Source organism: Ranitomeya variabilis, chromosome 5, assembly GCF_051348905.1.
Source record: "Ranitomeya variabilis isolate aRanVar5 chromosome 5, aRanVar5.hap1, whole genome shotgun sequence".
Classification (NCBI taxonomy): Eukaryota; Metazoa; Chordata; class Amphibia; order Anura; family Dendrobatidae; genus Ranitomeya; species Ranitomeya variabilis.
This window is the reverse complement of record NC_135236.1, coordinates 665,099,381-665,243,559: the sequence shown is the minus strand read 5'-3', so window position 1 is coordinate 665,243,559 and position 144,179 is coordinate 665,099,381. Positions and strand designations below refer to the sequence as shown.

The 144,179-nt window shown below is 43.7% G+C and overlaps 1 protein-coding gene across 3 annotated transcripts; it reads right to left on the bottom strand.

The window, feature by feature from the left end:
- Window positions 1-59,672: 59,672 nt before the first annotated feature.
- Window positions 59,673-134,477, bottom strand: ATXN10 (ataxin 10). Of its 3 annotated transcripts, XR_013215927.1 has the most exons (12): window positions 134,294-134,476; window positions 128,955-129,140; window positions 127,258-127,340; window positions 114,166-114,262; window positions 112,509-112,673; window positions 103,300-103,380; window positions 101,178-101,343; window positions 99,542-99,650; window positions 98,924-99,093; window positions 81,084-81,147; window positions 61,234-62,184; window positions 59,673-61,191 (listed from the first exon to the last, which is right to left on the bottom strand). XR_013215927.1 is itself a non-coding variant. In XM_077266635.1 (11 exons), the coding sequence occupies exons 1-11, from the start codon at window positions 134,431-134,433 to the stop codon at window positions 62,003-62,005; spliced, it is 1,443 nt and encodes a 480-aa protein (XP_077122750.1). In that variant the 5' UTR covers window positions 134,434-134,476; the 3' UTR covers window positions 59,673-62,002. The 3 variants fall into 3 exon arrangements, 2 of the variants coding, with proteins under 2 accessions (XP_077122750.1, XP_077122752.1); XM_077266635.1 differs by having other exon boundaries at window positions 59,673-62,184; XM_077266637.1 differs by lacking the exon at window positions 59,673-61,191 and having other exon boundaries at window positions 61,357-62,184; window positions 99,542-99,647; window positions 134,294-134,477.
- Between the last annotated feature and the right edge of the window lie 9,702 nt (window positions 134,478-144,179).

Genomic DNA, 144,179 nt, shown 5'->3' with positions numbered 1-144,179 from the left:
CACAGGTAGAGGGAAGAATGGATTCAATTAAATTTCAACAAATTCTTGATGTACACATAACACCATCTGTAAAAAAGCTGAAGTTGATAAGAGAATGGCTTCTACAAATGGCTAATGACCCAAACACACGTCAAAATCCACAATAGACAACCTCAAAAGACGCAAACTGAAGGTTTCACTATGGCCCTCACAGTCCCCTGATCTGACCATCATTGAATATCTGTGGTAGACTTCAAATGCAGAGGATGCAAGACGACCCAGGAATCTCACAGAACTGGAGGAATTCTCCAAGGAAGAATGGAGTAAAATCCCTCAAACAAGAATTGACAGACTCTTGTCTGGCTACAAAACGCGTTTACTTTTGAACGGGGGCGCTACTAAATACTAACCATGCAGAGTGCCCATATTTTTGCATCGGCTCATTTTCCTTTTTGTAATTTTTAAAATGTAAAAGATGAACTTCAACTTTCTTAAGTGTTCACAATAACAGTAATTTTGACCAGGGGTGCCCAAACTTTTACATGCCACTCTATAAACAAACAAAACAAATATTAAAATATTTAATACACAGTATATATACTGTACGAATTTTCTATATTTTTGTTATTTTTTTTTTGTTTTGGGATCCATGTTGCTCTGTGAAATTTACAAAAAATTATATATAGTATAAGAAATAAAAACAAACTAAATTATTAAAAAAAAAATATATATATATATTTTATCATATTTTGTTTGCTTTTTTTACGGTTTTCTTTTGCCTTACACGTTCTACTTATAGAAAATATAATAAATAAAATATATATGTTTTTTCACCATTTGTTTTATGTTTTTCTTTGTTCTTACACTTTCTACTTAAACAAAATAAAATAAATATATATTTTTTTCACTATGTTTTGTTTGTTTTTATGGTTTTCTGTGTTCTTACACTCTCCTAATTTTTATAAATTTCGCATCACATCATGGATCCCAAATACAGAAGGAAAAGTTAAATATGGTCTGCCGTTTCCATCATACAAATATTTCTGGCCTTCGAATCTGTCAAAACATTTCTTTGGTCTTCAGGTTGGGACTTGCTTTCTTCCACGAGTGCAGAGCCGACTTCCAGCTAGAATTTCAGCATTTTACAACCACCGGCTCTACTATTTATCTCACTTTAGACCTAGTTGTCAAATAATAATAATAGTAATTTCCAGGGATGCTTAGCTATCTGTAAAGTGTCCTAGAAAATATGCCCCCTATAGGTGAAAAGTGTGTATCACTCATTATATATTTAAAAAAAAAATACTACTAATAAAAATAAATATATTTGAAAACTTCACCTTGTTTAAAAATTCCATAAATAGTTTAAATACATAGGGAAATGGTCGACTGCAGATCACTGTAGATAACAAGGAACTTAAAGGGGTTCTCCATTTTAAATAAATTAGGCCGATATATTGAAAGACATGAACATGGTGCTCCCCTATACCTTAGGTTTTGGCTTTGGTATTACTTAAGCACTAGCAGTAGGGTCTTATTATCCTAACTGGAAAACCCTATAAAGTCTATATAAAATGTTGGGTAACTTTGTAAACTTTTTGTGTGACTTTCTTTTCCATTTTTTGTTGTTGTTATTTTGCTCCATTTTTCATGTTTGCATTGATTTTGACCTTCTGAGGTTCTGTTGGATGCTTTTGGAAACAGTCAGGAATGCGGCTCCACCCCAATATCAGACACGTGACCTAAAAGTTCTATTTTATGTTCCCCCTAGTTCCCACAATGCACTGCTCTCTAGTATTTGGAACCTGCATGGATTCCAAATTCTGCTTTAGATTTGAAAGGAGAAGGAAAAAAATCAGTACAAAAAAAAAAAAAAACTACAGAAAGATTTAACAAACTCTGGAGTTGTGGTACATTGTTCTACTGTTCAGAGACACCTGCACAAATATGATGTTTATGGAAAAGTCATCGGAAGAAAACCTCTCCTGTGACCTCACCATAAAAGTCACACAAAAAGTTTACAAAGTTACCCAACAATTTATACAGACTTTATAGCGTTTTCTCATTAGGATAATAAGACCCTAATGCTAGTGCCTAAGTAATACCAAATCCAAAACCTATATGTGTCGTGAAACGATTACACTCCAATGTTAAAGGGGTTGTCCAAGATTAGAAAAACATGGCTGCCTTCTTCCACAAACATTGCCAAACTTGTCTGTGGGCTGTGTTTCGAATGAACAGTTTACCCTGACCTTCAATACCAGGCACAGCTCATGAATGAATGTGAAGATGTTTCTGCAGAAAAAGAAGACATCTTTCTACCCAAATACCATCGATGGCAGCAAATGATCGAAACAACAAACTCTAAAGATGAAATATGGCTTATCAATTTGTAGCCTTTGCTGCAAAAAAAACCAAAAAACCTAGATCCTTCCAGAATATCTTCTATTTACGGACAAAGAATGGACTTAAAAAGGGGGAGAAGGTAAAACCTCTTTTAGCCTCTCAAACCGTTCCAAATTGCAGGCCATTGTCACTGCGACCACTCGTTCCTATAACCATTGCCCCCAATCCTTGGTCTCGGACTTCTTCCTCTTAGTTTCTTCACATCTCAGTTGCGAAGGGGAATGTCCTCCTCTTTCCAGGGCTATGTTGTCCCGTCCAACACTCAGTTCTTCCACTCCGCTCTCCTCTTACCCCTGAAAGAAGCACCAAAGGGGTGTCAATCAAAAAGAACGTCTGTGCCGACATTCCTTCGGCAAGGTAGTGTTTTGGAGGCAGAGAACTGCGTGATGTCAGCAAAGCAATGGTGGGATTAAATGACCACCAACCTCAACTCCGAATTCTGACAAGTTTGCATATAGAAGCGATTTAGAAAGTTGCTAAGTCTGCCAGTGGGGACCGCTTGAAGGCCAAAAAAAGTAGAAACGGGCTATTGCCTTTAAAGGGGTTGTACAGGATTCCAAAATCATATCACCTTTCTTTCATAAACAGCGCCACAGCTGTCCAAAAGTTGCATGTGGTACTGCAGCTTAGCCTTGTTAAGTGAATGGGATGACATGTTTTTCCAACTCAGCACCACCCTTTTTAAAGATTTTGAAGCATCTCAGATATTAGGACATAACCTTATTGGTTTTACATCCTTCCCTTCACTTTATATCTAAAGGCTTTTTTTAAAAAACTATTCCACTGGGAGATCAAGGTACAACCCAATATTCTAACCTGAGCACCCTCCTTGAGAAATGTTTCTTTAAGACGCACCATAATGGTCATGTTTTGGAATTCTCACAGCCCGCCCCTATGTAATCCGTGCCTTGTGACTGGTGCTCGCACATTTTTCCTGTTTAGAAGGTTTTTTTCTCCTCTTTGATGCCTCTCGGAATGGATTCTTCTATAGAACTGGAACAACTAAAGATCTAATCATGACTTTAATGTGGTGAACATCTCCTACAAAGATCCCAGGGCAGATAACGTGAGACATGAGGGTTCTTTTAAAGGATTTCTTTTAAGTAACCCAGCTGGTAGATATTAGTACAAATGACTCTAGACAAAGCAATTGTTCAAATATTTTTTTTTGTAGATGTTGCAATTCTTGTACCCAAAGTGTAGGTTCATCTTTGATTATTTGCGAATTGAGTTGGGAATTTCTTACTTATTTTCAAATATGGAATGGATTGATAACCATCTTGAAGTGCAAAATAGTCCTAACTCTTCCACAGTAAATCCATAAAAAAAGTCAATGGATGTCATTTACTTGTAGCATCTCCACTCAGACTGAAAATGAAAATTTCAGCTTCTACTGAATCTTGTTCATTTGCTAAAGTCCTCAGTTGAGGTCTGAGTTTTTTTTTGTAAATTTAATGCTTTAACAAGTGATGCTTATGTTGAACCTGTCTTTTCTAGAGAACCATTTTTTGACCTATTCGAAGATGACGTTGGCAGAGGTTCTGAAGCTTGGACGTTCATCGATTTCCAAGAGGGAGACCTTTATGGCTTCAAACCCAGCTTCCATGATTTCTGATCTTATTTTCATTAGGCGTACCTCAACCTATGCACGTGGAGCCACCTGCAGCCCTTGGGAAACTTTCCAAGATGTTGGCAGGAGCAGGTACCAATCAGCAATAGGGTAAACACCAGATCTCTTGGACACACGGAAAGTTGAGAACTTCTGGTTGTTCACTGCTTGGAAAGTACACGTAAAGAGTATGTTTTTCATGGTTCCTCTAATCCTAAAAATCTATCATGTGACGTATTTCTCACAAATGTGCTCATTGATGCCCATGCAACCAGATGATTCCAGCTCCAACATTGCCAGAGAGACTATGCTGACCATCGAAACTAGGAACCATGACCCCATCAGATCTCAATGAACAACTAATTTTTTCACCATTTCTTTGATTATGTAATCAGATTTCTCCTCTTTTATATTCATTGTTTCTGGTGTTTTTAAAAAGTGTGTTTTTGTTTTAAATCAAATTTAGTAGCTTATCATCTGGACGTGTGAAATGGACTATACCGACCGTCCCCGTCTCCAACTAATAAAATCTCTGGGATTCACGCCTCATGTTCGGTGGCCTCTACATATTCCACATATGTGACATTAATCATTATTATTGTTTTTGTGTATAAATATGTTTTTTGTAATTTTTTTTTTTAACTACATGCACCCATCTAATGCGGCGGTTATCCCATACACTTGTGGAGACAGGAGCTATGTGTATATATAATCCAGCTTACACACATACACGATACACAGGCCTCCCGAGGAAGCCTACGCGAAACGCGCGTCGGGGCTTTTTAACGCCCACAGGCACATATGGGTGAGCATTCATTTTTTGGTTTTCATGTTACAACCTGTTCCACATTATTGTTATTTCTTTATGCCATGTGACTCACACGGCGTCCCTGTGATACACGCATAACTTTATTATATGGGACCTTCCATTATCATTAGGGTGTGCTTGAGTACAAGATGCTGGGGCGCCATCTGGCTCACAAATGGCACCATTGCATTACTCTCTACAATTCTTTTTTTCCATCTTCCCTTCTCTGGGTTTGTTCATCATCAATACTAATGCTAAGACTAACAAGTTGTACATGTATGTATATATTGAGCTACCCTCATACTTGTATATATTGAGCTACCCTCATACTAACATCTACTAATTGCTTATTGTGCTGTCATACATTTTGTGTCTTCACCGGTCTGACTGCCTACTAATATTTAAATTTGTGCACAATTTAAACCAAAGTTTTAATGATTGGAATAAAATATAAATATTTCATAAGATTTACGTTTGATAAACATTTTTTCCACTCCATTGGTGTATATATGCTCCATTTTTTCATATTGCACTCATAGAAACATCAAGGTATCACTGCACACTTTCCATTTTCAGGGTTGGTGCAGGACCTCCTAGATATCATTATAGGAGTGGTCCATTTGGATTCTTTTTGCGTTGCCGCTGCAGCTAGTGATTGGCTGCAGCAGTCATATATCTGTTGTACCAGAAGAGGAAACACAGACTGGCAGAAGATGCAGTCAGCACTGTAAGAGCCAGAATCAGCCGAGGTAAGTATACTTTTTTCAGCATTTTGGTCTGGAATCAGGAGTGGACAACCCTTTACTGAGATCGGAACACCTGCTTAAGCCAACCCATGTCTTGGTCTTCGATTGCACAGTCATCACAACTTCTGGGAGAACTTGGCCAGAACTGAACAAGTCAGAAAAAACTACAAAAGTGTCATGTTTTTAACCACGCGTAATCATATAAATGATGACAGAAGTCTATTAATCATTGAACTTCTTGGGTTATGCTTGAAATGCTTTTTCGGAATGTCTTCAATAAACCAAGAAACGGTTGCATTGCTGCCTGCACGTCGAGCAGATATTATGTCTGCACCTACGACGTTATCTCACAGACATATAAAGCGATAAGGGCGGATAAGATGTATTTCAGGAAGTTGCCGGCATGGAATATCCAACCATCTATGTGATCTAACCTGAGACACAACAATCGTATATGTCTGGGGTGAGGTAGGAAATCTTTCAGGTTTTTTCATGTTCATTATGGAATTCATGATGAAACGAGGGGGATATTCCTTTTTAGAATAAAGAGGTCATGTCCTCCTAAAGGGCGACTCCATTCGCACCCAACATTACCGGTCAACCTAACAGTTTGGTGGTGTCTATCCTGCTCCAAATGCCACATGATAACATCAGCAGGCAGCCTGTCCACGGGTGTAACTACAAGGGGGTGTAGGGGTAGCAGTTATACTAGGGTCCTTGGACTTGTGACCGGCTATAAAAGGGCCAATTACAGATTTTGCATATGGATCCAAGAGATTCCGAATCGGTCAACCACTACTCCTAGCTTCTGAGCCATAGTTAGAACCTCTGAACTAGAAAAGGACACTGGCATCATGTCAGAATCTACTTGGCTTAGGGGCAACAGCAAACAGGATAAATATACCAAAGTGAGATTGGTTATGATGCTCACTGGGTCTTTATACCCAAGGGTCTACATGAAGCCTGCCCATATATCACCATTGGTCTACTACTTGACCTGAGGTTGGCATGTTCTTACGTTCTAATTCTAGTCTTACTTATTGTTTTCTGCCTTTGAATGACTGCTCTCAGCTAGTTATGACTACTACTCTCTTGTTTACTGCTAAAGGAGGAAGGCAATGCACCTGCCATGGAGCCCGTGAGCTGAGAAAACCTAGTGCCAAATGCACCAACCTAGTTTCCAACAAAGTTTGGACAATTTGATTGAGCAGGCTTACATGCTGAGCGTACTCCATACCTAGCGGGTGCAAGATATTATAGACACAGCAATGATTGCAGCAGTTTAACTGCTTAGATCATATGTTGAACAGTGACAATGGCATCTAAAGCCAGCCAAACACAGATGGCTGTTGGCTAAACAATGCTTCGACCTATTGTATGGCTGAGATATCTTGTAATTTCTATGAGAAAGCCACCAACAGACATCTCTGACAACCGCTTATCTCAAGAACAAAACAATCTGCAGTCCGAAATTGGACATGCTTAATCAACATCTGACGATACGTTGGCCGGTACCACCATACATACAGTAGAGTGTTGGCCGAAGCCATCGATATCCGTGGGTTCAGCTGATATTAGTCTAATGTGTTTGGGGACCTTACGTGGTTAGATGAGGGAGCACTTTGTGTCCCTCATTGGGCCACTGCCAAATGGATTATCTGACGACAGTGAAAAAGCCCATGGGGGCCCAGTTTGGGTCCAAAGAGTTCTATGTATGGCCCTGACTCTTGTCCAGTTTCTGTTTTATGATTCCTCAATCCCATTTGTGTCCAATTAGGCCCAATTTAGGTCTCTCCCCTAAGTATGATAGTTAGGGATATGCGGATCCGTGAATGTTCAGGTCCGTCGGGTTCGGCCGAACTTTATAAAAATGTTTGGTTCGGGTACCAGAACGGTACCCAAACTTAATCCCCATACGAGTGGGGGGGGGGGGGTGGCGAACATCGGGTGGTTCCCACACTGTCATGTCACGTCACATGACAGCATGGGTAGCACAGGTTCTGACTGACTGTAACCTTGCTGAAGTCAACACTGGTCACAGCCACTGGGTATCGTGGACTGTTGTCGGTTCCCACGATGTTACCCAGAGGACAGCGTATGAGCCAGCATCTGGGATCGGCAGTGAAAAGGTTACCGCCAATCAGGCATCAACTGATGACTACTACTCTCATCATGCTCCTGGTATGGCTGATAGCAGCGAGAGCAGGTGACACTGATAAGTATTCAGCCAGCGCCTGTGCATAGTAAGAAATATGTCAGTTACGTATATACTGTAACTAGTGCAATGCATGTGTAACTTACTGAACATGCATTTAAATAATAAAGAAATAAACGAAAAAAAAATGTTGTGGGGTCCGACTTATTTTTAATACAAAGCTCAGGGAAAGCAGACAGCTGGGGGCTGGTGTTATTATTCTGGGAAGGGGGGCAATAAATATGAAGCTTCCCAGGCTATCAATATCAGCTTACAGCTGTCTGTGTAGCCTTAACTCTTTATTAAAAAGGGGAGACCCCACCAAAAAATTACTTGGGGTCCCCCTTATTTTAACAACCAGCTAAGGATAAACGGACAGCTGGGGGCTGATGTTAATAGGCTGGGAAGGGGATATGGATATTAGCCCCTCTCAGACTAATAACACCAGCCCCCAGCCACATCTGAAATGGTGCATCCATTAGATGCACCAATTCTGGAGCTGAGCCTCAGCTCTTCCGGCTTGCCCTGGTGTGTTGGTAAGCAGGGTAATGGTTTTGGGGTTGATCACAGCTGTGCAATGTCCGCTGACATCAAGCCCATGGGTTAGTAAAGGAAAGTTGTCTATCAGACACAACCAGTACTAACCCCATAGTCAAAAGCAATAAACACACGCATAGAAAAGTCTATTAATTGTAAAAAGCGCTCCCAGACAATTACCCTCTTTTAACCATTTATTACCTTAAAAAAATAAAATAATACAAAGGGGTAAGCCGTAAATCCATCCCACGATGATGCCCAACTCTGCGACATTCAGATACAGTGCTGAGCGGCGACATCAATAATGTGACTGCTCAGCACAGAAGCCAGAACACAATGACAGTAACGTGTGAATCCAGCTGCAGCAAACAGTTCTGGAGTCAGTAAGGTTACCGCAGTTCATAACCAATGAACTGCGGTAACCTTACTGATGTCACCGTTCGCAGCGTGGAGCCGGAAGTGCCCACACCGGAAAATCTCGTTGATTGCCTGCACTGCAGCCTTTCAAAAAGCTTTGTTCGGGCTGTCAAACCCAAACAGTAACTGACTTTACTGTTCGGGTTCACCCATCCCTAATGATAGTCACTGAGATTACTCCAGTTGGCCATAAAAACTTCATTAAGACCTCCATACACTAAGATCAGCCGAACCGGCCACTATTGGCCAACAGTCAAATATGTATGGAGGCTTTCCGACTTTTTCCCAACAGATTATGTTGGAGAATAGAGCGATCTGGCTTGTCCAATTTAGGGCTACCGATCTTTTTCTTTCGAGAATTAAGGCTGAGGAGTCGGGTAGTGGGCTCTTTTCTAGACAACATAAGAGTGTTCAGCTGAAAAGAGTGCTTCTGAGCATGGAGGAGTCGGAGGAGATAACTGTCGGACAATAGTTATCTGTCATGAATGGGGTGCTTTAGATTCTATAACTTAGATTTGGAGTAAGGAACCTCAGGCCCACGGGCTGTTTAGGGTTCTCGATATCCTCTTATCCGGCCCCTGGGCAGATTTCTGGGGACCTCAGCTGTATTTTGACGGCCAACGGCCCCTTCATTTCTTCTTGCACGCAACGTTCACTACTGAATGCTGAGGCGCGTGCTATGAAACAATACATCCTGACATCAGTGCCAGCGTTAGGACGTACTTTGTGGACGGACGGAGTTAGCAGGCAATTTGAATGGCCCCCTGAAGAGTAATATAATATCCAAATGGCCATTGGCAGAAAAAAAAAGATTCCCCACCCCTGCCTTAGAGTTTCCTCAAACATGGCAAAATACACTCTTTTTTAAGCCTTTTTACTTGACTGTGCAGAGCTCTCCGTCACCTCTGTGCAGTAATCCACTTTAAGGGATGCCAAGTTAGGTGGTAGAAAGGAAGTGACTTATTACAGCCCAGGATTGTGGTTGACACTTTTCAAAATCATAAACTATCTTCACTCATACTTCTCTAACTGGTACAATACCACCTCCTATGCTTGAGAAGATGCAATTCTACTTCAGGCACCTGAGAAGAAGCAGCATCTAAAAGGGCATTAAAAAGATGAAATGTCCTATACGTTATCAAAAGATACTCCATAATTTTGCTCAATACATCAAGAACGCCATCAAACGTACTTATATTCCTCCAAGAAGTTCTTAAACCTAAGGTAGTACTAAGTCCTAAGGTAGAACCACAACTGGGCCTTGGTAGCTTGATGGGGCATAGACTTCCAAACTACCGTAACCTGTTTCCATCTATTGTCATTAATTTTCATTTTTCATTTCATATGCAGAGTTAGAAAAACATGGCCGTTTTCTTCTAAAGACAGTGACATATGGGTCCTCAGGTTGGGTGTGGTTTAGCTCAGCCTCATTTAAAAGGGTATTCTCATCTTCAGGAACTCACCGTTCCCTAGCCTCCCGTTGGCTGGGAAGCAGTAGGCTCCTGATGATTTCTAGTTTGGACCAGCAGCATTGCTGAGCCACTGGTCCAAACTGTTCACTTCCCAATGTTACAACAATTAGCGGTAGGTTAGACTCTGAGGTTGATGTAGGTGAAAACTCCGGGACAAGTTTAGCAACATGGGTTGCGGAGATCATCATGTGACATCAAGATTTCCTTCTGTATGGGGGAACCAGTTGAAAACATTTTCCAATTCTTGCACGTAAACTTTCCCTTATAGGTATGAGGACCAAGGACTCAATCACTGTAAAGAATTTACCCTCCTCCCCACTTTATGTCCAGCCGAGAGTCCTGGTAGTGAAGCAGTTAACCACCCACCACCACCTCAACAACGAAATAGCTGACATTTTTATTGGGCGAGCTCTTTAAGTAGCTCTCTTGTCACCGCTTTTGTAGTCATAACAATCGCAGACGAGATTCGTGGAATTTTGTGTCCTTTCAAAATATTGTGGGGAAGAAAATACCTTTAATCAGACAGGGAGATAACAGCGTGACGGACGGGATGTCAGAGGTGCTGGAGAGATGATATTTGCCACAGGCCCAGGGCACGATGAGCTGTGGGCTCGCTGTCATGATTAGATGGATGTGCCCACAGCTAAGGCTGTCATCACTGCCGGTAACGGGATGCTGGGGCTGAATTAGCCAAAACGTATACATACTGAGCAAATGCATTTAAAGGGTTAACCATTTAAGGAAAATCTTTTAATAAAAGATGGAGACTATGCCAACCAGGACCAATTGTGTGTTGGTGGGAGCTGCTTTGTTCCCATTGATTACAATGATGACAGCTTGAATGTGGATGCGATGATAGACCTGCTCCTCGGTGGGAGTCATTGACACTTTCAAATAATACCTGGTACCATCGAATCAAATGTGTCGTCATGGCTATAGAGCAGTGTTTCTCAACTCCAGTCCTCAAGACCCACCAACAGGTCACGTTTTCAGGATTTCCTTAGTATTGCTCAGGTGATGATATCATCACCTGCTCAAGCATTAATTTCATCGCCTATGCAATACTAAGGAAATCCTGAAAACATGACATGCTGTGGGGTCTTCGAGTACTGGAGTTGAGAAACACTGCTATAGAGGGTTCAAAGCATAAGCTCCAACTTTTGAAAAGTATTTTGGTGGTGGATTCATCTGCACTATGATAATTTTTGTTTGATCATAGCATCACCCTTATAAGAAGCCATGCTCATTATGCACACCCTGTTCCCTCTCTGCAGGAAGTAACTTTTTTTTGGGAGGGTTCAGAAAGGTCAAGGAGATTTTCTGACTTTTATGAGAGTCTGGGAAGTCTCGCCTGTTTTTAAAAGCCTCACTCTGTTTCGGGAGAGTTGGCAACTATGGCTCCAAGTCAGAAGTTGCAGATGGACCCTGATGTCCAAGAGCATCTTTGGGAGGGTTTGGCTGGGCCCGCCCAGGAGACTGGAAGGTCTCTACTTAATCTGGGAACTTCCCATTGTTTTCGGAGACTTGATATGTAAGGTTCAAAGGCAGAAGTTGCAGATGAACCCTGGTGTCCAAAAAGGTTTTGGGACAGTTCTGCGGGGCCCAGGAGTTTTGCAGATTTTTTTTCTGAGAGTCCGGAGTTTTCCCATTATGATGGAAGCCTCTATACATTTTGGAAGAGTTGACAAGTATAACTTAAAGGTAGAAGTTAGAGAAGAGCCCTAATGCCAAGGGACTCTTTGGGAGGGTTTGGCTAGACCTTGGAGATTTTCTGACTCTTCTCCTATTCTAGGAGCCTCCTTTGTTCCTGGAGAGTTGGTAAGTATGGGTCAAAGTTGCAAACAGGCCCTGATGCCCAATTGAATCTTTGGGATGATTACCTGGGCCCAGGACTGCTGACTTTTAAGAGAGTTTACCAAGTCTCACTATATTCTGGGAGAGTCTCTCTGTTCTGGGAGAGTTAGCAAGTATGGAGCAAAAGCAGCAAGGGAGTTTTTGAAATGGTTTGGCTGGGCCCAGGATATTTGTTGATTTTATTTCTGGGAGGTTTTCTCTTATTCTGGGAGTCTCTGATACTGGAGAAAAGGTAAGTATGGAGCATAAGCAGAAGTTGCAGATGGGCCCTGGTGTTCAAGAGAGTCTTTGGGAGTGTTCAACTGGGCCCGGGAGACTGGCTGACTTCTCTGAGAGTCTGGGAAACATCAATATATTTTGGCAGCCTCCATATGTTCTGGGAGAGTTCGCAATAGGTTCAAAGGCAGCAACTGTAGATGGACCCTGGTGCCCAAGAGAGTCTATGGGATGGTTCAGGTGGCCCAGTAGATTTAAGGAATTTGTTCAAAAGCCCGAGAGTTCTCCCCTCATTCTGGGAGCCTCACTTTGTTCCAGGAAAGTTGGTAAATCTGGTTTAAAGGCAGAAGTTGCAGAGCGGCCGTGGTATATTTCGCTGAGATGAGGAAATATGCTATTTTTTTTCCAAGCGGCCAGGATGTTTCCCCTTATTCTGGGGATCTCGTTCTGTTCCAGAAGAGTTGGTAAGTACAATTCAAAGGCACCAGTTGTACAAGGGACTTGGTGTCCAAAGGCGTCTTTGGCAGGGTAGGGCTTGGCCTAGATTTTCCAATTTTTCCGACTGTCCTGGAGGTCTAAATAGTGATACTTGACAATTGTCCTGGAACATATGTGAGGCTTACATATGTTCTGAGACAGTTGCCAAGTATGGTTCCAAGGCAGCAGTTACAGATCGGCCCTCATGTCTCACTTGCCCAAGGGAGTCTATAGTCCCTGATCACTTACTGTATAAGACGATACTAGTGTAATAAATGAGCACAGGGTAGATCTTGGGACCTTACTGAACAACTCCCTCCCTGACCATCAATCTCAAATTTTCCTCTGTGATATCAATCTGTAAGTAATGGAAGAACAAGACTTGGTTTGGATTCATCACCCACAAAGAGGAGTTCATAAATTGATGGCCCCAGCTGTCACATTGGGAAAGGAGCCATAGCCTATAAGGAAAAGTAGACTGGCCCAAGGGTCATGCCACTAAACCGGTGAAGTGGGAAGAAGAACAAGTAGGGGCCCCTTCTACCCTGGATGGGGTAAGAAGAGAGACCTGGACCAACCACCAACTGGGAAGAATTAATTTTGAATTTTTTATGAAAATCTTCTAAACTTCTAAAATGTTAGCCTCGGCAAAATCTACTTCCCCTCGAAGCCAAGAATGGTGTCATCAGTTCCCCCAAATAAACATTTTATAGTTTACATCAGTTTGTGTCATTTGCTGAATGCAATTCTTGACTGAAGCTCAAGAATTCTGTGTGTTTGGTACAAATTTCTGTGGTCTCCGCATCGGCCTTCACTTATGCGATTGTTTAGCTTACGGCATATGTTAAGATTCTATTAGTGATATTTTTCGAGTTGGCAACGAGGCGGCGCGGTAACCATAATGTTTTTGGGGACTCTAATGTGAATAACACACAAAGCAGCATTTTGATGTGGTGCGTGTAATAACATAGGAGCTAAACGGCACCATTTGGAGCAGCGTGAGAGGAGCTCGGTGGCATCCGCCATAACTTTTTCCATTTTCTACGATGACTTAATACATTAGATGAAAACAAGCCACATTACAGACATTCTTTGTGAGGACGGAAAATTCTAAATAGCTTCTAAAATAAGACAAAAACGCTGGAGAAAATCCCGTTTAGGGACAAACCCCTATGTTAAAAATGGTCATAAATCACACTTTCATGACTCTTTATTGTACACAGCTCCTAAGCGGGCCTATGTGTCTTTATAGTTACAGACTACGAACCAACCCAAAGTTGAGTCTTCTACAGACCTATTTCTACAGGTTCTACTTTTCAACGTGGGGGTCTAGGAAAAGCACTGTGAAGGTCAAACTGCAACTCTGGCACATGGCCACTAGTACCTTATAACTTGACCAGACCAGAAGCTGGTAGATTCTACTTTCCTGCCAGCAGATTCATGAATGCAGCTCTGGATGTAAATAGGGTTAACTCGAACGTGGAAACTAGGATGAGCAGCTTGGAAAGGTTAAACTGCAACTGGTAACTTACGACTTGCCCAGGACCTGATCTCCACAGACAGGTTCTATTTAACTCCGAGAAGAATCATGAATACGGCTCTGGATGTGATTGAATGAAAATATGGTTAACATAGAACCTGTTGAGACTTGTTCAAACATGTTGTGACTAGGATGAGCAGTTGTGAAGGTTAAGTTAACTCTGGAAAGTTGCAACTGGTACCTTACAACTTGATCAAGATCTGATCTCAATAGACAAATTCTACATTACAGCAAGCAGAATTATGAATGAAGCTCTGGATGTGACTGGCTGTAAATAGAGTTGATTTAAACTCTGTTGATGCCCTTTGGCAAGATTTTGGGACTAGGAGGGGCAGCTCTGAAGGTCAAACTGGCAAGTTTTCACTGGTTCATTATGGCTTGAACAGAAGCTGCTGGATAGACCCTACTTTCCAGTCAGCAGAATTATGAATAAAGCTCTGGAAGTAACCGGATTATAAATAAGGTTGACTTAAAGGATGTTGTGACTTAATGTTAGAAGGGTTAATAAAGAGGCCTTTGAGCATGTGCGGGGGATCAGAAAGAGCAGCTCTGAAAGTCAAACTGCAACTCTGGCAAGTTGCAGCTGGTACCATACAACTTCAACAGAAGCTAGCAGACAGATTCTACTTTACAGCCAGCAGAATCATGAATGCAGCTCTGGAAGTAACTGGATGTAAATAGGCTTGACTTAAAATATATGGAAGCCTTTGGGCAAATATGTGGGGACTAGAAGGGGCAGCTCTGAAGGTCAAACTGTAACATTTTTCAGAAGGTGGGAACATAAGGTCACCGAATAACCAAACCATACGGAATGAAAACATAAAGCGGCCATACAGTACCAACATAAAAGTGCTCAAACTATAGTGCTATATAAATCCTAAAAAAACCAAAACCGATGCAGTGATGTAATAATAATAATAATAATTTTATTTCTATAGTGCCGACATATTCCGCAGCGCTTTACATTTTAGAGGGGACTTGTACAGATCATAAAAGACATTACAGCATAACAATCACATAAACAACAGATACCAAGAGGAATGAGGGCCCTGCTCACAAGCTACAATCTATGAGGAATTGGGGGAGACACAAAAGATGAATGGTAACGATTGCTTTGTATTTTACGGTCCGGCCATCAATGAAATGCTGCGTGAACTGGTAACCAACCAGTATGTGTGAAAGTACAGATACAAAGGGCTATTAAATGCATGAAGGGCGTGAGAACAGATGATACGAGGGTCCTGGTTTTGAAGAACATTTTGAATGGGCAAAACAGGGTTAGACAAATGTGTTGAGGCGGTAGGCCAGCCTGAAGAAATGCTTTTATAGGGCACACTTAACACTGTGGGTACTGGGGAGTAATCGAATTGTCCTGGGTAGTGCATTCCAAAGAATTGGCGCAGCCTGTGAGAAGTCTTGGAGACAGGAGCAGGAAGTTTGGATTATTGAGGATGTTAATTTTAGGTCATTAGCAGAATACAGGGTACAGGAAGGGTGGTAGACCGAGACAAGGGAGGAGATGTGGGATGGTACTGAACCGGGGTGCAGCAACGTGGTTAGTTAGCCCTTAGCATGCTTGCTAGTGTACAGGTCCCCAATACCCATCAGTCTCCCTGTCCTGTACCTGTCTGCCCGTACTCGCGAGTCTCATCTGTATATCAGCCGGTCCAATCTGCACCTGCCAGTGCTCATCTGTATATTAGCCGGTCCAATCTGCACCTGCCAGTGCTCATCTGTATATCAGCCGGTCCAGTCCGCACCTGCCAGTGCTCATCTGTATATTAGCCGGTTTAATCCGCACCTGCCAGTGCTCATCTGTATATCAGCCGGTCCAGTCCGCACCTGCCAGTGCTCATCTGTATATCAGCTGGTCCAGTCCGCACCTGCCAGTGCTCATCTGTATATCAGCCAGTCCAGTCCGCACCCGCCAGTGCTCATCTGTATATCAATCAGTCCAGTATGCACTCGCGAGTCTCATCTGTATATCAGCCGGTCCAATCCGCACCTGCCAGTGCTCATCTGTATATCAGCCGGTCCAATCCGCACCTGCCAGTGCTCATCTGTATATTAGCCGGTCCAATCCGCACCTGCCAGTGCTCATCTGTATATCAGCCGGTCCAGTCCGCACCTGCCAGTGCTCAGCTGTATATCAGCCGGTCCAGTCTGCACCAGCCAGTGCTCATCTGCATATCAGCCAGTCCAGTCCGCACCCGCCAGTGCTCATCTGTATATCAGCCAGTCCAGTCCGCACCCGCCAGTGCTCATCTGTATAGCAACCAGTCCAGAATGCACTCGCGAGTCTCATCTGTATATCAGCCAGTCCAATCCGCACCTGCTAGTGCTCATCTGTATATTAGCCGGTTTAATCCGCACCTGCCAGTGCTCATCTGTATATCAGCCGGTCCAGTCCGCACCTGCCAGTGCTCATCTGTATATCAGCTGGTCCAGTCCGCACCTGCCAGTGCTCATCTGTATATCAGCCAGTCCAGTCCGCACCAGCCAGTGCTCATCTGTATATCAGCCAGTCCAGTCAGCACTCGCCAGTCTCATCTGTATATCAGCCGGTCCAGTCCGCACCCGCCAGTGCTCATCTGTATATCAGCTAGTCCAGTCCGCACCCGCCAGTCTCATCTGTATATCAGCCAGTCCAGTCCGCACTTACCAGTGCTCATCTGTGTATCAGCCGGTCCAGTCAGCACTCGCCAGTCTCATCTGTATATCAGCCGGTCCAGTCCGCACCCGCCAGTGCTCATCTGTATATCAGCTAGTCCAGTCCGCACCCGCCAGTCTCATCTGTATATCAGCCAGTCCAGTCCGCACTTACCAGTGCTCATCTGTATATCAGCCGGTCCAGTCCACACCTGCCAGTGCTTATCTGTATATTAGCCGGTTTAATCCGCACCTGCCAGTGCTCATCTGTACATCATCCGGTCCAGTATGCAACTGTCAGTTCTCAGCTGTCCCAGTGCCTCTGTATAGCAGCCTGCAACTATCTGTACACCAGCCAGTCTCATCTGTATCTGTGGTCCCTGTATTCCTTCAGTGCCTGCCTGCATCTGCGGTCATTTCCTCTGAGCCATTCCCGCTACCAGTCCCTTGAGGGTCAGCTGCCCTTTATCCGTGGTCTATCCTGGAGTAGTACCTGGTGTTCATCAAGAGAAAAAAAGCCTAACCCTACCATCAGGGGCTCTAGTGAAAAGTCAGATGCTCAGCTAGTTACGTCCCTCCAGGTTCTCCTCAGACTACGGCATGGTGGTTCCACCATTTCCATTACAGGATGTAAGTATAGACCCTGAGGAAGCAGTCTGGTGGATGCCCTGGGGGCAAATGCTCTGCATGCCCATCTGAATATCATTGCACATAAAGCTGATGGCACCTATGTGAAACTCGGGATATGAAGCCAGGTTGTTAATCTTCATTTGAAAGGCGGCATTAGGTTGGCAGTCCCGAGTGTAATGCCACTCATTCCGATCATACAAGGCATGCCATGTATTGTACCGTAGGTACATTTCTCTGTGACTCATTATCGTTACCCAAGGGAAATACTCAGATTCTATTATCCGGTGACAATGGGCACGATAGTGTAGTTTTTCTTTCTTTTGCTATGCGGATAGCCACGCGATGATCTGTACTGTTTACCCGCTTAGGAATTTCACTGCATCACAAAAGGTTTCTAATCCCTGGCTCCTTGACCGAGCGTTACAACAGTGCCATATACCATTACAAGTTCATCATCCTTTTTTTTTTTTTCCATGGCTTTGTGTGTGTGTGTTTATGCCGCAGCTCAGTGCGCCAGCTATGTATACCGGGGTTACGTCTCTGCAGGGACATGCCATCTTTGCACCGCACCTTCTTATCTGTTTGGTGTTTATCCCTTCGGTAAAGAAACATTTGTGCCAAGTCAGTAACGCCCATGTTGACAAACTGCTTAGATATGCCTCCGTACAATGTGAGAGGTTCCAGGGCCCGGGCCAGAAAAGGTGTCCACAAAGAGAGGAGGGGGGAAGAGTTGGCACTTTTTGTCATCCGAGGGGGTAAAAATACCTTTAGAATAACATTATGCAAACAGCTGTCATAGATATTTGGCTGCGAGGATGGGCAAATCTGTAGGCTCGGCACATTTTTCAAATACTATAAAAGACAATTGCCTAAATAGCAACTCCTAAAAATGTACAGTATATAACCTCATATATCAGCCTGAGTATTAGCTGAAATAAACCCAGCAATCAACAGAACGTTTCTTCCAGCTATGCATTTCCACTACTGGTGATGTGTGGTACTACATGTCAAGAGGGGGTGCTGTCCTGGCTAAATAAAGAGGGATTCAGTGTAATGGAGGTTCTTACACACAAATATTCCATTATACAATTTTCAATAGCTCTCAAATAATATTTCATTACCAGTGAAGTGGCCAATCCAGACCAAATAGCTAATGACGACTTCCCTGGCAAAAATCAAGAGGACCTTGGATGGTCAAACCCCAGGTGCCTAATTTTATGGAGATCTGTATCAAAAAGTTCTAGAGTTTTGAATGACCATGTTCCGTTGTATTGCGCCTATTAATCAGAAGAGGCGCCCGTAGGAGAAGGTTCGTAGGGTTTAGGTCTGGTGGCCACTGGGTCCTTCAAAGGGATTGTCCACAATGGATTTCTTCCCTGTTGGCAAGTTTTAGGCTGCTGGATACCAAGTAGAATTATTCCATTCATTGACTTCAAGCAGACATCTTGAAAATGGAAACATTAAGTATATGGCGGAATATATTTATTTATTTTTTTAAACATCAGTCACAGCTGTATACCAGTGGGACGGTCACAGCTGTGTGAATGGAGTATGGGAAAAAAAATACCCCCCAACGAAGATAGCTAAATTACCAGGAAGAATAACATTCCTCTCCTCCTTTTTTATTTCTGTAAATCCATGGGACCCCCGGTAACGACATGGCCACCGGTGGACGGACCTCGTTCGTTGAAATATTTCCAGATCTTGACAGCACTTTGGTGGGTTTCACATGATGTCTTCAAGTTATGATCTGTGGATACGTCGGGGTTGGTGGCTTTGTACGGAGATACTTCCACGGTGATTAAACTAATTAGTAGAATGAATGGGGACAATATATCATGGTTAGTGGGGGGAGGAGAGAGAGTCTTTTTGAGCAATGGAAAAAAAAAAGTTGACCCTGGTGGTTAAGCTTTTTAATTCCAGGTTAACTGTTCTGAAAAGAGAGAGAATGTCAGGTGGCTGGGCCACAAAGGATGTCATGAGCCGAGAACGAGTTCCTCTAATAAATATCACTGGGAATACACATCAATGGCTGCTAAAGCTGTCGGCATTGTCTCGGGCTCCCTGCAGAGCTCCTCTGGTCTTCATGCAGGACATGCCTTGGCGAGGTCATTCCTTTGTCTTTTATTACTTATTTACACCCCGGGATTGTTGACTCACAATAGTCTTGACCTTTTGCACTTACAGACCCCTTTTTTTTTTTTTATTAATCTGGGCTGCAGATGTTTAATTACGTTAAATCAGGACTCCTGCATGTGGCCCCTAAATGAGGCTCCGCTAAAAGGAGGATTGTAAATCTGTAGGGACGAGTGTTAAGCAGGTTTCAATGACAATAGAAGTTTATAAAGTCGTGAAATGAGGAATGTTGGGTTCTGCATGTACCTAAAACATGTATCATAAAGCCCCACCATGTAGATGCTATGGGGCCCCTTGGAGCAAGGAGGCCCAAATTAGGTTGAAAACATCCTATATTTTAGATTCCCATATCCAGAGGCCTTACAAAGATCCAGAAAATCAGACGAGGCCAAACACGTATCTGATCCTTACGTCCTAGGCTGCAAGCGGTATATATGCCAACTGGTAAAATAAAGGGGATATATCTCAGGTTTGTGGAAAAAATGGCAATTAAGCTCAGGGCCACAAAAACTTTCCAGAAAGCAGCATTCCCTAAAGTTTTTTTGCATGTAACACCAGGATGCACCATAATGAAAAAGTGCCATAGTGTCCAACTGGAAAGGAGGTTTAAAAAGTAGGCCAAAAGGTGAAAACCCAACGTTGACAGGTACTCCTAGTGGACCCCTTTTTATCCTTGGTTCTTTGTAAGCCAATGCCCTTTGTTAAAATTTAAATATGGCCACCATTTTGGCTCCCAACATGGTTATCATCCATTATTCGCAGAAACTTGAATGGCACAGATGTATTATGGGATAACTAGGATCAGTAATCTGATCAACAAACCAATTTGTAGCGATTTGGTTGGTACTCAACTTTTCCAGGTACAAATAAAGCTAAAAGGATGTTAGCAAAAGGAGGTGTTAATGGACTTCTAGTTTTACTATGTTATTTTCTTTTTATTTCAAGTGCAATTGCTTTAAGAATTTACACCACTATGGTCAGGGCTTGTGACCTTGCTTCCAAGGGCATTGTTAGTAATGTAGTAAGTGGTAAAGTCCTTAGAGATAATCGAGAAAAGGAGAGGGAAACCAGCAGATGGCACGGAAAAAATGATTGACAGAAGAGTTGGGAAGATCGACAGAAGAGATGAAGGGGAGATTGGTAAAAGGGGTGGAAAGATGATCATCAGAAGGAATGGAGAGATGATAGGTAGAAGTGAAGAAAAAAGGATTTGCAGAAGAGACAGAGAGCCAATCGGCAGAAGGGATGGAGCACCAAATCGGCAGAAGGGACGGAGCGTCAAATCGGCAGAAGGGACGGAGCGTCAAATCGGCAGAAGGGACGGAGAGCCAAGTCAGTAGATGGGATGGAGCACCGAATCAGCAGAAGGAATGGAGAGCCATATCGGTAGAAGGGACGGAGCGCCAAATCGGCAGAAGGGACGGAGCGTCAAATCGGCAGAAGGGACGGAGCGTCAAATCGGCAGAAGGGACGGAGCACCAAATCGGCAGAAGGGACGAAGAGCCAAGTCAGTAGATGGGATGAAGCACCGAATCGGCAGAAGGAATGGAGAGCCATATCGGTAGAAGGGACGGAGCGCCAAATCGGCAGAAGAAACGGAGCGCCAAATCGGCAGAAGGGACAGAGAGCCAAATCGGCAGAAGGGACGGAGCGCCAAATCAGCAGAAGGGACGGAGCGTCAAATTGGCAGAGGGAACGGACAGCCAAATCAGTAGATGGGACGGAGCGCCGAATCGGCAGAAGGAATGGAGAGCCAAATCGGTAGAAGGGACAGAGCGCCAAATCGGCAGAAGGGACAGAGAGCCAAATCGTTAGAAGGGACAGAGAGCCAACTCGTCAGAAGGGACAGAGAGCCAATTTGTAGAAGGGACAGAGAGCCAAATCGTTAGAAGGGACAGAGAGCCAATCGGTAGAAGGGACAGAGAGCCAAATCGTCAGAAGGGACAGAGAGCCAATCGGTAGAAGATGTTTGGCAGAAGGGACGGAGAGATGTTTGGCAGAAGGGACGGAGAGACAATTTACAGAAGGGACACAGAAAAAAAATCGACAGAAGGGACGGAGAAAAAAAAATAGGCAAAATGGACAGATGATTGGGGAGAGTATCGACAGAAAATAACAGAACACACCGACAGTCAGTAAAACAAAAGGATAGACAATTGGCAGAACAAATGGAGGTGTGATTATCTCATATCTGTTTGAGTATAAATAAATAAATTATAGATATTTTTATATTTACATTGGAGGTTTCTGCAAATCACATTATATTAAATGAAAAGCTTTCTGTAGAGTACTAGATCGATCTATATGATAGAGATTGGTATAGAGATAATAGATGAACAGATATAGAGATAATACAGTGAAAAAAAGTGTAATCTTTAACTTTAGGCATTTTAGAGATCATTTCATCAACTTGTTTAACGGTTCACAATTACAGTAATTTTGACCAGGGGTGCCCAAACTTTTACATACCACTGTAGATTTAGAGATAGATAGGATCATTTTTTATATATCACTAGACATTTCTTCTTATGATATGTCGTATATAGAGCTTTATCTTACCTGTTAGTCTCTTGCTACTTATGTTCTGCAGGCTTCAGGAGCGCCCGGAGATATGGCGGATATTAATGATTGCACTGGGTTCCATTAATTTAATCTCCGACCTTGCGGTTGACAGAAGTAAGACGAGTAAATCTTTACAAATATTTAAAAGTTTCCCGAGTAATCAATGTCTTAGACACATTGCACACTCTGCCGATGTCTTTCAGGAAAGTTTTTCTTTATGTCTCTTATAATAAAGAAGATGAAATACTTTTAAGTAAACCGATTGAAGTGTTTTCCTTCTAAGATCTGCTCTTAAGAACCCACAAGAAGGAAATCCTTAATACCTGGAGATAAAGAGTGAAAATAAACTCTTAGATGTGATAAGGGCAGATATATTATTGTATAAAGAACAAGTCCAACGCCTCTGTTCTACATTACAGCATCCTGTCCATAGCTGTTATAGAAGTCATGTCATGTGTCATGTGATATTTAGAACCGCCCCTGAGGTACTATCACATAAGAAAAGTTATAGGCCTGAGGCAACTCTTCTCCTGGACCATATGAAAACTCTTCTTGTGGCATTGTTCAGCTTTGTCATAGTGATATTATTAGGATTCATCTTGACAAGTGATGTACAGTCATGGCCAAAAGTACTCAAATACTCAGTTTCTTCCTGAAAATGCTGCAAAATTTGTTGGTAGTCTTCAGGCTTCATTAAGCCATGCACACGGTCAAGCAGTCCAGTGCCAGAGGCAGCAAAGCAACCCCAAAACATCAGGGAACCTCCGCCATGTTTGACTGTAGGGACCGTGTTCTTTTCTTTGAATGCCTCTTTTTTTCTCCTGTAAACTCTATGTTGATGCCTTTGCCCAAAAAGCTCTACTTTTGTCTCATCTGACCAGAGAACATTCCTCCAAAACGTTTTAGGCTTTTTCAGGTAAGTTTTGGCAAACTCCAGCCTGGCTTTTTTATGTCTCAGGGTAAGAAGTGGGGTCTTCCTGGGTCTCCTACCATACAGTCCCTTTTCATTCTGATGCCGACGGATAGTAGGGGTTGACATTGTTGTACCCTCGGACTGCAGGACAGCTTGAACTTGTTTGGATGTTAGTCGAGGTTCTTTATCCAACATCCCCAGAATCTTGCGTTGAAATCTCTTGTCAATTTTTCTTTTCCGTCCACATCTAGGGAGGTTAGTCACAGTGCCATGGGCTTTAAACTTTTTGATGACACTGCGCATGGTAGACACAGGAACATTCAGGTCTTTGGAGGTGGACTTGTAGCCTTGAGATTGCTCATGCTTCCTCACAATTTGGTTTCTCAAGTCCTCAGACAGTTCTTTGGTCTTCTTTCTTTTCTCCATGCTCAGTGTGGTACACACAAGGACACAGGACAGAGATTGAGTCAACTTTAATCCACGTCAACTGGCTGCAAGTGTGATTTAGTTATTGCCAACACCTGTTAGGTGCCACAGGTAAGTTACAGGTGCTGTTAATTACACAAATTAGAGAAGCATCACATGATTTTTCGAACAGTGCCAATACTTTTGTCCACCCCCTTTTTTATGTTTGGTGTGGAATTATATCCAATTTGGCTTTAGGACAATTCTATTGTGTTTTTTCATTTAAGACAAATTAAATGAAGATAATAATACCAAAGAATTTGTGTTTGCAATCATTTTCAGGAAGAAACTGAGTATTATCTGACAGAATTGCAGGGGTGTGAATACTTTTGGCCATGACTGTATATACCGTATAGAAGACAGACAGCGTCCATTGCAAAGCTCAAAATGTAGTTTGTCTTTTGGAGCCAGGTTTAGGCACCCAGTTTGTTTCCTCCTTCATGTCCCTTAAACACACCCCATGAGCTAAATGCATCTTCCCCCTCCTGTTTGCACAAATTACCATTCTCTAAAGTAGAGTACAAGTTTGTGCCACCCAATACCTGATGGGGTGAGACCAACAGGACCGGACCCCTTTTATCCAAAGATCCAATAAACATTTTACATTTGCCCTTAGATCTAAAAAAGAAAAATCTTTAAATTAAGGCTGTACTCCCAGTAATAAGCACCTTTAAAGATAAGACGGTCAAAACTCTGGTGGTTCAGTGATGGCAGCAGGGTTCAGGGTTCATCACTGGTTCAGTGATCCAGGAAAAAAGTCTGAGTTCTACAAGTTTGGCAAACATCTATAATCTGCATAGTTCCAACAGTACATTTTTCATCTTTGCCATAATAATATTGTCTTTCCCTACCTTAATAGTGATGTATATATAGGAGACAACCTCCAATGCCATCACTGAACCACCTTATTCTTAATGGTTCAGTGATCCAGGAGAAAAGTCTACACTTTCGAGAGTTCTAGACGTTTGGAAGACACCTATAATCTACAGAGTTCCGACAGTACTAAATTCGCTTTGACTGTCCTGAATATTTGGAAACCATCTTGACAATTTTAGATCTGGTGTTTTTGTAAACCCAATCGAAAACTGGGCAATAGTGGTCTGGTTTTGGTGGTTTCCTGGGGCAGGACTTCATGGATCTAAAGGTTTGCTCATCTTGATCCTTCAAAGTTCATGGGTGGAGTGGCAGAACTAACCGGTAGAGCAGCAGGTGTGCTTCATCCAAGGTGGACAATTTTGCCCACTACTAAGTCTTTGGTATCCGTATATTTTGCATCTGCTTCCTTCAGTATAACAAAATCTGATCATATCCAGGGAGAGAAGTTAAAACCTGCCATGTGTGTTTGATTTAGGTCAGTCGATCCCATCCTGCAATAGATAGTAGCTTATAAAACACAACAGAGCAGACATGTTATTAGTGAAAGCCACAGCTCCTTCAGAAGATTGTGATCAGAATTCGAGTGGAAGCCAAGACTTGCTTCTGTAATTATCACTAGACACCGGGGAGCACACTCAAACCCCCCCGGAATTGAAGTCCTCAGTGGTCAGAGAGAAATCCAATCCTCAAACCTCTTGCCTGTAATGCAACATTTAATGCGAAAATCCCTGCAATTATAAACTCTTGGGGTATGTGATCCCCGGGGATTCTTAGACCTTTTCTCATAATGAACTTGTACCAAAAGATGGTCTTTATCTCACACCACAGGGGTCAACAGTGTACGGGAGGATATACATAGGCTATGGTCTCGGTAAGAGCACAAGCCTTCTGATATCCACTGAAATGCTGCTATATGATGCACAGTGCCAGTAAGTAACCGCAACAGCCTGGTACAGTACCATAAATCCAGGTAATAATGGGCAACCACTAAAGTTTTGCTCAGGGAACAAGATGGCATTGCACTTCTCGTGTACACTCAAAAATTGGAGTCCAGCTCATGTTATAGAAAAATCGAAGGAAAAAAACAAAAAACGATTTGGACCTGGGTATGTGTACTTTTGCAACCATATTTTTTTTTTTTTAATTTCTCAAAATTACTATTAATATTTGTAGTGGCTCCAAAATAGTTTTTTTTAGCAATATTTGCAAAAGAAGCAACTTTGCAAATAGTCTTCTCTAATAATATCTATTTCTTGTATACAGCTCCTAAGCAGACTGCTGTGTTTCCATGTTTATAAGCAATTACTCAGAAGGGTCTAAGCCTTCTTGCAGTCACAGCTAACTCGGTCCAGATCACTACTTCCTGCTAACATATATGTATGAGGCTAAAGGACTACAAAAAAGGGAGGAGTCACTGCTTTTTCTGTAAAGAATCCACAGTGTCACTGCTTTTACAGTAGAGAATCCACAGTCTCACTGCTCATACAATAAAGAATTCATAATCTCAATACTCTTACAGTAAAGAATACATAGTGTCACTGCTCTTACAGTAAAGAATCCATAGTTTCACTGCTTGTACAGTAAAGAATCCATAGTATCACTGCTCGTACAGTAAATAATCCATAATCTCACTGCTCGCATAGTAAAGAATCCATAGTCTCACTGCTCATACAATAAAGAATCCATAGTCTCACTGCTCTAACAGTAAAGAATCTACAGTCTCTCTGCTCTTACAGTAAAGAATCCATAATCTCACTGCTCTAACAGTAAAGATTCTACAGTCTCACTGCTCTTACAGTAAAGAATCCATACTCTCACTGCTCGCACAGTAAAGAATCTACAGCTTACTGCTCGTACAGTAAAGAATCCATAGTCTCACTGCTCTTACAGTAAAGAATCCAGTCTCACTGCTCGTACAGTAAAGAATCCATAGACTCACTGTTCTTACAGTAAAGAATCCATAGTCTCACTGCTCTAACAGTAAAGAATCTACAGTCTCACTGCTCTTACAGTAAAGAATCCATTGTTTCACTGCTCGTACAGTAAAGAATCCATAGTTTCACTTCTCATACAGTAAAGGCTCCATAATCTCACTGCTCTTACAGAAAATAATCTGTCCATCATGATTATTAAATCTTCTTTCCTCTGGAGGTAGAAGATACCCTCTTGACATGCTCAATCAGCATAGCTTTGACTTGTTGTAATTGGTAATAATGACAATTTCTCAGAATTTGGATGCCATTGTACACATCATATCTTAGTAAGAGTTACTCTACAAAGACAATGAATCAGCAGGCACTTCAAGAAGAGGTGAGCTCAACATTACGACTTTAGAAGAAAAAAAAACAACAAAAAAAATTCAAAAATATATAATTGCATAACAAGGTCCATTTGAGTCTAGAAAACCCGGGGGACAACCCCTAAGGAAGCAAAAAATGTCAGTCACTGAGAAAAACTGGGGAGATAAAAAAAAATCCACAGAAAAATTGTTACAAAAATTGACCAAATGTATTTTTCTTAAAATAAATCAACTTTCTATATTTTTATAGTTTGAGGAGTTTCTTTTACTTTCTGCCCACTGGTTATTAGCCCATAATGGAAAGGTCGCTTCAAGGGATGGAGCTCAGTGTCACTAAAGAGAGCAAATACAGAAGCAGCTACACATTTTTGTTAAGACTAAATTGAGTATCTACCCAGATTAACCAGGAAATAATGCCGGTCACATAGGAGCCCCCTGCAGTATATCTAACTAATAAAATAGCATCTGGATGGCATTCGCTCTGCTGCTAATAGCCAATGCACTGGCAGGTGCAGGGTGGGTTGGTGGATAGGCAGGCACGGCTGGTAGACAGGCTGGTGGGCACGGCTGGTAGACAGGCTGGTGAACACGGCTGGTAAACAGGCTGGCGCGCACGGCTGGTAGACAGGCTGGCGGGCACAGCTGGTAGACAGGCTGGCGGGCACAGCTGGTAGACAGGCTGGTGAACACGGCTGGTAGACAGGCTGGTGAACACGGCTGGTAGACAGGCTGGTGAACACGGCTGGTAGACAGGCTGGCGGGCACGGCTGGTAGACAGGCTGGTGAACACGGCTGGTAGACAGGCTGGCGGGCATGGCTGGTAGACAGGCTGGTGAACATGGCTGGTAAACAGGCTGGCGGGCACGGCTGGTAGACAGGCTGGTGGGCACGGCTGGTAGACAGGCTGGCGGGCACGGCTGGTAGACAGGCTGGCGGGCACAGCTGGTAAACAGGCTGGCAGGCACAGCTGGTAGAAAGGCTGGTGAACACGGGTGGTAGACAGGCTGGCGGGCATGGCTGGTAGACAGGCTGGCGGGCACGGCTGGTAGACAGGCTGGCGGGCACGGCTGGTAGACAGGCTGGTGAACACGGCTGGTAAACAGGCTGGCGGGCATGGCTGGTAGACAGGCTGGCGGGCACAGCTGGTAGACAGGCTGGCGGGCACGGCTGGTAGACAGGCTGGCGGGCACGGCTGGTAGACAGGCTGGCGGGCATGGCTGATTGACAGACTGGTGTTCAGGAATATGAGCGAAGTGCTGGGACCTGAGAACTAATAAGGATGTTAAGAACACACTTACAAAATTGCACAGGCTCCTCCCACCTGATGGAGGCGCCTTAAATGATAAGTGCTCCCCAGCCAATTGATTAGTTTGACACTATGAATGGTGCGCGCTGTCCCTTTAAAAATAAGGAACCGCACGCACACAAAGTACTGTGCCTGGTGATCTGAAAACAGTCCGCATACCCCGGGCAGCAGCAGGAGAATGAGGACGGGGCGCGAGACCACGGTGGTATGTCAGCGCCTCTGCTGGGGGGTGGAAAGCGGAGAGAAGAGGCACCGGAGACAAGGCAGGAGTCGGAGCAGGAGGTGCAGGGCTGCGGCGGTGAGAGCGGCGGTGTCAGCATTGATGTCTCTGCCAAGGAAGAGAATGGAGAGAAACCGGCATTTTACAGGATTTATTAGTAACCTGTGTGTCACTATCCATGTTTGGATCTGTGGCAGAAGTGGCCTCTCAAATTAAAACTTTTTTCCTTTCAGGCTATCAGGGGTTAATGCAGTTTTTCCAGTGTGGCCGCTGGTGTAATTACTTTGCTGCCTTGTTTGCTTATGCAGTTGGTGACCACTCCCACCTTCCTTCAAAGGGGCACCTTTGGTTATACAGCTCCTTTTGGATACCAACCGTGATGAAGACTGGAAGTTGCTGGTTCAGTGGTTCTTCAGCTGAATACAGATATCTGGTGCCTTACTCTGCTGTGCGGTGCATTGTTTGGAGTTTATTGTTGCTTTGTCCCTTTGTTGTCTGTAACTTCCCCTGTGTTGTATTAGTGCAGCGGTGGGACCAGTGCTCTCACATGCCAGCTCCCTACCTAGGGATTAGAGCAGGGCAAGTGAGGGATTAGGTATCCTGCTCGGCGACGGGGTGAAAGAACCCGTATAGGGAAGCTGGTAAAAGCAGGGCACATCCTCAGGTGAGAAATGTAAAACCAATTGGTTGCACAAGTCTACAAACCCATTGAGGACAAACTATATGTAATCCTGGAACTGACAATAGTACATTAAATCATAGTAGAACATAAAACCACTACTGAGGGTCAGGAAAATGATCCAAATTGTCCAAAAACTTTGCTAAATTCCAACAACCACGTGACATGTCAAGAAAAAAAAAATATACTAGCATATGCATACTTGCGGTGGCACCACTGGGCTACGGCTAGTATTTAGCTTGTGACGTTATTCCATTGGTTTGTGACATTATTTAATGCAACATGACTGGCCTCCTTACGACTCGAAAAGTTACGAAAGTTTGCCAAGTGGCACATCTGGAGACCAAAGCTGCCAAATGTGATAACTAATGATGAAGCCAATGGGCAGATTACTATGTGATGAGAACAATCCATTTTACATTCCCGGGTTTTTCGGAGCTTCCAGCACATAGGAAACGTCTTGAACTTATTAGGATCTTGATTTCTTTTTGTGACCATCGCCAAAGCCAAGGAGGAAGGATGCAGAATGTTTTGGCCTAAACCGTCTATGTCTTTTTACTCCTTTTTAAATGAAGTCCAATCATACTGCTATTGTAAAGGGATAATGGGCTACGGTCTGGAATGGATCTGACATACAAAAAAGTACAAAATAAGCATTCAAAAAATAAATACCGTACTCAATTTCCAAAACGTGAAACCCCTTCGGCAGCCCAAAGGAAATGCTAAAATAGTCTATTAGGGAGATTTTTCTAGAGGAGTTGCCCTTCTCCAAAAACTTTAATTTTTATATTTTTCTACCTTTTGACACATGTAACACAAGAGACAGTCACAGATACATAAAAAGGAGAAGAGAGCATAGACTATGCGTTTTTATAAAGTCTGGTCACTATGAGTAAATCATTGTAGATGTGGAAAAGGGTAGGGACTACCTGAAAAGTCTGGGCGACTCTGGCTAAATTAGTAAAATAGTAAAGGGGGAGAGCAGGGGCTATGATTTTCTGTAAAGCCTAGGTGACTGGTTAAATTAGTGTAGAGGGGAGGAGAACAGAGGCTAGGCTTTTCTGTAAAGTCTGGGTTTCTCTGGCTAAGGCTAGGTTCACATTGCGTTAGGGCAATCCGTTAAGCGCATAGCGCTAGCGGATTGCGCTAACGCAATGTTTCTCTAGGGTCCGCGTTCGCCGTCCCCGCTAGTGCAGATCCCCGATCTATGCTAGCGAGGACCGGACCTCGGACACACCTCGGACGCTGCAAGCAGCGTCCGAGGTCCGTCACAAAAGAACGGCACATCGCTAGCGCGTGCCGAAAATGGCATTCGCTAGCGATGCGCTACAGGCACAAATCACATTGCTGTCAATGGGTGCGCTAACGGACCCGTTGCACGGCGTTAATTGTGACATTTTCGCCGTGCAACGCAGTCCGTTAGCGTTAACCCATTAACGCAATGTGAACCTAGCCTAAGTTATTGTAGAGGGGGAAAGCAGGGACTAGGCTTTTTTGTTAAGTCCGGGTTACTCTGGCTAAGTTATTGTAGAGGGGGAAAGAAGGAACTAGGCTTTTCTATAAAGTCTGGGTTACTCTGGCTGTTATTGTAGGGGGGAGAGCAGGGACTAGGCTTTTCTGTAAAGTCCGGGTTACTCTAGATAAGTTATTGTAGAGGGGGAAAGCAGGGACTAGGCTTTTTTGTTAAGTCCGGGTTACTCTGGCTAAGTTATTGTAGAGGGGGAAAGAAGGAACTAGGCTTTTCTATAAAGTCTGGGTTACTCTGGCTGTTATTGTAGGGGGGAGAGCAGGGACTAGGCTTTTCTGTAAAGTCCGGGTTACTCTAGATAAGTTATTGTAGAGGGGGAAAGCAGGAACTAGGCTTTTCTATAAAGTCTCGGTTACTCTGGCTGTTATTGTAGGGGGGAGAGCAGGGACTAGGCTTTTCTGTAAAGTCCGGGTTACTCTAGATAAGTTATTGTAGAGGGGGAAAGCAGGGGCTAGGCTTTTCTATAAAGTCTGGGTTACTCTTTCTGTTATCGTAGAGGGGGAGAGCAGGGACTAGGCTTTTTTATAAAGTCTGGGTTACTCTGGCTGTTATCATAGAGGGGGAGAGCAGGGACTAGACTTTTCTGTAAAGTCTGGGTTACTCTGGCTAAGTTATTGTAGAGGGGGAAAGCAGGGACTAGGCTTTTCTATAAAGTCTGGGTTACTCTGGCTACGTTACTGTAGAGGGGGTAAGCAGGGACTAGGCTTTTTTGTAAAGTCAGGGTTACTCTGGATAAGTTATTGTAGAGGGGGTGTTGTCGCAGGTCTCGACCTACTCTCTGATGAGTCCACTGTAGAGATGACGTCACGGCACCGGAGAGATAAGACACAGTACACCAGGGCTGTATCAAAAGTATCTCTAGTCTTTAATAAGCTTACACACACTTTTTATGCATTGTTGTGTTGGAGGCGGATTCTCCATGTATTGGCTAAGCGTCGGAGTGTATTACTCCCTTGCCTCCCTACGGTTTCGCAAACACATTTTTACACAGTACATTATTCGTTATTTTACCAAGGACATTCCCTGCTACAATTAGTTCTTAGGAATCAGCGATAACAGCACAATGAAGAATAGTGAATTATGTCTTGTTTTTCTGACCTCTAATAACACTTATACAAAATGGAGGCAAGCAAAATAAAATGGATCCTGCTCTAACATTCCCCCATTTTATTCACTATTCTGAATAAGCTGTACTGTTTCCTGGCCGGAAAATTTGTTAATATATATCATCATCAGCTGTGTGAGTGCAGAATTTCCCAGCGCATACTACACCAAGGACAGAAAATACAGAGAAAACTGGAACGCAGTTACATGCCCCCTCCATAGCAGAGATAAGAAAATCACAGCATTCCTCAACACAGAAGAAAACAATAGCGCAGATGTTTGACTCCCCCCTCCCATCAGGTATTTTAGAAATTTCACACAGAAACGGAATACAGCAGTTCTCAGACTTAATTAATTTCTACAAAACCTTCATCAAACAAATTCAAAGTCTTCTTCTTCTTCCATGGAAACATATTATCTAGCAGGGAGACCCTCTGTCCCAAATTTTTAACTGTTTGCTTTCCCGACACATTAATCTCAGTCACTTTCTCAGTTCCTTCTTGCACCACAAAACATCCAGGTTTTTTTTTGTCATAGTAATAGACAACTTTTTTTCTTCAACGTGACAAAAACAATCAGAATTCACTTCCTCTGTTGATCCTCAATTTGCTATATATCAACCACTCAACTTGAAGCAGGTTAATCTTTTACCAATCTTTCAATCACACTGATAACCAAACAATCACTTACAAGTTTCCTTCTAAAACTAGGCACCATATTTCACCTTCAACTTCCAATATTTCTTTCTACTGCAAAACAATATTGTTGCTTTAATCAAAACACAGATCTCCCAGCACATACAGAGATACACCTAAAAACTATTTTGAACACTATATATGCAATAAGGACAATCGCAACTATATGCAATAAGCTTTGTGAAATCCCAGCTACCCAGCCCCCGATCCCCTTAAACCAATTGGCTGGGTTTAGGAAAAAGAAAGTATCTGACCACCAGCTGTCCAACAGTAGTGTTCCACAACTGAACATTGTTCGTGGCATTGTTGGCAAGTGTGTCAGAACAATCAGTCCAGGCAAGCAGTTCCTCAGGTGACACAGGGATAGCTAGGAAGGGGATACTTGTGGCTGACGTCGGTGAATGCGTACAGATCCAACAGTCTGATAAGGGCTGGGAATTTCTCAACAAGTCATCTATCAATTTTCTGTGATGTTGCACAAACTTATTGTTCAAGGATGTTGGAGAATTTAGACTGTCCCATGCGATTACACATAATATCATGGAAATCGAAACCAGCCAAAACATTATGTTTCCTTTATCGGCTGTCGGGTTCTTTAACTCGCTTGCAGTGTGATGCGTGGACCCAACTAGATTTTCCTTCGAGCTTGACAGCTGTGGCTGTGGTCAGGAGCACTTGGTATAGTCCGTCAAATCTTGGTACCAGGCTCTTCCGGACATGCCGCTTTATCACTACCCAGTCTCCTGGCTCCAAGGGATGGTATCCAGGAACCTTGTCTGGGTCTGGAAAAGAACTGACGACAGTTAAATGCACTTTAGCAAGGTGTCCATGTAAGGCCTGCACATAGCTAGTCAAGTCCTGGTACTTGAGCTGCAACTGTTGTGGAAAGAAACATCCAAGATTGGGGCCCCTGCCAAACAGAATCTCATATAGTGACAGTCCTGTCTTCCTGTTTGGGGTATATCTTACTGAAAACAAAGCCAGAGGAAGGCATTCTGGCCATGGTTTACCAGTCTCTGCCATTGCCTTCTGAATTTTAAGCTTAAGAGTTCCATTTAGTCTCTCCACTTTCCCACTGCTCTGTGGATGGAGTATGCAATGCTTGACTTACCCCCAGTGCTGCCATTACCTCTGACATGATCTCTCCAGTAAAATGGGAGCCCCGATCGCTTTCAATGACCTCAGGAACTCCATACCTGCATATGATCTCAGCCATCAGTTTCTTTGCCGTTGTCTTAGCCGTAGCTTTGGCAACTGGGTAGGCTTCTGGCCAACCTGAAAATAAATCAATGCAGACCAACACATACTCATACGTCCCTACCCTAGGCAACTGAATATAATCAATCTGCAGTCTCTGGAATGGGTAAAGGGGCCGGGAAGTGTGTTTGGATGGAGTTTTCACTGTCCTACCCTGATTATGTGTGGCACATATCATGCAGCTCTGTACCTGCCTTTCTGCGCAGGTGGAAAACCCGGGGGCAATCCATTGTTTCTGTAGGGTGTCACACATGGCCGTCTTCGAGTGGTGCACATTCCCGTGCAGAACCTGTGCCATCATTGGGTACAGTACCTGTGGTAGGCAGACCTTTTCACCCCTCCCCCATAGTCCAGTGACGGTATCAGAGCAAGCCCCTATCTCTTGCCACCTATTTTTCTCCTCCTTACTTGCCTGTTCTTGTAACCGGGCTAAGATGTCTTTTGACACAAGTGGAGATGGTGGGGTGTCCAGGTGACGCACTTTAGAGGCTACAGGAGTGCTTACTGCTTTCTTGGCAGCCTGGTCTGCCAGTGCGTTACCCTTTGTCCGTCCATCAGTGCCTTTGGTATGTGCCTTTACCTTTATGATGCCTGCTTGGGTGGGAAGCTGTAGTGCATTCATAAGTTGCTGGACTGCCTCAGCATGTTTAATGGGGTGGCCATTTGCTGTCAGGAAAGCCCTGGCTCTCCAGATAGGCCCATAATCGTGTGCAATGCCAAAAGCATACCTGGAATCAGTGTAGATATTTACAGTCTTACCTTCTGCTAGTTTGCACGCTTCTATGAGCGCCTTGAGCTCTGCTTCTTGTGCAGACATATGAGCTGGCATTGACTCTGCCTTGATTACCTCATGTTCTGAGACCACAGCATATCCGGTACAGAAGCGTCCTTGGTCATCTTGGTGACGGGATCCATCTACAAAAAGCTCAAAATCAGCATTAGGATAGGCACACTAGAGACAGTAGGGAGACTGTTGTGAATTAGACTTCTTGGCTCCCTCTGGTGGTTATTAGTGATATGACTCTGGGATTTTCTTTCCTCAGTTTGCACCCACCTGGGTCGTTAGTCCAGGGGTGTTGCTATATAAACCTCCTGGATCCTTAGTCCAGTGCCTGGCATCGTTGTAATCAGATCCTTTTTGTTTGCTCCTATCTGCTGGTCCTGGTTCGTGCAAAATTAAGCTAAGTCCTGCTTCTTTGTTTTTTTGGGTTATTTGCTTGCTCTCATTTTTGTCCAGCTTGTACTAAATGTGATTCCTGACCTTGCTGGTGTTCTCCCCCCGGGCCGTAAGACGGTTCGGGGGTTCTTGAATATCCAGCGTGGATATTTTTGATAGGGTTTTTGCTGACCATATAAGTTATCTTACTATATTCTGCTATTAGCTAGTGGGCCTCTCTTTGCTAAATACCTAGCTCATCCTTACGTTTGTCTTTTCCTCTTACCTCACTGTTATTATTTGTTGGGGGCTTGTATCCAACTTTTGGGGTCTTTTCTCTGGAGGCAAGAAAGGTCTTTCTTTTCCCTTCTAGGGTCAGTTAGTTCTCCGGCTGGCGCGAGACGTCTAGAATCAACGTAGGAACGTTCCCCGGCTGCTGTTATTTGTGGTGATAGGATTAGATATATGGTCAGCCCAGTTACCACTGCCCTATGAGCTGGTTTTTGTGTTTGCAGACTTAGAAACTATTTCTGAGACCCTCTGCCATTGGGGTCATAACAGGAGACCAGCCGTTTCCTGAGACATTAATTCTAGACAATCATGTGGTTTGGAAACCTGATCTTGTTCCTCTGGATCCATTCTAGAAAGAAAAAGAGTCTCCTTTTCCATGTCACCTACCCCTCCCCCATTTGGATCCATGGGAACTGGAAGAAGAGTAGCAGGGTTTAGGACATTGCACCTTTTCAAAGTCTCATTAGTAGGCATGAGAATAGCACACTGAAGTCACAGCTGTCTGGTCATGGACAGGTGGCCAGGTTGTACTTGGTTAAGGATACTATGTGCATCATGTGGGGTATGGACCATCAGTGGGTGATCCAAAACAATCTCTGAAGACTTGTGTAGCAACAGCTGGACAGACAACACAGCCCGAACACAGGAGGAACTTCCTCTTGCTACTGTATCCAGGCGGCTGCTGTAATAAGCAACAGGTCTCTGTTTATCTCCATGAAGCTGAGTCAGCACACCCGTAGCATGTCCTGCATTTTCATGAACAAAAAAAGGTTAAAAGGAAGGGCATAATTGGGAATGCCCAAAGCTGGAGAAGAAACAATGCATAATTTCAGAGAGTAAAAACAGTCAAGTGCCTCTGGTGTAAGACAGAAGGGGACAGGTTGCATACGGTAATATAGAGGTTGCATTAAGATGGAGGCAGAACGAATCCATGGACGACAGTAGGAAGTTAGTCCTAGAAACACACGGAGGCCCTGCACATTCCGCGGGGGCTGCATGTCCATGATAGCCTATTTTCCCTCAGGGGTGAAGTGCTTTTTCCCTGGAGAGAGACAATGTCCTAGAAACACAACAGTACTTAAAGGGCCACTGTCACCCCCCCCCCCCCAGCCGTTATAAACTAAAAGAGCCACCTTGTGCAGCAGTAATGCTGCAGTCTAACAAGGTGGCTCTTTTAGTTTTTGATTCATTTATTACCTCAAAAAAGCATTTTAAAAATTGGCCACACATACCAGATATTATACCGGGAGGCGGTCCGAAGCGTCCTGTATGAATCCCCCAACTGCCGTCACTCATCTCTTCAGGGCCGATGGTCCCCGCCCCCTGAGCGCTGTTATCGTCTGAAATCCGGCGCCTGCGCTGTGCGTGCCTGCCTGGGGCCTGCGCAGTGTTCATTGTCAGTGCGGCCACCTGAATCCCCCGCCCCGCACTGTTATTCATTATGCACAGTGCGGGGCTGGGGTTCCTGGGCATGCGCACTGCGCTGTTTAGACGCTCCCCAGCTCCGACGCTCCCCAGCTCCGACGCTCCCCAGCTCCCCCGCCTTCCCAGGAACCCCAGCCCCGCACTGTGCATAATGAATAACAGTGCGGGGCGGGGGATTCAGGTGGCCGCACTGACAATGAACACTGCGCAGGCCCCAGGCAGGCACGCACAGCACAGGCGCCGGATTTCAGACGATAACAGCGCTCAGGGGGCGGGGACCATCGGCCCTGAAGAGATGAGTGACGGCAGTTGGGGGATTCATACAGGACGCTTCGGACCGCCTCCCGGTATAATATCTGGTATGTGTGGCCAATTTTTAAAACGCTTTTTTGAGGTAATAAATGAATCAAAAACTAAAAGAGCCACCTTGTTAGACTGCAGCATTACTGCTGCACAAGGTGGCTCTTTTAGTTTATAACGGCTGAGGGGGGGGTGACAGTGGCCCTTTAAGCAAAACTGTAATTTTTGTTTGGATACCTTGCACCCCTGTTCATGGAGAAAAAAGAGTAAAGAGATCGTGGCCATTTTACACAGAGAACGAGAAGGAGCACACAGCAATAGGTCATCAACATACTGAATGAGAACTACTCCTTTAACATGCCAGCCTTGTAGGACTTGTGCCATGCACTGTGAGAAGAGTAGGGGAATTCTGGACCCCTTGTGTTGTGGTAAGACAGTCCAAGTATACTGCTTGTTGCGGAAGGTAAAAGCAAAAAGATACTGACAATCTGGGTGCAATGGAACACTGAAAAAGGCATTTGCTAAGTCAATCACTGAAAAACAAATACTGTTAACAGGTATGTGTGCCAACAAGGTGTGAGGGTTAGGAACCAAGGGAGCAAGCAGTTCTGTTGCGGCATTGACTGCTCTGAGGTCATGGACCATTCTATAATTCACCGGCTCCCCAGGCCTTACCTTCTTCTTTACTGGATACAGGGGAGTGCTGCAAACGGACTGTGTAGGCACAACAACCCGATTCCAGCAATTTTTGTAACTGTGCATCTATTGCAGCCTCCTGAGCAGCACTCAAAGGGTACTGACACAATAGGGGCGGTGCTACCCCTGGTTTCAATTTGACTATTATGGGAGGAACTTTGAGTTTTCCCACATCAGTTTTGCCTTTTGCCCACAGATCAGTGGGAGTTGATCCAGGGCAGGTGCAGTGGGCGGATCACTTTTTGCAGCACTTGCAGCTGCATCCAGGGCCATAATCCTGCAGAGGGTACTGGGTTTAAGTCGAGGGGTCATAGTCACTGTTCCATCATCACGGTAAGTAATAACCGCCTGTAGTTCCGTAAAACGTCAGCACCTAGCAAATTACATTGTCCCCTGGGGGCTACCATTAACTAAGTCAGAATGGTCTTCCCACAAATGGAGAGGGGAATGGTTTCCGTCATTCCCAAGGTCTGGGTCGGCGCATTGAAAGGTGTGTCCATGGCTAAGTCGGTGGTGTCACGGAAGGGTAATGGACAGTCTGAAAGCGTGATAACTGAGTTGTCAGCTCCCGTGTCAACCTGAAAGTCAGCTGTAGTTCCTCCTGGCAGGCTCACCTGTACTGTACAGTCGGGGATGGGGGGTAGAGTGACTAGAGGACACAGTTGCAGCGTGCCAGTTACCTATTCGTCGGTCTGGGGGGTAGCAGGGGTGGGAATCTTATCTGGGTATGGGTTTGTGCGACAATCTTTCCTAAAATGTCCTGGTTTCTTACATCCGTAACAATCTAGGACCCATAGTGGGTCGTCCACGTCCTCCACCTCTCTGTGAGAGTCCACTCCTCTGAAAGTGAACCTTAGTCTTTTGCTTCTGTGAGTCCAAACTGACTCCATGTGCAATCTTAGCAAGATCGCCTGGGGGGCAGGATCTCCAATCTGGTCTACTTGCCATCACCTTCTCTCTCACATACTTATCAATCCCTTGCATATATGCATGACTTAACAAACGTGTTGCAGTTCTATCATCTTCACCATAACCCATATCAGACCACCGTTGTTGCAACCTGTAGAAATAATCAATGGGGAGCTCCTTCGGGTCCTGTATAGAGTTTTCTAAATGCACCGATACTTCCTCCTGTTTAATCTTACAGGCTTTTTCTAGTGCTTCAACAAAGTCAGACCCTGACCTGGCATTGTTAGGTTCTCCGTCTTGGGGACCATTTCCCCCTGGGTACATTTTAAATGTCTCAGCTGTCAGTCGGGTGGAAGGTGCTTCCCCCAGGGCTGAACGCACTAACTGTTACATGTCCTGTCTGGTTGCCTGGTAAGTGTGCTGTATCACCCCACACTGTCTGGCAAAAGTCATAGGTCGTTGGTTAATGTCTGGCAGCTGGCCAGTCAAAGACATCTGTTCTGTGGGAGACCATGGCTGATACCTACTAGCAACATGGTAAGTCGGAGGTCCACTGTCAGCTGCGCCGTGTGGGTTTTCATGAAGTCATGCCATTTACCTGAATCTAATTCCCCCGAGGGGTGGAAGCCTCCTGCCTTCAAGAACATACTAACCTGCTTCTGGGATTCCTTCCCTTCTGGACTATTCTCTGGACTAATTCTCTAGCACTATGGAACCCTGTACTTAGTTCCCAATTCTATTGCTAGTATACGTGCAGGCTGAAAACTTATCAGACGGACCTTTCCTCCTCACCTAGAGTAGGCTATGTCCTCCTACGATACATGCAGGCTGAAAACTTATCAGACAGACCTTTCCTCCTCATCTAGAGTAGGCTATGTCATCCTGCGTTAGTCCTATACATGCAGGCTGAAAACTTATCAGACGGACCTTTCCTCCTCACCTAGAGTAGGCTATGTCCTCCTGCCTTAGTCCTAAACCTAAACTATAGGTTTACTGTACTCACAGGTTACTGTATTAGCTTGCTTCCAAGATTGATAACACAGGTATATGAACAGACAAACAACAAACACTCCACAAGCACAACATACAAAGAGTCAATCATTTTAGTCTAACAGTGGAGTCATCAGTAACCACACAATGAGGGTTAACATCTGGGTTCAAGGGTACCTGAGCCGGGCAAAGCCCGTGATCTTACCTGGTCCCGGTCGACTAGAAGCAGGGGAAAACCCGTCCACAAGTGGAATGACGTAGGCAGAATATAATCAGTATTCTTACCCCAGCGCTGTGTGATACCACTAGTCCCGGGAAGTCCCCTGGTCCATTACTGGAGTCGGCCGGGTCTCAGATGAAGCACTCAGGTCCCTGTTCGGGCAGCCAGAATTGTTGTCGCAGGTCTCGACCTACTCTCTGATGAGTCCACTGTAGAGATGAAATCACGGCACCGGAGAGATAAGACACAGTACACCAGGGCTGTATCAAACGTATCTCTAGTCTTTAATAAGCTTACACACACTTTTTATGCATTGTTGTGTTGGAGGCGGATTCTCCATGTATTGGCTAAGCGTCGGAGTGTATTACTCCCTTGCCTCCCTACGGTTTCGCAAACACATTTTTACACAGTACATTATTCGTTATTTTACCAAGGACATTCCCTGCTACAATTAGTTCTTAGGAATCAGCGATAACAGCACAATGAAGAATAGTGAATTATGTCTTGTTTTTCTGACCTCTAATAACACTTATACAAAATGGAGGCAAGCAAAATAAAATGGATCCTGCTCTAACAGGGGAAAGCAGGGACTAGACTTTTCTGTAAAGTCTGGGTAACTCTGGCTACGTTATTGTAGAGGGGGAAAGCAGGGACTAGGCTTTTCTGTAAAGTCTGGGTTACTCTGGCTATGTTATTGTAGAGGGGGAAAGCAGGGAATGGTCTTTTCTGTAAAGTCTGAGTGACCGACTAGATTAGTGTTTCTCAACTGCAGTCCTCAAGACCCACCAACAGGTCATGTTTTCAGGATTTCCTTAGTATTGCATAGGTGATGGAATTAATGCTTGAGCAGGTGATGAAATTATCTGTGCAATACTAAGGAAATTCTGAAAACTTGACATGTTGGTGGGTCTTGAGGACTGCAGTTGAGAAACACTGGACTAGATCATGGTAGATGGTGGCTAAATCATTAAGGGGGAGTGCAGGGACTGCACTTTTCTGTAAAGTCTGTGTGAATCTGGCTAAAACATTGTAGAGAACAACTGAAATATAGTGAAAGGGTTAATACTTCATCGCCAGTAGATCAAAGGTGGAAGATAAAAGCGGTATCCACAGATCTGGTTTATTAGTCAATGTGTTTCGAAGTTTCAAACTTCTTCATCAGGACAACCCACAGTCCAGCAAGGATAACTCTGATTAGGGATGACTGGCAATACCCCCAAAAATATGCAAATGGGTGGGGTACTGATTTTGGAGGAAAGCAGCTGCGTTTTTTTTTTTCTAATTATGGACAACCCCAACTCCGAACATTGAAGAAAAAAATTACAAAAATTGCACGAGTTGACTGAATGATTGGAGAAGGTAAGAGAGAATAGAGACCATGATTTTTTTTTTATATAAAGCCTGAGCGAATCTGACTAAATAATAGAAGGTGGCAAACAGCAAGGTCTAAGCAGCCCCAGTGACTCTGCGACTAAATGATCCGTAAACTGTCATAATGGTTGCTGGAACCTGGATACAAGAAGAGGTAGATGAAGTAAGGGTGCCAGATCTCTAGAAAGAAGGAACTGAATTGCTCGGATGAGTTCTCTGCCCACCCAAGTCCAACCATCATTTTTGGATCTTCTCTTAGATTACCATATAGGCCTACAAAAAGTACATAAGGGGTTTTCAGCCAACCCTGACTCTCCCGGAATAGATGGATGGGATCGAGCTGCCATCTCACTCACAACCTGTGGACAGAGGCAGCACTCTTTTTGAAAATTCTGGACAACCTCCTTAAAAGTGAAAAATACAGAAAAAAAAAACATTTCAAAGGCTCAAATATTAGAAACAAACAAGTCAAAGCCAGGCATGCAGAACTAAACATTCTTAAAAAGTGGCCGAATTGAAGACTGTACCTCTTCCAAGTATTTGCTTCCCATGGTACAAAAAAAAAAGATTCATTCATAAAAAAATACATAAGGTGAAAATAGTTCAGAGGATGAATGGAGAAAAAAAATGAGACTGTGCATAGTGGCAGCACCTGGCGCTCAATCTCGTCAATAGATCACAAGAGGAAGGTCAACGTGATGGGCGAGGAACAAATTAACGTCTGTTCTAAGACGATTCATTGAAGTTGCCGCTCACTGTGACTGGTTAACACAGAACTATTTAGATAAAACTTTGGAGCCTCTGACTGGACTGAATAGTTTGGAAAAAAGTAAAATGCAAGCCTGAAATTAGCAGATGGTTGGGTAATTTTACCCAATTGCCTCGAGAGGAGTTCCATCTCCATTGGCTTGTAGCCATCGAGAGCAAAAGGCGATCTGCTTGTTCTTCTGTTTTTAACGTTGAGACCAGAGCATACAAAGAGTAGTGGGAGCCGCATAGCAAATGTAAAAAAAGACTAGTTCATGCCATGCCACCACTGCACATTACCACTCCTCTAATTTTTGGAAAGAGAGGTGGACCAACCCTCAGGGTGGTTGACCATCGTTGGAAAGATGCATAGTTTATAGGACTCATGATTAAGAGGGATGGGAAAATAGGAAATGACCACAATAGGTAACCAAAACCATCAGAACTATTGCTTTACGCAATAGTCAGAGACCACCACCATCTCATGAAGAAGGGATCATGGTTTCTCAGAAAGTGAAAAGCTTCCCCTTTAGCCCAGAGAGTCCATCAGCAAGAAAAAGACCAGTTCTGATCCTAGCTTCCCCCCCCCCCCAAAAAAAAAAAAAAAAACACCACAAATACAAACTTATGGAAAATGTAGAAATTTTCAGATCCCGTGGAATGGTCTGACCTGCAATACTTCTATCTTTGGTTGAAGGACCTTCTCTTTTAATGAACAATAAAGATGAAGGAAATCGTGGAACAGACTATATGGAAGAAGGGAGAGGAGGGGGATGTAGCTGCAATGATTCTGTCACTATGTGAGTCTGCAAGCTGGAATAGGCGAGAAAGAGCAACAGAAGGAAACATATGCTTAAGTTATAGCACAGTTTTTACATCAAGCTAGTAAGAGGCTACACTTTAAATCTTGGTTCTTCGCTCAACTGACAATTCTGGGTGAAGGGTTGGTTGTTTTTTTTTTTTAGTTACTAGACCAACTCACAACAGACATCTACTCATACCACTCGTGTTGAATTTTCACAACACATCAAGAGGAAAAATGTAAGAGTGTTAGAGTAGAGATATTTAAAAAGTTTAAAATGGATGCCCAACATGAACATTCATGGCATATCCACAGTATACTTCAAAGACATGAGCGATTGAGGACGATCCCACACTCATGTAAAGAACGGAGGTCCTTGCCTTCTCCAATTCTAGGTGAACAATTAATGGAGATTCGGGGTGATTTGGGTTCTCCACACAGGTGCGAATCCCGTGGTGGGACAGACATCTTAGACATACACCATAAATGTCCTTGTTTAGGAATATTCTTGAAAAAAAATCTAACATCTGAAGCCCATACAGAAATACCATCTGGCCTGCGTTTGACAGATTTATTAAATGAAGCATTGGATTCTTTCCCATCAGAACCTTGGACAGCTCCAAAATCACCCTGAACCCGGCTAACTTAATGGAAATCCAATAAAAACAAAAAGTTCTAAAAATAAAGGAAAAAAATCATAAAATTATAGGGGTTGTCATAAGTGGGTCTTTTCTGCCATCAGCTCGGTAGCTTGTCCAGTTATATGGATATCAAAGATGGATGACAATATTATAACATCAATCTCAACCATACACGAAAATACAAAAAACAGGCAAAAATAAAACAGTCCCAGAGAGTTAAAGATTAGCTCTGCTATATGTTCATATTATGTACATAATACTATATCTTCAGATTATGTATATTATATTAGGAGCTGAACTGTGGCACCTGGGAGCAGTCACTACACAGTGGACTGATTGATGGCCACCCATTCTTGTCCCATCAGTGATTGGAGTGTATCACAATTTTTGGGGTTTTCTTCATTGCTTTTTGAGGATTGAGCATTCTCAGTGGGATGGAGATCTGGGAAGTTTCCTGGCCATGGATCCAAAATTTCAATGTTTTGTTCAACGAGCCACTTAGTTATCATTTTTACCTTGTGACATGGTCTCCATCATGCTGGAAAAAGCATTGTCCATGACCAAATTGCTCTGGAATGTTAGGAGTTGTTGATCTTTCGCAATGTTTAGACACCATTCTTTATTCGTGGTAGTGATCTTGGGAGTGAGCCCTCTACCATGAATGGTCTTAGCATGATTTAAGCCCCCGTCTCACATAGCGAGATCGCTAGCGAGATCGCTGCTGAGTCACAAGTTTTGTGACGCAACAGCGACCTCCATAGCGATCTCGCTATGTGTGACACGTACCAGCGATCAGGCCCCTGCTGCGAGATCGCTGGTCGTGTCGGAATGGCCTGGACCTTTTTTTGGTCGTTGAGGCCCCGCTGACATCGCTGAATCGGTGTGTGTGACACCGATCCAGCGATGTCTTCACTGGTAACCAGGGTAAACATCGGGTTACTAAGCGCAGGGCCGCGCTTAGTAACCCGATGTTTACCCTGGTTACCAACGTAAATGTAAAAAAAAAAAAAACAATACATACTCGCCTTTCGGTGTCCAGGTCCCTTGCCGTCTGCTTCCTGCTCTCACTGACTCCCGGCCGTACAGTGAGAAGTGAGAGCACAGCAGTGACGTCACCGCTGCGCTCTGCTCTCAGTGTACGGCGGCTCAGTCAGAGCAGGAAGCAGACGGCAAGGGACCTGGACACCGAAAGGCGAGTATGTACTGTTTGTTTTTTTTGGTAACCAGGGTAAACATCGGGTTACTAAGCGCGGCCCTGCGCTTAGTAACCCGATGTTTACCCTGGTTACCCGGGTGCTGCAGGGGGACTTCGGCATCGTTGAAGACAGTTTCAACGATGCCGAAGTCGTTCCCCTGATCGTTGGTCGCTGGAGAGAGCGGTCTGTGTGACAGCTCCCCAGCGACCACATAGCGACTTACCAACGATCACGGCCAGGTCATATCGCTGGTCGTGATCGTTGGTAAATCGCTTAGTGAGACGGGGCCTTTACTGTTGGCAGACACAGAATTCAAAGCAGCACCCACCTTTTCTTCTCCGGACAATCATTCTTCTAGATGTTTCACAATCTGAAGGGGTCTTCATCAGAGAACATAACTTCATCGGAGAAAATAACTTTGAAGGAGGTATAGGGATTGGACTACTGAGGACTGGGGGAAAGTTATGCTCTCTGATGAAGGCCCGTTCAGACTGGGACATCTGAAAGAATGATTGTTTGAAGAAAAAAAATGGTGAGCGCTGCCATGAATCCTGTGTCATACCAACAGTAAAGCCTCGTGAGACCATTCATGTGTGGAGGCTTTTCATCCGGCTCCCTCACAGTTTTTCTTAGGCTAGGTTCCCATTGCGTTAGTGCAATTCGTTTAGCGCGAGCGCTAGCGGATTGCGCTAACGCAATGTCTTTTTCGGGGCCGCGTTCAGGGGTCGCGTTAACGTCCCCGCTCTCGCAGATCCCCGATCTGCGAGAGCGGGGAACGGACCTCTGGCGCGCCGCGTACGCTGCAAGCAGCGTCCGAGGCGCGCTACAAAAGACCGGCACATCGCTAGCGCGTGCCGAAAATGACACGCGCTAGCAATGCGCTCTAACATTGCCGGCAATGGGAGCGCTAACGGACGCGGTGCACGGTGTTAATTTCGCCGTGCAACGCTGTCCGTTAGCGCTATCCCATTAACGCAATGGGAACCTAGCCTTAAGGATACAGCCATGAAGAATGGGATGTAAGTGCAACTTCTCCTAATGATACAGGAGAAATGAGGGGATGAACATTTTTCCATCATGGTGAAGACCATGTTATGAGGCAAACGTGATAACTAAGTGGCTCAGTGAAGGAAACACTGACATTTTGTGTCCATGGCCAGGAAACTCCCCAGATCTCAATCACATTGAGAACCTGTGGTCAGTCCTTAAAAAAGCAGGACGACAAACAAAAACACCAAAAAGGTTATAAATTCCAAGCACTGAGAAAGACAAGAAACTTGTCATCAGTCTAGATTTGGACCAGAAGCTGAGAACCCGGTCCCAGGGCGTAGGACAGAAGTATGAAAAAAAAAATGGACACTGCGGTAACTATTGAGTCTGTCAATAAAAGACTTCATCAGTGGTGTAACTAGTTCGAGGGGCCCTGGTGCAAAATTTGGACCCGAGCCTCCATCTGATTATTCATTAGATGTATGGGCCCTTGTAGCATTCCAAAACCTGTGAAGACACAAGTGTTCGCCCTCTCAAGTAGCAAGGTCCCCCATCCCGGCTCCTTGTTGTAATAATGTCCCCCATCCTGGGCCCCTTCCTGGGTATTTCCTGGTATGTCACCCATCCTGGGCCCCTTCCAATAATAATGTCCCCCATTCTGAAATATAGTCTACAGCCTGGGCCCCTTCCTGGTATAATATCCCCCAGCCTGGTACCCTTCTTGGTATAATTGTCCCCCATCCTGGGCTTCTTCCAAATATATAAAATGATTCTACTCACCTTTCCCCACTCCAACGACATGTAGTGTCTTCTTCCATAGCCAACGCACAAGTAGGCAGTTAACTTCACCATGCTGGCAATGGGCAGGGCATGATGTCACGGCCATGTGTTGCCTGTGACTTGCACGCCGGCCTCATCTGTCGGTCTCGGATTGGCCGGCATCATGTATTGCAGTGCAGGGACCAGCTGGTTCTGGTCACCGCAATACATTTTAGCTGAACGTGCGTTCTAGAAGAGTTGCTGGCGTTGGCGGACCGGCCTCCCACATGGCCCCGATCGCAGAGGTCATTAACCATTGAAACATCCGACTAAAACTTCGAAAACCACAGAAGCAGCAAACTTTGTTTGTCGTGAAAACCAATAATTGTGTCAGTCTCAAAACTTTAGAATAGAAGTGAGTTTCCCACTGACGCTGTAGAGACGCCACCACACTGGTCCAATTGTGTTGATGAAGGACTTGGTTCCCCCAACGCTGAAGGACTATTTGGTAGCTATGAGAATGTTGATCGGGCCTCTTTCCTTCTACGAGGCCTCCTTTTTATAGCTGATTGGGGCAAAGTATTAATCCCCTCCCCCCACCCCCCTCTGCATGTAAAACAAGCATTGAAGCCCTGGACCCTATTGCATGGAAGACAGTGGGACTGTTGTGTTCTAGAGGATTAACCCGAGAGAATCTAAAGCTCCTCACAATACAGTAATCAGTGTGTTTTCACTCTGAAAGAGCGGCATTTTTTTTTTTTTTTCGTTTTAGAGAACTTTCTTCCTTTCTCTTCTACAAGGTAATGGTCCCTATTCAACAGCATGGCATCAATATATACCTAGTAGAATACTCTACTGGAGGCGGAAAAAAAAAGGGGGAAAAAAAATCCCTCCGGTCTTTTCACTCTTCGTCAGCTACATTTGGTAACTGCTGTATGTAAAATGCACAATTTTGGAACTTTTTGGATCACCCGAAAAATGAATTATGCTGCCCCCATGCGCAACGGTTGTGACTGGAGTTGCATCTAAGCTCCATAGAAGTGAATGGGGAAGAGCTGCAATACCACATAGAACTGCAGGACGAGTACATAGAAATCACAGGGCATCATAGTTTTAATAGGCCCCCCCCCAAAAAAAAACACCTTTCTATCATGTATTATGACATGTGAACAGTAATTATGTCCCCATTGAAGCCCCTTAGTGTTCTCACCAGTGATACCCCCTTTATGACCATTATAGAGTATGATGCTCCCAAAAATGCCCCCACACAAATTGAATAAGGTATCCCCACAGAAAATCCTTCCACCTAAGATTATTATGGTAGCGCCATTTATTCCATGGCGCTTTACAAGTGAGGAGGGGTATACATAATAAAAACAAGTACAATAATCTTAAACAGTACAAGTCATGACTGGTACAGGAGGAGAGAGGAGCCTGCCCGCGAAGGCTCACAATCTACAAGGGATGGGTGAGGATACAGTAGGTGAGGATAGAGCTGGTCGTGCAGCGGTTTGGTTGATCGGTGGTTACTGCAGGTTGTAGGCTTGTCGGAAGAGGTAGGTCTTCAGGCTCTTTTTGAAGGTTTCCACAGTAGGCGAGAGTCTGATGTGTTGTGGTAGAGGGTTCCAGAGTAGGGGGGATACGCGAGAGAAATCTTGTATGCGATTGTGGGAAGAGGAGATAAGAGGAGAGTAGAGAAGGAGATCTTGTGAGGATCGGAGGTTGCGTGTAGGTAAGTACCGGGAAACAAGGTCACAGATGTATGGAGGAGACAGGTTGTGGATGGCCTTGTATGCCATGGTTAGGGTTTTGTACTGGAGTCTCTGGGTAATGGGGAGCCAGTGAAGGGATTGACAGAGGGGAGAGGCCGGGGAATAGCGGGGGGACAGGTGGATTAGTCGGGCAGCAGAGTTTAGAATAGATTGGAGGGGTGCGAGAGTGTTCGAGGGGAGGCCACAGAGCAGGAGGTTGCAGTAGTCAAGGCGAGAGATGATGAGGGCATGGACTAGGGTTTTTGCAGATTCTTTGTTTAGGAATGTACGGATCCGTGAAATATATTTGATATGTAGTTGGCAGGAAGAGGGAAGGGCTTGGATATGTGGTTTGAAGGAGAGATCAGCGTCAAGGATTACCCCGAGGCAGCGAGCTTGTGGGACTGGGGAGAGTTGGCAGCCATTTACTGTAATGGATAGGTCCGTTGGGGGGTCGCATGAGATGGGGGAAAGATGATGAATTCTGTTTCACCCCACACGTACAGTGTGACTCCACAGTGCCACTAACACAGAATAATACCCCTACAGCATTATGCCCCTAAAGTGTCCCCCATTTAGTATGATGTGCCCAGTCCCTCTGCCCATCCACAAAGTATGATGGCCCCCACAGACCCCTACTCCGTATGAGAGCCCCCACACCCCCCACTCAGGATGAGAGCCCACACAGCCCCCCAGTCAGAATGAGAGCCACACAATCCCCCACTCAGGATGAGAGCACACACAGCCCCCCATCCTGGGGATGCGGATACTGCTGAAATTGTGATGAGGGAACGAAGTCTGGTACAGAGTGAAACCGGGACTCCCCCAACACCAATTATATGTCCACCCCTGCCTTAGGGTCACATTGCGTTAGGGCAGTCCGTTTAGCGCATAGCGCTACGGACTGCGCTAACGCAATGTTCCAAAAGGGATCGCGTTAGCCGATCCCGCTAGCGCAGATCCCCAATCTGCGCTAGCGAGGAACGGACCGCGAACGCTGCAAGCAGCGTTCGCGGGCCGTCACTCAAATGACGGCACATCGCTAGCGCACGCCCAATGTGGGCGGGCGCTAGCGGTGCGTTCGCCATTACAGGCAATGGCGGCGTTAACGGACTACGTTACACCGCGTTATGCCGCGGTGTAACGTAATCCGTTAAACGCGGTCACATAACGCAATGTGACCCTAGCCTAGACTGATTATGCCACCAATGTCCACAATGGGAAAACCCCTTTAAGAGAGCCAGCCTCAAAGTAAAAAACAACGTACTAGTAGAAACTCCGACACCTCATTAAAGGAGGTGTCAAAGATTAGAAAGAGAAAAAAAAACATGACTGCTTTCTTTCACCATTCCGGACCTTGGGTTGTGTGTGTTTCTGAGCTGCAATACTTTGCATGACCAACAGTCAGGAGTGGCGCTGTTTCCTAAAGAAATCAGATTTTTTTTCTCCTTTACAAATATTTCATTTGCGTGCATTTAGTAGCAAACTTTGCAAATATGTTATTGCCGAGGGGTCCGATTACTCAGATGCCTGAGATTATCCCAAAGTTTCTCCTGTGCAATTGGTGAAACTCAACTCCATTCACTACTGTGGGGCTATCTTCAGCAGTCCAATAGAAGTGGATGGAGTGGTGGTCATGTGTCGCTGAGATTAGGGGGGGGATTTTTTATATATATTTTTTTAAATACATTTAGTTGAAACTCCCCTTTAAGAACCAGATTGTACCTCTGAACTTACGTGAACCTATAGATTACATTACTCACTCAAAGAGACGTGACAAAGTTGCAATTGGAAATGCAAACAAGAGCCGGTTCCAGGTAAATGTAATCAGAAGCGCCAAAAATGTCAACAAGACAAGAGCTTTTTTTTTTTTTTTTCTTCTCTCCATCCAAAACTTATGGGATGGAAAACTATAAAGTTTCAAATAAAAAAAAATAATATTTTTTTTCTTAAACATTATTTTATTTAAAAACAAGAAATAAAAAATACCCTAAAATCAGGTTTCGAAAGCAAAAGAAAAAAAAAAAAAATTGGCACACAAACAGAAATTTTTCGAATTTCTCCCTTTGGTCGGTAGAAGGTTTGAAGTTGGAAATATTTCTCCTGTTCAAATCAAGAAAATCCTCGATGACAACTGTGTAAATGTTTCGATTTTCAGAAAAAAAAAGAAAAAAGAAAAATGTACTTGTTACACTTTCAGAAGATTATACAATCTCCTTGGGTAGCGAGATATAATATGAGTGGAGTGTGTATACTTCACGACAACTCTATCCCAAAAGACGTGGAGAATTTGCTGAATGCGACCCCCCCACCCTATTACCCCACCGATCTTTTCATCCAGTGTTACATTCCATACGGCCCGGGGTTCCCAAACAATATCCAAAAAATGAAGAGGGAAGGGGACTCCGAACTCCAGTGTCTCTTGAATTAATGAACTGGAAATGAGTTTTGTCAATGTTTTGGGACGTCCGCGAGAATGAAAAGAGACTTGCAGAATTAATCACAGTGAGAAACTAGCACTTCAGCAACCGGCTGGGGGCCTGAAACTGCTTTTCTAGGGGGAAAAATAAAAAAAAGAGAAAACCAGGCGTCCTTGATGAGTCTCCAAAACCAAAAAAGAAGTCTGAACTCACACAGAGTCGGGGATCCTAATGAATGGTTCCACAATCTAATGTTCACATTCCAATTACTACACCCGAATTAGACAGACTCTACACCCCTTCGCCCCCTCAAGCCCGTTTTCACCTTCATGACCGAAGCAAATTTTACAATTCTGAGTAACTTTATGTGGTTAGAACTCTAAGGCTTCAACGGATTCGGAGATTGTCTTTTCGTAACATATTGTACTTCACAATAGTGATCAGATTTGTTCGATACGACTTGCGTTCATTTGTGGGAAAAAAAAAAAATTTGGAAAAATTTCGCTAATTTTCAAACTTTTGATTTTTATGCCCTTAAATCAGAGTTATGTCACACAAAATAGTTATAATACAAATAACATTTCCCGCATGTCAACTTTACATCAGCACAATTTTGGAAACAATGTTTTTTTGTTAGAAGGTTGGAAGGGTTAAAAATTTCTCATTTTCCAAATTTGTTTTGGGGGGACCACATCATATTTGAAGTTACTTTGAGGGCCTATATGACAGAAAATACCCAAAAGTGGCACCATTCTAAAAACTGCACCCCTTAAGGTGCTCATAACCACATTCAATAAGTTCATTAACCCTTCAGGTGCTTCACTGGAATTAATGGAATGTGGAAAGAAAAAATGAACATTTAACTTTGTCACAATTTTTTTTTTTTTTTTTTTACTTTAGACCCCATTTTTTTTTATTTCTACAAGGGTAACAGGAGAAATTGGACCACACAATTTGTTGTGCAATTTCTCTTGAGCACGTTGATGCCCTATATGTGGGGGAAAACTATTGTTTGAGTGCATGGCAGGGCTTGGAAGGGAAGGAGCGCCATTTGACTTTTTGAATGCAAAATTTGCTGAAATCATTAGCAGATGCCAGGTTGCGTTTGGAGAGCCCATGATGTGCCTAAACAGTGGAAAACCCCACAGTGATCCTATTTTGGAAACTAGACCCCTCAGAGATGTATCTGCATGTGTGTTAAGCACCTTAAACCCCAGGTGCTTCACAAAAGTATATGTTTAAGTTGAACGTAGAGCCGTGAAAAGAGAAAACAAAAATTCCGCACAAAAATTTTTTCGCCCAATTTTTTTTTTACATTTTCACAAGGGTGACAGGAGAAAATGAATCCCAAAATTTGTTGCACGATTTCTGATGAGTACGCAGATACCCCCTATGTGAGGGAAAACTACTGTTTAGACCCACGGCAAGGCTCAGAAAGGAGAGCGACATTTTGGAACACAGACTTTGATGGAATGGTCTAAGGGTGTCATTTGTGTTTGGAGAGCCCCTGATGTGCCTAAACAGTGAAATCCCCACAAGTGACAATTTAGATCAAAACGGATCACAAAATTTGTTGTGCAATTTCTCCTGTACTCAGATTTTCTCTGTGCTTCAAAAGTAGTTTTTGACCACATATGAATAACTCAGAAGGGAAGAAGTGCCATATTGGAATACACATTTTGCTGGACTAGTTTGAGGGTGCAGTGTCACATTGGCAGATCCCCTGAGGTACCAGAACAGCAGTATCCTCAATAAGTGACCCCATTATACAAACTACACTTCTCAATGAAATCATCTAGGGGTGCAGTGATCATATTGACACCACAGTTGGGTCACAGAATCTTATTCCACTAAAAGTTTGTTTTAGCCTAAGATTCACATTTTTCACACTAGGAAATGAGCAAAAATGGCACCAAAATTTGTTCCACAATTTCTGCTGAATGTAGAAATACTCCATATGTAGCTCTACTGTACTGCTTAGCTATAGGCCGGCGTCACACTCGGCGTATGAAAATACGGTCCGTTTTTTATGGCTGAAATACGCAGAAATGTTCCCAAAATAGTGATCCGTATGTCATCCGTAGGCAGGGTGTGTCAGCGTATTTTGCGCATGGCATCCTCCGTATGTAATCCGTATGGCATCCGTACTGCGATATTTTCTCGCAGGCTTGCAAAACCGACATCTAATGGATTTATGTGCTCAAATGTTCGTTAAAACATATATACAGTATCTATCTATATATACATACAGTTAGGTCCGTATATATTTGGACAGAGACAACATTTTTCTAATTTTGGTTATTGAGATTACCACAATGAATTTTAAACAAAACAATTCAGATGCAGTTAAAGTTCAGACTTTCAGCTTTCATTTGAGGGTATCCTTATTAAAATCGGATGAATGGTTTAGGAGTTTCAGCTCCTTAGCATGTGCCACCCTGTTTTTAAAGGGACCAAAAGTAATTGGACAATTAACTCCAAGGCTATTTCATGGACAGGTGTGGGCAATCCCTTCGTTACGTCATTCTCAATTAAGCAGATAAAAGGCCTGGAGTTAATTTTAGGTGTGGTGCTTGCATTTGGAAGGTTTTGCTGTGAAGTAAACATGCGGTCAATGGAGCTCTCCATGCAGGTGAAACAAGCCATCCTTAAGTTGTGAAAACAGAAAAAAACCATCTGAGAAATTGCTACAATATTAGGAGTGGCAGAATCTAGACTTTGGTACAGCCTGAGAAAGGAAGAAAGCACTGGTGAACTCATCCATGCAAAAAGACCTGGGCGCCCAAGGAAGACAACAGTGGTGGATGATCGCAGAATAATCTCCATGGTGAAGAGAAACCCCTTCACAACAGCCAACCAAGTGAACAACACTCTCCAGGAGGTAGGCGTATCAATATCCAAATCTACCATAAAGAGAAGACTGCATGAAAGTAAATACAGAGGGTTCACTGCACGGTGCAAGCCACTCATAAGCATCAAGAATAAAAAGGCTAGACTGGACTTTGCTAAAAAACATCTAAAAAAGCCAGCACAGTTCTGGAAGAACATTCTTTGGACAGATGAAACCAAGATCAACCTCTACCAGAATGATGGAAAGAGAAAAGCATGGCAAAGGCGTGGTACAGCTCATGACCCAAAGCATACCACATCATCTGTAAAAGACGGCGGAGGCAGTGTGATGGCTTGGGCATGCATGGCTGCCAGTGGCACTGGGTCACTAGTGTTTATTGATGATGTGACACAGGACAGAAGCAGCCGAATGAATTCTGAGGTATTCAGAGACATACTGTGTGCTCAGATCCAGCCAAATGCAGCCAAACTGATTGGTCGTCGTTTCATACTACAGATGGACAATGACCCAAAACATAAAGCCAAAGCAACCCAGGAGTTTATTAAAGCAAAGAAGTGGAATATTCTTGAATCGCCAGGTCAGTCACCTGATCTCAACCCAATTGAGCATGTATTTCACTTGTTAAAGACTAAACTTCAGACAGAAAGGCCCACAAACAAACAGCAACTGAAAACCACCGCAGTGAAGGCCTGGCAGAGCATCAAAAAGGAGGAAACACAACGTCTTGTGATGTCCATGAGTTCAAGACTTCAGGCAGTCATTGCCAACAAATGGTTTTCAACCAAGTACTAAAAATGAACATTTTATTTAAAATTATTGAATCTGTCCAATTACTTTTGGTCCCTTTAAAAACAGGGTGGCACATGTTAAGGAGCTGAAACTCCTTAACCCTTCATCCAATTTTAATGTGGATACCCCCAAATGAAAGCTGAAAGTCTGAACTTCAACTGCATATGAATTGTTTTGTTTAAAATTCATTGTGGTAATGTCTATAACCAAAATTAGAAAAATGTTGTCTCTGTCCAAATATATATGGACCTAACTGTATATATGTCAGTGAGACATTATATATATATATATATATATATATATATATATATATATATATAATTCAGATCTAGATATCAGAGAAGCCGGCAATTCAATTACCGGCTTTTTCTTTCTCCTTCCCAAACCCGACAGGATATGAGACATGATTACATACAGTAAACCAACTCATATCCCTTTTTTTTTTTGCATATTCCACACTACTAATGTTAGTAGTGTGTATGTGCAAAATTTGGGTGCTGTAGCTGCTAAAATAAAGGGTTAAATCGCGGAAAAAATTGGCGTGGGCTCCCGTGCAATTTTCTCCGCCAGAGTGGTAAAGCCAGTGACTGAGGGCAGATATTAATAGCCAGGAGAGGGTCCATGGTTATTGGCCCCCCCTGGCTACAAACATCTGCCCCCAGCCACCCCAGAAAAGGCACATCTGTAAGATGCGCCTATTCTGGCACTTGGCCACTCTCTTCTTGTAGCGGTGGGATATGAGGTAATGAAGGGTTAATGTCATCTTGCTATTGTAAGGTGACATTAAGCCAGATTAATAATGGAGAGGCGTCAATTATGACACCTATCCATTATTAATCCAATTGTACGAAATGGTTAATAAAACACACACACATTATTTGAAAGTATTTTAATGAAATAAAGACACAGGGTGTTTTAATATTTTATTATACTCTTAATCCACCTGAAGACCCTTGTCATCTGAAATAAAGTTAAAAAAACAAACGTGACATTAACCCTTCATTACCCCATATCCCACCGCTACACGGGAATGGGAAGAGAGTGGCCAAGTGCCAGAATAGGCGCATCTTCCAGATGTGCCTTTTCTGGGGTGGCTGGGGGCAGATGTTTTTAGCCGGGGGGGGGCCAATAACCATGGACCCTCTCCTGGCTATTAATATCTGCCCTCAGTCACTGGCTTTACCACTCTGGCAGAGACAATTGCGCGGGAGCCCACGCCAATTTTTTCCGCAATTTAACCCTTTATTTTAGCAGCTACAGCGCCCAAATTTTGCACATACACACTACTAACATTAGTAGTGTGGAATATGCAAAAAAAAAAAAGGGGTTTGGGAAGGAGAAAGAAAAAGCCGGCAATTGAATTACCGGCTTTTATGATATCTAGCGCTATATGAAATACTAGACTGTGGCCCGATTCTAACGCATCGGGTATTCTAGAATATGCATGTCCCCGTAGTATATGGACAATGATGATTCCAGAATTCGCGGCAGACTGTGCCCGTTGCTAATTGGTCGAGGCAACCTTTATGACATCGTCGCCATGGCAACCATTATGACATCTACGTCGATACTGTGCCCGTTGCTGATTGGTCGAGGCAAATTCGCGGCAGACTGTGGCCGTCGCTGATTGGTCGAGGCAACCTTTATGACATCATCGTCGCCATGATGGGAGCAGAATTCCCATCAACTGACCCCATTTAGGAAATTATACCCCTGTGGGAATTTATCTACAGGAGTATTGATGATTTTGACTCCATGGGTGTTTTCCAGAAACAAGCAGCAGTGGATGTTGCTGAGTGAAAATTGCAACCTGCCATTGTAGGGCCCAGCTCATGCTTCTAGAGACATGGACCCGTAAATTAGGTGAGCTGTCATCACTACAGAAATGTTAAACATGTGGGAGCTAAATCTGTTGAGCATTTAGATTTGGGAGCGGATAATTTGCTGAATTTCTTTTGGAGAGTGAGGAGCTATTTCACTTTTTATACCAGTAATGTGGAAGCCCCATATATTTCTCTTTTAACAGACCTGAGTGGGGGCTTTTTTTGTGGATTGAGTTGAGCTTTTGTTTTGAAAATTTTACATAATGTTTGGGATCTCATTTATCCTACGCTCTACACTGAGCACTTACGGTACTTTGAGGTTTCCATCTCAATCTCCAAGTGTTGTGATTCAAATGAAGCCCTCGAGGGATCCATTCACTATAATGAAGCAGCAGAGTTACTTTGGACTCTGTCTGGCCTCTGTTCAGCGGTGTCCTTCTTTTCTGAAGTGCACAAAACTGTGGTGGACTTCACTTTTATGCACGCCTAAAAAGATGGACACCGGGGGATCACAGGTTAGATGGCGTCCACAGTGCCTCCATCTGCCTCATTATAGGGAATCTTCCGACGGAGATCCGTCTGAACCCCGTATTTCAGAGATTTACACAGAAACCCTGGTGCAAGGGCTCAGCGCAGAGCTCAGGATAAATGTAAGCACAGCATTACTGCAAACTTTGGGAGGCAGAATGAGCAAATCAACAGCAGGTGAATAATTGGTTGTATTTATTTTTTTACTCCATTCCTCGTGCGGTATAAGTGATTAGTCGACTTTATTCTTCAGGTTGACATTTTAATTGGTACCATTTTTGGGCACATGACATTCTTTGATCGCTTTCTATTCAGATTTTTGGGAGGCAGAACGAACAAACAACAGCAATTCAAGAATTTGGGGGGGGGGAGGGGTTTGTTTATGCCGTTCCACGTGTGGTAAAATTGATGTCATCTTTATTCTACGGTTCAGTATGATTACAGCGATACCACATTTATATATTTTCTTTATGTTTTGGCGCTTTTACACAAACTATTTTACAGAAAAAATATTTTTGCATCACTTTTTTCGGAGAGCTATAAAAAATTTGTTATTTTTCCGCTAATGGACATGTATGAATGCTTGTTTTTTTGTGGGACCAGATGACGTTTTCAGAGATACCATTTTTAGTTACGTTTGTCGTTTTGATCACATTTTATTCTATTTTGTTCGGCAATATGACAATAAAGCATTGTTTTTTGCCTTGGTTTTTTATGGTGTTCACTGAAGGGGTTAACCAGTGGGACAATTCTATAGGTCAAGGCCGTGTCAGATGCAGCGATACCAAATAGGTGTACTTTTTCTGTTTATTTCATTTTACATGAAAATACTTAATGTATGCTTTTTTATTATTTAAACCCCCCACCCCCCAATTTTTTTTTTTACTTAGTCCCTTTATGGGACTTTCTCTGTGATTACTTATAAAGCATAGCAATGCACCAGCTCTGAGTATGGTGTAACAAGCTTGCTAGCTTTAGTGACCCAGATGTGCATGCAGAATCGCCTGGACGTATCCATGTCTATGGTCGGTAAGTAATTGCCAACCTGGATGTATGGCTACGTCCAAGGTTGTGATGGGGTTAACATTTTTTTTCTTTCAAGAATTGTAAAAAAAAACAAAAAAAAAACTATTCACTCTGTTAAAATGATGTTTGTATTTTTCATTTTTGGACTGAACTTCTATTAAATCTAAAATAAACAAACATTTTGGGAAAATGTTTAACCTTTTTCCCCTGGGCGATTTTTCATTTTTTCCCCCTAAGAGCTATAACTTTTTTTTATTTTTCCGTCAATATGGTCATGTGAGGGCTTGTTTTTTGAAGGACGAGTTGTACTTTTGAATTGTAGCATTGATTTTACAATATAGAGTACTAGAAAACGGAAAGTGTGGTAAAATTGCACAAAAAAAAATGCAATTCCACAATAGTTTTTGGGGTTTATTTACCATGTTCACTATATGGTAAAACTGACCTGATAATACGATTCTCCAGGTCAGTACGAGTACTCAGATACCAAAACATGTATAGTCTATTTTTTATTTAAATGGTGAAAAAAAAAAAAATCAGAAATTTGTATGAAAAAAAGATTTTGCGTTTGTTACCGGTGGTTGGCGCTCATAGCAAGTCAGTAATTCTGCTACATACAGGCGATCTGATCATAACCTGTATGTAGCAGAGGCGATCGGGTTATGGCAGCTTCTCTGGTCCACCCACAGCTGTTAGAGGCCCTTGATGGCCGGTTTGTTCAGCCATCAAGAGCATGAAAAGGTGCACTGCAGCCCGCATCAAAAGGCAAAGACGACCGATGACGTAAATATATGTCATCGGTTGTGAGGGGATTGAAAAGATAAACATAAAATAACCTAAAAAAAACCCCAACATTCCTAATCTGATACTTAAAAGGGTAATTTTCACAATGGCAATATTTGTAAGAAAAGCACAGGAAACATACTTATCGTCATTACACTGACAAAGCCCAACATCAAGCTCCGGTCTTGTACCTTAATGTATTTTTTTCATTTCTCTCTGTGCAACCAGCTTCAACTAACTGAATGGGCAGTGGTGATCTTATTTGTTAAAACTTAATTTCTCTCTAGAATTTGCTGCCATTTATGTCAGCAGAGCTGCGTGTATTGTTATACATAATTGTTAGCTGGTTTCTAGCAGAGATCAGCTCTCCTGTACTCCGCCACAACGGAGGTTGTTTGATGTCTGCTGATGACAAATCTGTGATGTGAAACTCCAAATGCTGCTTTGTTGATGCATAAGGCAGAGGATTATCTTCAGCCATATATATCACTTTTCTTTTAACAGGCAACAAACACAGGTCAACTCTTCTATGCCCCATCCAGCAGTATATCACTTTTCTCAGACCCTTATATGCAGCCCCATCCTGCAGTACATCAGTCAACACCCTCCTCTCAGCCCCTCTATATAGCAGCATCCACTTAATGTCCTACCCACAGGCCCATCCTGCAATATATCACTCCTTTTAGGCCTACTAAACATTGCCCCATCTTGCAGTATATCACTCCTCTCAACCCCCTGTATGCAGCTCCATCCAGCAGTAAGCCACTCTTCATCCCCTCTTTACACAGCCCCATCCTGCAGTAGATCACTCCTCTCAGCCCCTGTATACACTTCCCCATTCTGCCATATAGCACTCCATTCAATCTCCCTATACACAGCCCCAACCAGCAGTATATCACTCTTCTCAGTGCCTCTATCCAGTCCCAGCTCATCCAGTTACAGCCAGCCCCATTCTACAGTATAACACTCCTCTCAACTCCATTCTACAGTATATCACTCCTCTCAGCCCCATGTTACAGTATATCACTCCTCTCAGCCCCATTTTACAGTATATCACTCCTCTCAGCCCCATTTTACAGTATATCACGCTTTTTAACCTCACCGTTACTTCTTGGTATGAGCTCTGCACTGTAATAATATAGGTAATTCCATCTATTTTTGTGGCATTATCCCTCTCAGTAACAGCCCAGTTCTAGACATGTCGCAGAGCAGAGGGGCATCCTTCAGGGAGGGATATGTGCAAAACTGGGCAGAAATTAAACAGAGTTATACTGGCATAAATAGATATATGTATACAATATAAGAACATTGTGATTTTGTGACTAACGCTTTAATATTGTTTTAGTTTTATTCTCAAATAATATTTTTTGAGTAGACTTCTTTTAACATAATACTTAGATTAGGCAAATGTACCTCTTGTTTTGTTTTTTTAAAGCAACATTCCCATAAAAATTCACTTGTGTTCAACTCACTTTAGGTTCTGGGGACATCTATGATATCATGGCGTCTTGTAAGCATCAGAGGCGTTCTGGCCAGCCGGCCAAGGTTGACGGGCATAGAAATAATGACTGGGTGCTATGGAGGACCGGACTGGGTACTCAAACGGTGCAGCGAAAATCGAATGCTTGTCTCTAATTGTAAGTACTCTGATGCATTCTTGATCTGTGGGGTCTGGGTCCTGAGGGCTCCATGATCAGAAAGTAGAAGTGCTAAGCTTATGTATGAGCGCGTGCAGATAGGCGTATAGGTTCTACGGGAAGTCTGCCGTAAGTCTTCGCGTCCTACGGGAAGACCGCCGGTAAGTCTGCGCGTCCTACGGGAAGACCACTGGTAAGTCTGCGCGTCCTACAGGAAGTCCGCCGGTAAGTCTGCGTGTCCTACGGGAAGACCGCCGGTAAGTCTGCGCGTCCTATGGAAAGTCTGAAGGTCCTATGGGAAGTCTGTGGGTTCGTACACTTCTGTAAGCACCATTGTTTTGAGCGATTGGTGGGCATTAGTGAGAAGGCGTTTTCCGAGCATGCTCGGATACTAACAGAGTGTCGTGCTCGAAAAATATTTTAGATTCCCTGTGGCTGACCGACCGCTGCAACACATGCAGGGATTGCCTAACAAACAGGTAATGGCTACATGTGTTGGAGCTGTCGAACAAATGCGAGACATTCAGCCGCAGGGACTCGATCACACCGAAGACAGTCCGATAGCACCCGAGCATGCTCGTCTAACACCTTACCCCAGCACATTCGCTCATCACTAGTGGGGATCCCTTCTGATCGATATTGCTTCGGAGAGGGTACAATGCAAAAAATATATATTTATTACGGCTTTAAGTAATTTTCAGAAAACCCCCAAAATTGTGGGATGCGTTCTACCTATAAATAAGGAGCCTAATCTTTTATTTTATGTTACTTTTAAGTCATTGATCCTCGAGTCCCACGGACTAAAGTCGAGTAAGTCATACCTAACAGATTCACGTTAATCTGCCGCTAAAGCGACGGGTTGTATTTTTGATTGTATAATCCTATTTTCATACATCTTTGAAGACGGCATCATTTTTTCACAGTAACCCAATACATAAGGCCTCAAGGAGATGTTTCTCATCATATTACTATAATGAGAAAAATACAAGACCGGGCAGGCCTGGTGAACTAGAAAAAAAAAAAAAAAAAAAATTAGATTTCATTATTGATAGGTTTGCTTGTTTTTTCCTTATTTTCTTACAGTCTTCAGTAATGGTTCATGTAGAACATTATAGGTTTTTATTATGGGTTTGTTACTTTTGTGTGTGATTTTAGATATTTTTGGGTAGTGGGAACCAAATTGCGTTGCAGCTGTCGAATATCCGTTAGACATGTAGCTGCGGGGACTCTAACATATTCGAGTACGCCGAAGACATTCTGTTAGCTGACGAGTATGTTCGGATAACACCTTATCTGAGCACGTACGCTCATCACTACTTGACAACTGTCCGAACTGTCCATAAAAAATGGAATCTTTTTTTTTTTCCTGGCTTCCATGGTTTTCTTGAATCTGTAAGACTTTTGTCATTAACATTTTACATATCACAGTAAAAGCTGGTAACATGGTTATTTGCTTCTTTACCCTCTGAGGAAGCGTTGGCGAAACACCCGTGAGGTTGAGGATACACAGCATCTGCTACTACACGGAGACTCCGGGTCTGTATTGATGTAACACTACTATTATGCATGTGGTTTGTTTCCGGTCTGTTCTCCATCTATCTTGTGTTTTTGTTATGAATTCATATTGTTCACTTCATTTTTTTTTTATAATGAATTCATGCATTTTACTAGGGTCTAACTTTGCTCTTATATTTTTAATTTTGCCATATCATTTACTATACATTTTTATATTAGTTAATTGTCCTGAAAGAAAACAGAATTCATCCTATATAATTCACGTGAGGACCACCCTTCACCTTAATGATCCATCAAACTGGGTCTTGAGTTGTATGAAACTACGAAAACATGGCTGATGTATTCTCGGTACAGCAAAACTCCAGCCATTGTCCATGGGCTATGTTTTCAGCTCCATTTAAATGTATGCAATATTAGTACCAGCCGCAGCTTGTGAAGTGGCGCCGTTTCAGGAAACGACCACCAGAACTTTGGCTAGGTCGTCAACATTGGATTGGCGGGTGTTCAACTCTTGACAGCATTGTACTCACTGTAGAGGACATGGCAGTCATGAAGGCGCCAAGTATCCAGCAAGACAGCTTATAGATGGTGGTCGTAATCAATCCAATTTTGATAGAAAATAAGTCATTGGTCCTTAAGAAGATGATAGCAGCCATTTACAAGGTCAACGTTCTGGTCATAAAATAGCAAAGCAGTAGTCATCGACTTGTTAGATTTTACGTGATCCAGCCCAAAGAGGATTTTTTGCGGAATACAAGTCTTTCCGTAGACGTGTGCCCAATAGATCCGGCCAAATTCACGTGTCTGGCCCTTTATTTCTTCTTGACAGACTTCAGAAGCAGTTTTCCATCTCGTTCCTCCACGTGCAACCCCATACTTTCCAGAAGCGAGGTGTCGGCCAAGCCTTGACGCTCCATACTTGCGATCTGCTCCTGGTTCTTCTCGTTGTGTTCTGTAAGATTTCTGATGGCATAAACGGCCCACTGGTTGAGAACTGAGGTTCAGAGAGTTGAGGAACATACAAATAGTGAAGAGCAAAACAAACCAGCTATGGAAACAGCCACCACCCAGTCAAACATGCAAGCATACATGGGAGAACATACAGGTCACATTGAAATATTTGGACAGAAGTTTGACTTGTGCTTTGCCTTTAGCAAAGACTAACGTATCCACTTTGAATTCTTTGAAAATCTCTGGTTTTCTCTGTTGTAAATCTAGCAGTGCTCAGAATGCTAAAGTCCCTGTATAACCCCACCCACACCACTGATTGGCTGCTTTCTGTTTACAATGTGTATAGGCTAAAAGCAGCCAATCAGTGGGGGGATGGAAGGAGGACTACGCAGCACGAGACACCCAGTCCTGTAGTGATAATCTACTGCTGGTAAAACACTGATTTTATTGAAATGGCAACACACATGCTAATAAGTGACATATCGCTGGAATCAGGCTCTCAGCTCCTACATCATACTGCTCTCAAATTACAAAACCAAAAACTGCCGAATAGTGATTAGTGAACATGCTCAGATAAGCTGTTATCCGAGCATGCTCGGGTGCAAACCTAGTGTTTTCGGGAAACTCGGAAAATATGTTGCGGGTATTGCCTAACAAACAGGCAATCCCTGAATATATGGTATAAATTGGACAGGCAAACGGGATAAAGAAAAAAAAGAATACACCAACATTTTTTTTTTTTGGTCATTGCAACATTTACAATAAAAGACAATAAGAGATCAAAACATCATGTCTGCCCTAAAATGGCATGAATAAAAAATGTCTGTTCAGGGCGCAAAAAGTTAGCCCTCACCCAGCCCCAGATACCAAAAAATGAAAACCTTGCGGGTTTCAGAATATGGTGACGAAAGCAAAATTTAATTTTTTTTCCTACAAAATGTCCTAATTTTTATTCACCACTTAAATAATAATAAAAGAAAAACTATACATGTTTGGTATCTGCATACTCGTACTGACCCGTGGAATCATATTGTCACTTCAGTTTTACCATATAATGAACATCGTAAATAACAACCCCCCAAAATTATTGTGGAATTGCACTCTTATTTGCAACTTCAACGCACTTGGAAGGAAAAAAAAACAAAAACGGAAAAAAAAAACACCCAAAAAACTGAAAATTGGAAGATCGCAATGTCATGGAGTGGTAAAAAAAATAAAAATAAAAATAAAAAAGCATTGTCTACTTACAAAAATTTTTTTAAAAAAATACTTTTTAGATGTGCCCCCCATATTCACCTTTTAGCCTCAGGGTTTGGGAGCTCCACTTCCAGTCCTGTGTTTGACACAAGGAGTTTTCCAAGTTGGCACATCATTAGAACCGTGTGTAAAAAGGGGTCGGCTGATTGCACATTTGGAAAACTAAGCCAGCACCCTTCTCTGTCTATGCTTTGACCATGACAATAAGAGGTCCCTCACACAACACTGAAGATTTACCGACACAGAACGAGTCAATCCCTCAAAAATAGAGCGGCCAAATCTGAGAATGTGGCCAAAAAGCTGAAGATCCCTTAATCTAATTATGAATTAATCTTAAAATGGACCACACCTTTAAGTGTGAAGACCTAACGGTATCATCTGTCCCGCCTGTTTTCGAGATGTTCAATTTTCAAGCCCTTTGGCTCAGCTGGGTCAACTTGTGTTTTCAGGACAAAATTCCACAAAAACTAGATGTTGGACTATTTTAGATGGATATAAGTTGGAACCAAAAGTTGCCGATTTCCATTTCTTAGATTTGTAACGAGCTTCTGTACAGTGGAAAATAATGGTAATTAAAAAGTTTGGAATTTGCCCCTCTTAATGGGAAAAATCCCTCGGAGAAAGTACTAAAATTACTTTCCATCATCATCAAGTTAAAAAAAAAAAACTATAAAAGAATATACATGGCCTAAGGGGTAAAACAAAAAAAAGCAATAATGTATAATTAAAATTTCAACCATTTTTCTCCGAATGCTAACAAACGGCGACGTGTTGAAACAATGCGACCCGGGTTGAGCATGGGCTGTTGCTATCGAGGGGCCGTGTTTTGGTTGCTGTGAGAAGTTTAGAATTGTTAAGGGATTAAATGTTTATAAAAATGAAAGAGTTGTCTGCATTCTCGGCTCATTAAGCTTTCAACGACTTGACAGCTCCCTTGACTCATCCATATCTCCACACGGGGCCGATAAATCCCAGAAGGCTTATAAAACCAAGTAATCCCCAGATTTGTTATCAATAAAACGATTATCTGTGGAGGGAGGTTTACGTAGCTTTGTTAATAAAAAAAAAAAAATCATAGCGAAGGGCAAATCGTTTCGAAGAGGTTGTGGAATTTACACAATATCTAGAAATAATAGATGATGGATTCGGGAAGATATATATTTGCTTTAGCCAAGTTGAGCTGGTTGGGGTAAATGAATCCACCATGTGGCCCATGAAGGTGCCCAATACAGGGCCAGAAGGAGCAACAACATCCCAAATCCTTGGATAGTTCGATAATTCCTAAGAACGCCTGTTCCAGATCATCATACGTTAGTTCATGTAGGCCATCAAACCATCACTGTTGGAAGAACATCGGCCCAAATAAACATGGCATGCTGTACAGAGACGGAAAATAGGGATCCTATTAACGTGTTGACCCTTATGGTTGGTCAGAAACAGTCTAGTACCATCAGGGCTCACAAAGCATTTTGGAGCTGGACAAGATCATTCATCAGGCATTTGTTACACGACACATTATGGCCATGTCTTGTTTCAAAGAAATGGATGCGAGTTTGTACTGGTCAGTGATCTGGTCACCCATACTGGCCCTTTTGGGGATCTCATCTTGAATGCAATTTTGCCTACTTTGATGCCCAAATTCAGAGAAAGTGCCATTGTGTAATAGGACCCAAGAGGTCCTTCCATATTTCGACAACAAGGTCCATCCTAACCTCAAGGTGTTATAGGCGGCATCTTTGGCCATTGTCGCTTAGTGAGTCTAGTAACTGAGTGGAACATACCAGTCAAACCATTAAAGAGATTGTAGAAAACATAGGTGGGCTGAGCCGTTGATGATTGTGCTGAGGACCAAGATTATCTGAAAGGAGACAACCCCTTTAATATAAGATATGAAGAGTGACCATGGCCAAATTACCAGATGGGAAGGGCTGTATATAACCTTTTCATAGATAGAGTAGGCATATGGTATATACAATGTTGGACCTGGATCCTGGCAAATGCCCCATAAAAGGTCAGCCATGTCATAAAGTGGCGATCCAGAGGTATGATGGTGGACCCTACATACATGGCTGTTTGTACATCCATATAGGACTTTCTTGAGCATTCTCTATCTATATTCCAAGAAAAAAAGTGTCAGCACTCACCAATCCTTTAAAACTAGTTGATTCTTTATTCAAACATTGTTAAAAACTTCACGGCTCGGGGGTGTGCGCAAGGAAAGGAGTGTGTAGGTTCCAACGACGGCCGTTTCGCGCCTGGTATGGTGCTTCTACGGGCCGTCATCGGAACCTACACACTCCTTTCCTTGCACACCAAGTCGTGAAGATTTTAACAATGTTTGAATAAAGAATCAACTCGTTTTAAAGGATCGGTGAATGCTGACACTTTTTTTCTTGGAATATGGACTGCATTGTTGTGATGTTCGGATCAAGCACCCGGGATCCGATGGCCTGTATTCGTAAACAGGTGTATTCGAGATGTAACTCAGACTAACTGGAGGTGCTGTCTACTATTTTCTCTGGATTTTCTATCTATTTTCTATCTATATGCTGAAGGGAGACACCAGTGTATCTACACTTGACGGAAGAGACCAAGGAAGAAAAATAGCCCCTGAGGAAGCTGCAATGGCAACCATATCAGTAGTCGCCCAGTATTCCATGAATAGACAGGCTGGAAGGAGCCAAAATAAGAGAACGACCCAACAGTTATTGAGAATTTTCCGATTTTAGGGAACTTCGCTTTATCTGTATCCAATGCCATATACTCTAATAATGGCTTCAGTCAGGCGAGAAAAGGGGTAGGAAAGAGGGGGCGGTGAAGGTATAAGTGAGTCTTTCTCTTTAATTTTTGGTTTGCTTGGAGCGGCTACATAAATTTGATCTACATAGTGGAAGAACAAAGATCTAAAAATACAGAACTACAGCCCGAACATTTTCCTCTCCCTCTAATTATTTTGTCTATTTATTTTGTTATTGTTGGAGAAAAACTTCTTCTTAAAAAATGAATATTTTCCTCGCTCGCGCTCCGCGCCTCCTGTTATTGTGTGGTATACGGACTCCGAAGGTTTCCTATAATATGGTACACTGTGTGATCTGTCCCCCTGCATTGGCTGGATGATGTGGTTAAATTGCCTTGTTTTTACAGCTTCCTGTAACAGACACTTAAGGGCCACGGGTTAAAAACTAAATACTACTATTATATATAGATACTAATAAAAAATATTACATTTTGCATTTACAATGCTGAGATTAATGTGCTGACTACAAAGTCCACCTCCTTTTAGTAAGATTATACTACTGGATAACAGCAAAATACTTCTCCCTCCACATTACAGCTATATCCTTAAAAGAGACAGTTTCAGATTAACTTCTATCCATAAGCCTTATGTTGGCTGGTCCACCGCTGGAATTACGAGCTGAGAAGCAAAATAAGCAACGTCCATCACTCTGGGGGGTCTTGGTCTAATGATGTACTGTATAAACTGCCATTCAAAAATATTGTAATACCATATTTCGCCTGTAGTGGCTACTGTGCAGGAAAGCTCTCGACTGGCTGGAGTTTATCATGCCACTATCACGACGATCAGCAGATCACTATCCAGATTTCAATATAGAAAGGTGATTTTTGGTTCAACAAAAAATATCAATAGTAGGAGGGTTTCCTGTTCAACATCCTTATCTATAAGTCCAAGAGAACATCTATCCCTCTGAAGCCACCAGGATATCCCTGCATTACTAATGTTGGGGTTTCCTTTAGTGCTTCCAGTGTTTTGTAGGTTTTTTTTATAAAGGTAAAACTGTTGGATTAGAAGTCTATAATATAAGTCATATGCTAGTAAAAGCCTCAAAAAGGAACAATACTGTGTTATTCCTAGTAGGGGTGGAGCATGACACCATCAAATGTAGAAGTCATACTCCACCCCCATCTCATGACGCAGTGCAATCAGTTTTTTTCTTGAGTGTTCCTTTAAGAAAACGAAAATACACTGCTCAAAAAATAAAGGGAACACTAAAATCCCACATCCTGGATATCACTGAATGAAATATTCCAGTTGTAAATCTTTATTCATTACATAGTAGAATGTGTTGAGGACAATAAAACCTAAAAATGATCAACGTAAATCACAACTAATATCCCACGGAGGTCTGGAGTTGGAATGATGCTCAAAATCAAAGTGGAAAATTAAAGTTACAGGCTGATCCAACTTCAGTGGAAATGCCTCAAGACAAGGAAATGATGCTCAGTAGGGTGTGTGGCCTCCACGTGCCTGTATGACCTCCCTACAATGCCTGGGCATGCTCCTGATGAGGCGGAGGATGGTCTCCTGAGGGATCTCCTCGCAGACCTGGACTAAAGCATCTGCCAACTCCTGGACAGTCTGTGGTGCAACGTGACGTTGGTGGATGGTGCGAGACATGATGTCCCAGATGTGTTCAATCGGATTCAGGTCTAGGGAACGGGCGGGCCAGTCCATAACTTCAATGCCTTCATCTTGTAGGAACTGCTGACACACTCCAGCCACATGAGGTCTGGCATTGTCCTGCATTAGGAGGAACCCAGGGCCAACCACACCAGCATATGGTCTCACAAGGGGTCTGAGGATCTCATCTCGGTACCTAATGGCAGTCAGGCTACCTTTTGGCGAGCACATGGAGGGCTGTGCGGCCCTCCAAAGAAATGCTACCCCACACCATTACTGACCCACTGCCAAATCGGTCATGCTGAAAGATGTTGCAGGCAGCAGATCGATCTCCACGGCATCTCCAGACTCTGTCACATCTGTCACATGTGCTCAGTGTGAACCTGCTCTCATCTGTGAAGAGCACAGGGCACCAGTGGTGAAGTTGCCAATCCTGGTGTTCTGTGGCAAATGCCAAGCGTCCTGCACGGTGTTGGGCTGTGAGCACAACCCCCATCTGTGGACGTTGGGCACTCAGACCTTCCTCATGGAGTCAGTTTCTGACCATTTGTACAGACACATGCACGTTTGTGGCCTGCTGGAGGTCATTTTGCAGGGCTCTTGGCAGTGCTCCTTCTGTTCCTCCTTGCACAAAGGCTGAGGTAGCGGTCCTGCTGCTGGGTTGTTGCCCTCCATGTCTCCTGGTGTACTGGCCTGTCTCCTGGTAGCGCCTCCAACCTCTGGACACTACGCTGACAGACACAGCAAACCTTCTTGCCACAGCTCGCACTGATGTGCCATCCTGGATGAGCTGCACTACCTGAGCCACTTGTGTGGGTTGTAGAGTCCGTCTCATGCTACCACGAGTGTGAAAGCACAACGAACATTCAAAAGTGACCAAAACATCAGCCAGAAGGCATTGGTACTGAGTAGGGTTGAGCGACTTTTGGTTTTTTAGGATTGAGTTGGGTTTTGTGAAACCCGACCTTCTCGAAAGTCGGATCGCGTGAAATCGGCCGATTCTACTGTAAAGTCGGGTTCCGGATCGGAACACGAAACCCAATGCAAGTCAATGTGGATTATTTTTTACATTTACTTAATCTCAATATCTCTCTCTCTCTCTCTCTGTGCAAAGCATATGTTGTGTTTGACTGCGGAAATCACTGCAGCCCAAACGGTAATATGGCTCTATGACATCGCAGAAACCAGGCTGGAACCTGTGTCATCACGCTGCCCACACTCCTTAATTGGCTGTAAAAATGGCGGGGAAGGCGTCATACAAAACGCGACTTTGGCGCCAAGATCGCCGACCACGTGGCCGATCCCACGCTGGAGTCGGGTCAGGTTTCACGAAACCCGACTTTGCCAAAAGTCGGCGACTTTTGAAAATGAACGATCCGTTTCGCTCAACCCTAGTACTGAGATGTGGACCTGCAGATCCACTCCTTTATTGAGGGTGTCTTGATAATTGCCAATAATTTCCATCTGTTGTCTATTTCATTTGCACAACAGCTTGTGAAATTGATTGTCAATCAGTGTTGCTTCCTAAGTGGACAGTTTGATCTCACAGAAGTTTGATTTACTTGGAGTTAGATTCTGTTGTTAAAGTGTTCCCTTTATTTTTTTGAACAGTGCATTTTTGTATCACCCGTTTTTTGGCCCCCCAGAAAACTCTGCACAAAACAGCACGGTCTGTCCATAATACGACGAGGGGAAGTGTTCAACAGATCAACGGATCCACTTGGTAAGTGATAATGGAGAATGAATGAGTCACAGGCTAGGAGAAAACAGATCATGGAGGATAAATAGCTTTTCTTCTTCGACACCATCCACTCCTTGCATCTGAACACACATTTATAAGTCATTGTTGCCCGTGAGGGGGTTTTCTCGGCCAGTGGCACACTTAGCGCGGCTTTGGTCAATGAATTGTGATTGAGAGGACACAGCCGGCACTCACCCTTTATAACTTGTGACTCTCCATGAGCAAGTTTCCTAGCGAAGAACAAATAGCTTGTACAGAGTTCTCACTGCCAGGAGATTTCGAGTTACTGAAGTCCCATAACAAGTGGATTACAACGAGTTTAGCTTCGATATTATACACTGGGCCTTATTCAAGTACGGCTCTCCACATGACAAAGAAGTGAAAGCTTTTTTTGTGCTGCCTGCCCCGCTCTTATCTGTTTCACATGAAATAAAAGCTCGAAAGGGATGAACTTTTTCCTTTTTTTTTTTACGAATGGCTCCGTAACTAATACCTATCAACAATTCAAGGGGACAATCCCTCATGGACACAAAAGAGACACAGTTAAGACCCCCAGCCGTCTATTCTACAGAGAGGATCTCAGCAATATTAATGACTAGCTCTAAATGAAACACAAAAAAATAAAAAATAAATATTTTCGGAAGCAGAAAAAAAGTTAAAAAAAACAAACAAACAAAAAAAACTTCACTTAACATGAACTAAATAAGAAAAAAAAAAAAAGATTAAAAAAATACTCAAAGTCCAAAAAATTCAACACAAAAATGCATTAAAATATGGACTTTGTAGAGTGGCGTGGTCGAAATGACCAGACTCAAGAAATTCAGTGGTGGGTTCTGTGTTCACGTTCGTGATGAACGAGCACACTAGAAAAATATGTTCGAGTCCCTGCGGCTGCATGTCTGGCGGCTGTTAGGCAATCCCTGAATGTGTTGCGACTGATGAAGAGCCGCAGGGATTGGGACATATTTTTCAAGCATGCCGAAGACACTTGGTTAGCACATGAGCATGGTGAATATTAGAAACTTTGTAATAAACTGAAAAACAGCGCTTTTTTGTCCACTTAAGAGACATTTCTTCTTCTCCTCCCTGCTAAAAACACCATTGACTTTAAAAAAACAGCTAAAATCCTTGTTGGTTAATGACAGACCGCTATTATAGTCTATGGAGAGGAGGAGAGAGGAGCAGAAGGATAAAAAAGAAGCGAAGACAGAAATAGGCAGATTGTATTGTAGTAAGCAATTTAGCTTAACCCAGAGCTCGATTTTACAGACACACCGCAAAGTAGAGCTTTATAATGGCCTCCTTGCTGATAAGCACATGCTCAGAAGCAGTAGTAACAATAAAAGCAAAAAAATCCCTTTGTCTCAGTATGTTTAATAGTAAACATAATAGCCGCATGTCTCCACCCACTAGCTCAGAGACAAGTGAAAATTAGACAAAGCCTGCAGATGAAAAAAACTGTTGAAAAATGCAGGATGCAAATAAAATGTAATGACCAGAAATTGTAATATTTATCATGTTTTTCACACTGGTAGATTGTGGACCCACTGTGCCACAAGCCAGGCTTACCCAGGAGGGGCGTGGAAAAAGCAGCTATATGGTCTTCGCTAGAGCTTCTGATGGTGGAGTTAGGCTTGTGATCCAAGTAGCCATCAGGTACTACTCCTGGGCAGTCCCCGGTACTGCAGCTGCTGACCCCAAGGATCAGGATGACAGAGGTTAAAGTCACTGGCAGGACACAACTTGGCTACTGGAATACCTGCCAGGAAGACTGAACTGGCTTCTGGTTTAGGTTCTGCAGGAGCGGTTTCAGGGACAAACTTCTCGGGTTTCAAGAACAGGATGAGGAATAGAATGAACGGATCCCGGAACAAGTACCAATTCAGGAGACCTGGCAACCAGTTGCACAATACCTTTAAGAATCAGGGAGCACGCACACTAGGCACTCCGCCGGGAGATCTGCTCCACATGTGCAGGCCCAAAGGAACAGGAAGCTACAGGAGGAAACAACAACTCTGCCGCAGAGGCGGGGCAGTATGTCTGTATCCCTGTCAGGAAGAGGGAGACTGACCACGCAGGGACACCAGCATTGGCGTTACAGTACCCCCATTACGGCCACTCTTCTTCAAGCCCGCAAGGAATCTCGGCAGAAGAAGACTATTCTCCCAGGACCTCCTATCATCTTGTGACCACGTTCTCTCCAGTCCACTGGGAAAAAGCTTTCACCTCTCACCTTCTTCCCAGCCAGGAAACTTCTCACCACCAAGACATCCTCAGAACAGACTGAAGTGGGCGTAGAATCAGAGATCCTTGAATGTCTTTCCCTGCCCAGCACCACCAGCCACCATCTTGGAAGAATTGAAGACAAATTGGGTTTTTTTCCTCCTGGTTAATGGATAGGAACGATCTCAAAAGCACATTTGCCTTCACTGCCACTTGAGAATTGAAGGTACCCTCTCAGGGTCCATCTTCAAACCAGTGTCCACAAAAATACGTCCTTGAGGTGATGAGGATCCTGGGAGCAGGTCTATAGATGAATCGCTTGGTCCATATGGAGGCAACATCTCCATGTCCTTCCTATTGCAGACGTCAGAGCACGACCAGTCAGTGAATGGCAGACCTGACGAAGAAGAAGGTGACACCTGGACGTACAGGGACCAATCAGCTCTCGTTAACACAATTGTCCCCAACAAAGCACCTCACCGAATCTCCAGTCTAGAATGGGTTCATGAGTTCGCAGCCATGGAAGACCCAAGAGAAGTGGATATAACAGACCAAGACAGCACATAGAAGGTGATCTTCTCTGTATGCAGAATTCCTATCCAGGGTAACCATCTGCTCGGTAACAACCTAAACAACTTCTGTTAGGGCCTTTCGATCGACTGAGGACACAATCAAAGGGCTCTGGAGATGTCAGACAGAAATCTGATACCAATCCACAATGGCTTGCTGAAAGAAATTTCCTGTTGAACCGGAGTCAAGGTAGGCTGTATCAACAAACCGGGTACCTCCCCATGATAAGGACACATTCAGAGTCAAGAGGTATTGCTTGCACCAAAGGTAGCTTCTCCTACAGGCCTTAGGCTTTGGTGTTATTCAGACCTCTCAGGACAAGAAAGAATAAAATGTTTTGTGCTACTGCAGCAGTAGCACAATCTCTTGATGGCGTTCTGGCTGCAATTCAGATAGCTTAACACGATCGACCTGACTGGGTTCAGAAAAGACAGCTGTCTCAGTAGGCTTGGGAACAAGTGGTCTCTGGAAGGACAGAGTCAGACGTGACGGTCTCAATCGTCACCTCTATGGTGTCCTTCCCTGAAACCGAAGGTCGACCTGGACTGCCAATGAAATCAGGTCATCTAGAGTAGTAGGGATGTCCAGACCAGCCAATTGGTCTTTTATCCTTCAGGATAAACCCTTCCAGAAGGTGGCTACCAATGCTTCATCGGTACAACCTTGTTCTGAAGACAGCGTGCGGAACCGGATGGCATACTGGCTTACAGACAGACCTCTCTGACGCAGTCTGAGACAGGAAGATGCAGCAGAAGACACACGACCCGGGTCATCGAAGACCTTATGAAAGGCCACCATGAAGGCCTACAGATCCAAGATCACAGGGTCCCATCTCTCCCTCAAGAGGTTGAGCCATGCTAGGGTTTTTCCTGCTAGGGACATTAGGAATCCCATTTTACCCCAATTAAAAGGAAACTGATTGGCCAATAGTTCACAGTGCAGCGTGCACTGACTTAGGAGCCAACAGAACTGCTTAGTATCCCCGTCGCAACGTGGCGGGTCACACAGATTAGGAATAGCTCCAGGAGCATAAGTTGCAGGTTGAGTAGTCACGGCTGCAGTTGCTGCAACTTGGGCTGAACTGGATGAAGCTGCCGACGTCAGGGCTTCCAAACAGATATACATGGTCCGCAGAAAGGACAGAATTTTTTCCTGCTGATGCCGCTTGCGGAACATCTCTTGGTACAACTCCAAATATGAGGGGGCATTGGGTTCAGTGGGGTCCACTGCCTGAGCAAACTGTCACATACGTGGATGGTGGACCCACTGTCACAAGCTGGACTTACCCAGGAGGAGCGTGGCTAAGTGGCAACCTGGTGTTTGGTAGAACTCTTGATGGTGGAGTTAGACTTGTGCTGCAGGTAGCCGCAAGGTACCACTCCTGGGCAGTTCCCGGTACTGCAGCTGCTGACCCCAAGGGTCAGGATCTCAGACACGGATGCTGTAATACTAGCCAGGAAGAAAGCTTCAGATACTGCAGGGAAGGCAACTCTGGTTTCAAGACCAGGAATACACAAAATGGATCACACAAACAAGTACCAATTAGGACAACACAGGGGGACCTGGAAGCTGACCAGTTGAACAACACTGAATCAAGGTGGGAAGCGTTGCTCAGGCACCTCCCTATGGGTGCCCTATACACCCGATGCCTCCCAGATATTGGCTGGGGGCATTTCCAAAGTGCAGGCGCTGCTCCTTTATTAATCAGGGGGCTCGCCGCCAGGAGACCTGCATGGAGTGCAAAAGCCTAGAGGAACAGGGAGCTACAGCAGGGAACAGGGAAAATGCCGCGTGGCCGGGATGGCGAGTACATCAGCGTCCCTGCCGGGAGAAAGGGGAGAGACCACGCAGGGATGCCGGTATTGGAGTTACAATGTTCATACACAACTAGTATTGGAAAGTTTCTTCAAATATGCATCTCAAAAAATGGTATTAGTTTCAAAGCCACTCCTGAAACTTACGCAAAGCTGTTAAAGGGTTATGCTCTCTTTTTCCAAGTTTTTTTTTCCCCTCGATCAAACAACTTGACAAGGTACTGCAGCTTGCACCATTCATGAAGTACTGAGCTGCGTATCTGTAAATTCAGCTTTACAAGAAAATTGAATCGGTATCTGTGTATACATGTCTCTTCCTCTCCCAGTCCTATTTCACCCTCCAGAGACTTCAATGGGCGGCTGCAATCTGATCCCTTAGTAAGTAGGCAGTCAACTTCTATTGGACAAAATGGGTTTCACCAGTTTCTCTTAGTGAATGTTGAGTTCAGGTGGAAGTGGCTCATAGGAGGGGAAAAAGGGAAAAAATTCTGCAGCCAACATGATCTTGGCTCCTTCAGGAGCACCAAATCAGCTGTATGTTTTGCCATAGTGCATATGCCCTTGAGGTGAACTGTTCCCCAGAACTCAAAAAATATCTTAGTTGGATCATGATACTGTGGCCAGTTACACTCAATAGTCCTGTATCGCTATAGTGGCCCAGGAAAGCATCATCTTCAGGCAACAACCAAATAATCGGCTTTTCCCAGTAGTAAAATCGGAGCAAGAACAATGAAGAAAACCACAAACTTTTGTTCCTTTGCATTTCAAAAAAGTTCTGCACCGCCAAACAAGTCGATTTGGGTTTGACTCTACATTTATCATGACACAGAATCAGAAGATTTGGTTCATTCAGTCTTATAATAAAGTCAATTTGTGGATGAAAATGATGTTTAATGACTAGCTAACCATTACCGTACGCTGTGGACATCCAGCCCAGTTTGTGGTTCTGTTTTGAAAGTCAATTGGTGGCCTCGTAAAGACTCAAGCGAAGGGTCGCCCACATCATACAGATGCCGTGCATAATTGGCATGGGATACTTTTTTATTTTTGTTTTAGATCTACAATGCCAAAACGGGGACTGCGATTTAACAATGCTTTGTACGGTATTTGGAGAGACTTCGATATGTGTTCCCCACTGAAAAAAAATAAAAACAGGTGCTACGGATCTATTTTTTTTTTTAAACAAAAAACATGAGCTGTTTTAAGAGTGACACTAGAAATGGTGTCAGAATATCAATGAAGACCACTTCTCTGGCATAGATCATGAATGGTCTTCTCAAAGAGGTTTCGATGATGGATTAACCATTTCTTTATATCCGTAAACTGGCAGCTGTTCTCCAGAACAATGGCACCGTGGTGGGGTTGTTGGCAAATCCAGCTTCTTAATAGGACAATGATGCTAAGTTCAGGGAATTTGGTGTTGGAAATAGTACCTTATTAAAAAGAACTCTGCAAGTGGGCAAAAATGTCCAATTCGTACCATTACTGTTACGCAGTGCCTTGGGACTGTGGGCGCTAACCAGATCTCTAGAACTAGGGGCGCCCTAGTATATCCCTGTCACCCGGATTACTCCTAAAGATGGAGACGTCGGGTTTACGTGCCTTGCTATGCTTCAACTGTGATCTGTCCACTCACCCACCCAGGGAGGTGGGAAGCCGAAGAGTATAGGATAATACTTACCAGACAAACAAGGAAAGACGAACAGGGATAAAAGAAAATACCAATCATACAAAATACACTCACCAAACAGAGTGAAACACAGGGAGTTAAAAAAAAGGAGAAACCAAATAGGAGAGGATGAGGATGTGTGCACAAACAAAACTCCAAGCAACAATCTCTTGAACAAATCTCAAAACGCCAACTCCAACCACAGACTACACCTCCAACTGCAAATCAGGCAGTAAGAACTTACAGAACCAAACAAGAAAGGAGTATAAATGTCCACAAAACCATATTTAAAACAATAATAACTTTTATTACACAAACTTAAATAACAAACAAATCCATAGTAATAATGAATATATATGCAGTACGCATTATATATTGGAGGTATCAAAGGAAATAACACGGTAAGCCAGGTTAGGTGAGTCGCTAAAATACATCCTCAAGGGAGACAGAAATGACAATAAATGTGGTGGCACATGGACCTCAGTGCTCAAAATCAGTATCAAATGGTCCCTATAAACCAGAAGGTAATACCACAACGCCGCCAATAACACATCATTAATATGCAGACTTACCCATAACAAGTATAGAGGGAGCGACCCACACTTCACCCAGCGGCCCCGGACGCGCGTTTCGCGGTGTAGCTTTATCAACAGGGTTGATAAAGCTACACTGCGAAACGCGCGTCCGGGGCCGCTGGGTGAAGTGTGGGTCGCTCCCTCTATACTTGTTATGGGTAAGTCTGCATATTAATGATGTGTTATTGGCGGCGTTGTGGTATTACCTTCTGGTTTATAGGGACCATTTGATACTGATTTTGAGCACTGAGGTCCATGTGCCGCCACATTTATTGTCATTGCTGTCTCCCTTGAGGATGTATTTTAGCGACTCACCTAACCTGGCTTACCGTGTTATTTCCTTTGATACCTCCAATATATAATGCGTACTGCATATATATTCATTATTACTATGGATTTGTTTGTTATTTAAGTTTGTGTAATAAAAGTTATTATTGTTTTAAATATGGTTTTGTGGACATTTATACTCCTTTCTTGTTTGGTTCTGCATTGTTGGAGTTGTTCATCTGATTGGACACCCTTGGGGTGTTTAGGGAGGGAATTTTACCCTCAGCTACATGATATTGTGGGGCTTATTGATTACGCTTGTATAAGTAAGAACTTACACTAGCAATTTGTAAAGTGCCAGAGGTGAGCATATATATATATAGCAGTGGGGAGTGACCAACACTGAACAGCTGAGAATCCAGGTAGGAAAGCTCCAGGAGCTTCAATTGAACAGATTAACCTTTGTACTGCCAGCAAAGGAAAAACCTGCACTGTTTAATAAGATAGTGAAGTACTTTTAACCAGTGCAGGAGTTCGTGAAACCATACACCGCAATCTTCTGGTCCCTCTCTGTTGCGGTATCCCCGTGAGAAGTACACCATCATGCTGCATTTTTCCGATTCCTTTGTTATTGACCCAGTTTCTATGCTTGACTAAGTAGCCTGCTCTTCAGCCAGCTCTGACCTCTACCTGAATATACCTGCTGACCAAAATACTGGCAAGACTTTTGTAAATGTACAAGGGGAGCTGCTCGCCACTCCGCAAGCGCGGGGAGCTACTCAACATTGCGCAAGCGCGGAATTTTAGAGAAGATTCCCAAAACATCTACACAACCCCCAAAAATTTAATTAGAGTGAGTTGGTGTTGACAATATGACGAACCTGTGACTGAAAGAAAAATGAAGCCCACACCTATGACTGAAAGAGAAGGTGCTATATAACTATACAAAGTGATTTTTGGGGAGGATTACGGCGCCGTTTTGATTGAAAAATAAAGTGATAGTGATGCACACTGCATCACTGACAACACACTCGGGACAGTTTGAGTTGCTAAAAATGACATGACCGATTCCCTTTAAGGGTAGTTAATAAATCAGAGGTAAGTAACGACCTTTCAAAAATGAAAAAAAAAATAAATCTCAAAGCTGTTCCACGCAATGTACCGAGTGCATAGATTTGTAGGACGAGACCCTCGAATGTTTGCGCCAGGCAGGAGTTAAAGAGCCGTCCTGCAGATGTTATCTTATTCTCGGTTGGACAATGTATCCTACATTTTTTTTTACAGTGCGGTGACCGAAATGATATACATTAAGCCTCCGTAAAGCTCTGATGTGGTGATTCGTATTGCTGTAGTGCATGCATCTGTGGTGACCAGACCACCTACCGGGAACGCCAGAATAACCTCTGTGTGGGCATCGCACATGCTGATATATATGTTGAATCACACGTAATAGCTCATCGGCACCGGACGGTCTTCGTAACCATACAGAGGAATTAAAGACGCATTATCCAAACAGTTAGAAGGTTACGTCATCTTCCAGTTCCCACCACAAAGTCCACAACCACTCACCAGTCCCAACCGATGCTCAAAACACCTGCAGAAGCTCATGGAGGTCTCCTCTAAGGTCTTTACTCATTCCATGAAACGAGGAACTTTCTTGTTCCTTGTTAAGGTGGAATCTAAAGTCTAGCACCATCGGGACTGAGTGGGCAGCCTCAAAGTACTTTTCACACCCGATTGTCAATTTATAGATTTCCAAGAGGAACAACACACAAAAAAAAAGTTCTAAAGTAGGATATTCCAATACTGATTTTTCATGAAAAATACAACTATTTTCTAACAGACATGTAGGAAAGCTTTTAGGTCCACTTTGAAGGGGGACTTGTGAGCTCCTCTATGCGGTTCCGCGTAGGCATCTTTGGTAGAAAAAAAGACTTGCCAGGACTATGACAAACATTTTTATTCCTCATGGAAATAATGAAATGAGAATTCTGATGCGTATCCTTCCTGAAACTGTTTGAATAATTAGACAACTGTGGGGTGTCATTCTCCTTGTAAACGGGTCACATCCGTATACATGTAATTCTGTTCGCTGAGTATTAACAGTGTCGACAGTGTTTATTGCTATTTTTAACTTCGTTTATAGATATGAAAGGAATTACAGAGGAAAGGCAAAATGTAAAGTTTAAAAAAGAAAGAAAAGAATAAAGAAGAATACAGAATCAAAAATAAAAACAAAAAAATAGACAAAAAAGAGAATAAAAAAAAAAAAGAAAGAAGAAGAAAACAAGTAAGAATAAAAAATAAAAGAAACAAAAGACAAAATAAGGAAAAGAAGAAAAACTGAACAGACGTTAGGAATGAGGACAGAAGCGCTTTAACCCATTAAAATCTTTTGCAAAGAATAGCCAAAACAACAAAAAATATATAATATTGTGACGGAATTCCAAAAGTATAATAAAACATTAAAAAAAATCAAAAGAAAAAAAAAAATGTAAAAAGAAGATAAGATTCTCTGTCTCCGAGCATTGCTTTTCCACCCTCAATCCTAGATTTTTTTCTGCTGGGGTCTGCAGTCTCCACGCCAAAAAAGTAACAGGATTAGAAAAAAAATAAATAAAAATAAAATAAATACAGCGGGTCCTCATATTGTCTTTCCTGGCATCGCGCGGAGACAAAATGCCATTGTTGTAGACCAGAGCAACTGGATTTGGGTTTGCTTTAGCCATAGGTTTTCCTAAACCATAATTATACGGGTAGCTGCCAGAGAGGCAGAAGTATTTAGAAGCTACCTCACAGTAGATTTTTGGGATTTGCTCAGAAATAAAAGAACCAGAAATTGTATCAGGACAAGAGTTTGTATCCACTATATATCCGTACACGTCTGGTATGTAAACAGCTTGATGACTGACCACGGGAAATAAACAGCCAAACCAGAAGCAGGTAATGCTCGAGCCAGTCCCGGATTATGTGTAAATACAGCCTGGAGACACGCAAGATGACGTATATACAGAATTTTAGAAAAATAACAGTTTTCATCTAGAAACAGCGCCACTCTGGTCTGCAGGCTGTATTCGGTATTGTATGTCCAAGTGAATAATTAAATAAAAAGAGAGGCCAAGCTTGACATGTCTTACTTCTCTCTTCGTCGAGTTCTACCTAATCCCTTAGTCATAATGGGGGATGAATACCGTGCCCGTTACAGATCCTACAGGTCCTGTAATCTGCTATCACCCAGAAAGTGCTGGTAGTTGGGAACCCTATCAGCAATAGATTACAGAGTTTGATAATTCCATAATTTTTCTTTTGCACTGTAAGAACCGGACATAACATAATTTACTTCTCTCCTCAATGAGAAAGTATTTATGGAGGACAAGTGTGGTGCCCATTACAGATCCTTCAAGTTGTGTAATCTGCTTCCATCCAGAAAGTGCTGGTAGTCATGCACCCCAACAATAGTGGATGCCAGAGCTTGACAATTATCCCCACATCTTTCTCTTGCATGCTATATCCTGTAAATAACACTATTTCCCTTCTCAAAAAGGTCTCCCTGATCCCTTAGAGTGCTTGATTATCGAAAAGGAGCATTCGTATGAACACTTTTCCCCATAACTAATGAAGAACAAACAAGCTTGTTTGTTGGCTGAAATGATCATTTGGCATTCTTAAAAAATATATTTCTCATCATCCTCGGCAGCACATCGTCTTAGGTAAAAAAATATCCGCATAGTACGATCTATTACTGATTAAACTGTGTAGTCAGCATGTTTAAACATGTCTGATGTAGCCGATCGGAGTTGTTTATGGTTGAGGGTTGGCCAGTGTAAACGAAACCCTTAATCTTATAGGTCTAATTAATGGAGGATGAGTGTAGTGCCTGTTACAGATCCTGCAGGTCCTGTAATCTGCTTCCACCCAGAAAATGCTGGGACTAGGGCACCCCATCAATAGTGGATTACACAGCTTGATAATTCCATAGCTCTTCTTCCTGTATTGCAAGAACCGAACGCGTCATTTACTTCTCTCCTCAACGAGACCGTATTTATGGAGGATGAATGCAGTGCTTGTTACAGATCCCGCAGGTCCTGTAATCTGCTTCCAATCAAAAAAAGTGCTTCATTCACTCTTTACACAGATAACACAAATTCTACCATCTCAAATCTTCCTAGCCCAAGAAGTAGCACAGCTAAACCCTTTTTTTTTTTTTTTTACATGGGGCCATGATTGCTTGATCGATTATTCCCAAACACGGTCAGTGAGCAGACGGTTAACGATAATTCGATTGTGGTTTGTAACTTTTTCAATGCCCTACAAATTAAATGAGAACGCCGAGGAATCAGCGACCGTTTTGGCGGTCTCCTTACGGAGAAAATTTGCAGAATGGATCCATTATTTGAGAAGGATACATGGATTGTTGTCATCAATACTACAGTTATCCAGGATGAGCGGGATACCGTCTAGCTGATGAATCTGGAAAAACAAAACAATAAAAAAAACATGAAGCAAGTCCAGAAAATCAGGCACCTTTCCCAGATTGCCAAGTGGTATACATGCAATGATTAGCCGTTCAGGTCTCCAAGAGAATTTTTAATACCGTGATTTTTTTTCGTATTGAAGTGAACTCATGCGATTCTGTGGGGGGTTCACTTTTTAAAGGGGATGAACAAATAACATGAAAAAAAGCAAAACATAATGAAAACAACACTCACGCTCAAAATTCCCCTCTGGTCCCATTGCTGGGCTCCCGTAACCCCATCTGAATAGAGAATGGTCTTTGGGACCGACACAGTTAGCAGATGGCCCCATTAGTCTCAGACAATTATTGGGGCAGCGTTTTTCAAATATGGGGCACAGAAGCCACCAATTCTCATAATCAGTGGGGTTCCTAGTGGTTGGCAATTACGGTAAGTTCTGATTGTTAGGTAACCTCTGTAAGCTCCCTCTAGTGGTGGCTTCAGACAGTCAGAAATGTATCACTTGAAGTGGATGTCTCCTACTTTGATATTAATGGCCCGCATATCCTTAGGACAGGTTGATATTGTAACTTTGGTGGAGGGGACACCCAGTCACCCCGACAAATTAGTAGTTCTTAGATCTGAGAGACATTGGATGTATTATGGTGCACGAAGTGAAGCAGCACGGCTCTGCACTCTGCCAAGTGGTCTTTGCCAAGAGTTACAGCTCCGCTCTTATTCAACAGAACGGGAGCCACACCTAACAAAAGATAGGTCATCAACTTCTAAGTAGTGGACAAACCCTTAAATAAATGTCTAACTTACTGAACCATCACTAGAGGTCGTCAGATCCCCACTGATTCGATTTTGGTGACCAAACCTAAGGAAAGGTCATACGGTTGAGCAAAAAAGATTTGCAAGCTCCTGGACCTTGCCTACCATCCTACTACGAATGGCATCACCAGCGACTCTTCTGATTAGAAAACCCCTTGACATCATTACAAACAGGGGGCCTACTAACCAGAAGAGGTGCCGGGTATGCTGCAGATAGGAGGATACCCATGCTCTGGTTCTGTTTGGCCACTGGACAAGGTCCAAGAAAGTCTGTTTTTGTTGGTCGCCCCTTCTAGGCGATATTAACACTAGGCGTTTTTGCTTAGTTTTTGGAAATTCCAGGCATTTGAGATGTAGAACATTTCCGCTCACTTTCTGCTCCAAAAACGCCTCGAAAAATTCTGTGTGCCCATGTAGACTGCTGAGGAAGGGTGATTCTACTTTAACAGGAGGCTTGGAGCGCCGACCAGTGTACCCATCACAAACTATTTAGAGTAAAAAAAAAAAAGTGCTCAAGGGCAGACATTCCCTTTAAGAGTTTACAAAAAATACAATTCAGTTCCAGAAAATGCAGACGCCAAATGTAAACCTCAACACCACTCAACGACGTAGTCCATTAGCGATATGAGATAACAGTTGATTTAAGCTCTCCTGTAAATAAACCTGCATTAAGGGTGTGCCCTCCGTCCCCGGCTGCCCAGTTTTTAAGACATTCCTCTTTTTTTTTTACGTGAACAATAAAAGAGAATTAAAGTGATACATTATATTTCAGTGGTCAAGGGCAAGGACGTGGTTGACAATGGGCTAGAAGCACTTCGTCAATGTCATCGACGAACCCGTAGTTCCTCGAGCCCTCCTTGCCTTCCATAGTGACGGACTTCAGAGGTTCTTCAATCACCTTAGGCCACGACGAACGTTTACCTTTAGAAAGTCGGGAAGTGACTTCAAGTGTTGTCCAAATACCTGAATGAAAGATTGCCATCCTACCAAAAATGTGAAGTGCTGAAGAGAGAGCTTTGTATGATTAAGTCACCTCCACCCTGCGCTCCGCTACGAACAATCCTGGCCCTTATTAGAGGCGCTTCAAGTGCTACACATATTTGCAATTAGCTGGGGGCTTGTGCACAATTAGACCATTTCGCTTTCAAGACTGTTTGAAAATTGTGCAAAGGGAACACTCCCTGCGACATAATCTAAATATTGGTTCACCTTGAGGTCGAGAAGCAAATTTTTTACATTTTTTTTGTCATTTAGGTGTTTACTAAATTATATACATTTTTATGTACCTAACAGGTGATAATGGTTAGTCCTGGGGACCCACCCAATTGCGAGATTCATGTCCCCGGTTCTCCCCTCCACCTCTGACACCCATAGACGTCACATCAAAGTGGATGGAAATGCCCAATTTTAATTGGAACTGATGGAAATGCCCAATTTTAATTGGAACTGATGGAAATGGCCAGTTTCAATTTCAACTGAACTGATGAAGCAAAACTATTGTTCGGTTCATTCGACAGACGACTGACAAATGTTCTATACTGATCAAAACCTGGTCCGGGAGTGCTGTTTTTTTTTTTCGTTAGTTGATCTGTACAGGTGGGTCATTTGATCGTCCAACGAACGATGGTTCTACAAGACAACCCAACAGCTCTCACCTTATTGATCTGTTTGAAAAACGTTCTCACAACATTGTCCGTTATTAAGGCTGCCTTTAAACAGGAACACTGTATGAAGTAGGCTTCAGTGTGTCATGACATAAATGATCGTTTGGACTCATCGACTCCTTTTCATTTAATGGGTATGGCCAGATATAGACTATGGCTGACAATATACATTCAAAGGCTGCTGGCCGAACAATTTTTTGGTTGATTGTGCGGCAGTCATCTCCACCGCCTCTCACATATACAGGACTGATCGCTTGGCCGAGCACTCCTATGTTCTCTATAAGAAAGATGTAGATTGACATGTCGGCTTATCTCCGACTTTATTTAATCGGCAATGCCCGATTGACATCTCTACCGATCATCTGTCGGCCAAACCAGTCGATATCAGTGGGGTCTGCTGACAATCTAAAGTAGTCTAGTGCCTTAAACCTGCAAGACACATGTCCAGCCACACTATTCATCACCTCCTGGCCACAGTCTCGCGGGTCTGATGAGAACAAGATATACAAGTCTCCTATTCTTGAGATTGATGGGGATCTAATTGATGGGATCCACGCTGATCTAACAATTATCACCTATCCAATAGATACTTAATATACGCCAAAAAGGCCTAATATGGGAAAAGTACTTGACTCCACCTGAGCTGCATCCTCCATCAGCGGACCAACATACAAAAGGAAAGAAGAAACTGAATGAGCAGCAGGAAACAACACTAAACCAATGACATTCAAAATGCCAATAAGAACCAGAAGACAGCAGGAAACAACACTAAACCAATGACACCCAAAATGCCAATAGGAACCAAAAGGCACAACAGGAAACAACACTAAACCGATGACATCCAAACGGTCAATAAGAACCAGACGACACAGCTGTCTAACACATTTCCATTATAGGAAAGGTGGGTGACCACCCTCTTGGGGATTGTATACCAGCATCTGTATTGGTTCTCCCCCATATCTAAAATGTCTGGTGGAATTTAGGGGGACCTGTCGAGTCATAATTTCATCATTGCCATACTATACTTGGCTCAATACCGTGGCCATTTTGAAATTCTGACAGACGGGCGCTACCAAGGAAAGTATGCGATTGATAATGGAGAACAAATATTATCTTTATTACGCCTGCAGCTTAGGAGATTACGTTAGCTGCATTAAGCACATTCACTTCCTCGGCCAAATAAGCACATTGTCGTTGTACAGACTTGCTTTCCAAAAGGTAGCGGGTGATCAGGCGCTGTGCTGTCAATCACCTTTAGTGCACAAACATTGAAAGGAGTCTCATTCTTTTTTTTCCTTCTGTGATATCAAGGCCACCAGATATAGTAATCAAGACATTTGGTTACCAATTATTGCCTCCTTACCAGAAAAAAAACCTTCCTTCCCAATATACCAATAAGAAATGCACTTAGCCCGATTCAAGGTATCTAAACAACAAGCTATCGCAATGGTTAAATCATCGTCCAGCTTCGACATCATGATTTGGCTGCTTGGTTGGAGATTTAGAGAAAGGGCACGGATCCATTAGGCCCCGGGATACATTAAACAAGCACATCCCCAGCGCCAAAGCTCGACACGGACTGTATCCTCGGCAGATTACATTGCCGACTGATGTCGTTTTCAGGATGAGCTCCCGTTGTGTCTTTTGCATTTTTTCCTTTCCTTTGTGACCTTTGATCATCATACATATTCTATGTAGTCATGAAGGTGGAGTACCGCAGCTGAAGAGTCACGGTATCTGCTCCCTAAACACACCAGATCTGGCCTTATGAATGCATGCGCCATTCCCAAGCATGAGCAATGAAGTTTGGCGTCTTCTATTGGCGGCTTCACTGCACAAATCACGGAAGTAGAGGACAATTGTATATGTGGGGGACCTAGAACAAGCCTACGGATAACATATCCTTGCGTCAGGGATGTCATTTAAATAAGAATGGGCGCATTTAGGCTCTACCGGAATAGGTAATCGTCGACCAATGACATTTTTACATGATGTTGCTGCAGCCAAATACCGAGATCAGCAGCTTTGCCATTCTCCTGTTATCCAATTTTGTCTCATGCTACAATAAATCATAGAAATATCCCAGGAGATGAGTCCTATCCCCATCTAAATAATCTTGCATTTGGCTGTTAGGCAACTAGCTGCAGCAGGAGTCTCTCCCCTGTGTAACACACAGAAAATCCTGCAAATTGGGAAAGAGTTGGGGTAAAACAAGCAAGACGAAAGCTTTATTGAGGCCACTCACCCTTAAAAGGTTCTTCCTGGTTCAGGCAAGTGGACTCAAAACACTCAAAACATTAGGTATTCACGCTCCCCAGGTTTAGTATCTGCCTCCCGACGTTGCTTGGGTTTCAGCATTTTGCGTGCAAAAGTGACATCACCCATTTCTGCTGTAACTGGTGACTAAGCTAAGCAGCTCTGTAGGAGTAGACAGCACAAGCCACCGAGCTCAGTGATTGTCTACAGAGGTCACCGAAACACAGAACAGAGCAGCGGTGCAGAGCCAGTTTTGGACACTGAGGGAGAGGTTTGGAGTCCATGGTCTTGAAATTGGAAAACCCCTTTAATAACTTTTGGTACTACAATGAGTATCTATGATAAAAAAAAAAATGACCTGGTTTGGTGAGGAGAACATCAGGCCACCACGGAAATTAAATCAAAATGTCATTTTTTGACTAAATGTAATGAAATGCTGTAGCACTCTGGGCCACATGTGACCAAGCATTCAACCAACCTTTTGTAAAGCCATCATATTAAAAAAAAAAAAAAAAAAAAAAAGAAGAAGCAAATGTATGGTCTAGTCACTAAGATTCTTTGAGGGAGAACTTCCTTCCGTGAAAAGATTAAAATCTATACGATATGTGAGAGATTCATTATTCTCAATACCGGTCATGATTTATATGGTTAGCCAAGACATATTTTGTCTGCGGATGATGTATAGCTCCTGGTGTGTGCAAGCTGTGGCACTCTACATTGTATGTGTGCTCCTCCCGAGAACCCCGGGGCTTCGACAGAGGAACGAGCTTCCACAAGATCCCTTTCAATTAGGAGAATGCCCTAAAGACAAATCTACATACTATTTCATCAATGTAACATTCAATTATTGCCAGTTCCATTTTACGTGCTTGGCAGCAAGTGAAACAACACATGTGGAGATCAGACATACAGAAAAAGTGAAGGAATTTTCTGCCAGGAAGAGACTAGCTGCTTCACCCATGCACCTATTCTCATCAAATTGTGTTTATATTTCTTATCTGGCTCAGAAATTCTACCAAAAATTCATCAAAATATCAGATTATTAGGAGTGCACTTGAACCCCATTGCGGTTCCTTTTTTTTTTTTTTTTTTTTTTTTTTTATTATTATGTGTGAGTTGCTTAGTTCAAAAAGTCCAACAATACGGCCCTCTATTTAGTAAGTTTACTTACAGCGTGAAACAAGTGTACAAATTATGTACAAATGTATTTACCAGATAGAGTGCCGGATTCTTGGACTTTTCATATGTAATGGGTTGGAACCCTGTGTACCTAGAAATAAAAAGGAGTGCAGTTATTATTCCCTAATATGGTCTTCAAAGACATCCCAAATCATAGATCAGAAAGTTTTATGGAACAGGATTTTAGATGTAATTGCCATTAATGTGGGAAAATTATGTACGCCAAGAGTTTGCCACAGATTTCACATTTTAACGTATTGCCATCACTCTCGATGTCCTTGCTCTTTCTTGACCATGTACATTATCTTCACGTGCCTTCAGGTGAAGATCAAAGTAGGAACTATTATATAGAGTCAATATTAACCTAGAAAGGGTCTTAAAGAGGTTTTCTGCCCCATCTGGGTTTTTTAATAGCTCCCACACTGCTAAAATACTTTTATAATGTCCCTGAACACCTTTTTTCAGTCTTGTTGCTTCCTCAGTGTCATTTTCAACATCATCGCCTTGGGATTGTGATGTCCTCCAAATTACCGTACTACAGAAGCAGCTTTCTGTGTTCTCCCACCAAACCTGTTGTGCATAGTGATGGCTTCGGAGACAGCACCGGCTCTCCTTTGTCTGCCTGTGTCTGGTGCTATGCAAAGGTATCACAATTGCTCCTTTAGCTGATCCACCTATCAATAATGCTGACGTCTCTTGTGACGTCCTGATCACGCGGGGAAAGTGGCGTGATGCGCGCGATATGATAACTATAGGAAAACTGCAAGGCTTACTCAAAGGGTCATATTCAGCAGTGTGGGGCGTGCAGGACGTAGACCAATGTCTATGGTAGGAGGCTGTTCAGGACTAATATTTGGATGATCTAACCTTAAGGTTATCAACATCAGATTGGAGGGGAGCAGACACACACCATCCATTCTCCCATTCACTTTAGTAGGAGCTTAACTGTATGGTCACAACACCGGGTATGGATCTGTGCCGTTCTGGCTCTATACATCGGGCCACAAAGGGGTCTGCAAACAGCTGATAGGTAGGGGAGTCAGATAGGACATCAATATTAAGGTGACCATAGACAAACTGTGGTCAGATAACAACAAAAGTGACAAATTGTACATCTACATCCATTTAGAGTTCCTATCCCATCCAAAATTTAGACCCCTAACCGTCTTTTAGCAGGTGACAAAAAATGCTCATGTGTCAGATCTGCAATTTATTTAACTGTTCAAGAAAATTTATTAAAAATTCTTAAGGAGCGAATGTGGCTACGGCAATTTGTACAAAACAGTACAACACTTTGGGTAGATAGAAAACCCTGTGTGGAGACAAATGACAGCGAGAAGGAGCTGGATGTGACGGCAAATGCTTCACAATCTTGTTGGCTGCTACACCTCCCATACTTGCAGAGACAGATATTTCTTCAGTGACTGGCAGAGCACCGGCGCCTCCTGTGGGCAGGAAGCATAATGCACCAAAAGTTCAAGAAATCTCTTGTTTGAAAGCTAGAAAGCATAAAAAACAGGGCAGTTTTACTTAGTTTGCAGGAAACATTTCGAAAACATACGTATCAGAAAGGTTGCTTTGACAGAGCAGTGTTAGTGTACAGGAACAATATTATCCACGGACTGATCACGGAATTCCAGCTAGAAGCTACTGTGGCCTCATGTTTTTTCTATAGATCTGCTGATTTGGTGCCGTTGCTGTGGTCCCAGTCTTTTACTGCAGCCATGCTGATTTGGTGCCCCGTTGCTGCAGTCCCCATCTTTTGCTGCAGCCGTGCTGATTTGGTGCCGTTGCTGCAGTCCCGGGCTTTTGCTGCAGCTGTGCCGATTTGGTGTTTTTGCTGCGGTACCCATCTTTTGCTGCAGCCTTGATGATTTGGTGCTGTTGCTGTGACCCCCATCTTTTGCTGTGGCCCCCGTCGTTTGCTGTGGCCATGATGATTTGGTGCCAATGCTGCAGTCCCCGTCATTTTGCTGCAGCCGTGCCGATTTGGTGCTGCGGACCCCCATCTTTTGATGCAGCCATGCTAATTTGGTGCTGCTGCGGCCCCCATCTTTTGATGCAGCTATGATGAAGGCAACTCGCACCCAAATATGACAAGAGGCACGTTAGACTTTCATAGGATATGAGCCGACTGCTAATTGAGTCGAATAATCTGTCCTAGTTCCTTGGGCCATCATTCCTTGTTTTGACTCCTGACTAACCCTGATCCTGACCTCGGCCTTGTTGCTGGATGTTGCCTGGGGTTTGTTGGTCTTTACCTGACGTTCATCTCCCGACTCTGACCCCCGGGCTTCATCCCTGACTACTTCTCAGGTTTTGGCCTATTACACCCTGAATGTTATAACGGTGACTAGCTTTTGCTTAGGTCCTGACTATGCTGCTACTAGTACATTAGAGCTACTGTAGCCAAACCAAGACTTTGGTGATCCTCCAAGAGCAAAGTCTATACCTTCATGGAAGGAGTTAAGGGTCGTAAAAACAGTTGCGCATGCGGATGATCAGCCGAAGTGCGTCGGCTGGCTGAATCATCCTTGTTGTCAGCACAACGCCCCATGTCCATAAGGGTTAATCGGCATGTATATAGTAGATGGGCTTGTTTACACGCAGAAATTACAAAGCCATCACAAACTATTCTAGATGTGAGGACTACAAAAAAAATTAAAATTATGGTGCACTGATTACAAGTAGTAAGAAAGAACCCAAACTACGGTAAATGCTTTTAATTAGACAAAACTTAAGAATATTTTTTATTCCGATCATAATTGTAAAGTGAATTATCACTCCATCCCCTCCACCCCCACCAAAAAAAAGACTACTATTTAGAGAAGTTGTACTTATTCACTGCACTTAGGTTTTTAACCCAGTTTTTTTTTTTTTTTTTTTAAAGATTAAATGTAAAAGTCTTCTTCATGTCTTAGGTGCATTCCTCTAATTATCAAGGTGCATCTTTTTTCAAAGCGTACATGTGAATACCAGGTAAGCTGGGGATTAAGCTTTTTCTTTTTGATGTACAGATGTTCCCAAGTCAGATACTGCACAGAATAATTTAGATAGATCTTCTTAACTCCTAAGGAGACGGTGACCATATTCTTCTATCTTGTCGTACACGAGAGCCAAGACTGGGAAATCAAAAGTTAAAAAGAAAAAAAAATCTAAAAAAAAAAAAAATCAAACAGCCAACAACATATCAATTAATAAAGAGGTCTTAAAGCCACATAAGCTCTTTAAGTGACCTACTTAAGGAGGAGTATTTTGCAGGTACTTGGGTTAGACGATTGATATTTAGCAGGAATTTTACAAAACACAACATTTGAAGCACAGTTCTTGTAGACACAACAGCAAGGAGGAGACTTGTCAATGGCGGTCAAGATTGTCCAGATCTACCAAGGTATGGGCAGCACAAAATGGTCACTAATACGAGGGTGATCACGTGGGGGGAGTAACCGATATTCATTGGTTGATCCAGGGAAATAGTCTGATTGCCAGTTGTGAAGTCAGGGAGATATTTTTTCTCCAAATTTGGGTAAATTAGTAGGTTCCTCAGGGTAGTAATTGCCTTCATCTGGAACAACTCGTTAGGTTATAGTTTGAACTCTATCAACATGTCTTCCTTCAACCTTAAAATTAAGGCAATTTCTAGAGATTGTCCAAACAAGGCCTTTTCTGGACATCAAAGAGCGAGGTCATCTGCTCTAGTCCTCATTCGGTAAACCAAAAGCAAACAGAGGGTTTGGTCTGGAGGACCAGGCACGTACCATGAAATAGACTATCAAAATTTCTTGTTTTCATATTATGCCAGAGATTGGTATGGAGAAATAATCGCTGTTGTGAAGAATTGAGGTGAGGTCAAATGAGGTCACCTACCCACGATCTCTCTCAATAAGCCACAGTGAAGAGAGTGCTAGGTCTTGAAGATCAGCCACTTCCATCAGAGTGAGGTCACCTGCCCTAGATCTTCTTTAGTTAAGTTGCGACAGGGCTTGGAGTTAAGGATCAGGCACTACCAAGCAATAAATAAATAGAATCTTTCAGTTTCTTATTGCCATATTGTTCCAGGGTTTGGAGAACCAATGCTGGTGGAGTCAACTGCCCTAGAAGACCTCCCTCAAATAAAACCAAAGTGAGGAAATGATTTGGACTGCAACATTTGGCACCATCAAGGAGAGAAATAAGGTAAAATCCATTCACCGGTCATACAGCTACCTCAATTAGCGAGTAAGGGAAGGATTTGTTTGGAGAACCAGTAACTGTCATGATGGACTGAGTTGAGGTGTAGTTAGGTCTCCAACTCTAGACCTCCCTCAATTAGTCCACTTGACAAAGGGGTGCTGTTTAGACGATCAGGCACTACCATCAAAAATTGAGGTTAAGTAGAGTGAGCTTCAGATACACAGACTAATCATGGTCATAGCCAAAGATGTCGATAGGTTCAGCCAAAAGTCTAATGTGTATGGGGGAACAAGCCAACAAATTGTAGAAAGAGCATGTGCATGTCCGATTTCGGATTGCCGATCACTCTATTCTCCCAGCAAACCTGTCAGCCAGCAGTATTCTCAGAGAGAATAAAAGAGTGATTGCTTGGCCCAGATGTCTATCAGCCAAACAATCGGATGGAGCATCATTCGGCCAACAGCCATCTAATGTGAATGGTGGCCTTAAGGTCACAGTCTCAAAAACGCCTTCAATTAACGTAAAAAGCGTGTTTGATCTGGAGAACCAGACACTAACATTTGTTACATACATAATACATTTCCCCTATAGAAAACTAGAGCAGTTACATTGGTAAATTTGCTCCAGTATGTGACTGAACTAGGTCTTCCAAAAATATATCCTGTTCGACATCATATTCGGTCCTTTTCAGTTTCTTGAGGGCCCTGTAGCCATATTGTATGGAAGATTACATCTGGGATACATGGTCTGCAAATATAATTTATGCATGCCTTCAGGCAATATAAAATGATGAACCTCTTATTCTTAAAAGACAACCTCTATTGGAAAACCCTATATATAGTAAAGCCCCTATCAGGAACTACAGATAAGTGTGCAAGCGCTGGCAGATGTTCTTCAGCACGTCACCTGATTGAGAACCCATTGAATGTTACGCATAACTGACCCATGCCATCAGAGTCCTAAAATTATGGTGACTTCATATCAAATCTAGCATGGCATGACTGATCTATACCACATCTTCGAACATATGAACTAGACAGATGATTCCTTTGGCCTAACGTTCAATGAACCACTCTTTAAAGTCTTCTCTTCCTTGGGTCCACCATTTTGGATGCAGTCTGAGTTGTACAGTGGTGTTCCCTCCATCATAACATCTCCAGCCAGGGAAAAGGTGTTTTTCAACCCCATTTCTGCTTGGGTGACATCATCAGCGACATCTGGGTAGTAGGAAGTCGAAGACCTCCAGAATCGGGAGACTCAAACCATGAGGGCTAACTTTTCATGTAATTGCCGGGAGTAACACTTGTCTAAATAAAATGAATCCAGAGGAAGAATGCTGCTTATGATGAGAGGTATAATTAAATAAGACAAGCTGGGAACCGGCAGAATGTGCAGAGTCTCCACCTTTGCAATATCTTCCAGTTGAGTTCTTAGAAAAAGCCATAATTCAGGAAGGTTGAAGTACAACGCAGATAGCACGGAGGAGAGAACTGCTCACCAGCCACAGAGCCAGTTGAGTACAGCATACATAATAAGACGTATACAAGAGGGTTTCCATCTTTGGATTTCAGGGATGTCATTGCTTGCAGAACTATACGTCTCAATAGCGTTTTGCCTTGCTTAAGTCACTGCCTGAAGAACACGTAAACCCTTGCGAAACACAAAATTGAGCAAAATAAAAATTAAAGCCCCCAAAATTCTTTTTCGACAGGACCATCATGTCTCTCCCATAGGTGTAGGAGAGGGGTGCAGGCCCAAAATCAATATGGGAAGCAAAAAAAAGTTAAGAGGGTAAAGGACACATCTCCCTATCCCCCGTCCTGGCAGCGGAGCATGAACCCATGATTAGGTATTAATGTTCTAATAGGAGTTTGCACTAGAACATTATCCACAGCGCCTATAAAAATTGTTGATTTCAGAAACCAAATCTTAATTGATCCAGAACAGCTTGGCTTTCTTTCATAAGGCTTGTATACCGCTTTTACAAGTTGTCTTCTAATAGATTTCCGGTAGTATGATTTCCGGTAAGCAGCACAAAGTAGGCTTTACGAGGATGGAAGAGTCAAAAATAAAGTTGATGATGTTCCAGACTACTCTCCAAGAGGGTGCAAAAAACAGACACTCCCAGAAGAAGATAGGCAAAATGGTACCACCAGTGTTGTGGAAACTACAACAACATGAGGAATAAGAAAAGTTGGAAAATTAACGGCAGATCAGAGCACATGGTTTCGAGGTGTAGGAATGTAGGAACAGCAAGACCGGGAGATGGAAGTGGTCACCTTAGTTGGTCCTGCAAGAGTTCAAGACATGGTCAAAAGTGATTTTGAATGACTTTTTGAGAATGGAAACCACCACTGTGTAACAGCTGAAAAATGGGGTCATCCAAGCCAGATTGAGGGGAAAGTGAGATCTGCATGAAAAATCTTTTTGGTAACTGCTAGTGTAGGGGTGATTAGGTGCATGAGGCAAAAGTATTTATATTCATTCACAGCTTTGTGATAGCCAATGTCTAATGAATAATCTTGCCAAGTGAGAAGCTATATAATAAAGGTGCACATTTCATAGACGGACATTACTGGTCCTGATGAGGCCAATTTATCAAAGTGGTATAATTCAAGTAAAACACTAAAAAAAACCAAAAATACAACATTTTTGCGCAATGTGAAGTTGCACAAGTGTTTTGCAACTTTTGTGGTTTTCACGCCAATACTGGCAGAGTCAAGGTGGGACAGGGCATGGCTACGCCCACCCGTCACGTTCATGAAAATGGTCACCATTTCTTAATGACTGGAGTAACATCTGATAACACTTATATATAGCCAATAGCACCATTCACAATAGGAATTATCACAGCTCACTTCTATATACAGTAGACCACAAAGAATCCACCATTCACAATAGGTGATGTCACAGCTCACCTCCTCCTCCTGTACAATGACTGATAACACCTCTATATACAGTAGATAACACAGGATCCATCATTCACAATAGGTGATGTCACAGCTCACCTTCTCCCCCTCCAACGACAATAAAGTTTGCCAGATCATGGCATGTCCAGTCTATATATCCACATATCCGTTTAATGGTGGGAAATTACATAGGACGCCTTACATAGCAAATTTTCTTGTGACCACCACACACATTAATGAGCCAATAAACCCAAGACACTTTGTCGGGAAGCCGGTACATGCAGATGTTACCGCAGTTGGGCGACACCCTTTCTGTAATTATGATTAATTAGCTCCAGTATAATATATTGCTGAAATAAGAAAATCAAAACAAGCTAAATCTTGCATGCTGAAACCTCAGGACTGGCATCATCTAATTTTATATAACGCCGTCTCTGTGCAGTGTGTGGGGGAAATGACAAAGAACATGGGAGACAAAAGGTGTGATTCATGATGGAGCGCAGCGCACACAGCTCTAGGGTATGAATGCTTCCGGAACTGGCAGACACGCTCCGATCACATACATTCATTCCTTCCTTCTTTCACCCCTGAAGGAGATAATTTTATGACCTGCATGCAATCTATCAAGAATAGGCCGCAAAGAAGTTTTCTGCAGGGGTGAAAAGAAAAAAAAGAAAAAATAAGAAAGGGAATTGTGGTTGAGGTCTGAGTTCAAGGAAAGGTGCACAGAAATGTGTCTGTCTCGGTGCATAACTTGGCAGGTAGAGTTCACAGCGAAATTCAATGGAAAGGGGCATCAATCAAAAGCGCGACACTCCGTAAAGGAATTACACGGCGTCGGTCTATAAAAATGCAAAAAAAAAATTGAACTCCAAATTTTGCAAATTTAGTATCTACACTCCTCTCAAGACTGAAAGTGTCAAAAACCAAAAGAAGGAAAGATCGTGTAAATCACAGGATGGATAGACACTGTACTGATCTGAAAACGATGAAACAAAAATGGGTACAAAATATCTGGATTTATTCAGCATGGAGTCTGAGGGTCACATGCAGAAATCCCTGCACTTTCAGCCTCGGCTGCTATCGTTGAGGTCGTTAATGGTCGTCTGAGGAATGTTGTGCATCGCTGAATGCACTTGGGTGCTGAAATCATCAAGATCCGCTGCTGGCGGCTCCTTTTGCAATGAAGTTCTAGATGTGCTGAATGAGAGGCAAGTCCAGAGACGCCGCAGGCCATGGTAGCACGAGCAACATGTGGTCTGGCGATTTCATCAAATATGGAGACAGGTTAAGCGGCGAACTTAGAATTAGATGAAGAAAGACAGTCCAGTAAAGTGCTTAGCTCCAAAAACGCAGGTGGAAGCAGCATGAATTCCAAACTCAATACTTAGCAGATGAGCAGCTACTTATCAAGGTGTGCACGCAGGGATACCATGGTAAATCAACACGCACAATAGCAGAGCGCTGGCAAGTGAGGACCTTCTTGGAACTTGAGATCTGTCCACACCCTAAACATTTGCATACTTCCCTTTTAGTTTATTGGCTCCAAACCCTCTGATAGGCAGCAGACAATATTCTTGAGCTGTCCATTTCCTGAGGAGTTCAAAAAAGTTGCAGCTTTACAGAATGCTGTAGATAAGTCCCTAATGGTGGTGGCCGCTTATATACGAAAAAGTAGGTGACAGATTCCCTTTAATATTTTGTATTTGTGTTCTCTAAGAAATCAAATGCAATATCAACTGATCTTCATTGCGCCATCAAAGGAATAAAAGAATCCACACTATCTATAGGCAGAGAGATGGTGATGGAACACTTAGCTAATTTACATGAATTTAAATCTTCTGGTCCAGATGAATTACATCCTAGGGTAATGAAAGGGTTAGCAGAGGAATTTGCAAAACCAGTAGGCAGAATCTTCGTCCCGGAGAAGGGCAAATGTTGTCCCCATCTTCAAAAAGGAAAGACGATTGAGCCAGGAAATTACAGGACAGTAAGCCTTACTTCTATACCAGGAAATATCTTTGAAATTATTAAACAGCATGTATGTAAGTACCTGGATAAGAATACAATATTTAACCAGAGCCAGCATGGATTTGTAGCAAACAAGTCATGCAAGACTAACCTTATTTCCTTCTATGATGGAATCACTGACTGGGTGGATCAGGGAAATGCGGTAGATATAGTATATCTCGACTTCAGCAAAGCATTTGATAAAGTATCTGATACTATCTTTATTGAAAAAATGACCAAGTATGGGATTGACAAGGCAACTATTAGGTGGATTCATAACTGGCTCAGTGATCGTACTCAAAGAGTGGTGATAAATGGTTGCACATCCAATTGGAAAAGTGTTTCAAGTGGGGTACCACAAGGCTCTGCCCTGGCCCCAGTGTTGATCAATATTTTTTATAAATGATCTAGATAAGAGAACTTAAGATAAACTGATCAAATTTGCAGACAACGCAAAGCTAGGAGACAGAGAAAGGATTCAGATGGATCTACATAAGCTTGAACAATGGGCAGCAACTAATAGAATGGTATTTAACAGGGAGAAATGCAAGATTCTACACCTGGGCAACAAAAACTAAAATTACATATGTAGAATGTGAAAAATAGAATTAAGCAACAGCACGTGTGAAAAAGACTTGGGTATACTAATAGATCACAGACTGCACATGAGTCAACAGTGTGATGCAGCAGCAAAAGGCAAACACGGTTCTAGGATATATTAAGGAAAGCATAGAGTCTAGATTACGTGAAGTAATTATCCCCCTCTACTCCTCCTTGGTCAGGCCGTATCTGGAATACTGTGTCAAATTCTTAGAATCACATTTGAAAAAAAGACATTGAAAAACTGGAGCAAGTTCAGAGAAGAGCTACAAGGATGGTGAGACGACTGCAAAGTATGTCCTATGAGGAATGGTTAAAGGATCTGGGAATGGAAGTCTTCAAACAGAGGCTGGACAGACATCTGTCTGAGATGGTTTGGTGAATAATGCATTGAGCAGGGAGTTGGACACGATGACCCTGGAGGTCCCTTCCAACTCTAACATTCTAGGATTCTATGATTGAGTGTAATCGATACTAGTAATAGATGCAGAGACTGATTATAGAAAGATATTGGAGATGAAGGAATTAAGCACAGATCTCAGATACAACAGGGCTTTTAATTGAGGAGTGGAGGGTCGCTTTAAGACTTGGACATTGGTCCTCTTAAAGTAGTGGAGAGGATACCACCAGCAGTATTGGTGGCGCAGGGAAGGGACGTTATTACTTTTTGCATCCTTGGTTGTTCACAGCAGTTCTCTCTTTCTTGGTGGTCTAAAGTTTGAGGGTTAATATTACACCCATAGGCAAGCGAAGTAATACTTTTCTTTCTGTAAAGGTCTATTTTTACACGCCAATAGTCCCGATTTTGCCAGGACAGTCAATCAGCCCACAAAATGAGTAGGGCTCAGCCATGCCCTGAAAAATGCCTTTTTGGGGAGGTTTCTTGGTGTGATGTTTCAGGGGCCAGACTCCCAACAATAGTTAAGTAAAACCTGGTGGCTCCTAATTTTTTTATTGTGGGGGGCACAGTTCTCTCTATGATTAAGTAGAAGACTTTATGGTTTCTGGACCCGATGACAGGGAGGATGTCCGCTTAGACATGACATACGGAAACATCAGGGATTACAGGCTCAAAAAAAATAATACATAGGAGGAAGTTCTTACCAATTAATTGTAATTTGTACAAATATACTTTTCCCCTTTGCTTCACCGTATCATATTTGACTTCTTGGGATGGGCTCCTCGTTTTCTTTGGGTCTTTGAAGCTCTAAGTGATGATCATTGTATGAGAACACTCAGCATATTTACCTAAATCTTTCCTGCCCCTCGAGCACTTTGCATCTAGATAGGAACCCTTCAACGGGAAGAGGGGCTTCGGAGACAACCTTCAAGGAGCCGAGCCGTGATACGATGAATCTCGGGCAAACAATTATGAAATCGCCTTGAAAAAAAAAGGTCTATTGTAGGACACGAATGCTGAGTCAATGTTTGCCTTCCGCAACAGAATTAGGACTTCTGGGTCCGTTTGGTTTGTGACCCTGCAGAAACGCTGGCAGGTATCCTGAAATCACAAGGCTTTACAAGCCACCTGTATGTGGAGAGCGCTCTACACCTGACTTGGAGTGAACTTCCAGGTGTGTCGAACTACAGCTCCCAACATTCTGGATCAATCATCGATAATTCAACACTACAGGAACAGCCCAGGCTTTCCTAAGACAAAGGCGTTTGAAGGAATGCCAAATTGGGATCAAAAACTTGGACAGAAGCCCAAGTAACGTACAAATGCGTTAGCTGTGGAAATGCAGGGCAAGGCTGCTTCCGATGCTCGCGTCAATTTCAGTAGAGAGAGGGGGCAAACTACATATCTAGGTACGAGGACGTGTTGCCCCTTGATATGTGTCAGGGAAGATAGGCTCCAGCGTATCATGCTTCTATACAGTGAAAGCCCTCTAACAACAACAACAAAAAAGACAGTCTAGGAAGGGATACGGTCTGGGTCTCATTTCAGCTTTGAGGCCAGGGGCGCGGGTGACATTCCGTGGACAAGGACCTACCAAGAAGTGCACAGAGCCGGTAGGAACATGGACCTGTCCTATTCATTATATTAGGAAGAGTGAATGATACTTGCACACGTCCTTGCACTCACAGAATGATCATCAATGCCTCTTGATACCAACGCGATCAAATAAAATAAAAAAAAGAGTCAAAAGGGAGGTAAGCCTCGTACCTTATCTTGGTTCTCTCTGTTTTTGTAGCACAGGTTGGCGATGAGACGAATTAGGTGAGCCTTGAAGCCCACAGCGGCGTGGGTCAGGTCACTTCCGAGGGACGCGGTATGAGTGGAGGTAAACACGTTCTTGCTTTGTTTTCCCGCCAGATGTGTTAAACGAAGGGTGTCTGTGGAATATGGAGATGCACATGATGCAGTTATCTGATGAGGCTTATCTTCAGGACTTTCCCCTTAACAAGGACCTATTTGGAGGTCAAAAGTAGCCAGTTTTGATCTTATTTAATTCCCACTCATCCCCCGAGAATTCTGTTTTTTTGTTTTTTTTTTAAATCCGTCATATGGTTCCAGATATATGGTCCTTTTTATTTAGAGCTAGTCTTTAATGGTCCTCAGGGGTGGGTCTTTGGGCTACTCTGAGCCACGCCCCTTTGTAAAGACCATAAAAGGAGGCTGTAAATATAAAAGCCCATATCTCTGGAACTGTATGGCGGATTTACAAAAAACAAAGAACGTAATACTCAGGGGAGTTGTGGGAGTACACGAATAGAAAAAAACCTAGCCATTTTTGATCCGGTGACAGGTTCCATTTTAGGTTAGTAATATGCGATTGCCTACCTATAACAGTGTCGAGTAAACCCGGGCATCGCTGCAAACAGCCAAGGTGATCAGCATCTGAGGTCATTTCACAGAGAAGGTCCAAGAGACTAATCACAACTAAGGCCTCCTGTGGTGGAAAAAAGACAAATATATTGAAGATGACATTAATGCACGATATGTAGGGATTTGGGGAAGCTGAATGGTAAAACCGACGACAGATCTGATGTCTGGTTTGGCTGCTAAGAAGCAGTTAGCCATGTGCAATGCAATCAAGTAATTGTCGGCATCAGTGGAGATCCCAGACCACCAATTAATAAGGGGCTGATCATTGAAATGCCCCTCTGCTCTGAATAAATGGATGCAGAGGCTAATCCTAGCCACAAGTGGGGAAAGATTTAAGTGTTCATAAGCTAATATGTTGTTTGATATTTTAATACCCAGGTATTTAAAACATGACACTACTGGCACCTGTGGAGCTCTAACCACAGTTGGGTCTAATGGTAAAATAGCAGACTTTTCCCAATTTATGGCCAAACCCGATATAGCCCCAAACGCAGCAAAAAGTGACATTACGCCATTGAGCGATTCGTCAGAGTCAGCCAAAAACAGGAGAATGTCATCGGCGTAGAGAGCCACTTTCTCCTCTAATGTCCCGTATCTAAACCCTTCAATTTCTGGGCTAAGCCTTATCCTTGAAGCCAAAGGCTCCACCGCCAGGGCGAAAAGCAGCGGAGACAGAGGACAACCTTGCCTCGTACCCCTATACAGATTGAAGGACTCAGACAGCAGTCCATTTGCTCGTATTCTTGCTGACGGTTCTGAGTACAAAAGCTTAATCCAACCAATAAAGCCTGGACCAAAACCCATGCACTGAAGCGTAGCAAACAGGTATTTCCATTCCACGCTGTCAAACGCCTTAGCGGCATCAAGGGACAGAACTGCCCTCCTCCCCACATTGTCTGCCCCCACTTGCATATTGAGATATAGTCTTCTAACATTTAGGGCCGTTGACTTATGAGGCATGAATCCCGTCTGATCCGAGTGTATTAGAGATTCCACGACTTTTGAAAGACGCGGTTATTATCCTAGAGACAGGACATCACTTATCGGGATGGAAATACTCCTCTAAAGGGGAATGTATCATCAAAAAATTACATATTGTTTAAATCAAGAGTAAATTTTTTATTGCTTTTCAATAAATGAAAAAAATGTAATTATTACTCTGACTACCAGAACTAATAATAAACTTAACTGGACACATAGATCGTATCTGCAACAAACGGACTCCTATTAATTGTTTGTATAGAAGAGTCATATGAGCATGCTTCTAATGTGGGCAAAGGTCATTGTGAAGGGAGGGGGAGGAGGTGAGCTGCATCATTTATGAATCGTGGATCCTGTGCCATCAGTTATTGGGCAGGAGGTGAGCTGTGACATCACCTATTGTGAATGGTGGATCTTGTGTTATCTACTGTATATAGGGGTGTTATCAGTCATTGTACAGGAGGAGGAGGTGAGCTGTGACATCACCTATTGTGAATGCTTGTTTGTGGGTGCTTGACCCATTGGCAGAGCCCCGGAGGTGCCACAAATGGTCAGGCTGACATTAGACTACTATAAAACTGATTAACCATACTAGAATGAGCCGTATTACCTCCTCCTCGCAGGACCCCGGAGCCGCCAGTTTCAACACCGCTTGGCACTGTTTCTGGAAACAGTCAGAAAGGAATTCCGCTATTTGCTGCAGGTTAGTCTGCTCACGCTCTGTTAAAGGGCTCTTCTCACTTACTTTAGACAAAAAAAGTTCCAAAAGGGTAATCCTGCCAAAGAACAACATGTGACACGCTATGTAGAAGAGATAGCACAGCAGTACAACAGAATATCAGCATCAGGTTGTGCGCACACGGTTTTTGGAGGGGAACCTTTCCAGATCTCAAAACTCCTCAAACTTGGCATTTCCCGTCAGTTTCTGCTCAGAAAGTCTAGAAAAAAACCTGTGTGCACATAGCCTAAATCTGCTGGAAACCAACAACAGGCAGGTTATTGAAAAATGTAATTATCCCCTGCAGGACAAGGTATTATTTCATTTTTTAGGATGAAGCGTTTTATCATTTTGCCTTCGCTCTTCACTGTGGAGGAGTCAATTTTGTATCTACGCAATTGTATACCATTGGTCTCAACTCTTTACTTCAGCGGGTCAACAGCTGAGGTCAATGACTGGCCCTTTGTAGTCTGATCAGAGTTATATTTTCTTCCATCTTTACCATAATATTACAAAGTCATAAGTCGTTTTATATGATATTCTTAATAAACACATTTAAAGGAGGATAAAAATCAGTAAATATGTTTGCGATCAAGTTGAAAGGGCAGAACATTGAGTTTTAGAACCATTCGGCCTCTCCTAAAGTAATGACGCCAACCCTGGATCCTGTAATCGTAAACCTTCACTTGATGCCAGCTTGTGGCCAAGAAGCCATGTTAACCACCCAATCTAAAACCATTACAGACGTAGAAACATGTAGTTAGAGAACATGTGCTGGCTTCGAAGCTACACGCTTTTCTGAAATGATGCCAAAAAGGTCAGTTTTTAAGTGTCCAGAATTTGGCCAAAAAGTGTTTTCGCATAATGAACATGTCACAGTCTACAGTCACTCTCCAGTCTATAGGAGATGGTAAAACAGGGTAGTAGTCACGTTCAGTTGTGTCTATCTATAAGACAGGCTGTACAGCAAGAGCTGACAGTGGTATGAGAGGAGGAGAGCCGATAGAGTGGTTTGTAATGTGACACAGCTAACCTCAACTGTGCTGCCCCCCACATGGACCTTATCTGAAAGGTGTGAGTCATCTGTGCACTAATCTCTCTAATCATAAAAAAGGTTAGACCAGGAGATTAGAGCTGTATCAAGATATCTCACACACTAAGAAACCTGCTCTAAGCTATGGAGGGGGCGTGTTCTTTTTCACATGTGTGTTGCTGCCTGCTTAGGATTGGCCAGCATCATACAGGGAGAAGAAGTACACGCCCCCAGTGAAAACTGTCTGAACTTTTGTTAAATTCAAGTGGGTGTTGACTCAGTAGGTTCCAAGGATTGCGAATATCTACACAACGGAGGGGCAAAATTTAAAATAATTTAAAAAAAAAACTTTTTTTTTCCCCCCACTCTGCAGCCATTATTACATTGTGTGCAGAGTTCAACATGAAAAATTTGGTGAAAGATCCTCTCTAACAAAACCAATATCGTAGCGCTCCAGACACCGTGTACTGGCCGTTCTTAGGTACTGCAGCTTAGCACTTATTAAAGTGAATAGGAGCAGAGCTGTAGTACCTATGAACGGAGTTGTGCTGTTAGTCAATAGCTTAAAAGGGTATTCCAGTCTCCAAGGTTCTATACCAATATGTAGTAGGTGTAATAATAATAATAAACAACAACAACATAAGCAAATACCTATAATTAGAAATGTAGTATAGTTCTTCTGATTCACTATGTTGCTTACCCCATGTGCAGGGCATTACGGTAGCTTAGGTACCCACGGTTGCAACCATTAACAACTAACTGTCAATATATCGTGGCGGCAACCATGGATACCTAAGCTACTGCAATGCCCTGCACATGGGGTAAGCAACATAGCGAATCAGAAGAACTATGTTATAATTCCAATTGAAGGTATCTGATATTATTACACCTTCTACCTATTGGCATAGGATCTTGGAAATGGGAATACCACCATACGCTAATCTCATACATTTTTCAAATTGTAAAACATAAGCCATTTACCTATCAGCATGGCTCTGTGAAGCATAGATCTGTTTCACCAGTTCAGGGCACCTCAAGAAACAATCTGTGACGATCAAATATCTGGAAGAAGAAGGGGAAAAAAAAATAACTTGGGTCATCAGTATCTGTAAAATAAGTCCATCCATCCCATAATTAGTAAATGTCTGAAAACCAATATGGCTGCTTTTACAACTCTGAAAACAAGGGTTGTCAGACAGCTTTTTCAATATTCTACCTGTATTGTTTTTTTGGTGACATTATGTGCACGTTGCACTGGTGGTCAACCATACTGGTTTCAACCCACGGCTTATGAATTTTTAACATTTTCTTGCCATATCCATTGGTTGGAATTGATAGGTACGGATCCGTTTGCTACATTCGAAAGGTCTATATATGTCAGAAGGGCTAAGGTTAGGTCAATATTAACAGAACAGATGCCAAAAAGGTGTCCTATGGGTACATCATGGGTTTATACGGGCATATGGCCTTCGTAAATCATCCCTAATACACTGTATGTCTCCAAATGAAGGTTGAGATGTGAAGTGAGCAGAGGTCAAAGGTTTTCACAAACTATCACAGACTTTTCTCCATACCCACCCCTGCCCCCCAAAAAAAACTTTTATTAGTCAAGATACAAAGTGGCCCTTTACCAGTAGTCTTTAGAAACGAGACTACAAGGAGTTTCGAGATGAGTTGCCCAATCAGCTTTGAAAAAGAGTAATGAAATATTGAAGGTTGAGGACCAGAAATAAAAATAAATCAGAATTCTAGTCCATCTTGAACTCCACTAAACCCTTTTACAGTCCAAAGAAGAAGTGTTATTAGAAAAGGACTTTATTGAAGAGTGCCAGAAAATAGCATTTCTTCAAGTGGAAGTATATCCAAAATACCTAAAAACTCAAGGACCTGGAAAGAGCCCTAAGCCTGTCGATAGAGGTATACGGCAAGAACTGCGGGTGGTAGAACTAAAGAATGTGTGTCTCCTCCAGCCAAGAATGAACTTCTCCACCAAGTCTGAGGTGGTTGAAATAGAGTTTGAGAAGGGTTTACATCTATCCATTACTAGATAGCTGAAAAAATGGACAACCCTTTAAACAATAAAAGCCTTGATTTGTAGTAGAATTGTGCCATGTTCTCCAAGCTTGGCTGAATTTTTTACATTTTTCGATTAGGAATGGCAGTCTAGCCAAGATTACTAGAAGCCTACCGAGAAAAGTTAGAGGCCTAACGGTCTTTACAAGTATAGTTTCAAAAGGTTTACCCAAGATTAATTCATTCCGGGCAAACAATATCACATGAAAGTATGCCTTTACAGTTCCATCAGAGTGGACATCCAGAATTCAAAAGGAGGTTGTCCGATTGTCAGCCTAGCTCTGTAGAAGGATTGCGACAAGTTCACCTAGCTTTGTACAACCTGCTGGATGATTTTTTTTTTTTTAATTTCCTTTGCTTTTGAACAGAACTGGTGATCCAGCCAAGAGTACCACCTGCCCAAGGAGTACCAACTATCTAAAAGGTTAGTCCAAGAGCATGACCTGTCTAAAAAGGTTTACCGAAGATTACCACCCATCTAAAAAGGTCTACCCAAGACTACCACCCATACAAAAGTCTATCCAAAATTATCACTTGTATAAAAGTTTTACCCAAGATCACCCCCAGTCTAAACGGTATGCTCAAGACAACCACCAGTATAAAGTCAATCAAGATTACCACTGTAAAAAGCTATCCCAAATTACTACAGGCTTGGAGGTCTACCTAAGATTTCAAGCTGGCCAAAGGACTAACCAAAAGTATTAATTTTTTTAAACTTTTTATTCTTCTTTATAGCAAATTTTTTACGTTGGTAATTTTTTATAAAACTTTACACTTTTGCCTATTACAGACCCAGTCTTCGAAATCGTAGACCACTTTTTCCACTTCAAGCCCGAACAGGTTTTTCTTGTGAGCCCCAGCTAAAATTTTTGTGATTTTTTTTCCTTTTTTAGGTTCTCTTGGAACATTCCACTTGTATAGGGTGGAGCGATATAAGCAACAAATGTTCAAAACAGCAACAACATACAAAAAAAATGTATTGCCACAGCAACTTAAAAATAACCATTATGCGTATCACTGGTTCCTACGAAAGCTGCACAAGTTTTGCATCTAATTCAATCCTTGAACGTCATTCACGGTAAACCATTTACAAAAGCCCGACTTAACGTCGCAAATGGTAATGCAACCTGTTTTGAAAGTGTAAGCTCATAAGCCCGGCTGAACAAACGAGAAAGGACGAGAGGAGAAAGGCGCACGTCTACAAGTCAGACGTTTGTGGGGCTCGTAAACGTTTCACAATGTCAAGAGACAAATGAGAACACGCTACACGCCCTCGTTTTCTTGATGCGAGTGAGGTCTGACAGGGAACAACCTCGTCTCGAACAATAGGAGATATGATCGAGGTCCAGAGCCTCGAGGCTGGATTCTCAACCCTTGAGAAAATTACGATAGATGTGTAAATCTTAAAAAAGGCACGTCACACACTACCTTCTTCTGTACGTTAAGAAGTGTTCACCATCAATAATGGCAGCTATATCACTTTGGGAAAGGCCACGGATTTCCATAATTTGCAGTAGATTGAGGATCTGTAGGATACATGGAGGTGGGTTTTTAAGAAATGTTAAACTACAGTAGTATAATTCCCATAAACCTGATTAAACTGCAGCCATTGAAGGCCCCGACTCTGCTTGTGAAGATTCAGCATGTGCAGACTGCTCGTGAGGACAATTAATAAACAAAAATTCAAATTCGCTTTATTCCAGAGAATGTATGTCAAACTCTGGCCAAATTTGGCCCTCGATGTCGGGCAAGTCCCTGAAGTATACATGGCCTGCGACGCCAGGCGGGTCTCCCGCCCAGAATAGCGCTTTCACCTATAATCGGCATCCTAAATGCCGATACACTTGCAACCAATGATGGAGGAAGAAGCATCAGCTGACGCTCCCTGTCCCATCATTTCCCCCATCTGACACCTCAGAGCAGCAGCCGCTGTACCAAGATGTGCAGAGGATCTGAAGACACCAAGAAGAGACCGGAGCACCTGAGGGGGAATGGGCAGAGGTGACATTAATGGGTCAGCCAGTGATTTAGAGGTTTGTTCTCAAGTTTAAAAGTTATCCCCTTTCCACTGCATACAGGAAAGTTTTCCAGTGGCTGAGGGTCCGACTGACGTGACCCATACCAATCCTGAGAACCTACTGAATGGAGTGGAGGTCAATCATACACACTACCACTCCCATTTATTCTTGATGGGAGCGCCACCGATTGCCAAGCGCAGCGTTCAGTTAACCTTTAGCGCTCCTATTAGAAAGAATGGAGCAGCAGAATGCATGATCGACCTCCACTCCATTTAGCCACTTCTCGGGATTGGCGAGGGCCTCGGCATTTGGACCTCCAGTGATCAGAAAGTTCTGCCCTATCCCCTAGCTAGGGGTTAACTTTTAGACCTGAGGAAACCTTTTTAAAAGTATAGCTACCGGAGAAAAGAGAAATAGCTTCTCCTAGAAATTAACAAAAAGCTTTGCACGACTCTGGTTCAGAGGCATGGTTGGTAGTCCATGGATGCGAGCCACCAACTATCTGTGACATCACCAGAACCTTTTCTGACTAGTAGGTATGTATCACAACGCAATGATGTTGCAATGCATACTAAAGAGAAAGTATTCGTAAGTTCGCAGTGGTCTGGTCCAAAGGCCATGGACTAAGTCCTTGTCTAAGCTATTTGTGACCAAGTAAGATGGTATGCTGTGTCACACCAGGTAACTCGCATGCCTTCTCAGTGCTGTCCTACTCACTGTGTTCACCGCTCTGCTTCTCTCAGTGTAAGGCCATCACACTGAACTGCCTCCTGCAGCACTCCCAGCACTGCTGCACCCTTATGTGGCTGGAGGTTCTCCACCTGGCTATAGGGAGGCACGGCCAGACTCTGCAGGAATTCAATCGTCTGTGTCCTGCAGAGTTTCGCTAACTTAGCCTTACCCATGCCAGCAGGGTACAGATTTGGCAGCTCATCCCTCCACACCTTGCCAGAACATAGGTTCCTATCTGCAGTCTATTTCTAGAAATCTGTCAAGGTGAATGTTCGTTTGGCTTCTGCAGTTACCGACCTGACTTGTCCTCTCGTTTTATCTGACCTCTCCGCTCCTGACCCCGGCTTCGTATTCGGATCCTGTGCTGCCCATCCAGACCTTGAATTGTCTGACCACATATCTGTTTTTGCCCCCTGTACCTCATATTGCGCCTCTGACCCTTCGGTCAGCAGCTGCAGATCCGGGAACTGCCCTGGAGTGGCACCTCGTGACTACCCAAAATGACCTAAGCCTATCCTATCACCACCAGAGGCTCTAGAGAAGACCAGGTAGTCACTTAGGCACACCCCTCCAGAATAAGCCCTGCCAGTGGCGCAGTGGGTACGCACCCACCGCCATCACATACTGCAGTGATCTTCAGCTTGTGTCTCTTCAACTGTTGCACAAAAGGCCAATTCCCAACATACCCTCCTACTGAAAATCTAATTAAAGGGGCGCTCTTCTAAGAGTTGCGCTACAAGATCCCCGGCATACAACCAGCTATGCATTTACAGCAGTCGCTCGTGTAATACATGGGCTGTTCTGGTTCCGCTAGCGTGAGTCCTGCTGTTGTACATCATCCATATGCCAAGTATATTGGCTTAATAGTGCTGCGCTGCTGCTTGGTTTTATTATTTTGGAATGGATTGAGCTGATGAATTACAGGAAAAAAAAAGGAAAGCGTGATCCTCTTTTAGACAAACATTTTATTTTGTGGCTAAATAAGTAACTAGACTATAAAAAGCCACTTGTGGTGGAGTTTCATTGAATGACATACAAGCGGGTCAGGGCGCTGGAGATAAGCGGCTTTCAGCTGTGATTTACTGCACCAATATTAATATTCCTTCATAGATAAATGATAGGTTTGCCCATTTTATGAGGTTTCTGGAAGCTTTGAACTCAGGTTTCAGCTATAAACAACTTTAATGGAGAAGTATTATTAGGATGCAAACTGCTCAGTTATGGAAATCACATCAAAAACATCAGGGTAAATCTTCGGTTGTGCAGACGGTCGACATTAACTATTTCATTGCCGTTGCATGTGTGCGACCATTGATAAATTGCAACTTAAAAAAACAACAAAAAAAACAAAACAAAAAAACCACACAACATCTGTCCCCCCACATTCCTAATTGATAATCTAATATGCATGGTCGGCATTGGGCCCTCTATTAAAGTCTTTAGCTTCACCCATTATACATCTCAGCTCTATGATTCATACTTTTTAAAAGGAGAGTATATTCTTAAAGCCTCCTCAATAATATCAAAAAGGCAGTAGAGAAATATTAAAATAACACCATTTCTGGACATTATATAACTAGAGGGGACAAACTGGTGAAAAGTGCAGGAGACATCTCTAATTTTCAGTTGTCTCTGAGCTAGTGGGTAGAGACTACCTGTTATGAGGTCTGCCATTTAAAGCACACAGAGAAATGAGGGATTTCTGCTCTGGAGCAAATAGTCAGAAGAATCAGCAGCAGAATGGAGGACACTATACAGAGGCAGTAAACAGTGTTGCTGTGAATCCAGCTCTAGGGTCAAACGAAACACTTGCTAGAAAGTAGCACAGTAACTTCGCATCTCTCTCACGCTGTTCAACTCTCCCCCACTCCTGGCCATAGACTTCAATAGGCAGCTGTAAATTGATCCCCAATTGAGTGGGCAGTTTGTGTGTAACAGTTTTTCAGAGTAAATGACAGGATCAAGAGTCAAGGGAGGTAGAGGAGAAGTGGCTCATAAATGGAGAAAAAAAAAAAAAGTATCTCCTATAAGAAATATTTTTCATATTGTCACTTGTTCTATTGGTTGTCTACTAGTAATGAGCGAACGTGCTTGGATAAGGTCTTATCTGTCGGAGAGCCGTGAAACATGCAGCCGCGGGGACTCAAAGATATTTTTTGAGCACGCCAAAGACATTCCGTTAGCACCCAGATAACACATTATCCAAGAACGTTCGCTCATCACTAATGTCTACCAATCCCACCAAAGTCTTCCGATGCGCCAGAATTGGATCGGTGAGGAAAGCAGAGGTGCTTATAGTTTTCTAACATTTGCAGGTTGTTTTTTTTTTTTTTAAACTTAGATAACCCTTTTATTGAGTTAATAACCCAATAAAATAGAAGTTATCCCTCTAAAGTACGATATGAGATGTTATTAGATCCCACACTTTATAAATAATAATGAGATGACTCTGCCGATAACGGCCCAATCTATACAGCAAAGCTGCAATATTACAGAAAAACAAAAAGTAAATTTTTAGATATATTGATTTCTTAATAAAAAAAAGGGACCTCAGATCTATTACTTTTTTTTTTCCCCTCCTTTGGCTGTGGTCCCTATAGTCTCCATTTCCACCGGACATGTAGGCACTTGATTTCTAGGCTCGGGTCCAGTTGGTTACAATAAACCCATTGTGGACTCTCTAAAAACTTAAAAGAGTTAGTGGGATCTGCATCTGTGTGACAAGTTTGCCAAGTAAATAGAAGTGACCAATGCGTCTTGGCTTCGGTGAAGACGTTGGGAGAAACTTGGACGGCAAGCAATGGCTGTGATCGCGACGGTTTCTTCTCCCCTTTTCTTTCTTTTTTTGTGTTTGAAGTGGGTGGATTTTATCTTTTGCAAGCTATTCATTTAGTGAATCGCTGCGCTCACATACGATTAATTCTGCCCCCCCTTTCGTCTCTTTTATCTCGGTACATGTATTTTATAGGACCGGCTTTAGGAAGTCTCCATCCAAAAAAAAAAAGTAACTTTGAGCCACCCATTCTTGTAAAACAAATGACCTCCCGTATAAAACAAAGCGCCAGTAACGGGAAGGAATGGCGGAGATTACACCCTAATCTAACAGCACATCTGTACTAACAAGAATATCCCACGCCGACGCTCCTGGGTCGTCTACAACGGCCCGTGGCCCTTTCTCTTCTGATAAATACACAGTTATTTTGTTGTAAAAAGTCACGCTGAAAGATCACTGTATAAAAGGGACATAACTATATATGGGGACCCCCCACAATCAGCACCAACGCAACCCAAGACACCCACAATGCCACGTAGTGGTCATACTCCGGTAGTGCAGCTCAAAGCACATTCACTTGAAGAGATCAAAGCTGCAGTACCTTAGAGTGGCCACTACAAAGTGCACGGAGCTGTGGCGTTACACCTCCCAACCCAACACTAGAATGTCCAGCCCCCGAGGGGCCTGACAACAGCTGATTAGTAATTAGGAAAACATGGACCTCCTGGAATTCTGGTGGTGCACAAGTAGGATAACCAAATCAGTCAGCTGTGATGTAGAAATACTTGCCAAGTATTTCTACGCTTCAGATGATTAGTGGGGAACAGCTGATTACGTGTGTCAGAACCCCATCAATCCAATACTGATAATCTAACGTAATCCCGAACAACCCTTGAGAAGTGGTCTTCTAAAGGAAGTGCTTTCTCAAAAAGATGGCCAGTATGCATAATATATGGTTGTACCCAGGTATTCCATCTCAGATTGGGGTCACTGTATCAAGGGATAAAACTATATATGGGGGACTTCCCACGATCAGGACCAATACAACCCACCAGCACCACAATGCCACGTAGTGGTCGTACTCCGGTAGTGCAGCTCAAAGCAGAGTCACTTGAAGAGATCAAAGCTGCAGTACCTTAGAGTGGCCACTACAAAGCGTGAGGAGCTGTGGCATTACACCTCACAATAGTGGGATGTCCGGCCCCCGAGGGGCCCGACAACAGCTGATTAATGGGGAACAGCTGACTAGGCGTGTCAGAACCCCACCAATCCAATACTGATGACCTAACGTAATCCCAAATAACATTTGAAAATTGGTCTTCTAAAGGAAGTGCTTTCTCAAAAAGATGGCCAGTATGCATAATATATGGTTGTACCCAGGAAGTCCAACTCAGAGCACATTCACTTAAAAGAGATCAAAGCTGTAGTACCTTAGAGTGGCCACTACAGTGTGTGCGGAGCTGTGGGATGACACCTCCCAACACTGGGCATGTCCGGCCCCCGAGGGGCCTGCCAACAGCTAGAACCACACCAATCCAATTCTGATGACCAATCGTAATTTCGTAGTCCCGTACAACCTTGAAAATTGGTCTTCTAAAGGAAGTGGCCTTCTTAAAAAGATGGCCAGTATGCATAATATATGGTCATACTCAGGTAGTCCAGCTCAGAGCACATTCCAATGAATGAGATTCAAGCTGCAGTACCTTAGAGTGGCCACTACCCAGTATATGGAGCTGTGGCGTTATACCTTCCAACACTGGGCACGTCCGGCCCCCGAGGGGCCTACAAACAACTGATTAGTGGGGAACAGCTGATTACGCGTGTCGGAACCCTGCCGATCAAACATAGATGAGCTATAGTAATATCGTTGTCCTGAGCCAAGCTTGTAGAATGGTAGGAAGTGGCCTTCTCTAAAAGATGGCCAGTAAACAATCTATGGCAGGACCTAGGATAATGGTGTGGCCTTCTTAAAGAATAGAAGGGGGTATAACAAAAATGACTGACTTCCTGCTCATTTATTGTCAAGTACAGCGGCAGGGTAAAGCATGGTGGAGGATAAAAAGTTACAGCAAGAAATGGTGATACACTTCAGGCAACCTTAGACTTAATTAATCTATGCTACAAATGAAAGGGGAAAAAAAAAAACTAATATGGGGCGAAAGCCCCCAAAAAAAAAGCAAAAAAGAAAAAACCAACAGGTAGGCACCAACATAAATCAAGTTAATGGGGGTTTAGGACTTCAAAATTGGTGACCATGGCTGTAATATTGGTCACCGCCAATCAGCTGATTGAAAAAGCCGTGGTGCACTGCAACTGACAGAGCGCCATACATTATATAGTGGCCATGGAGGGTACTGCAGCTCTTTACCATTCACTTGAATGGAAGAAAAGTTGAACAGAGCTGTGCCAGAACTGCTGCACAGCAACCCCTTTATATCAGCTGATCACATTGGCGCTATGAGTCAGACCCCCACCGATCTGATATTGACGACCAGACTGAAAAATTGGACATCAATATTTTAGAGTTCTGGAATACCCCTTTAAGGCCACACTGAATTCTTAAGGAGTCCAACGTCCTCACTGACCGCACTTACAGCCACTCCGTATCCGACCGCTTGCTGTAGGCAGTTATTACACCCAGGGCAATAGTAAGGTTGGCGGGCTCCAGCAAGTCGGCCACTTTGTCTTCACCCATACAAGTGTACAAAACCATGGAGCCATAAGCTGAGACTTTGTCATCTTCGTGGGTCAGGCAAGTCCTGGGATACAAAAAAAAAAAAAAAAACGATTAAAAATAAAAATCAATTATAATAAATTATGCAAAACAACAAAAATAAAAGTGAATGAACAAAAAGAGAAATTTAAATACATTTTTGGTGTGACCGCCCTTTGCCTTCATAATCCGTTCTTCTAGGTAAGCTTGCACAGTAAGAGTCCGGTGAAAGAGCAACCATTTATACCAACCAGGTGATTTTACCATTATTTTCATATGTAGGTGGAAACACAGTCATTAACTGAAACAAAAACAGTTGTGTAGGAGGCTTAAAACTGTGTGAGGCTTAAAACTGTGTGAGGAACAGCCAAACACTGTTACAAAAAGGTGAGGTTGTGGAAGACGGTCTCCTGTCACAGAGCAGAGCAACAAGACACAAGGTAGTTATACTGCATCGGCAAGGTGTCTCCCAGAAAAAAAAAAAAAGACTTTAACCCAGACTGGGATTTTAAGACGTGCTGTTCAAGATCTTTTCAAGAAGCAAATTAAAAAAATGTGTATCGATATTCATAGCAGGTCCTTAAGGTTTTAAAAGGATATTTCCATCTAAAAATTGCTAGGATATAGGTCATCACCTCTTAAATCGCTGGAGGTCCGAGGTCAGAGACTGAAGGGGCTGATTTGGGGTGAGGAACAGGCAAACACTGCTACAACGGTGAGGTTGTGTTAGAGAGTCTATTATCACAGATCATACACCATAGGAAGACTGAGCCGAGCAACAAGACACAAGGTAGTTATACTGCATCGGCAAGGTCTAGCAACAAGACACAAGGTAGTTATACTGCATCGGCAAGGTCTAGCAACAAGACACAAGGTAGTTATACTGCATCGGCAAGGTCTAGCAACAAGACAGAAGGTAGTTATACTGCATCGGCAAGGTGTCTCCCAGGAAAAGACTTCAACCCAGACTGAGGTTTCAAGATGTTTTGAAGAAGCAACAAAAAAAAAAAAAAAAAAAAAAAAAAAGGTCAATGATATTCATCGCAGGTCCTTAAGGTTTCCATCTAAAAATTGTTAGGATATCTGTCATCACCCAGATCAGAGACTGAAGGGTCTGATTTGGGGTTGAATGCCCTAAGTTATCCTTTCACGGGGGTCACCACTACACAGAGATATGAATAAAAGGGATGCAGCACTTCGGTCACCCCATTCTCAGGAAAGGGAAGGTCAGACCCCTACGGCATAGCTGTAGTATCCCTTTAACTCTTCATGTTCACTATGACTATGGGGGGAGTTACCCTTTAGCAGAGCATTCATACCTGGGGAATACTTATATCCCATAGACCCTGTATATAGTCCTGTTGGTGGTCTCGGGACCTCACCCGTCCTTCGTCCTGGGTTACCTCCGAACACGGAGACTGAATAAATCTTATCAGGGAAGGACGACTGGATTACAAGTTGCCTCGGCCACAAGATCGCTAATTAGAAAGAGAAGGATTTAGTGCAGAAGATGGAAAAGCGGCTTGTTTCATACTTACAGGAAGACTTGTGGAAAAGCCCGCTCCCAGATGCTATTTTGGGAAGCCCGGTTCCCTCCTGCGACATTGCCAAGGAACTGCAGGCCGCAGCGGAAGGCTGAGCAAGACAAATTATTTCATTAAGGACATTTTAAAAAGTTTAAAAAAAAAAAAGTTAAATTTCTTTAATCTGGCATCTGATAATCCGGAAATCTTTATAATCGATCAAAAAACAGCAACATATTCTATACTTTCACAATATCAGAGATGAACTGAATTATCACAGCATGTACACAATCCGGAGTACCTGATAATCCAGCAGTTCACATTTAAAGCGGTAGTCCATTATTTTATTTATTTATTTATTTTTTAAATATATGGACCCAGGGGCTCTGAAAATTATAAAAAAAATAATCAGACTTCAGTCATTCCTGACTAGTATGGCGAATCTCCTCACTTGACCGCTGCAGACAATCAGTGCCACAAGAGTCAGAGGAGAGGTCAAGGAAAAAGTCTGGTGAACAAGTAAGGAGACCAGTAGAGTACATAAGTAGCAGTATCAGGAATAGCTGGGTTTAAGTAGGCGAGAATGTGGATCTCTGTTATTGGAAGGTCATGGGCCCCTATAAAAAAAAAAAAAAAAAAATATCCTTTTCATTAATATTCTGACAGTACTATAGGAGCTTGGACTCCCTCCAACCCCCCTTCAATTCACAGAATTCATTGGTCACACCGCTGCTAATAACTTAGAATGACCAAGACCCCGCCCCCACTTCCTGTACAGGGACAAAGACCCCGCCCCCACTTCCTGTACAGGGACAAAGACGCCGCCCCCACTTCCTGTACAGGGACAAAGACCCCGCCCCCACTTCCTGTACAGGGACAAAGACGCCGCCCCCACTTCCTGTACAGGGACAAAGACGCCGCCCCCACTTCCTGAACAGGGACAAAGACCCTCCCACACTTCCTGTAGAGGGACAAAGACCCTCCCACACTTCCTGTAGAGGGACAAAGACCCTCCCACACTTCCTGTAGAGGGACAAAGACCCTCCCACACTTCCTGTAGAGGGACAAAGACCCTCCCACACTTCCTGTAGAGGGACAAAGACCCTCCCACACTTCCTGTAGAGGGACAAAGACAGACAGATGACTAAGTAACATTCAGTGGACATCAGGTTACAAAGGAAAGCGACACATAATAGTTAAAAAAAAAATTGAAGGATTTTTTTATTTTTTTTGGGGGGGGGGGGGGGCAAGGCAAAAAAAAAACAAAAAAGCAAACAAACTGCTTTTTCCATTGTCTGAATGCCCAGGGACCATTTTATATTAAGTACAGTACATGGATGCATTTCTCTCCATCGTGTACGGTCGCTGCTCTTACCCCATCCCACAGCTCCAAAAACATGGAATATCTGTACATCTAGTGAAACGTATCCCCCACCACACCCTCGGTCCTTCGTGTGCAATTCAATCTCTTTGTGGAAGCGGGCAGATTTATTTTAATTTTGAAATTGCAAAAAAAAAAAAAAAAAACACAAGGAGCTAATTTTATCCTGCTGGTAAACCACAGCAACAATTATAGGTGGAGCGGAGCCTGCACAGAGAGGGAATATGTAATTAATGCACAATAATCCCATTAAAAACAAATTGGGCACAAAAATCACGACTGCTACCAAAAAAAAAAATATATATACAGTATTATCTTAGACCCAATACTGGATATAGTAAATGCCTAACCATGTGAGAAACCATTAGGAAAAATAACACATCGGCCCACATTCTACGAGGGTAGTTGGGAGAGAATTGTGCCAGATTTATTAAAAGCAGCACTCTACTTAAAGGGAACCTGTCAATTGCCATAAATGTAATGTGGTCTCCTGAATCCGGCGCTGGTTTTTTTTTTTTGCGCCTCTCCGTTCCTGAGATATGGGCCCTTCTTTCCTGTATATAAATCTAGTCTTGCTGGCCAAGTGGGTGTGTTCCCCCAAAGAAAACGCCTACGAGCAGAACCCTCTTGTTAAAAAAAAACAAAAAAAAAAAAAACAGTAGATCTATATGCAGAAAAGAGAAGGCCATATCTCAGGAACCGAGACTGGAAAGGGAAGGGCCTGTGCGAGGGGCATCGTCGTACTGGGCAGGGGAGGCATGTGCGAGGGGCATCGTACTGGGCAGGGGAGGCATGTGCGAGGGGCATCGTCGTACTGGGCAGGGGAGGCATGTGTGAGGGACATCGTACTGAGTGGGGAGCAATGTGTGAGGGACATCGTACTGTGCGGGGGGGGGGGGGGGAAGGCATGTGTGAGGGACATCGTACTGTGCGGGGGGGAAGGCATGTGTGAGGGACATCGTACTGGGCAGGGGAGGCATGTGTGAGGGACATCGTACTGGGCAGGGGAGGCATGTGTGAGGGACATCGTACTGGGCAGGGGAGGCATGTGTGAGGGGCATCGTACTGAGTGGGGAGCCATGTGTGAGGGACATCGTACTGTGCGGGGGGGGGGGGGAAGGCATGTGTGAGGGACATGGTACTGGGCGAAGGGGAGGGCCCGTGTGAGGGACATCGTACTGGGCGAAGGGGAGGACCCGTGTGAGGGACATCGTACTGGGCGAAGGGGAGGGCCCGTGTGAGGGACATCATACTGGGTGGGGAGGCATGTGTGAGGGACATCGTACTGGGCGAAGGGGAGGGCCTGTGTGAGGGACATCGTACTGGGCGAAGGGGAGGACCTGTGTGAGGGACATCATACTGGGTGGGGAGGCATGTGTGAGGGACATCGTACTGGGCGAAGGTGAGGGCCCGTGTGAGGGACATCGTACTGGGCGGAGGGGAGGGCCCGTGTGAGGGAAATCATACTGGGCGAAGGTGAGGGCCCGTGTGAGGGACATTGTACTGGGCGGAGGGGAGGGCCCGTGTGAGGGACATCGTACTGACCAGGGGGGAGGAATGTGTGAGGGACATCGTACTGACCAGGGGGGAGGCATGTGTGAGGGACATCGTACTGGGCAGGGGAGGCCCGTGTGAGGGACATTGTACTGGGTGGGGAGGTATGTGTGAGGGACATCATACTGGGCAGGGAGACCTAGATGGTGGCATAAAACTGTAATGGGGGCTGTGTGGTGACATCATACTGAGTGTCAGGACTGTGGGGGCATCATATGGTGTGTTTGGAGATGTTGAACAAGGAGCTGTACGATTTACTGCTTTATATAAACTTTATAAATAGCAGTGAATCCTAAGGTGACGATTCGCTGCTACAAGCGAGACTATATAATACTAGAAGTCCTAGGGTGACATGTATTGGCAGCAGCAGCGAGCCAGCATACCTAATGCTTCTCAATATTAAGTGATAAAAATTAATATAAAACAACAATAATAAGCAGAATTAATCTCAGGAAAAAAGGAAAATAATTACTATTTTGGTTGTGAAATAATAATAATAATAATAATAATAATAATAATAATAGAATGAAGACTATCCAGGATTTCATCCCCGTGCCAGGATGACTAATGATTTACAAGGGAATAACGATCTGTTATAATATTGTACTGGAGTTAATATTTCAGGATTAAGCAAAAAAAAAAAAAATAATAATAATTCACCGGGAAACAAAAAAAAAAAAAAAAAAAAAAAAAAGCCAAAAGAGGATTTGTGAGCCGGGATACCACCCAGCGGGGAACTCTGGGGGAGTAATGGGAGATGGAACCCATCAATTATACAAGACCCACCCACACTGCCACTTAAAAGCCGCTACGGTGGCCATCGTGGCTCATATAAAAAGGCAAAAAATTACAGCCGGTGCACGGGGTTGGCCGCAGTTTATCACCACATATACCTTTTGGATGGATGTGTGGTTTCCGCCTACGTCTAGCACAGAACTGCTGGACAGTTTTGCCAAAGTTAGAAGCTGGAAAGAATGTTGTACATTTATCATAGTCGTCCATGGAACAGTTTCCATGCAAGAAGGAACCATTTCTGCCGTATGCGTTGGAGGAAAAAAATAAAAAAAAATAAAAAAAAAAAAATCTACAAAAAAACTTTGCACATGGGATGGCGGGCCACCTACCGGGCCGTGTAAACTCATGACTTGACTCCGGAAGGTCGCGAGTCCGGCTGTTCCCATCCATGCACACGGACGTCTAATGTTGTACTCAAAAATAAAACATCAATGCAAGTATTTGGACCAAGAAGAAAACTCTCTTTTACCCCCAAGTGACACCAGCCGAGTGATCACCCGTTTATCATGAATCGATCAAATCGTTTTTTTGTTTTTGTGCCTGGATTTTGGCATCTGGCGCATAGAGTTTTTCTGCTCAAACTGTTCCAGTAGTCAAATTTGGAGCAGTGATGTGGATGTAAGGGGCTGGCTTTACTGGTTCCGTTTAGTAGATAAGCCAGCCCCCTCCTCCAAAACAGCCAGTTAAAAGCGAGAAAAGGGCGGGATTATGTACTGAACCCAGCCCCATTCATACACATCGTTGGTCACTGATGGACACATGGAAGAGGGTGGGAAGGATGATCTCGGACGGACTTCGGGCAGGCAAAAAAAAAAAATCAAGCCATCCGTGGAGGTTTGGCAGTGATTGTAATTTATTGACCAAAAGGGTTGGCACCATTGAAACTGTCCCAGAAAATTATTGCAATTACACAACTTAATTTTTGGTTGCACGCCCTTTGGAATAAAAACCTACAATCAATTGTTTCCTATAACCATCAGCTTCTTACACCTCTCAGCTGGAATTTTGCACCACTCTTAGGCTGGGGTCACACTTGGCATAAGACAATACGCCACGCATTATACGTCCGTACTACGGCCGTAATACGGAGAAATGTTCCCAAAATATTGATCCGTAGTCAGGGTGTGTCAGCGTATTTTGCGCATGGCATCCTCCGTATGTAATCCGTATGGCATCCGTACTGCGAGATTTTCGCGCAGGCTTGCAAAACCGACATCTAATGGATTTATGTGCTCAAATGTTCGGGAAAACATATATACAGTATATATATATATATACACACACTCTCACCGGCCACTTTATTAGGTACACCTGTCCAACTTCTTGTTAACACTTAATTTCTAATCAGCCAATCACATGGCGGCAACTCAGTGCATTTAGGCATGTAGACATGGTCAAGACAATCTCCTGCAGTTCAAACCGAGCATCAGTATGGGGAAGAAAGGTGATTTGAGTGCCTTTGAACGTGGCATGGTTGTTGGTGCCAGAAGGGCTGGTCTGAGTATTTCAGAAACTGCTGATCTACTGGGATTTTCACGCACAACCATCTCTAGGGTTTACAGAGAATGGTCCGAAAAAGAAAAAAAATCCAGTGAGCGGCAGTTCTGTGGGCGGAAATGCCTTGTTGATGCCAGAGGTCAGAGGAGAATGGGCAGACTGGTTCGAGCTGATAGAAAGGCAACAGTGACTCAAATCGCCACCCGTTACAACCAAGGTAGGCCTAAGAGCATCTCTGAACGCACAGTGCGTCGAACTTTGAGGCAGATGGGCTACAGCAGCAGAAGACCACACCGGGTACCACTCCTTTCAGCTAAGAACAGGAAACTGAGGCTACAATTTGTACAAGCTCATCGAAATTGGACAGTAGAAGATTGGAAAAACGTTGCTTGGTCTGATGAGTCTCGATTTCTGCTGCGACATTCGGATGGTAGGGTCAGAATTTGGCGTAAACAACATGAAAGCATGGATCCATCCTGCCTTGTATGGAGCATCTTTGGGATGTGCAGCCGACAAATCTGCGGCAACTGTGTGATGCCATCATGTCAATATGGACCAAAATCTCTGAGGAATGCTTCCAGCACCTTGTTGAATCTATGCCACGAAGAATTGAGGCAGTTCTGAAGGCAAAAGGGGTCCAACCCGTTACTAGCATGGTGTACCTAATAAAGTGGCCGGTGAGTGTGTGTATGTATATATATATATATATATATATATATATATATATATTCTGTATTTAGATTTCATTCAGCGCGATATCTGTGAACAGCCGGTAATTCAATTGCCGGCTTTTCATTTCTCCTGCACAAACCCGACAGGATATGAGACATGATTACATACAGTAAACCATCTCATATCCCCATTTTTTTTTGCATATTCCACACTACTAATGTTAGTAGTGTGTATGTGCAAAATTTCAGCGCTGTAGCTGCTCAAATAAAGGGTTAAATGGCGGAAAAAATTGGCGTGGGCTCCCGCACAATTTTCTCCGCCAGAGTGGTAAAGCCAGTGACTGACGGCAGATATTAATAGCCAGGAGAGGGTCCATGGTTATTGGCCCCCCCTGGCTACAAACATCTGCCCCCAGCCACCCCAGAAAAGGCACATCTGGAAGATGCGCCTATTCTGGCACTTGGCCTCTCTCTTCCCACTCCCTGTAGCGGTGGGATATGGGGTAATGAAGGGTTAATGTCACCTTGCTATTGTAAGGTGACATTAAGCCAGATTAATAATGGAGAGGCGTCAATTATGACACCTATCCATTATTAATCCAATTGTTTGAAAGGGTTAAAAAACACACACACACATGATTTAAAAGTATTTTAATGAAATAAACACACCGGTTGTTTTAATAATTTATTGCTCTCTCAATCCATTTGCAGGCCCTCACTTGGCAAAATAAACGCACAAGATACATACCCTCAGCTGAACCGTCACGTCCCACGAGGTAATCCATCTGAAGGGGTTAAAATATTTTACAGGCAGGAGCCCTGCAAATGCAGCAGTGCTCGTGCTTGTAATCCCCCGGCGAATGAAGGAAATGTAGGTCATTGACCTACATTTCCTTCAGTTGCGGTGATGCGCCCCCTGGTGGATGTCCTCATATGACCTGGAGCGTGGGAAAAAGTTCCCAGGCTGCAGTTCATGAGAACATCCAGCAGGGGCGCATCACCGCGACTCAATGTAAGTATAGATCACTCTGCTTTCCTTTCAGCACCCGGGGATTACAGGCACGAGCGAGTGGTTTATCGCAGCTCGTGCCTGTAATATTAGTTAACCCCTTCAGATGGATTACCTCGTGGGACGTGATCTGACATCAGAAGGTATGTATCTTGTGCGTTTATTATTTTGCCAAGCGAGGACCTGCAAATGGATTGAGAGAGCAATAAATTATTAAAACAACCGGTGTGTTTATTTCATTAAAATACTTTTAAATCACGTGTGTGTGTTTTTTAACCCTTTCAAACAATTGGATTAATAATGGATAGGTGTCATAATTGACGCTTCTCCATTATTAATCTGGCTTAATGTCACCTTCCAATAGCAAGGTGGGATTAACCCTTCATTACCCCATATCCCACCGCTACAGGGAGTGGGAAGAGAGTGGCCAAGTGCCAGAATAGGCGCATCTTCCAGATGTGCCTTTTCTGGGGTGGCTGGGGGCAGATGTTTGTAGCCACGGGGGGGCCAATAACCATGGACCCTCTCCTGGCTATTAATATCTGCCCTCAGTCACTGGCTTTACCACTCTGGCGGAGAAAATTGCGCGGGAGCCCACGCCAATTTTTTCCGCCATTTAACCCTTTATTTGAGCAGCTACAGCGCTGAAATTTTGCACATACACACTACTAACATTAGTAGTGTGGAATATGCAAAAAAAAAAAGGGGATATGAGATGGTTTACTGTATGTAAACCATGTCTCATATGTCGGGTTTGTGCAGGAGAAATGAAAAGCCGGCAATTGAATTACCGACTTTTCACTAACACCGCTGCGTATTTCTCGCAAGTCACACTGCTGGTCCGTGTGGAATCCGTATTTTTCTCGCCCCCATAGACTTTCATTGGCGATTTTTTTGCGCAATACGCTGACAAACGCAGCATGCTGCGATTTTCTACGCCCGTACAAGACAGTATATTACGGATCCGTAATATACGCCTGATAGGACTAGACCCATTGAGAATCATTGTGCCGTATGTAATGCGAGTTTTACGGACGTAGTTTCTGCGCTCTTACGTCCGTAAAACTCGCATGTGTGACCCCGGCCTTATTCTGCAAGCTGCCCCAGGTCTCTCATATTTTAAGGCGCCTTCTCCCAACAGCAACATTAAGATCTCTCCACAGGTGACCAATGGGAATGACATCCTGACTCATTGCTGTCACTTGACAATTCTCCAACACTTTGTTTCCATCCATTCCTGAAGCATATTTGGGATCATCGTCCTGCTGGAAGACCCACGACCTATGATGCAAACCCAGCTTTCTGACACTGGAGACTACATCGTGACCCAAAATCCATTTGTAATCTTCAGATTTCATGATGCCTTGCAGAGTCAAGGCACCCAGTGCGAGAAAAAGCAAAACACCCCCCAAAAAAAAAATATTTGAACCTCCACCATGTTTGACTGTAGGTACTGTGTTTTCTTTGTAGGTCTCATTCCATAACAGTAGAATGATGTGCTTTACCAAAGAGCTTTATCTTGGTCTCATTTGTCCACAAGACGCTTTCCCAGAAGGATTTTGGCTTATTCACGTACATTTTGCCAAACTGAAGTCTAGCTATTTTTTAGGTCTCTATCAGCAGTGGAGTCTTCCTGAGTCTCCTGCCATAGCGTTTTATTTCATTGACGTGTTGACAGATACGGTGCATCCGAGTCCATGCAAACTGAACCTGCAGGACAGCTTGAATTTCTTTGGAACTTGATTGGGGCTGCTTAGCCCCCATCCGGATTACCCTGCGCTTCAACCTTTCGTCAATTTTTCCTCGGCCATCCATGTGCAGAGAGACTAGCTACAATGCCATGGGTTGTTAACGTCTTGATTACGTTGCGCACCGTGGACAAAGGAACATCAAGATCTCTGGGGAGAGATTTGTAACCTTGAGATCGTTGATATTTTCCAACTATTTTGGTTCTCAAATCCTCAGGCAGTTCTCCTCTCCTCTTTCTGTTCTTTATGTGTGACACACAGTGCAAAAGATTGAGTCAACTCCTCCCCTTTTTATCTGGTTTCAGCTGTGATTTCCATATTACCCACACCTGTTACTTGCCACAGGTGAGTTTTGAGTGAGCATCACATGCTTGGAGCAAAGTTGTTTAACCACAATTTGGGAAAGGTGCCAACAATTTTGTTGTTTTGTGTGAAATTATGCCCAATTTGCCTTTTTTTACTGTTTTTTTTGTGTTGAGAAATTAACATGTGTATAACAAAACATGTGGAATTGTAATAATTTTCTGGGAGAAATACCTCATTTTCTGTAACAATTTCAAAGGTTACCAACACTTCAGCCATGACTGAAACATGTGCAAAACACTTTTTTTTTTTTTTTTAAAGGGGATGTCCATCATAGCTGCACTGCCATTGTTAGGAAGATTAAAAGGTGTTGTCCAGGACTTACTCATGACCCATCCTAAGGATCATTGGGCACCATCACCGATCATCTGATCGGCGGCCGGAAGTAACCAGCGGGCAGAGCCAGTAGAGCCCAGCTCCTGTCCTACAGCTTAGCGCCTAATTAAAGGGGATGTCAGTGTAAAGAACTGTGCACATCCAGCCACCGTGGGGGCTGCAACCAGCTGATCGGTGGGAAAATGATGATCTATCCTTACAACAGGTCACCAATATAGGTTACTAGGGTTTAAAGGGCCGACTACTGCCAGCGCCGCCGAGTCGTAGACAAAATGGGTTAAATCTACGATAAAAGCTCCGCGTTCAGTAAACATCTATGTGTATGTTCGGGGGGCTCAGCTATAACAGGCAGCAGTGCCCACAAGCCCACTCACGACGGGATTTAGGAGTCAGGTTTTGGAAAAAGATTTCCCCTCGTCCTGTGAAGTGGAAACCTTACAATGACTTCCAGCCCAGGATGGGCAGACTGCACACGTAGAAATTGGTGTCCGGTGCCTTTCGTAATCCACTAAAAATAGTAAATTTATGTCCCCCCGGAACAATCCTGAGGCTAGGAGCGAAAGTTTCGATTTCATTACCCTCTAAAAACACTGGAGCAAATCCCATTTTCCAGGCACTGACCGGCAGGGAGGACCGACGATGGGGGGGGGGGATTTAGGAAATACAGCTATAAAAGCGTTACTTTCCTTCATTGTGAATTCTAACTAATCGCATAGAACATCCTGAGGCTACTAAACGATCCCGCAGGAAACCAAAAAATACACGTCTGTAGCGTAAGGGAGAGGTTTTGATTGGACGGTACCGAATTTGGAAGGTTTTCCATTGAGAAGTGACGTGGGAATCCGAGTCTCCTCCTGCTCCATATCAGAAATTTCCAACATTCAGGGGAATATTTGATGCATACAGTGATTTTTTTTTTTTTGGGAGGGGGGGGGAAGATGGAAGGTCTTATACAGATAAATGTCATGACAGTTCACAGAGAATGCTGCTAATGTCTCCACATCACTCAAACGGACTGTGAACAGAGTCGGCTAAAAGTTTTCATGGGTCCCCGGCAAGAGAGTTTTGGTGGCCCGTTTTAGTATTATGGGCACCACATAGTCATCCATACAGTATTATGGTCTCCACATAGTCATCCATACGGTATTATGGCCACCACAAAACCCTCCACACAGTATTATAGGCGCCACATAGCCCTCCACACAGTATTATGGTCTCCACATAGTCATCCATACGGTATTATGGGCACCACATAGCCCTCCATACAGTATTATGGGCGCCACAGTCATCCATACAGTATTATGGGGACCACTTAGCGTTCCATACAGAGTTACGGGTACCATATAGACTTCCATACAGTATTACGGGCACCACATAGCCCTCCCTACAGTATTACGGGCACCACATAGCCTTCCATACAGTATTATGGGCGCCACATAGCCCTCCCTACAGTATTACTGGCACCACATAGCCCTCCCTACAGTATTATGGGCACCACATAGCCCTCCCTACAGTATTACGGGCACCACATAGCCTTCCATACAGTATTATGGGCACCACATAGCCCTCCCTACAGTATTAAGGGCGCCACATAGCCCTCCCTACAGTATTATGGCCACCACATAGCCCTCCCTACAGTATTATGGGCGCCACATAGCCCTCCCTACAGTATTATGGGCGCCACATAGCCCTCCCTACAGTATTATGGGCACCACATAGCCCTCCCTACAGTATTATGGGCACCACATAGCCTTCCATACAGTATTATGGGCGCCACATAGCCCTCCATACAGTATTATGGGCACCACATAGCCTTCCATACAGTATTATGGGAGCCACATAGCCCTCCATACAGTATTATGGGCACCACTTAGCCTTCCATACAGTATTATGGGCGCCACATAGCGCTCTAGATAGTGTAATGAGCACCACATAATACTGCATGGATGACACATATATAATGTGTATTTTTATTTTTTTTTAACTCAGGGGTTAAACTTCCATTATACTCGTCAAAATGTAATATATTTGTCACACTTCCATAATTATTTCCTGAAGGGAAATAAAAATAATATAAATTCTCTTCTGACAGAGTAATAACAGCCTTGTCTTCGGAGGCAGCAGAGCCGACTTGGCTCCTTACTTCGTAACTCTTGAAAAAAAAATACATAGCAAATATATAAAATAAAAAGCACAGAATGTGGAGGGGGGGGGGGGGAAAAAAAAAAAAAAAAAAAAAAATCAGCCGTGGATATAGGTTCCCAAACTGGGAAGTGAAACGCGACAGCTCTTGGCAATGCGCTGCACGGAGGTCCTGCAGGAAGTTCATGTGTAATGTGGCGCAGCGGCGGATCATGTGGACGGAGGCGAGGCTCTACATGAGCTTGTCAGAAGCGGCGCCAATCTTAATCAGGCGTGCAGAGTTCAGAAGGAGTGCACGCGATTAGAGAGGAGCCAGGAACCCGCGATGCATAAATCTCCATAGCGGACACATGTATGGCACAACAGTCTTAAAGTGACAGATCAGTCTAAATTGTTAACACCCTCCCCCTTACTCTTAATTACTGTACCTCCCCCTTCCACAGTGAACTCCTCACCCATTAATGGAGTCCAGAGCGGGTTCTTCCCATTTTTGTGATCATGCAGTACCACTATTGGCCACTACACAATGAACGGCGCTGTGCCAATTCCTGCGAGCTGCGGCTCCGCCGATCGGCAGTGATCAGTGGGGGATCTGGTAGTCGGACCCTGCTGATCTATGAAGCTGCAGAGCCCCATTTTCAAGAACTCAGCGGTCAAACCCTCAGTTATTCCCTATCCATTGGGAGGGGAGGTGGAATTAATCGTTTTATTATTAATTAAATCTAAGTTTTATTATAAATTATGTATTTGGGGCAAAAAAAAAAAAAAAAGAAAAAAAAAATTTAAAATGTGCCTTCTATAGCTTTATTGCTGGATGCAGAAAGAGTTAACTGAGAATCTATCAGTGAGCTCAGTCTTCTGACAGTCGTACTGGAGAGTTGTGACTCTTATCGGTTTTGTTTTTTTCTCTTGAGCTCCTCTCAGATGATTTAAAGACGTGACCCGCCAGGTGATATTTAAAGGGGTTGTTCCGCCACATATAAAAAAAAAACCTTTAATATTAGATTTGCTTATCTAGGACGTTATGCTATTGCTGCTGCACAGGGGCCACCCCACCGTCTTGTCTCGCCACACTTATGGCTCCAAAAGTGCCAAGCTTGGCATTAATATGGAACCGGAGACGTAATGCTACACTGCCCCCTTGTGGTGGCTGCAATGGTGGCACCCAGTCCTCATTGCTGGGTGTAGGACCGGTTCAGGACCGCTTTTCGAGGAGCAGAGCGGAGAAGCTGGTTCTCATTTTCTGGAGTTAATAAATCACTGTCTATTTTAATGACAACCCTGCAGCTTCGCGGAGAGGAACCTGGAGTTGTCAGAGACCGCGCTGCTAGAAGTCGTCCCAGCGGCCGCCCACGCACTATTTCCTAGCCATCCCCGTCCTATAGGACACGCTGAACTTCTACTAGCAATTACCAGGCCACATATATAGTCTGAAGGTGGAGGAAACTGCAGCTCCATTCTAAGAGCGCTGCTCTGGAGGGAAAGAAATGCAGCACCTCAATGATCATCAACGGACAGCATTTCCTAGCAAAATGGCTCCAAGTACCATACTTATTTAAAGGGGATGAAATCCAAGACCGGGATATTATATACAGTCTTGGCGACGCTCACCGACTAGAAGCGATTCTTCGGAGGAACCGGATGTGCTGAAGATTTGGAGGAGCGTTGTGGCGGTGTCAATCAGTCCCACGTTTCTAAAGAAGAAAAAAAAAAGGACATGATGAGAAGAATATTTCATAGTATCCCAAATCCTTAAAAGCACAATCATTTTCTTTGGAAGTGTTCTATTTCCCTGCAGCGCCTCCGCAGGAGAGCAGGAGTATTACACAACTAAAACTAAAACCAATGTGGTCACCAAAATAATGCACGGACCCATGGCGGGTCCTCCAGAGGATGAGACGATCTTTGATCCGCTCTCTGGTCCCAAAGACATTTTTTCGAGCACGCCGACAACACTTGGTTAGCACCTGAGCATGCTCAGATAACACCTTATCCCGTTTTTTTTTGGGGGGGGGGGGGGGGGGGGATGTCATCACTTAAAAATAGTTTTCAAAATTGGGTTCCATTACAAATCTTTTTCACCGTTTGGCTTTTACAGACCAAAAACTTTGATGCGGTCCATGGTTATAAGTCAACCGAAAAAAAGAAAGACAGATAAAAGTTACGAACTTCCGGCAAGAGCTCACTGGCAGTTTCTCAGCTAACTCATCCTGCGGCTACAGATGGCAAACATTGCAAAAAATTTTTTAAATGAAACCCAATTACAAAAATTATTTTTAGCCCAAAATACGTGCATTTAAGAAAAAAAAAAAAAATGGCCTCTGAAGGCGAAGAAGCCCCCCTAAGTCTCTATATTGTGCTGCATACAATGGTCTCACATAGGGAGCGTCATGTTTTCACTGTGCATTACGGGTGTGTGTGTCAGCGTCGGCTGAATTCTCGATGCAGCTTTGGTAGTGACTAGAGTCCAGCCAGAGACCCTTCCCTGGATCTGCAGACCTTGCAGTGACATCTGCTGAGCTTTGTGGTAACATTATCCAAGTTTTCTCTGCCTAATTAAAGGGAAAGCCTTCAGTCCCACACAGCGAGACCACACGGGACAGGACGAGCCAAGGCAGCGGACATTGTGCTTACACAGGGCTTTCCCTTAACCTGTGCAGTAGCTAAAATGCCATTCGGAGGAAAAAGCTCCTCCAGAGGTTAAATGGCCGTTCTTGGTACCGCAGCTCAGCTCCTATTGATGGTAATGTGATCTGAGCTGCAGTACATGAGAACGGCCACTACACGGTGTACGGCGCTGCGCTGTTCCGCTCCCCACCACCACCGATGTCCACAATGGGACAGCCCCCCATCCCCCACTGGTCACCATAACGGGACACCCCATCCCCCACTGATCACAATAGGACCCTCTCCCAATCGCTACACTGACCCGATGATGGTAGCTTAGCACAGCGCAGTGATATTGCCTTTGAATGGAATAAGAACGAAATATATCAGTCCCCATATCTCATATATCAGTGGGGTCTAGGGGGGGTGCAGTAGTAAAACCCACCATGATGTAGCATTTACAACCTATCCAGTGACTACCTGATAATTTTGGTACACCGGAACACAGAGGTATGTGATTTCCAACAATCTCCAGGATCTTGCTGGAGTGTTCATATATTTATACCCTGCATGAATAATAGGCGATCCGTCCACAATAGTAGAACTCCTGGCCCCATCCACCCGATAATGCTCTGTTCCCACGTTCTGGTCCGAAACCACCCATCAGTGATCAGTCTCCATCCTCCAGGGCCAGCACTCACCGGATGGTATCCTGATTGGGAGGGCATTGTACGCAGGCATTTCTCAAGCACCGGAAGCATTCGGCTGACAAGTCGCACCAGCGTTCCCCAGCGGGATTGGACGTGACAATCCGCGTCTGGATCTCCTGCAGCGCTCGGGACAGAATCTGCGATATCAAGGTGAAAATCTTCTCATCCGCCGTCTCCCTGGAAGAGAAGACACAATAGATCAAGGATGGAGGGAAGGTCTGGAAATGAACACGACCTGCACGCAACGTCTAGACATACGACTAGGTCAAGTGGGCACGGCAGGGGAACACGATGTGATCAGCAAGGCTGAATGTGCCAAGAAACGGTGCAAACATTTTTAATGAAAAGGCAATTGCAAAAATTGATTTGAGCCTAAAACAAATGCATTCAAGTAGAAAAATAAAATAAAAATAATAAAAAATAAAACCTTGTTCCCAGGTGCAGAAAATCCCTTTAAGAGATGTTCACCACTCTGGAAAAGCTTTGCTTGACCCCAAGCAAGACAGGTCAAATTCTCCAAAGCAAAAACAGCGGAGCGCTAGGGCTCCATTCACACATCAGTCATTTGTGTGCACACATTACAAAGGAGGCGACGTGAGGTGTGAGAAATAGTGGGAGAAAGGGGAGAGACAACCTCTCTGAGCGAATTTCAAAGGTTCCCAAATGTGGTTACCAATTTTCAAGCCCCAATATATAAGGTCTTTATTATTACACCAGCATTTAAAACATCCAATAGTCCTGTCGATAGACAATATCTAACAATTCCTCATAAGCAAAATATATTTAAAGAAAACAAATATTTTTGCCACAAATCAGTGATAACAACGATGATCCTTTAAGATAGCAAAAGCTGAAGTTGGGAGCTCTCCACTGTGCTGCCTGCTCCCGGTCTCCTGTCCGCCTTGCAGTCTCCGGGACCTCTGCTGCCTGCTCCCGGTCTCCTGTCCACACGCGGTCACCGGGTCGGTCCTCTGCTGCCTGCTCCCGGTCTCCTGTCCGCCTTGCAGTCTCCAGGACCTCTGCTGCCTGCTCCCGGTCTCCTGTCCACACGCGGTCACCGGGTCGGTCCTCTGCTGCCTGCTCCCGGTTTCCTGTCTGACTTGAGGTCTCCAGGACCTCTGCTGCCTGCTCCCGGTCTCCTGTCCGCCTGCGGTCTCCAAGAAGTGTGATATGGAGCACTCGGAGGAAAAATAAAGTGGCTAGAAACAGTAACTGCAATCCTGTCACTTCTACTTAGGGAAAAGTCAGATGGCCGTATAACTCTGATGGAAATCGCAAAGAAATACTCAGACTGGACGGCGGCTCTCCCGACCCGAGAGTGATAGCTGCATAGAAATACACGCTGTCACGCTCTGGTCGAGAGAGCAGTCAGCCAGTCCGAGCATTGCACTGCGATCCCCGTCAAAGTTATACGGCCATTTGACTCTTTCCCCCCCGAGTTAACACATCCAACGTTCATTGTCCTATTACAGACTGTAATGTCCGGACTGACCGGGGGAACTCCTAACGTTTAGAAATAGCAGCCTGTACTAGGAGCCAGGAATGTCGGACCTGTGAAATTAGCACCGATATGTTGTGGCCTATGTACAGTTTGTAGGGAAATACTCAGGCAGCCAATTCCTCCTTCTGCAGTCTACCATTTACAAGCACCTATGTCCTCCTTTGGCACATTAACCCTTTACAAGCAGCTATGTCCTCCTATACGAGGGCTGCATTATACAAAAGGAAAGAAGAGTCTTGTTACACAATAGGTAAATAATTCATTTGGGAGATAATTTTTTTTTTTTTTACTGAATTTTCAAGAATAGGTGAACTGATTCTTCTATTGATCAGCAATGTCAACACAAGGGCAAAAATAGGCCAAATCCTGCCAGATCTGAGCACAAGACTCCATTTACCACAATGCCGAAAATTAGCGTCTGTAATATTGAGTGAAGTCATCTGAATTGCTATAGACTTATATTTAAGAAAAGTTCTATCATATCATCTACTGTCTTTTTTATGTTTTTCTCATAGCCAATCGCCCCCCTTTAATAACCCACCCCCTCCACAGGAAAAAAAAAATTATACTCTTCTTCCACTGTGGGAAGGGGATGGCTTTTAAAGTGGCACACTAGGCAGAAATAACCCAACCACTGTGGCCTAATGGGCTGGTAGAGCACCGGCGGGGGAGATTAGGAAAGCATATGGCAATGGTTAATTCATATTTACAGAATGGAGGATGTAAAAATACATTTTAAGACGCTTTTGGAAAAGGGAAAAAGTGAGGTCATTTTATTTTTTTCCCCCTCCACCTGATCCACCAGCCCCAAAACCTCACACTTTGGCGGCACTAGGATGGTCTCTCGGGCGGAGGCATTAGTGGTGAGCCACGGCCCAAAACGCGTCACTCAGTCGTTCTGCCCGACGAAAAGTATATACAAATCCGCTGCTACTGTGCAACAACGGGTGATTGCCCTTAAAAATAAATACAGTAAGATTCTTAGGACACTGGTCCAGACACCGCATCAGTGGCCCATGGCCTTGTAAATGTCCTCCTACCCGTCAGCATCCCCACCTCCTTTTCTGATTAGTAACCCCAGCACCACATCAGAAAATGGGTCGGGGTCCCCAGAAGGTAGGAGGAGGTTTGCAGGGACTGTTGTCGATGTGACTGCAAATCTTCTCGCTGAACTCTACTTTTAACAAGCCCTATGAAAAAAAAAAAAAAAAAAAGTGATAAAAAAGCATTATAACCCTTCCTGTAAGAATGAGCTCACTGACGGAGACTCAGTTTGCTCATTCTCCAGCCAGCATTAGTACAAAACAGAGGCTTTAAAAGGGTTTTCCCATAAAGAAAAAAAAAAAAAAAAAAAGTACTGAAGGGTCGTTGCTGGAAACAGCAGTCTTTCTTGACATAGCAGTGGTAATGTCAGGTCAACAGCACTTGACCGCTGCAGCCAATCATTTGGGCTAAACCATCTTGTGCTGTACCATCGACCTCAACATGGTCTGAGCCCAGTGGCTCTAGTGGTAATCTGCTGTAGAGGTGACCTCACCCTTGGGGCATCTAGGGCAGGGTGAGGAACCTTCGGGCCGTGGGCCGTTTACGTCATGCAATGTCATTCTTTCTGGGTCCCGAACAGATTCCCCCCACGAAATGTACACCCCGCACTCTCGGTGTCTCCTTATGTTATGCATAGACAGCAGGCCCGCCACTGGTTGATTTCTATAAATGTAACGCGAGTAATGATGTGAGGAGACCTGCAGTGTAATATACATCTGTGATCAAAACTATACACTGCTCAAATAAACGGAACACTGAAACAACAACAACAACAACACAATGTAACTCCAACTCAAAAGACAACTCTGAAATCAACCTGCCCAGTTATGAAGCAACACTGATTGTGAATCAAATTCTCCTGCTGTTGTGCAAATGGAACAGAAAACATGTAGAAATGATCGGAAATTGGCAAGACGACCCCTATAAAAAGGAGCGGTTCTGCAGGGGCTGACCACAGACCTTTTCTCTGTTCTCATTCTTTTTGGCTGTTGTTTTGGTCACTTTTGCATTTCGTCATTGCTCTCACCCCTAGAAGTACTGTACAGTAGCATGAGGCAGGGTCTACAACCCGCACAAGTGGCTCAGCTAGTGCAGCTCATCTAGGATGGCACATCAATGTGAGCTGTGGCAAGAAGGTTTGTTGTGTCTGTCAGCGTAGTGCCAGAGGCTTTTGTGCACTACCAGGAGACAGGCCAGTACACCAGGAGACGTGGAGGGGGCCGTAGGAGGGCAACAACCCAGCAGCAGGACCGCTACCTCAGCCTTTGTGCAAGGAGGAACAGGAGTAGCACTGCAAGAGCCCTGCAAAATGACCTCCAGCAGGCCACAAATGTGCATCTGTCTGCTCATACTGTCAGAAATAGACTCCATGAGGATGGTCTGAGTGCCCGACGTCCACAGATGGGGGTTGTGCTCACAGCCCAACACTGTGCAGGACGCTTGGCATTTGCCACAGAACACCAGGATTGGCAAATTCGCCACTGACACCCTGTGCTCTTCACAGATGAGAGCAGGTTCACACTGAGCACATGTGACAGACGTGACAGAGTCTGGAGATGCCGTGGAGATCGATCTGCTGCCTGCAACATCTTTCAGCATGACCGGTTTGGCAGTGGGTCAGTAATGGTGTGGGGTGGCATTTCTTTGGAGGGCCGCACAGCCCTCCATGTGCTCGCCAGAGGTTGCCTGACTGCCATTAGGTACCGAGATGAGATCCTCAGACCCCTTGTGAGACCATATGCTGGTGCGGTTGGCCCTGGGTTCCTCCTAATACAGGACAATGCCAGACCTCATGTGGCTGGAGTGTGTCAGCAGTTCCTGCAAGATGAAGTCATTGAAGCTATGGACTGGCCCGCCTGTTCCCCAGACCTGAATCCAATTGAACACATCTGGGACATGATGTCTCGCTCCATCCACCAACATCACGTTGCACCACAGACTGTCCAGGAGTTAGCGGATGCTTTAGTCCAGGTCTGGGAGAAGATCCCTCAGGAGACCATCAGGAGCTTGCCCAGGCATTGTAGGGAGATCATACAGGCACGTGGAGGCCACACACATTACTGAGCATCTTTTCCTTGTCAAGAGGCATTTCCACTGAAGTTAGATCAGCCTGTAACTTCATTTTCCACTTTGATATTGAGCATCATTCCATGCTGTGACGTGAAGGAAACCCAATGTCTGCCCTGCCATCTCTGTAGTCCTAAACACTAGTAGAATATAGGAAAGCATTGTATGAAAAGCATTGCCCACACACACACACACACACACACACACACACTAGTGGCCGACCACCGCCCATTCCTTATCTATAGAACTGTCAGAAATAGTGCAACGCTGACCTCAACTATCTGCAGCAGCCCGTTAGGGAATGAATGGAGAGTTGGGGGGGAACCATGAGCGCAGCAGCTCCAATTTAAAGCAAGAGCCAAACGTGAGGGTTCGAGATCAGTCGGAACATTTGGGGTAGTGCATTCCAGAACACTGGAGCAGCAAGAACCAGAACCTCCTCCATGTGGACTCATCACCCCCCCCCCCCCCCCATATAAAGTGGGATGTCACCAGGCCAGAAGGGGCGTGGCCTAGCCAAAGCAGTGATAAGCTCGGCCCAGAAAAAGAGCAACACGCAAGAAGGGAGACTGTGGGGTTCTTGCAGCACTCTGTGCCCACTACAGCCATGAAGACTACCCTACCGTGCAATATAGAAATGCAAGACCCAGCATGACTCACAACGAGCGGTGCTGGGACTTGTAGTTCCACAAATGGAGGCAGACCGCCTCACACTGACCTGTACTGCGCCTCTCTGAATAACCCGGTAACCCGCCGCACCCCGTCCGCTCCCCGAGCTTCTCCGCCCTCCAAATCTTCTCGCACCCATCTTTCAAGTTCTGCACGAACCGCAGGCACATGCTCCATGGGAGCCGCCATCTTGACCTAAAGCCAGCCCAGCCCACTTCGCTGTCATGGTAACCTGACAGAAAGGCTTCCTATTGGAGAATTACAGGAGACGCTGATAGGATAAGGAAATCGCGGTATATCATTGGTTCATACAACTGTCTGTCAGGCTGTGAGCACGTGGTTTGTATTTACCACTCAGATAGACCCCGCCCACTGCTTCCATAGCAGCAGTGTTTTGTTGGTTTTTATTAATCCTTGCCCTTAGCAACCAATCATAAAACAGTTTACATTTTTCACAACCTGGAAGAGAAATGAAAGCTGAGCCGTCATTGGTTGCTATGAGAAACAAATCCAGCTTTATTTTCATAGATTTCCCTCGTTGTAGAAGTAAATTCAAAATTACCCTCTTGCTTTCCTTTTTTTTTTCATTTTCTTTTTTTTTTTTAACTCCTTGCCCTTTTTTGAGGGTGACATTGGGAGGAAGGGGGTGATTCAAATTTGTATTTATTATTATTATTATAATTATTTTATATTTATTTTTTAATATTATTATTTTTGAAAAAAAAAAATTATATTTCCCATTTTTTATCCCCCTAGGGGACATGAAGTGCTTGTGCTATAGGCTGAGTTTCATGGGTGTACCAAGATGGCGGCAACGGGAGTCTTCCCATAGGTAACACATTGGCACCACACGCTTTCAGGGTCAAATTTCCCATGTAAATGCTGCTGAGTGCTCCATACAACTGCAGCCTTTCTGTGACATTGACATAGAGTGTAAGTAATCTGTGACAACCTGCCCCAATATAAAGCTCCAGAGTATGTAATGTATGTACACAGTGACTGCACCAGCAGAATAGTGATCGCAGCTCTGGGGTATAATACATGATGTAACTCAGGATCAGTAATGTATGTACACAGTGACTGCACCAGCAGAATAGTGAGTGCAGCTCTGGGGTATAATACAGGATGTAACTCAGGATCAGTAATGTAATGTATGTACACAGTGACTACACCAGCAGAATAGTGAGTGCAGCTCTGGGGTATAATACAGGATGTAACTCAGCATCAGTAATGTAATGAATGTACACAGTGACTGCACCAGCAGAATAGTGAGTGCAGCCCCGGAGTGTAATACAGGATGTAACTCAGGATCAGTAATGTAATGTATGCACACAGTGACTGCACCAGCAGAATAGCGAGTGCAGCTCTGGGGTATAATACAGGATGTAACTCAGGATCAGTAATGTAATGTATGTACACAGTGACTGCAGCAGCAGAATAGTGAGTGCAGCTCTGGGGTATAATACAGGATGTAACTCAGGATCAGTAATGTAATGTATGTACACAGTGACCGCACCAGCAGAATAGTGAGTGCAGCTCTGGGGTATAATACAGGATGTAACTCAGGATCAGTAATGTAATGTATGTACACAGTGACCGCACCAGCAGAATAGTGAGTGCAGCTCTGGGTATAATACAGGATGTAACTCAGGATCAGTAATGTAATGTATGTACACAGTGACTGCACCAGCAGAATAGTGAGTGCAGCTCTGGGGTATAATACAGGATGTAACTCAGGATCAGTAATGTAATGTATGTACACAGTGACTACACCAGCAGAATAGTGAGTGCAGCTCTGGGGTATAATACAGGATGTAACTCAGGATCAGTAATGTAATGTATGTACACAGTGACTGCACCAGCAGAATAGTGAGTGCAGCTCTGGAGTATAATACAGGATGTAACTCAGGATCAGTAATGTAATGTATGTACACAGTGACTGCACCAGCAGAATAGTGAGTGCAGCTCTGGAGTATAATACAGGATGTAACTCAGGATCAGTAATGTAATGTATGTACACAGTGACCGCACCAGCAGAATAGTGAGTGCAGCTCTGGGTATAATACAGGATGTAACTCAGGATCAGTAATGTAATGTATGTACACAGTGACTGCACCAGCAGAATAGTGAGTGCAGCTCTGGGGTATAATACAGGATGTAACTCAGGATCAGTAATGTAATGTATGTACACAGTGACTACACCAGCAGAATAGTGAGTGCAGCTCTGGGGTATAATACAGGATGTAACTCAGGATCAGTAATGTAATGTATGTACACAGTGACTGCACCAGCAGAATAGTGAGTGCAGCTCTGGAGTATAATACAGGATGTAACTCAGGATCAGTAATGTAATGTATGTACACAGTGACTGCACCAGCAGAATAGTGAGTGCAGCTCTGGGGTATAATACAGAATGTAACTCAGGATCAGTAATGTAATGTATGTACACAGTGACTGCACCAGCAGAATAGTGAGTGCAGCTCTGGAGTATAATACAGGATGTAACTCAGGATCAGTAATGTAATGTATGTACACAGTGACTGCACCAGCAGAATAGTGAGTGCAGCTCTGGGGTATAATACAGGATGTAACTCAGGATCAGTAATGTAATGTATGTACACAGTGACCGCACCAGCAGAATAGTGAGTGCAGCTCTGGGGTATAATACAGAATGTAACTCAGGATCAGTAATGTAATGTATGTACACAGTGACTGCACCAGCAGAATAGTGAGTGCAGCTCTGGAGTATAATACAGGATGTAACTCAGGATCAGTAATGTAATGTATGTACACAGTGACTGCACCAGCAGAATAGTGAGTGCAGCTCTGGGGTATGATACAGGATGTAACTCAGGATCAGTAATGTAATGTATGTACACAGTGACTGCACCAGCAGAATAGTGAGTGCAGCTCTGGAGTATAATACAGGATGTAACTCAGCATCAGTAATGTAATGAATGTACACAGTGACTGCACCAGCAGAATAGTGAGTGCAGCCCCGGAGTGTAATACAGGATGTAACTCAGGATCAGTAATGTAATGTATGTACACAGTGACTGCACCAGCAGAATAGCGAGTGCAGCTCTGGGGTATAATACAGGATGTAACTCAGGATCAGTAATGTAATGTATGTACACAGTGACTGCACCAGCAGAATAGTGAGTGCAGCTCTGGGGTATAATACAGGATGTAACTCAGGATCAGTAATGTAATGTATGTACACAGTGACCGCACCAGCAGAATAGTGAGTGCAGCTCTGGGTATAATACAGGATGTAACTCAGGATCAGTAATGTAATGTATGTACACAGTGACTGCACCAGCAGAATAGTGAGTGCAGCTCTGGGGTATAATACAGGATGTAACTCAGGATCAGTAATGTAATGTATGTACACAGTGACTGCACCAGCAGAATAGTGAGTGCAGCTCTGGAGTATAATACAGGATGTAACTCAGCATCAGTAATGTAATGAATGTACACAGTGACTGCACCAGCAGAATAGTGAGTGCAGCCCCGGAGTGTAATACAGGATGTAACTCAGGATCAGTAATGTAATGTATGTACACAGTGACTGCACCAGCAGAATAGCGAGTGCAGCTCTGGGGTATAATACAGGATGTAACTCAGGATCAGTAATGTAATGTATGTACACAGTGACTGCACCAGCAGAATAGTGAGTGCAGCTCTGGGGTATAATACAGGATGTAACTCAGGATCAGTAATGTAATGTATGTACACAGTGACCGCACCAGCAGAATAGTGAGTGCAGCTCTGGGTATAATACAGGATGTAACTCAGGATCAGTAATGTAATGTATGTACACAGTGACTGCACCAGCAGAATAGTGAGTGCAGCTCTGGGGTATAATACAGGATGTAACTCAGGATCAGTAATGTAATGTATGTACACAGTGACTACACCAGCAGAATAGTGAGTGCAGCTCTGGGGTATAATACAGGATGTAACTCAGGATCAGTAATGTAATGTATGTACACAGTGACTGCACCAGCAGAATAGTGAGTGCAGCTCTGGAGTATAATACAGGATGTAACTCAGGATCAGTAATGTAATGTATGTACACAGTGACTGCACCAGCAGAATAGTGAGTGCAGCTCTGGGGTATAATACAGAATGTAACTCAGGATCAGTAATGTAATGTATGTACACAGTGACTGCACCAGCAGAATAGTGAGTGCAGCTCTGGAGTATAATACAGGATGTAACTCAGGATCAGTAATGTAATGTATGTACACAGTGACTGCACCAGCAGAATAGTGAGTGCAGCTCTGGGGTATAATACAGGATGTAACTCAGGATCAGTAATGTAATGTATGTACACAGTGACCGCACCAGCAGAATAGTGAGTGCAGCTCTGGGGTATAATACAGAATGTAACTCAGGATCAGTAATGTAATGTATGTACACAGTGACTGCACCAGCAGAATAGTGAGTGCAGCTCTGGAGTATAATACAGGATGTAACTCAGGATCAGTAATGTAATGTATGTACACAGTGACTGCACCAGCAGAATAGTGAGTGCAGCTCTGGGGTATAATACAGGATGTAACTCAGGATCAGTAATGTAATGTATGTACACAGTGACTGCACCAGCAGAATAGTGAGTGCAGCTCTGGAGTATAATACAGGATGTAACTCAGGATCAGTAATGTAATGTATGTACACAGTGACTGCACCAGCAGAATAGTGAGTGCAGCTCTGGAGTATAATACAGGATGTAACTCAGGATCAGTAATGTAATGTACACTCACTGGCCACTTTATTAGGTACACCTGTCCAACTTCTTGTTAACACTTAATTTCTAATCAGCCAATCACATGGCGGCAACTCAGTGCATTTAGGCATGTAGACATGGTCAAGACAATCTCCTGCAGTTCAAACCGAGCATCAGTATGGGGAAGAAAGGTGATTTGAGTGCCTTTGAACGTGGCATGGTTGTTGGTGCCAGAAGGGCTGGTCTGAGTATTTCAGAAACTGCTGATCTACTGGGATTTTCACGCACAACCATCTCTAGGGTTTACAGAGAATGGTCCGAAAAAGAAAAAAAATCCAGTGAGCGGCAGTTCTGTGGGCGGAAATGCCTTGTTGATGCCAGAGGTCAGAGGAGAATGGGCAGACTGGTTCGAGCTGATAGAAAGGCAACAGTGACTCAAATCGCCACCCGTTACAACCAAGGTAGGCCTAAGAGCATCTCTGAACGCACAGTGCGTCGAACTTTGAGGCAGATGGGCTACAGCAGCAGAAGACCACACCGGGTACCACTCCTTTCAGCTAAGAACAGGAAACTGAGGCTACAATTTGCACAAGCTCATCGAAATTGGACAGTAGAAGATTGGAAAAACGTTGCTTGGTCTGATGAGTCTCGATTTCTGCTGCGACATTCGGATGGTAGGGTCAGAATTTGGCGTAAACAACATGAAAGCATGGATCCATCCTGCCTTGTATGGAGCATCTTTGGGATGTGCAGCCGACAAATCTGCGGCAACTGTGTGATGCCATCATGTCAATATGGACCAAAATCTCTGAGGAATGCTTCCAGCACCTTGTTGAATCTATGCCACGAAGAATTGAGGCAGTTCTGAAGGCAAAAGGGGGTCCAACCCGTTACTAGCATGGTGTACCTAATAAAGTGGCCGGTGAGTGTATGTACACAGTGACTGCACCAGCAGAATAGTGAGTGCAGCTCTGGAGTATAATACAGGATGTAACTCAGGATCAGTAATGTAATGTATGTACACAGTGACTGCACCAGCAGAATAGTGAGTGCAGCTCTGGGGTATAATACAGGATGTAACTCAGGATCAGTAATATAATGTATGCACACAGTGACTGCACCAGCAGAATAGTGAGCGCAGCTCTGGAGTATAATACAGGATGTAACTCAGGATCAGTAATGTAATGTATGTACACAGTGACTGCACCAGCAGAATAGTGAGTGCAGCTCTGGAGTATAATACAGGATGTAACTCAGGATCAGTAATGTAATGTATGTACACAGTGACTGCACCAGCAGAATAGCGAGTGCAGCTCTGGAGTATAATACAGGATGTAACTCAGGATCAGTAATGTAATGTATGTACACAGTGACTGCACCAGCAGAATAGTGAGTGCAGCTCTGGAGTATAATACAGGAGGTAACTCAGGATCAGTAATGTAATGTATGTACACAGTGACTGCACCAGCAGAATAGTGAGTGCAGCTCTGGAGTATAATACAGGATGTAACTCAGGATCAGTAATGTATTGTATGTACACAGTGACTGCACCAGCAGAATAGTGAGTGCAGCTCTGGAGTATAATACAGGATGTAACTCAGGATCAGTAATGTAATGTATGTACACAGTGACTGCACCAGCAGAATAGTGAGTGCAGCTCTGGAGTATAATACAGGATGTAACTCAGGATCAGTAATGTAATGTATGTACACAGTGACTGCACCAGCAGAATAGCGAGTGCAGCTCTGGAGTATAATACAGGATGTAACTCAGGATCAGTAATGTAATGTATGTACACAGTGACTGCACCAGCAGAATAATGAGTGCAGCTCTGGAGTATAATACAGGCTGTAACTCAGGATCAGTAATGTATTGTATGTACACAGTGACTGCACCAGCAGAATAGTGAGTGCAGCTCTGGGGTATAATATAGGATGTAACTCAGGATCAGTAATGTAATGTACGTACACAGTGACTGCACCAGCAGAATAGTGAGTGCAGCTCTGGGGTATAATACAGGATGTAACTCAGGATCAGTAATGTAATGTATGTACACAGTGACTGCACCAGCAGAATAGTGAGTGCAGCTCTGGAGTATAATACAGGAGGTAATCTAGGATGTACAAAAGCATGCAACTTGTACAAATTATATCTACCGTTTATGTTTTCCATAAAATGAATCTAGCGTTGTCCTGGCTGCTATATAAAACTCTACCTAGAGGATTTTCCAGTGATTTTGGCTCATTTATGTCTCACCCCATCTCACCTTTGAAATAAAGCAGAATGTCCTGTGATAATTTGAGATATTTCAGTAAAGTGCAATGAATCCCCAGAGGAGCGCAGCTTGGCCAGGGCTATTGATGTCTGCTGGGTCTGACTGATGGCCCTTTAGGCTGTCTCTGTAGCTCCTGTCAGTCACCTCCTGGTGTGTTCAAGTCATTTTCCAAAAGTGAGTGTCAAGTTTCTCTTTCTAATCCTCCCTCGGGGCCGGGGGTCTTACCTCTCTATTTCAGATCATGTGTATTGTATGGTGGTCACCGTACTTTTTGTGAGACCTCCGTGTGTCTGCCCTGTGTGGAGCTGCGCATGTACCGGCACCTCACATGAGATTTATAAGTACGTCCTATGTCAGGAATGGGTTAAATGTATTGTATAAGAAGGTGTAAGGTATATATAGGGGCACACGGACGGCTGTGAGGTCCCACGGACCCCCATGCCACATGAGAAGACTCAGTTAAAGCACGTAGTAGTTGAAGGCTCTGACTGAGACTTTGCATGTAGGCCCCGAAGCCTCAAGCGAGGCCTCTGTAAGAGATATTGTACCAACGATACCCCGTACTACATTCCCCCCGCAGGCTCTGGTCACCACATATTTGTCAGACGTCCTCCACTATAGATTTTGGAGATGACAGGCCTCTAATGTTTCTGGGAAAATGTCTCATCAAGGGCAGGCGCTACTATATGCTAATAATGTCCATGTCACACAAAACACTCAACAACTCAGGTTCAGCGAGAGATCCAGCGATCGAGGAGATGAAAAATACTTCCTGTCCGTAAGACATTTTACAGTGACACCTAGTGATTTTTTTTTCTTTATATGTCTGGTAGGTCATTTTCTTGTATATATTTATTTCTTTACTATTAATTTAGTAAAAATAATGAGTTATAACTTTCAAAAATGGCACCTGAAGACTATTTTATATGTCCCCTTAAAAAGTGACAATTTTAGGGACTGAGCATTTCCTACAGTCGTTTATGGTTTCACAAGATCCCGAAGAATAAAGGTCTCATGAGTAAACTAAAAGCTCAAGGTATTACATGGTGAGGTATAAATTGGAGATGTAAAGGGATATTCCTATTGTTTAATGTGGTGGCATATTGTTATTACCACTTTATGATTGTGGGGGGTTTTGTCTGCTGGGAACTGGATGATCGTGGGTCCCGTGGAGTCAGTTCTGCTGCCCCTCATTCTCATCTATCCCAATGATATTCAGATAGTTTATTGGACAGGAATACCCTTTTATTTGTGGTATTAATTATAATAAATAATAATAAATATGAGTGTCATTTGGATGCTGAGTGTATATTATCATTTGGACTGTGTATGGCTGTAATATGTTTTGCACTATATGGCAGTGCTCTGTGTTTTCGGTAAAGATGTCCGGAGGTGGGAGAAGAAATCTCACCCCCGTTATCTGTACTTTCGTGTTTTTGCTTGTTCTTTAGTACACCATTTAGGCCGGCATCACACTAGCGAGTTTTACGGAGTTTTTACGGACGTATGAGCGCAGAAAATATGTCCATAAAATACGCATTGCACATGCCCCAATGATTCTCTATGGGGCAGCTCCTATCTGCCGTATATTACGCATCAGTAATATACGGTATGTTACGGGCGCAGAAAATTGCAGCATGCTGCGTTTGTCAGCGTATTGGGCAAAAAATCCGCTGTTTCCAGCCAGCTAACGCTCGGCATGCTAATTGCTATCTAATTAACACTGCTAGTGATTAAACTAAAGTAAATAATGACAACATTCAATAGCGCTTACGCAGGTGGTAAATTAACTTAAAATGAAGTTAATAACAATAATAATAATTAAAAATCAGAATAATACTAATACATTTTATTCACAGTGTAAAATCAAAAGCAAACTGGATTCGTGCGGTAATGTGTGGGACAGAGCCTCGTGTGGTAATGTGTGGGGACGCAGCCTCGTGTGGTAATGTGTGAGGACGGAGCCTCGTGTGGTAATGTGTGAGGACGCAGCCTCATGTGGTAATGTGTGGGGACGGAGCCTCGTGTGGTAATGTGTGGGGACGCAGCCTCATGTGGTAATGTGTGGGGACGGAGCCTCGTGTGGTAATGTGTGAGGACGGAGCCTCGTGTGGTAATGTGTGGGGACGGAGCCTCGTGTGGTAATGTGGGGGGACGGAGCCTCGTATGGTAATGTGTGGGGACGCAGCCTCTTGTGGTAATGTGTGAGGACGGAGCCTCATGTGGTAATGTGTGGGGACGGAGGCTCGTGTGGTAATGTGTGGGGACGGAGCCTCGTGTGGTAATGTGTGAGGACGGAGCCTCATGTGGTAATGTGAGGGGACGGAGCCTCGTATGGTAATGTGTGGGGACGCAGCCTCGTGTGGTAATGTGTGGGGACGCAGCCTCGTGTGGTAATGTGCGGGGATGGAGCCTCGTGTGGTAATGTGTGGGGACCGAGCCTCGTGTGGTAATGTGAAGGGACGGAGCCTCGTATGGTAATGTGTGGGGATGGAGCCTCGTGTGGTAATGTGTGGGGACGCAGCCTTGTGTGGTAATGTGTGAGGACGGAGCCTCGTGTGGTAATGTGTGGGGACGGAGCCTCGTGTGGTAATGTGGGGGAACAGAGCCTCGTGTGATAATGTGGGGGAATGGAGCCTCGTGTGGTAATGTGGGGGGACGGAGCCTCGTGTAGTAATGTGTGGGGACGCAGCCTCTTGTGGTAATGTGTGAGGACGGAGCCTCGTGTGGTAATGTATGGGGACGGAGACTCGTGTGGTAATGTGTGGGGACGAAGCCTCGTGTGGTAATGTGTGAGGACGGAGCCTCATGTGGTAATGTGTGGGGACGGAGCCTCGTGTGGTAATGTGTGGGGACGCAGTCTCGTGTGGTAATGTGTGGGGACGCAGCCTCGTGTGGTAATGTGTGAGGACGCAGCCTCATGTGGTA

Excerpts from the sequence above, each read along its gene's own strand:
- ATXN10 (XM_077266635.1), bottom strand. The coding sequence starts at position 134,433 with ATGGCGGCTCCCATGGAGCATGTGCCTGCGGTTCGTGCAGAACTTGAA. Across the intron at positions 101,344-103,299 it reads TCACAGAGCCATGCTGATAG|GATTACCCTTTTGGAACTTT; the intron begins GTAAATGGCTTA and ends GTTCTTTGGCAG. Across the intron at positions 81,148-98,923 it reads ACAGAGAGAACCAAGATAAG|ATTCATCAGCTAGACGGTAT; the intron begins GTACGAGGCTTA and ends TTGTTTTTCCAG.